At 38.8% G+C, this 105,000-nt stretch overlaps 3 protein-coding genes across 6 annotated transcripts; 1 reads left to right on the top strand and 2 right to left on the bottom strand.

Annotated features, from left to right (window-relative positions):
* Positions 1 to 4,687: 4,687 nt before the first annotated feature.
* tmc2a (transmembrane channel-like 2a) lies at positions 4,688 to 36,893 on the bottom strand. Its single transcript, XM_062032067.1, has 18 exons — positions 36,775 to 36,893; positions 32,115 to 32,270; positions 30,268 to 30,343; positions 30,093 to 30,174; positions 29,894 to 30,000; positions 28,295 to 28,393; positions 26,653 to 26,795; positions 22,402 to 22,549; positions 19,909 to 20,097; positions 16,895 to 17,074; positions 16,659 to 16,817; positions 15,447 to 15,575; positions 14,459 to 14,526; positions 12,143 to 12,382; positions 11,953 to 12,078; positions 11,771 to 11,849; positions 5,298 to 5,418; positions 4,688 to 5,161 (listed from the first exon to the last, which is right to left on the bottom strand). Exons 2-18 carry the CDS (start codon positions 32,210 to 32,212, stop codon positions 4,968 to 4,970), a joined length of 2,238 nt encoding a protein of 745 aa, XP_061888051.1. The 5' UTR covers positions 32,213 to 32,270; positions 36,775 to 36,893; the 3' UTR covers positions 4,688 to 4,967.
* A 13,207-nt stretch (positions 36,894 to 50,100) lies between these two features.
* LOC133638705 (AN1-type zinc finger protein 5-like) lies at positions 50,101 to 71,372 on the bottom strand. 4 transcript variants are annotated; one of them, XM_062031573.1, is made up of 7 exons: positions 71,209 to 71,372; positions 62,741 to 62,915; positions 58,433 to 58,562; positions 58,235 to 58,332; positions 57,715 to 57,834; positions 57,423 to 57,504; positions 50,101 to 51,209 (listed from the first exon to the last, which is right to left on the bottom strand). In XM_062031573.1, the coding sequence occupies exons 2-7, from the start codon at positions 62,895 to 62,897 to the stop codon at positions 51,131 to 51,133; spliced, it is 666 nt and encodes a 221-aa protein (XP_061887557.1). In that variant the 5' UTR covers positions 62,898 to 62,915; positions 71,209 to 71,372; the 3' UTR covers positions 50,101 to 51,130. The 4 variants fall into 4 exon arrangements, with proteins under 4 accessions (XP_061887557.1, XP_061887556.1, XP_061887558.1 ...); XM_062031572.1 differs by having other exon boundaries at positions 58,235 to 58,335; positions 71,209 to 71,364; XM_062031574.1 differs by lacking the exon at positions 57,423 to 57,504 and having other exon boundaries at positions 58,235 to 58,335; positions 71,209 to 71,359.
* A 4,150-nt stretch (positions 71,373 to 75,522) lies between these two features.
* ccnb1 (cyclin B1) lies at positions 75,523 to 90,801 on the top strand. Its single transcript, XM_062031571.1, has 9 exons — positions 75,523 to 75,680; positions 75,849 to 75,965; positions 81,856 to 81,987; positions 82,052 to 82,240; positions 85,347 to 85,499; positions 85,570 to 85,812; positions 85,879 to 86,019; positions 90,357 to 90,467; positions 90,531 to 90,801. Exons 1-9 carry the CDS (start codon positions 75,660 to 75,662, stop codon positions 90,633 to 90,635), a joined length of 1,212 nt encoding a protein of 403 aa, XP_061887555.1. The 5' UTR covers positions 75,523 to 75,659; the 3' UTR covers positions 90,636 to 90,801.
* Positions 90,802 to 105,000: the final 14,199 nt, after the last annotated feature.

Below are 105,000 nucleotides of genomic sequence, written 5' to 3'. Positions count from 1 at the left end.
ACTTTTGATCACGACTGTATGTGCTATTTGGATAAAATAACCAACAAAAAAACTAAATTGTCAAATGTTATGACACTCATGTTCATGACAAACCGTTCCTGGCAAACAACCTGAGGCTTTCTTAAGGCAAACTAGAAAAGTTCTGCAGTTGACGTTGTGTAGCATCTGACTGCTGAAGATGAAAATAAACATTGTTTGATGAATTTATGGAATGATAAAACCTTTATCAGAGACATGGAAGAGACACAAATAAGACAGTGTTGCCAAAACGTTGTACTTGCTGACCAAGCATTAACAAACATGATGTCATTGTACCAGTATGACCATATTCCTTTGTAGTCGTTTATGCCTATAATTGCACTCAAAATTAATAACTGGAAATTACATATATTGACAGCCCTTACACATGTGCATTTGTTTGTAATAAAACAACAAAACAGGCAAAAACTACCCAATATTGACACAATTGATTTCCATATTTTACAAAACCCAAAACCAATGAAGTTGGCACGTTGCGTACATCATAAGTAAAAACAAAATACAATGATTTGCTAATCCTTTTCAACCTATATTCAATTGAATAGACTGCAAAGACAAGACACTTAAGCAAGAATGGGAAATAATTCCACCTTAAAAGCTTCAAAAATTGGTCTCCTCAATTCCCAAACGTTTACTGAGTGTTGATAAAAGGAAAGGCCATGTAACACAGTGGTAAAAATGCCCCTGTGCAATGTGTTGCTGACATTAAATTCTAAGTTAATGATTATTTGCAAAAAAAGAAATACGTTTCTCAGTTGGAACATTAAATATCTTGTCTTTGCAGTCTATTCAATTGAATATAAGTTGAAAATTATTTGCAAGTCATTGTATTCTGTTTTTATTCACAAATTACACAACGTGCCAACTTCACTGGTTTTGGGTTTTGTATAAAGTGCTTTACTTTTAACTATTATGATTTGTTGCAACGTGCCTCCAACTATGAAGAAGTTGCTTCAAGTGTGTGCAAAGATAATCCCTGTTTCAACCTTAGACCTTTACAAAAAGATGGATTTTCAAAACAAAAAAAAAAACTTTTAATGGCAGGCTCAGTGAAAACAATTTATGACAATGAAGGAGACAATGAAACTGTAAATAATAACAGTACGTTAGAAATGTGTGAATGATACGTTAGCAGCAATGTTGGCTTGAGTTACTGTGTAGCTAGCTTAGCCTTCCACTGTAAGACAATAGCATCTCAACCTCTGGCAAAATAATGATTTTCCTCAAAACTTTTATTTGGATCAGTGTCTACTATGTTTGGCAGTGGACCAGTTAGTAATATAATCCCTTAATATGTTTGCGATGTAGCTCGTTGCATGGTTTACTGTATAGCAGTGGTTCTTAACCTTGTTGGAGGTACCGAACCCTACCAGTTTCATATGCGCATTCACCAAAACCTTCTTTAGTGAAAAATAAAATGTTTTTTCTTTAAAAAATGTATCTTAATTTATAAATAATAATCATTAAATGATGTTATTATATTAAAGAAATACAAATAAAGATATATTTTACAAACAGAAAGTTACAGGAATGTACAAATGATCCCATGTTTACATCTCATTGTGCAACATGTGAATGTTTTAGTGGGAACTAAATGCGATATCTGAAAGGGGTACAAATTATTTCCAAAGCAGGAACCCCATCTGAGATGTTGTGTTGTGGTGAAAGTCAAGTAAAAATTAGACGGTGGGAATCACCGGTGTCCAAATTCCATACAATCTTAGCAAAACAAAAACAACTACCAAACATGGCTGTGGGGCGGGGACGAAAGCGTAGTCAGCGTTAGGGGCCGTGGTAAAGAGGGGTTCATTTGCATCGAACTACTAAGCCTCTCAAAACGAACAGTTTTTAGAAGCAGCCAGAAAGTAATGTCTTACAGCAAAATCAATGCAAAATTCCAAACAAAGAATCATCATTACATGCTATGTAGACCAAAATGCTTTAAAAACAGAAAAAAAAATATTATGATCAACCCTTTAAAGGAACTGCCTTAAAGAGGTTTAAATTAATTTTGTTGTTACAGTTTGCAACAATCGGTTAAGAGAAATCTGTATATGCAGAAGATAGCCATGGCGTTCCACAGGGATCCACGCTTGGACCAATACTGTTCAGTCCTTACATGTTATCTTTAGGCCATTGACCACCAAAGACTTTGATCCCAAGGCCCCTCCCTGATCCCGGCCATGAACTAAAAGGCAAGATCTACCCCCAAATTGTATTTCTAACGTGTACCGCGAGTCATTGTAAAAATCGAGCACCTTGGTCACGTTTTGGAAACCCCTGCCTGTGTAGCTCTTCATCAAAGTTGAGTGTGTGACGAGACAAATCTGGGAACAACCACAACTCTATTTAGCTTGTTAGCTTCCTGTCACAAGCATACAGTGGTAAAGAGAGTGCAGTGTTTTTGCAGCTGGAACTAATCGATGCAATATAGTTTCAACGATCCACAGAGACAGGCACAGCTAGAGGATTTATTCCAAAGATGCACGTCACACAACGCAGGTTTGCAGGACAAGAAGGTGTCGTGTAAGCCAGCACTTCGACACAGGAGTATTATCCAAGTTTCACTGACTGAAATTAAAAGTGAAACCAATAAAATGCAACTAAATGCGTTATTGGAGTGCAGAGTTTATTAGTTTCCATTCAAAAGTCAAAACATGTGCTGAGTACGGAAGTTAAGTGTATGTTACCAGGTCTGTTGGTCACTTTCTGGGAAGGCGATGATTATGCATTTATTTTCTTAATATTTTTGGGATCTACCAATAAAGTCCCAAAGATATACTGGTTGATCGTGATGAACGGATTGGAGACAACTGCCTCTTTCATTTATGCCTGGTTTCACACCAACGGCGCTTGCCGCGCTTTAAAGCGGCGAGCAAAGCGCCGTCATTTTTGTAAACTTTTCCACGAATATCCCGATCTCCGAAGTAATGTTATGCTTTGATACGCTCTGATACAAATTAGTTGCCGCTTTGGGGGGACGAATTACCGTTCCTCACGATTTGATGCCTTTTTGATCCCGCTTTGATATGCTTTAAATCACGCTTTGATACGTTTTATTACGCTTTATTGAACTTTATTATGCTTTGATGCGATCCTGACGCTTTAAATCAGGCTCTGACACGATTATCAAGCTCTGTTGTGCATTGGAATTAATGTGTCATGAACATTATGAACATTAATTTGTAATAATGACTTTGAAATGTGATATTGTTATGTAATTATGTGCAATTTGGAAGATGCTGTGATTATTATTTTGTGAATTTGATGAATAAATTGTGTGCGCACACATAATATAATAAAAAAGAGAAATATGATAAACAAATAAGTAAAAAAAAATGTGAAAAACTCAGTATACTAAGTTTTCCCCACATTTTTTTAGATTTATCTATTTATTTGATTTCTCTTTTTGTTTTATTATACACAGGATAAAACACATAATGTAATAAAAAAGAGAAATATGATAAACAAATAAGTAAAAAAAAAAGTGAAAAACTCAGTATACTGTTTTCCACACATTTATTTTTTCAATTTCTCTTTTTTTTCCGTTATATTATGTTTATTATTTATTATCTATTATTTTTTATATTCATTTATTTTTTTCAATTTCTCTTCTTTTTTCGTTATATTATGTTTATTATTTATTATGTTTTGTATTCATTTATTTTTTTAATTTCTCTTTTTTTTTCGTTATATTATGTTTATTATTTATTATCTATTATGTTTTATGTTCATTTATTTTTTCAATTCCTCTTTTTTTTCCGTTATATTATGTTTATTATTTATTATGTTTTATATTCATTTATTTTTTCAATTTCTCTTTTTTTTCCCGTTATATTATGTTTATTATTTATTATGTTTTATATTCATTTATTTTTTCAATTTCTCTTCTTTTTTCGTTATATTATGGTTATTATTTATTATGTTTTATATTCATTTGTTTTTTCAATTTCTCTTTTTTTCGTTATATCATGTTTATTATTTATTATGTTTTATATTCATTTATTTTTTAAATTTCTCTTCTTTTTTCGTTATATTATGTTTATTATTTATTATGTTTTAAATTCATTTATTTTATTTCTTTGTCATCTTAATAAATATCTATCTTTCATTTCTTATGCTAGTTGACAATAAAAGGCATTTCTTTTATTTTTTATATTCAATGTCATTAGTCAATATCACAGTCACTTCCTATTTGTAGTTGTAGACTGGGGTCCGCGCTTTGAACCAAGATCTGTTAAGCTTTCCTACACTTTGAGTCAAGCTTTGCTGAGCTTTGTCAGGCTTTGTCAGGCTTTGATACGCTCTCGGCGCTTTATTCCATCCTTGACAGAGCGCCAAATTTTTTTAAACCGTTTAAAAAATTTTGGCGAACTTGCCGCATGTCCCGCTTCACTACAAGCTTTCCCACGATCCATTTCGACCCTCACGCTTTAATCAGGCTTTGTTACGCTTTAACACCGCTTTGCATGCCACTTTAAAGCGCCGTCAAAGCGCCGTTGGTGTGAACCTAGCATAAGTATTCTTGTTCATTTCTACACAACTTCATTCATCAATGAAACACAATGGAATTAATCATAAATCCAAACTGTAGGTGTGTAATCAATATATCAAGAACTGGATGACTTAACTTTCTGTATTTTTAAATGTGATTCATAGTTAGGGCTGAACATTTTCAAGACAGAGATAGACGTAACTATTCATAGATTTCAGTCATTTATTATTTACAGTTACACTGTGACTAGTAAAGAATATTTTTCTCTAGATTTTGTTAACTTGAAACAATCCTATCTAATATGGTTATTAGAAATGGTCATCCTGATTTATTTTAAAAATCCTTATCTAAATTTTTAATTTGGATAAGGACAACAATATATGCAGTCGTAACAACAAATATGGTTGTTGAGCCTATGGTGATAGTTACTGTGTCATATTCTAGGAGGGGCTCCTCTCCCGCGGCCTCGACCAGGACCGGATATCGGTTGCCGTCCTCGTGGGGCTCGGGTTATTGGCTCATGGGGAGCAGGTTTAGATGACGCAAGGGTCACATCTTTCTGCAGGTGAACGCCTTTTCCAGCTGTACCTGGTTTTGTTTTGGTCGGCTTTGCATTGGAAGACTTTTCTGTTTAACGAAGCAAAGAAGGCGGTACTTTGATTAAAACGCTAAAACTAATGCACCATCAATAATACCTAACATCAATGATCCATTCACACTTGTTTCTAATAATCATTGATCATTATATTCAGTGTTTACTGACCAGGCTCTGGTGGTGGAGGAGGAGGTGCCAGAGAACCGTTTGGTAGCAGATCCTCCAAATCTTTCATGACCTGGTTGGTGCTGTCTGTGTTGTTCCTTCGGTTCTTCTCTTCATCGCGAGCCTAGTCAGAATGGGGATCGCCAGAAAAGAGGTGTGAATGATTTAAGAAATCATATGAAGAGAGAGGATGTGTAACTTTGCTGTGGTTGAAGGAGGCAACTGGACTCTTCTTGGTTGTGGAAGATGTTTCATCAAAAAAAATTACTTATTTCAAATGTTACCCACAATCCCTCTCTAAGACAAAAATATATCATTTTGTGCATTTTAAATTCATAAACGCTAGCAAGAAGCGGCTAACAATGCAGTTTTTATTTTCACAATAGAGCAACGTTGAAACGTCCAAAAACCTCAAACATTTACATTCTGTAAGTATATATGCAATGTAGTAACAGGCACATTCATAATATTAACAGTATTCATTTTAAGCATGATCATTTTAAGCATTGCCAGAACATTTTTTGGGCGCATTGATTTCACAGGTATTTTAATGAAAATGGGAAGAGGTTTAGCCATGGTCAGGAAGTGCTCCACCTTCTTGACATCCTCAACAATGGGTCAAGTCATACAGTCCTTGGTTTTCTGTCATCTTCATTACTGTCCTATAATATGGTCCGCTACGACTAAGTCTGACCTGAACAAACTGCAACTTGTTCAGAACAAAGCGGCTAGACTGGTACTTAAATGTTCTTTGCGCACTATTTCATTTACGTATTCACGCCTGTCCTGGTTGTCTGTTGAACAAAAGATGCATTTTAGTCTCTTTATGTTCTTTAGAACTATCATGTTAGATCAATCACCAGATTACTTTTACAGTTTTTAAAATCAAGTAACACCCATATTCATGACACTAGCAATGCCAGCAATGGCTATTTGGCACTTCCTGCTCCCAGGACCAATCTCCTCAAACATACAGTCATTCTGGAATGGGTTGCCATCTCACATTAATCTCTCACGAAGTAAATTGTCATTCAAGACAGCTTTGAAGATACACCTATAGCAGCTGCCCACATGACGTGAATTTTTAATATTGGGTTTAACTAGCTTTTTTATCTTATGTTGTATTTTTCCTTTGTATAATGTTTGGTAATGCATGTATTCTTTGTATTTTTATTTTGTATGCTCCTATATGGACCCCAGGAAGACTAGCAGTCGCCTTGGCGTCAGCTAATGGGGATCCATTCAATAAACAAACAATAAACAATAAACAGAGCACATAGGAGTGTTTGCTATATCCTTAAACTATAACTACTAATCATGGCAGACTTAATGAGAGCCAACAACAACTACTTTGGGACAATTGATGATCCAAAACCTTATCTTTTTTAGCCTGAATATACAGAGGTTGAGCTACAAGTTTTAAAAGCTGGGTGCTAAGCAGATCTAACTTTAGTGAAACACTATCCACCATCAAGTAGCACTATTGCTAAGTGCTAAAGAAGAAATACAAATTACGAACATAAAATAATAATTTAGGTCCTGAGGAAGCTTAAGGTCCTTTAAAGGCCTACTGAAACCCACAACTACCGACCACGCAGTCTGATAGTTTATATATCAATGATGAAATCTTAACATTATAACACATGCCAATACGGCCGGGTTAACTTATAAAGTGACATTTTAAATTTGCCGCTAAACTTCCGGTTCGAAACGCCTCTGAGGATGACGTATGCGCGTGACGTAGACCGGCGAACACGGGTATGCCTTCCACATTGAAGCCAATACGAAAAAGCTCTGTTTTCATTTCATAATTCCACAGTATTCTGGACATCTGTGTTCGTGAATCTGTTGCAATCATGTTCATTGCATTATGGAGAAGGAAGCTGAGCAAGCAAAGAAGAAAGTTGTCGGTGCGAAATGGACGTATTTTTCGAACGTAGTCAGCAACAACAGTACACAGCCGGCGCTTCTTTGTTTACATTCCCGAAAGATGCAGTCAAGATGGAAGAACTCGGATAACAGAGACTCTAACCAGGAGGACCTGTGACTTCGATACACAGACGCCTGTAGAGAACTGGGACAACACAGACTCTTACCAGGATTACTTTGATTTGGATGACAAAGACGCAGACGTGCTACTGTGAGTATGCAGCTTTGGCTTCTAAACATTTGATCGCTTGACCGTATGTGCGCAACTTTTTTTTGCGTATGTACGTAACTTTTTAAAAATATATAAGCTTTATGAACCTTGGGTTAGGTGAACGGTCTTTTGGGCTGAGTGATTGTGTGTGTTGATCAGGTGTTTGAATTGTATTGGCGTGTTCTATGGAGCTAGGAGCTAGCAGAGGAGCTAGGAGCTAGCGTAACAAACACGCAGGTGTTTTTATGCAGGATTAATTTGTGGCATATTAAATATAAGCCTGGTTGTGTTGTGGCTAATAGAGTATATATATATATATGTCTTGTGTTTATATACTGTTGTAGTCATTCCCAGCTGAATATCAGGTACCGTGAGTATGCAGCCTTGGCTGCTAAACATTTGACAGCTTGACCGTATGTGCGCGTCACGTAAGTAACTTTTTAAAAATATATAAGCTTTATGAACCTTGGGTTAGGTGAACGGTCTTTTGGGCTGAGTGATTGTGTGTGTTGATCAGGTGTTTGAATTGTATTGGCGTGTTCTATGGAGCTAGGAGCTAGCAGAGGAGCTAGGAGCTAGCGTAACAAACACGCAGGTGTTTTTATGCAGGATTAATTTGTGGCATATTAAATATAAGCCTGGTTGTGTTGTGGCTAATAGAGTATATATATGTCTTGTGTTTATTTACTGTTGTAGTCATTCCCAGCTGAATATCAGGTCACCCCCGGCTCTCACAGCATCTTCCCTATCTGAATAGCTTCAACTCCCCACTAGTCCTTCACTTGCACTTTACTCATCCACAAATCTTTCATCCTCGCTCAAATTAATGGGGAAATTGTCGCTTTCTCGGTCCGAATCTCTCTCACTTCATGCGGCCATCATTGTAAACAATAGGGAACTTTGCGTATATGTTCAACTGACTACGTCACGCTACTTCCGGTAGGTGCAAGCCTTTTTTTTATCAGATACCAAAAGTTGCAATCTTTATCGTCGTTGTTCTATACTAAATCCTTTCAGCAAAAATATGGCAATATCGCGAAATGATCAAGTATGACGCATAGAATAGATCTGCTATCCTCGTTTAAATTAAAAAAAATCATTTCAGTAGGCCTTTAATGTGTGCAGCAAGCTGTTGGAGATCTTGTTTCAGTCTGTTGTGGCCAGTGCCCTGTACTTTGCAGTGGTTTGTTGGGGGAAGCAGCACCAGCAAAAGGGACTTAAACCGGATTGACAAACTGATCCGGAAAGCAGGCCAAACTATTGGCACGCAGTTGGAGGCGTTTGTGTCAGTGAGGGACAAGAGGACACTGGACAAACTGCTCGCCATCATGGACAATCTTGCCCACCCACTCCACCAGACATTTGAGGGACAGCTCATACTCCAACAGGCTCCTTCAGCTCCATTCCCACAGTGTTCGATTCAAGAACTCCTTCATTCTGCACTCCATCCAGCTGTATAATCACTCACCAAACAGCAATAGATATGTCTATTACCTGACCGCTTCTATGTTAGTTACCTCTCTTTGTTTATAATGTATATTTCCTGCAGGATATACTCTCTATTTATGCTGCCCTTTTTTTTTGCTGCAGCTGTTACCGGTACATATACTGTAATATTGTACATGGTCATTGGGATTTGTTATATATTGTATCTATTAAATAAAAATATAATATAATATAATAATTTATCAGTATATATTATATACTGTATATATAATATGTAAATATTACATATATGTTATATTTTATATTGCTACTATGGTACATTTTAGTCTACTTTATACCTGCATTATCCTTTGTAACTGAGCTACTGTGTGGAACAATTTCCCTTGTGGATCAATAAAGTTTGTCTAAGTCTAAGTCTATGTCTATTTATTGTACGATGTCCGCTCTCACTGAGATGCAGACTGATGGGATGTTTATCTCTATCAGCACAATACTTGTTTGTCAGGAATGCTCTTCTTGGTGGAGGTTGTGACCTCACAAGGCAGAGGACAGCAGGCAGCTTGCAGGTTCAGAAGGGTTTAATCTCCAAAAATACAAGGAAGAGTGCAACAGGGATATGCACTAAACAAGCACAGGGAAACTGTGAACAAAACATGGCTAAGGAGAGCCAACAAGAACTGCAAAATCAAGGAAGTCAAAAAATACTACTAACCGTGAAAGTTCCTCTAACAACCAAGAAACCAAACCTACGGAATGATTTGACTGCTTATGCATTAAGCACAACATAATGTATGTGCCATTGTTAATTTTGTCCATGCATGGTCTTAATTGTACCAAGTCGATTTAGCGTCTAAACAGTCCTTAATTTCAGGGAAAAAGGTATAAGGACACTGACAAATACAAAACGATAGCAAACTTAATGAGTTTGTTTTCATACGGTAACGATAAGGGGCCAGTTATTTGATGTTTTATTATAATAGGGGCATTGGTTTTACATTGATTAACAAAATATCTTTTGAACATGGCAACTCCAGGGTTTCCCGCAGCGCCACCGCCTAAACTAACGTCTTAACAAGCTGCTCCACTTCGTTCTGCCTCCCCTGTCAGTACGTCTCTCTGCTGTGCTGCTGTCCCCCAGCATTGTCCCACCCACAGAACCATCTGATTGGTTACACGCAGAGCGGTAACAGCCAATCAGCAGTGCATATTCAGAGCACATGGCACAGGCAGGCAGAGAGGAGAGACGGTGGGGGGAGCAGATAAGTGTTTAGCAGGTAAGCATAAGGCAGCGGACTCTCCCCAAATTATAATAAACACCTCAGAGTCCTCTACAACTCAACTACTAGTAACATCACTATGAGCCCGTTGACGTTCTAGAAACATAAGCGGCAGCTCAGCTCGCTCGCAGTCCTTGAGGTGAAGGCTTTTTAGCTTTTAGCGTAACGTTAGCTCACTGTGCAGTGTGTGTGCGTGCGTGTGCGCATGTGTGTGTGTGCGTGCGCCTCACATGAAACGGACATCAAAGCCCTGTCTGTCTGAGAGAAAGACAAGCATTATTGACCTACAGTTAACAACTAAGTTATTTCACTTTACCCTTTTCTATGTTGATTGAGCTGTGATGGAGCAGAAAAAACGACATTATGTTAAATGAAGAGTTTCCTGAAGCTGTCTCTGATAGTTTATATGATAATGTAACTGCATCATAAAGCCTACATGAACTCCATGGTGTTCAGGGATGAATAGTCTCTCCTATTGCTATTGTACTATTTTTTCAGCTATAGTTACATTAATCGTTAGTAATGTAGCAGCCTAGTTTTGAATGGCAGGGTCCCTGCTATCACATGTTGATAAAAATAATACATTTACATAATAAAAATCAACTACAGGCTTCCCAAATGCTGTAATGAATTAAGCATGATGAGTTGAGCATATGTCAGCATGTGGCCCCACTTTTAACTCTTTTTTTCAAACGCTTACTTACAGTAAGTCATTAATTTGACTTAGTAAGTCATTATTTTGACTTAGTAAGTCATTATTTTGACTTAGTAAATTACTAAGTCAAAATAATGACTTGCTAAGTCATTATTTTGACTTAGTAAATTACTAAGTCAAAGCATTGACTTAGTAAGTCATTATTTTGACTTATTAAATTACTAAGTCAAAATATTGACTTACTAAGTCATAATAATGACATACTTAGTACCTCAGGTAACTAGTGAAGTGTGAAGTGAATTATATTTATATAGCGCTTTTCTCTAGTGACTCAAAGCGCTTTTACATAGTGAAACCCAATATTTAAGTTACATTTAAACCAGTGTGGGTGGCACTGGGAGCAGGTGGGTAAAGTGTCTTGCTCAAGGACACAACGGCAGTGACTAGGATGGCGGAAGCGGGGATCGAACCTGGAACCCTCAAGTTGCTGGCACGGCCACCCTACCAACCGAGCTATACCGCCCCAACTAGGACTGTTTTGTTTTTACTTTACGGAAAAAAATATCGAGATATATATCGTATATCGCCATTCAGCAAATGGATATTATTTTGAAATGCTAAATATTTTTATTTATTATAAGATATTATTTGGTAATTTTTTTATATAAATATGTGTTCAATGTAATCAGAGTCTGTAGTCTATTGCCCCCCCCAGGCTGTGGTGGCAACGAGGAGGTGGAGACGTGATGGCGACATGTCGAGTTACACTGAAGATAGAAACAGGAGGCGAAATGTGGTGTTCCTGTCCATGGCTGCTTTGTCAGAGAAACTAAGAATGATTTTCCCCAAAAACAACATACTGATGCACTCCAGACCCACCACTAACACCGTCCGACAAAAGCTGGTCCTACCTTGGGACAAAATACAAACAATAAGCATTACTGAAATCTCCATTTACCATCTGCATCTTCTTCTTCAGATCCAAGTTGGAGTTTTTGTAGGCCTCTGAAACCGAGTTCAAATAGTAGATGGCCAGTCTGAAGAGGAAAGTGTTAATGGTTTTCAGCAAAGATCAAGCCTTATTGCACAAAATAAATTAAATGTGCGTTTCTAATGCGTTGTTTCTATGTCTGTACTCACACCATGAGCAAAACAGCCGGTATGATGAGGCCTGGGTTGGCGACATAGCTGAACAATGTCCCAATGAAGGATGGCAGGTCCAGTTTGATGGTTTCAATGATGACATCAAACATCTTCGCCTTACCGCTACAAACAGCAACAGGAATATATCTGAATATCAACACTTGCTTATTTAGACGTGTGTCGTTACCTGAAGGGTCCGCAATCAAACGAGGGTGACAGAGTCATGATGGTGTAGACCACAGGCAACAAACTGAGGAAGAGGATGAGGAGGAGCAGACCCATGTAGAAGTTGTTGGACTTGGAGGCCTTAAAGACCCTCTCATGGGGGACGTTGGTGGCCATCACAGCCCAACACTGATAGTACATGGAGGTGAGCAGGCGCAGCACGTTGATCCCGACCAGACCGGGAGCATAAAACGCTCCCATCCTAAAGGATTTCATCTTTCACTTACTTTGATATCTTCTCCGTGACAAATCATCAATTAAGCAGGGAAAGGTACTACAGTGGAACCCGTTTATGTTGACGCTATAAGACATCAGCAGCGGATGTACTTGTGACTTTGGACAGAGACATAAGCAAAATGGTGGATGATAAAGGTTGTTTACATCATTTTTCTCCATGTGTACATATTTAAAGGCCTACTGAAACCCACTACTACCAACCACACAGTCTGATAGTTTATATATCAATGATGAAATCTTAACATTGCAACACATGCCAATACGGCCGGGTTAGATTAGTAAAGTGCAATTTTAAATTCCCCACGAAATATCCTGCTGAAAACGTCTCGGAATGATGACGTTTGCGCGTGACGTCACGGATTGCAGCGGACATTTTGGGACAGCATTGTGGCCAGCTATTAAGTAGTCTGCTTTCATCACAAAATTCCACAGTATTCTGGACATCTGTGTTGGTGAATCTTTTGCAATTTGGTTAATGAACAATGGAGATAGCAAAGAAGAAAGCTGTAGGTGGGAAGCGGTGTATTAGCGGCCGGCTGCAGCAACACAAACACGTAGCGGCTACGTCCTAGCCGGTGTTTCATTGTTTACGAACGATGACAGTCAAGCTTTACCATTGGCCTGTGGAGAACTGGGACAACAGAGACTCTCACCAGGACTTTGAGTTGGATACGCATGCTTGTGGAGATGGGACAACAGAGACTCTTACTAGGAGGACTTTGAGTTGGATACGCGGTACCGTTGAGTACGCAGCTGCGGCTTCCAAACATTTGATCGCTTGCCCGTACGTGCGTGCCGCTATGTGCATGTCACGTACGTAACTTTGGGGAAATATATGTGCTGTATGATATTTACGGAGGTGAACAGTACTTTGGTCTGTGGGATTGAGTGTGTTGTGTGGGTGTTTGATTTGTATTGGCGGGTTATATGGACGGGAGGGGGGAGGTGTTTGTTATGCGGGATTAATTTGTGGCATATTAAATATAAGCCTGGTTGTGTTGTGGCTAATAGAGTATATATATATGTCTTGTATTTATTTACTGTTTTAGTCATTCCCAGCTGAATATCAGGTCCCACCCGCCTGAATCGCTTCCACTGCCCTCTAGTCCTTCACTCTCACTTTCCTCATCCACGAATCTTTCATCCTCGCTCAAATTAATGGGGAAATTGTCGCTTTCTCGGTCCGAATCGTTCTCGCTGCTTGTGGCCATGATTGTAAACAATGTGCAGATGTGAGGAGCTCCACAACCTGTGACGTCACGCTACTTCCGGTACAGGCAAGGCTTTTTTATCAGCGACCAAAAGTTGCGAATTTTATCGTCGATGTTCTCTACTAAATCCTTTCAGCAAAAATATGGCAATATCTCGAAATGATCACGTATGACACATAGAATGGATCTCCTATCCCCGTTTAAATAAGAAAATCTCATTTCAGTAGGCCTTTAAATTTAGATTCTTCCATTTTCATATAACTTATACTCTTGTCTCAGCTGCTGTGGTAAATTTGTTTTATTTCGTTGGCTAACAAACTTAAAAAATCAAGTGTTTGTTAGTTACTGTGATAGGCTACTACCATGAGCTAATGCAACAAAATTAAAGATTAATGTCGTTCTTATCTGTACTGTAAAGTTCAAATTTGAATGACAATAAAAGGAAGTCTAAGTCTCTTAATGCATTTATTTTAAAGCTGACTTTGCACTGAGCAGGAAATCACTGCGTACATGTATAACTAGAAGGTAGTTGTTGTGGTTTCATGCTGCTCAGCGATTATGATGAAGTTAACAATACAACAACACATGTTGACTTATACAAACCCTTTCTCGTAGTAATAACCTCTAAGGCTCTCAAATGTTATGTTAACAAAAGCGGTTGACCATGTGTGTCAATTTAAACAGGCACTTTTTAGTAATATTAAGAACACGCTGGAACAAGACCTGATGAGTTTGTCGACATAGACAGGTTGTCAACATAAACGGGTCTCACTGTACTGGGAAACACACAATACAAATCATTTTATTTACAGAATCAAAAAAGTTCAAACCAGATCATTCCTTGATTGAAGACCAGTCCCAGAACATTGCCACTGATGTCAAACTCTCCATATGAGGGCTAAAATGAACAAATAAATCAAATCAAATCAAATCAACTTTATTTATAAAGCACATTTAAAATTTACCACAGGGGTAGCCAAAGTGCTGTACAATGGGCAGGTTAAAAGACAATACGAGAACCGAGCAAACACAACACAACACAAACAGAACACGATAAAAAATAAATAAATAAAATAAATTATATATATACTATATATATAATATATAAATACGCAGTTTTTAAATAGTTACAATAATGCTAGGACTTTGACATCAACATATGATAACATTACTAACTTAAATTGAATGCAAAACTTCCGGTTTGATTAAGATGTAACTAAAAAAGCGTTCTCCAAATAGTAAAGAACGCTTAAAAAAAAAGTCCTGAATCCTTTCGGTTATCTGCACCGCCCCCAAACTCTAATCACTAGTTTCTATCAATTTCGCACCTTTCCTGAAAGTTTCATCAAAATCCATCCATAACTTTTTATACATTCTACACAATCCAACTTGATCTTTTGAGGGACAAGTTAGAACACGCAGGATTGGAAGTGTTCTCTGCAGCTGGATTATAAACAACCTGACCAAGATCTGCGTTTCAAACATAGTGGTCTGCAGTCAAGGTGCCACGCAGAAAACAGTTCTATCACTATTTCTCTTCATCCTATAAAGCTCCACCCACTATAATCTGCAGATATTCTAAGATTACTTTGCCATCCTATTATCGATAAATATCTGCGCAATTACACATAACAACCATAATAACAAACCATCATCACATTATTTCCTCACATTTTTTATTCCATTTGTTGTTAAGCATGCACTCAAAATGGCTTATCAGTGACGTCAACTGTTACTGAACTATTGAAATAGTCGCTGTCTAGTAACTAGATATTAGCTAAACTACCAAATTCTACCAGTTTAATGTACAGTACTTACAAATCCAGCCTCCAGGTCCCAGCACCAGCAATAGTTAAGAAAACGCACAATGACAGCTCGGGCAAAGTCCCCTATCAAGATGGTCAGATAGGTGACCTGAATGTCTGACACTGTCAGCTTTACAAACTCCTGCAACACAAACATACAAAAGATTAATACTATTATTTAGACTCAATTCCGAATATGTACAGATGCTTTCTTTTGTTCAATTATAATTTGGATTGGGCAATATTTGAATTTGGACAATTTTAGTTCCAATTTCGGTTACTCGTTTCTATTCCGGTGATTAACGATTCTGAATACACTTTCCCAAAAGTTTTATTTTTGAAAACCTCATAAATAACATTTACACATATTATACACTATTCCGATCAGGGTTTTCGTTTGACGATTACGATCCATGAGTGAAATTGCCAGATACCGACCAAATCTATTAACCATATTTTTACTTTATTTTTTATTTTATGTTGAGTGCTACTGACAATGTCAACACAATATTTAAACAAGTGCCTTATTTTATTTTACAACCTACAATTGTTTGATCAAAACAAAGTCAATAGTACACAATAACTAAACAAAATTATTAATTTATATACTTGTCTTTGCCTTCAAAGTCCGCCTGTGTCCCAGGAATTATTCCCAGAGTTTGTAAATATTAACAAAAAAAAACAAAAAAAAAGATTTGGGGAAAATTTATACTGTATATCAATCTAATCACTCTAATATCAAGCATATACTGATACTACCCGTAGTATCAACATAGTCGATTTATGATTTATGATTTATGATTATTTGCAAAAATAATAATCATCTTTCTCAGTTCGAACATTGAATATCTTGTCTTCGCAGTAAATTCAATTGAATAGAAGTGGAAAATTATTTGCAAATCATAGTATTCTGTTTTTATTTACTATTTACACAACGTGCCAACTTTACTGGTTTTGGGTTTTGTATTTTTACACATGCACAATGATCCCAAACAATAAGAGCTATATCAACTATGATGTATTTTAGTAAAACATAATAAATATATGATTTTAATTGACACTGATTTAGAGGTTAGAATTTAAAAATGTGTTGATTATTGAAAGTGCAGTTTGCATTGCACCAATCTAAGAGCTCCAATTTCCTGTAGATACATAAAGAAATACAATAATCGTATTAGATTGTGCAGATGTAGCGATATCCAATGAAGTAAAAGTCTGTCTTTACTATGCCAACAGCCGTCTCCCAGCAAGGTCCTCTAATGACATCGGCAGGGTTCATGGGGGGTGGGGTTGCCTCTGTGTCATTGACAAGTCGAGAGAAGTTAGCGTAGTGTTCTTGCATGGCCAAGATGGAGGCGTTCTTGATTGACTGTTCATCATTCAGCTAAGACATAAAGAGAAGTTAAGGTGACATCACTGGAAGAGATTCCTCCAACGTGGAACAAGAGTAAGATCACACACCTTGTTGTTGACCTCGTCAAAGAGGGCAAAAAGAAACGTGTAGAGGTTCCCTAGCAAGAGAGCGAAGATGCGTCCCAGCTGCCACTTGAGAGCGATCCGAGGATGGTAGTCCTCCAACTCCGCAATAGTCTCAAAGAGTGGAGGACAGAGAAGACCCAGCAGAGACATGATGATCTCCAACTGGATCAAGTGAATTAAAATCAGCATATCGTCACACATAGTTTTTGCTTTCTATTTGACATTAATACCGTATTTTTCGGACTATAAGTCGCAGTTTTTTTTCATAGTTTGGCCGGGGGTGCGACTTATACTCAGGAGCGACTTATGTGTGAAATTATTAACACATTACCGTAAAATATCAAATAATATTATTTAGCTCATTCACGTAAGAGACTAGACGTATAAGATTTCATGGGATTTAGCGATTAGGAGTGACATATTGTTTGGTAAACGTATAGCATGTTCTATATGTTATAGTTATTTGAATGACTCTTACCATAATATGTTACGTTAACATACCAGGCACGTTCTCAGTTGGTTATTTATGCATCATATAACGTACACTTATTCAGCCTGTTGTTCACTATTCTTTATGTATTTTAAATTGCCTTTCAAATGTCTATTCTTGGTGTAGGGTTTTTTCAAATAAATTTCCCCCAAAAATGCGACTTATACTCTTTATTATGCATTTTCGGCAGGTGCGACTTATACTCCGGTGCGAATTATACTCCGAAAAATACGGTAGTTTACACTGCGATTGCTAGGCTGCAAAGATGCGGGCTACATGCAGTTCCAGCATTCGTTTGGATGGTGAACATTAAATATAGTTACCATTCATTTAGTATTATAACAAGTACTGTTTCACAACATAACAAAACAGCAAAGGTAGGAGCATGATGCCATGGATGTGCACTTAGGACCATATTCTGCCAGGCTTTAGTCTGTCACTCTGCACCTTCACCCAAGATGCAAACTTTTTTTGAGCAAGCGTAAATGTGTGAGTTCTCTGTCAAATCATGCCACGTATTCTCCAATCGACTTAAGTACTTTAGTTCTTGCGTGCCTCTAAGTCTGGAATAAGTCCAGCGGACCTGAAAGGTAAAACATTGATCATATTGCATTTGAAGTTCTAATGCAGTGTACATCAAACGTAATAAAATTATAAAATAAACTACCGGAAAACTATTAAAATAAAAGAAGGGGGGCGCGCCGTGTTTGAACATCCTGGTACTAATGGACATTTAATGTGGACCGTGATAGGATAGGACAGGATAGGGTAGACTGGGGGAATTGTATGTGGTTGCAGTGCAGATTCAAAAAGTCCACAAAAAAGTATTACACGTAGCGCATAAGTCAAGAAAGTGCCACCCCTCATTGCAGCATTGACAGATGGGAGTTATAACTATAAGCTACTTTTTGATTGGAAATGGCAACAGTGGAAGATTTTAGCTTGCTTGTGCATGTATGAGGCAGTCTGCTCCACAAAAAGATAAGGAACGATAAAAATGAAAACTTATTTTATTTGTAACATGTTAACACTTTATGTTTTTGCTTAAGTATATGAAATAAGTAACTTATTGACTACAACTTTGGACTACAACTGAATATATATGGCGGACTCGCGCAAAGCTCTTCAGGTAAACCTCTGCCATATATTGACTACAACTTTGGACTACAACTGAATATATATGGCGGACTCGCACAAAGCTCTTCAGGTAAACCTCTGCCATATATGGAGCTATCCACTGACATAACATCACTAAAGTCTCAAATTCTAAACGCCTCGTTTGCAGCAAGTTTGATTTTATTTGATAATTTTTAATATTTTTCTTATTGTGGCACTTTGAGATTTATATCAATGAAAGGTGTGTAAACGAATCTATCCTCTATCCTCCGCAATACTGCCGTGGTTTCAGTTAAACATTTGGGGATTTGCAGGGATCTCAAATACACAAAAACAAGAACCAACACCAACAGGTAAGAAAAGTTGGTTTTGCATATTAGGACCCCTTTAAGCGCAACCAGGAGAATAGGGCCCTAAATTAATTTATCCATGTCACATCCAGTAGTACACACAAAATCCTCATTTTGATATGCCGGTCTGCATTACTTTTGCACTTGTTATCAATTGAACACACAGTTGTAGGAGATCACCTGCAACACACCCACTAATAGGACACACAATTTTATACTTTGTACAGACTATTTAGTAAATCTAAATTCTATATCATATCATTAGCGTTTACATGATGGTTTGGGCTTTTGAATCATATCAGATAGTTACATATATTTATTTTTTAACAATATTCGATCCAGTAAATACTCTATGACCTGTATCAAACTGATACCAATCCAGAGTGTGTAAACTGGGATACTCCCTAACTTCAATGGCATTAAAGGATTTAGACATCGGACCAACAATCCTAATTTGGATCAGCAATCAAATTGTACAATTGTACAACCTTCTCAGTGGCCTTGTGGTTAGAGTGTCCGCCCTGAGAACGGTAGGTTGTGAGTTCAAACCCCGGCCGAGTCATACCAAAGACTATAAAAATGGGACCCATTACCTCCCTGCTTGGCACTCAGCATTAAAGGTTGGAATTGGGGGTTAAATCACCAAAAATGATTCCCGGGCGTGGCCACCGCTGCTGCCCACTGCTCCCCTCACCTCCCAGGGGGTGAACAAGGGGATGGGTCAAATGCAGAGGACAAATTTCACTAGAGCTAGTGTGGTGTTACAATCATTGGTACTTTAACTTTAACTTTCATAGATGCCAACTCCTGCATACGGCTAAAATATGAAGATTAATATAATAAATACTGAGATCGTAACAATTTTAATTAGTTCACAATGTAAACTAAAACTGGGGAAATGCAATTAAGGTTGTTGTGTTTGTTTTAGGTTGAAATAATTAGGTGGAAATCACACAAATGGTAATAAAACATATCCTTGGAGAGCAAATTGTGAGAATTGGTAATATTTTCTGTACTGTATAGGTAAAAAATGTCCTCACCTCATTTTTCTCATACCAGCTGAGATCAGTTCTGTTGGCAAACTCCTGAGAGCGCTTCACCACAAAGTAGATGAGGTATCCACTACCTCCCAGACTGCAGGTGATGAGAACATTAGCCAGCACCCTAAGGAACCTCCGCAGATGAATGTTCTCATCCTTCTGGTTCTCCTGCTCATCCACAATGGACTCCTGTTCTTGTACAAGTTGGTGGAAAACAGACAAATCTGTCACAAACAGCTCAGGTGGAACCGAAAAAAGAGAATATAGCTTTATTGTCTGTTTCTACAGTGAAAAACAGAAATGTGTCCTTCTTGTAGACCGAGTCAGCCTGTTATGAGAAGGACATGCATGTGTCAATCTCCATTCCAAGATATTTAAAACTATATCTGCTCCACCAGCAGAACTTGTATGCTTAGCGGTTGGTACAGGTGCTCTGGGTTTTTCCCTCTGGAGCTGCAGCTCCTTTGTTTTTGATATATTCATCTCTAATGAGCTTCCGGCAAAATTTTGAAACAAAGTGTATATGTCCTGCTGATACTGTGTCATGGCTTGGGAGTTGGTCAGGTCAGGTCAGCCATTTCATTCGCATACTTTACAAGGGTCATTCCTTCTTTGCTATGGGAGATGCTGTTGGTGTAGACAGAGAGGGGAATAGGAGATAGAACACGGCCCTGAGGCAGTCCTGTTTTAAAACCATTGTACTGGATTTAAAACCCCATCCACAGTGCCTTGTTTTGCTTTGTATGCAAACTAGAATGGATGAAGTTTGTCTGACAGACCACCTAACAGTAATGTCCACACTGCTCTTTCCATACACTTGCACAAGATTGAGGTCAGGGCCACTGGCCTGCAGTCCTTCAGCTCCTTAAGTAGTGTTTGTGGGGATTGGAATGATGGTGGATTCCTTGCACTGGTTGGGGACACTGCGGGCATCCAGAAGGTGCTGAAACTGCTTGGTTAGCACCCCACCTAGCTGGGAACATTCTTTGAGCACCCTGCCGCTGAGCCTGTCAGGGCCAGAGGCTTTGTGCGGGTTTAATCCGTGCAGAATGGAGGTTACTAACTGCTCATCAATAGTGAGAGCTTGGAGGGGGAGCTGGGGGTAAAAAGGGGTCCAGTTTGTTGGTGTGCTGCTGTTTGTTTGCTTTTTTGTCACCCGAGTGCTAGACTTGCTATTGGGAGGCTTTGAAGTTCACCAAATGAGCTACCAAGTTGATGCTGATACCGCCCTGTCATCAGTGCTGGGCACCGTAGCCAGAGGTGTTCGGCAGATTCTTGTTCCTCACCGCAGAGGCGACATCGATCGTTTTCACACTTTCCCGTCAGATGAAGCCACCTTCGGAGAGCAGGGTGGTGACCGGATCGGAATCAAAGGAGGTCGGTGAGGTCTTTCTTCGACAACGAGGACTCTTCTTGAGAGTTGGTTTTTTGGGATGTTTGGGAGATGAGACGGGGATGGTTGGAAGGGGAGGTAGGCATCTCCTACGGAAGATTGCATGGCGAGTTGATCGATCGAGTTGGTTGTGATCATGGGGGAGGGAGGAGCCGAGCTTTGCTTGTTCATTGGTGAGCTTGTTGCCTGATAGGTTGCAATGGCCCGGGACCCAGCAGAGTAGCATCCGTTTTGAAGATGGGAACGCTGATAGGGAGGATTGGATTGATATTATGGAGGGGTCTGTGGTGTTGGGGTTGCTGACAGCTTGGACCAGGGACTTGCAGTCGCTGATGATGGAGGACTAGTTGTCATACTGATGCATCCAAGACATGTTTTTTCAGATTTAAATGAGCTGCTAAAGGTCACAGTGGCAGCATGCCAAGAGTGGAGGATGTCATCTTCACAAAGAACTATCACACCTGCATTCCTCCATTCTGGGTGCCATTCAGCATAGAGCCATCAGTGAAGATTTGAAGGTCGGTAGGACCGGCCGAAGCTATGGTTTTCTCTGCTGCAGCAAGTTGTTGAGATGGGGATGAAGATTTGAGGATGGGAGTAAAAATTGCAGTGGGAGGAACTGGCAGGGGCCACGGCATATCAGTGGTATGTACAGGTTCCGTTGGGCCTGTCAGTAGGTTGAGTTGGGATAAAACAGGGGTAGTAGGGTTTCAACAGATTTTTGATGAAATTGTCGTTTGTCGTCATCTGTTGGAAGGTGCGCCCAATCATCAGCTTTGCAAAGAGAGATGTTCTGGAAGCGAGTAGAGAGACGTGGGAGATGGGCTTTGTGGAGGATAGCGTCCTTTGTGGTGAAGCGGACTGTGCTGCTGTTGTTGAAGCGGGTGAAAAAAACCTTGTAGAAAAGCATTTTTCTTTTGGACTAAACATGCTTTCATGTCATGGTAATCCACTTTGTTATTTGAAAGGATGGTTACAAGTTTAGTGGGTGTAACTGTTTCTTCACAGAATAACGCAACTATGTCTCTCTTATTGAAAGAGCAACCTTGAATTTGTATTCTTATGTTATATTCCATGCATGTATTGGTTGCTCTGGTTACCTTGAAGCTGGTGGTGATGGAGGCATACTTGTTGTCCGCAGTCTCAGAGTTTCCAATGAGATAATCCCAGCTGGTGAACATCTTCCAGCCAAAGGTGAACTCTCCATCTTCGCCGTCTCCACCGCCAAGGTCTGCATTCTTGGCCATCCTAATTGAAATGCAAAAATTGGATACGAGAGCCGGCATGGACGATTAGAACAGACAAGCCATAGAAATGTTTGCTCGCCTGGAAAAACAACAATCCTAATCTACGATTTAACTCCCTCGAATGGCATTGACGCTGCAAAACAGAAGAAGGCTGTTCTGAAAACATCCCCAGAGGACACCTCGGTGATGAACGCTCTGACCTCCCTCCCTCCTCAACAACGCCTGGGAGTTGAACTTTGCTTGCACTGCGGCTCCAGGCCTATAGACACAACATCACTACACCCTGGACAATGAGCATATGCACAAATCTCCCGACCCCACGCCTTCACCACAGCTTGATTCCCTTTAGGAGCGATGTACGGTTCAGTAGCGCTGATACAGCTGCAGCCGGCCTCCGTAGCTCCCATCCCTCCCTCTGTTGCAAGTTTTGTGATTTTATGTAACATGTTTATGTGTGCTATGGCTATAAGGTTTTTTCCCTTGGCTTCAGTGTGGACCCTCTCCCAGGAGTCCAGCCTTTGACGGAATATTTTTTACTCACCCCCCTCCCCCAATATCACCTGTTTCCCACCTTTTTAAGGGTAAGTGGCTGACCCGTCTGCGGTTCTGTTCTGGTCTCCCTGTAATGTATGTCTGCTCTTAGTGGGATTGTATTGAAAACGTAATTTCAGTTCTTATATGTCTTGTACATGTTAAGAATGGACAATAATAAAGCAACTTAAACTATGCAGCACCGTTGCACAACCCACATTCCTACTATAGGAGGCCAACAAAACACACATGCGATCATGTGATCCACGACCAGCCTGATAGATCTGATGGTCCAATCAGAGTTAGCACTTCATAATACTCATCGTAGCGCCAATAGCTACACATCTTGAGACGACAGACGGCATCTAACCATCAGTACCATACCTATGTAAAGCTCAAAATAAAAAGCAGCCACTGAGCCCAGAGCTCCATCAACAGACAGTTTGAATTCCTGCTAGAGAACAGCATGCTGTGCTAAAGCACCAACACTTCAGACCACCAGACAAGTGTACCCAAAAGCCAAGGCAAAGGCAAGCCGCCTACCCACAAAAGCCACTGTGTATCCCCCGCACATTCCGAATCACACCCAAAACCCAGCATCCCATTGCATACTGTGGTGGTTGCACTCACGAGACAACAATGTGCATTTTGATTTTTGATAGTTAATACAGAGTGGAATTTAGGTTATTTTATACTCATCCCAATGGATGTTTCCATTTGTCTCAATTGAATTGATTAGAGTAGATTTGATAGTTTTCTGGAAAATGTGTGATGTACACTGCATCCAAATTTCAAGTGCAATATAATGCTTCAACTTCTTGGGGCGCTGGATTTATTCCAGCATCAGAAGTGCGTAAGAACAAAAGTACTTAAGTACTCGTATATCTGCCGTGTTTCAACAACCTGGTACTAACGGACGTTCAATACATTTTGACCGTGATCATTGAACTATCCCAGTTTTGATTGATTGATTGAAACTTTTATTAGTAGATTGCACAGTACAGTACATATTCCGTACAAATGACCACTAAATGGTAACACCCGAATACGTTTTTCAACTTGTTTAAGTCGGGCTCCACGTTAATCAATTCATGGTAGGCACAAGACATTGATACAACGTTGATTAAACATGCATGTCCTTGAAAACTACATTGCAAAGCAGTTGTATTTGTAAATTGAGGCAACGTTGATGTCCAACGTTGGATCCACGTTGTTGGCTGGGAAATTACCAAATTTCAAAGGTTAAATAAACATCACGGTGGTACAGGGGTTAGTGCGAGTGCCTCACAATACGAAGGTCCTGGGTTCGATCTTTCTGTCTGCATGTTCTTCCCGTGACTGCCTGGGTTCCCTCCGGGTACTCTGGCTTCCTCCCACTACCAAAGACATGCCCTAGTGTGTGAATGTGAGTGTGAATGTTGTCTGTCTATCTGTGTTGGCTCTGCGATGAGGTGGCGACTTGTCCAGGGTGTACCCCGCCTTCCGCCCAAATTTCTGCTGGGATAGGCCCCAGCCACCCCCACGACCCCGAGAGGGACAAGGGGTAGAAAATGGATGGAAATCAACATCACATCCTGACATTGAATAAACAGAAAGCATGTTGTTTCAATGTTGTAGAACATTGGTTGGAAAATGACCAAGTTTCAATGGTCAAATCAACATCAGAACCCAACATTGATTAAACGTCGTCAAAAAGCATGTTGTTTCAACATCATGTTTGAGTAGCTCAACGTCAGGACCTAATTCAATAAGTTCTCAATGTTGTTTTATCGTCTTAGAAAGTAATAGAAAATACATGCATAATTTAGCATTGAGAAATTGATTCTAAATATATTTTAACAGTAAATATCAAACTGTCAGCTGTCACGCTCCCCTGAAAAGCACACCCTACCCCCAAACACACACATTACATGCACATACACACACACACCCACACAAACAGCTGTATTTTAAGCCTCTTTGACACATCACAACTTCACAAATACTTGAACTAAACAAAACTCTCATCACAAATAGCACCAGGAGGGTTATAATAACAAGTAAATAATCCAGCTACGAAGAAGAAGCTGTCGTAGCGTGAATACACACACATGTTCATGTGACAAGCACTGCCTGAATTTATAAAATATTTTCAAATTCAAAGAGTGATCTTTTTCAAGGATTTTAATGACATTCACGTGTTAGTAAAACTTTGTGTGCCATTATTTTCACACAATCAAAAATGTGTCATGGCTAGGCTTGCAAAGGGGTGGAAAGTTTCCGGTAAATTTCCGGAAACTTTCCGGAAATTTACCACGGGAAGTTAAGCTCGGGAAGTTTGGAAATATTGACCATTTTTTAATTATTCAAAGTTGGACACCGTCCATAGGAATTAATGGGAATAAATGGGAATTAAGCAATTACACCTCTATTAAACTTAAATACCATATATCAAATATATTTACCCCAGTAATATCATCAACACTTACCTGACTGGATGAAGTCCTTGGGCTCAAATACTAGTGTGGCCTCAATAGCCCTGCTGTAGTGTGTAGCATGCTGGGAATTATCTTTGCATGTGATGGAGGAATGCACAGTGAAGGGTTGAAATTCTACTGAATTTTCATTAAATCAGGTTGTTTTAGCTAATAATCATGCTGCAAGATCTAGCATGTTGCATTCAATGTTTATTCCCATTAATTTCCCATTAATTCCCATATATTCCCATGGAAAGTTTCCAACTATGAATATTCCCGGAATTTTGCAACCCTAGTCATGGCAGAGTCTGCCTTATTAATAATGAGTTCGCTTTGATTCATGACTTAAGCTCTTTTCTCTCCTTTACGTTGGATGGCCTTGTCCTGGATGGATGGCAAAATTTGAATAAGAGAAACGTGCGTAATTTCAAGCACTTAAAAAAAAACACTGAAGTACAAACGGGGCCCTAAAACATCATCTCTTTCTTAGAGTTAGGCTTTTTGTGGCCCCTAAAGGGGATTCTAGTTGTGTCCTACCACATGACACATGCAGTTACTACTAAACAAACACAATAAATGCAATAAAAGAAAGAAATTAATAAATCACAAATAACTTTAATTTAATAATGTCACTAAAACAATAAAGACATTATGATGTGTCTTCCGTGGTGGTTGTGGCCCTAAAAAAACCTAGTGTTTTGCCAGGATGCTCAAAAAGGTTCATTATGTCTTCTTAGTCATATACTTTTTAAAATGTTCTTGTAATCAGACCATATTTTCGGTATATTCGATTTTGCCAGGAGCCAGCCCTGCATAGCACGTATAGGAAAATCAAGGGCCTTCCAGCTGCAAAGTTACGAGAGGCAGACAATTATTAATCAAGGCAGAAATATCTTAAATAGCATGAGAATATGAGCATAAGAAGAATTGGCCAATGAGTATGTATGCGATCCATACAGGACTTGTAACAAACATTAACAAACTCATTTGTGATTGACACTTACAAATATATATTATCCCACCCACAATGATTTGTACCTCTTTGATTGGCTCATTGACACACTGGTGTGCCATGAAAGATCCTCAACATTATTCCAATTTCATGCTCATGACTCACGTGCGGATTACGACCATCAGGCTGTAGCCAAACGTTCCGACCCCAACCATGAGGTACGCCAGAGGGAGCCGGAACTTGAGCAAGCCGATGGTCCTCTGGCTGTTGTAATATCCGTAAAACAGAACGGAATACTTGCAATATCCCTGACAAAAGAAATAATGCAGTTTAAGTTTCATTCTAAATAAAACTATTCTACTGGGAACAACATCTCTTTAACTTAAAGTCTCCCTCTCCTGGTGGGATGTAGTAATGCTCACTGTAAATGACAAACGTTAACACGCTATTTTGCGAAGATTACCGTTTTTCCTGTATTTCCTGTTATTTTGAAAGTTGTATCACTGGATATACTTTTATTTTGATAAGGAACTCACGGTTCAAAATTAAAACAGAAATGCTTCTTCCATGGCAAACGAGAAGGAGACGCCATTGTAAACATTTACAGTTAAGTATTAAAATTCTAAATAGAAACCAGCAGAGAGTTCAAAGAATTCTAGCGTCAGTTGACCATCCGGTCCAGACTTTAATTTCAATTGAGCTGCAACACTCACATTTAATTTGTACTGTATTAACCTCTAGATATTAAGATGTAATCTTTCTGCATTTATTCTCTCGGGTGAAAAAAATATGCATTCGTTTCTTTTGTCATAAAATAGTCTTTTTTAATGCGATGGCCAATTTGCAATAGGCAGAGGTGGCTGTAATCCACAAAATATAAATATTTTCATCCATCATCATGTTTTAATGAGAGAAACAAGACATTTGAAGAACAAAAGTATGTATAATGTATTTTCATATTCAAATTAGCGATGTTCCGATCAGGGTTTTATGCAAGGTTATATTACGATACCGATCATCCATGACTGAGATCGTCCGATACGATCACATTTATTAACTGTAAATGTGTTAATGTATTTATACAGTGCTTGTGACAATGTAACAATATCAACTAATATTTATTTTCTTTTATTACATGCAATTATTTTAATTAAAACAAAGTTAATAGTACACAATAACTAAACAAAAACTACTTTATCTACTATTTTAAATCTCTTGGTTTTCGCCCTAAAAAGTCCACCTTTGTCCACTGAATTATTCACTGAGTTTGTAAACATTCATAAAAAAAAACACAAAAAAAGTATTTTGTGAAAATAAAAATAATCGGTCTAATATCAATCACATAATACTGATACTACCCTTGTTATCGACACTACCGATACATGGAAGGATCCGCCCTAACCTTATGTGTGCACCTGGTCGCTACACAGCAACCGACATAATTATGTTATCTTCTGTCTAACTATTATTAATCTACTTGTTAATATCTGCTTACTTTCTGCTGTAATGCGCTTCCATTTACACTTCTTAAACTTTACCGAGCATGTTGTTTCAAGATATCTTAGTGGCTACACTGAAAAAAATACTGTAAAAACTATTGCAAACAATTATTATTTTGTAATAATAAAAGAAATCACATGTGTTAACATTGACAGCCCTATATGTATTAATTACTTGAGTTGTAATAAAGTGTTACTTTACCAGTCATATTATAGGTCCTACATCATGGTAAAATAGTCATACTTAATGTATCATCATCAACAATTAATATTAGTTATAATCATAATAACATTCATAAACAACTCACATTAAAGTCCAAGAGGACTGAGTAGTCCTGAGCGGTCGCCTGCTCTGCTCTTGGCACCGTCTTCCTGGGAATGGATCCATAGGGGAGCCCCATTAGAACCTGCCATGTAAGCAATAAAAAGAAAAACTGAAAGTTATGTCTTTACATGAACATACTTGTAAACCAGCGGTTCTGAAACTTTTTTCACCAAGTACCACCTCAGAAAAAACGTTGCTCGCTAAGTACCACCATGATGACCAACATTAAAATACGGTAGTGTCGTAGGCTTAAGTATTCATTAAAAACAAGGCATTGGTTTTATTTAAAAAGTATATTTATAATTTTTTTGGGCACAGTAACTTTACACAACGTTTGAACAGTAACACTGTTTTTGAATATAGGAAAATAAACACCGTACTTTAATAAAGTGATTATTTGGCATAGCACTAGATCGGGGGTCAGCAACCCGCGGCTCTCGAGCCGCATGCGGCTCTTTAGTGCCGCACTAGTGGCTCTCGAATGAAAATGGAAAAAGATGGGGGAAAAATATTTTTTTGGTTTTAGTATGTTTTTTGTTTGAGAACAAACATGACACAACCCTTCCCAATTGTTAGAAAGCCCACTGTTTGATATGTTTTTGTGTATGCTTCACTGATGAGAGTATTTGGTGAACATCGTTTTGTCCTACTAATTTCGGCGGTTCTTGAACTCACTATAGTGTGGATTGTGATGCAATAGTTTGTTAACATATAAAATCTTCCACTCCTTCTTTGTCTCATTTTGTCCACCAAAAGTTTTATACTGTGCGTGAATGCACAAAGGTGCGCTTTGTTGATGTTATTGACGTGTGTGGAGTGCTAATCAGGCATATTTGGTCAGTGCATGACTGGAAGCTAATCAATGCTAACATGCTGTTTAGGCTAGCTGTATGTACATATTGCATACTTTTGCCTCATTTGTAGGTATATTTGAGCTCATTTAATATCCTTTACTTTTATCCTCTTTGTTATAATTAGTTTTGCATGTCTCATGACACATTATCTGTATGTAATATTGGCTGCATTTCAGATAGCTGTTTGTGTGCTATGTTGTTCCAGACCACAGCAAACATTTCCTAGCTTGCCAAAGATTGTAATACATCCATTAGAAGAAGACAGCCTGCCGTTTCCTTTAACTTGGACACACACATCTATACCTTTGGCCATTAAAAGCCAGGAATTTCCATGGAATTATCTCTCCTTCTGAGTAGCCTCTGATTTACTAATGGCTTCTAATGTTGTAAAAATGTGTAGAATAAATATTAAATTTCAACATTTCTGTCAACGAAGGTTTGCTTCAGCTAGCGACACATAGTCATTTTGATAGTAGGTTATTATAGTTAATATAGACACTTTCGTCATGTGTTGCCTTCATTATAACACTTTAACGCTTTTAATTTTTTGCGGCTCCAGACAGATTTTATTTTTTTGTATTTTAGGTCCAATATGGCTCTTTCAACATTTTGGGTTGCCGACCCCTGCACCAGATGGAGCCCGTAATGCAGTTATGTGAATCACTGTTGTAAACTATTGTTTGCACTGAAGTATAAAAAAGTCAAATATTATCAAGTCACTTCTTCACCTCAGGAATGACCACCAGTCCAAAAGTGAAGCCAAACAGAACCAGGTTCATGCCGTACATCCAGCGCAGAAAGATGAAGTAAGAAGCTACAGATGAGCCGAAGTGACCTGGGGACACAGGAAGAGGTTCTCGTCTCCACACAAGGGGCTGCTGTTTCACTGCTAAGCACAAAGACGAGCAGGAATTCTAAAAAACTTACTTTCCACATCTTTGATCTTCCTCTCCCAGGGGATACATGCTGTTTTGAAGTTGTCAAAATCTCTCTGGAACTTAATCCATTTCTTCAAAACAAAAGAAAAGAAAAATCAAGGAGCCAATAAACATGAATGATAAAAAGTGTCATTTTCTGTATTTCCCACCTTTGTCATCATCACTTTGTAGGCGTACCACTTCCTGCCTTTTCCTTTGCCGAGAGCTCCTTCAAACTTGTCCACAAACTCTTGAGCTTCCCTGTGAGGTGAAACGAAGGCTCGTTGGCACATATTGACTTTTATATCTACAGTATTTGGAGTACAAATACTACATCACTTTTCATATGATTCGCTTTTTGCGGAAATCTTTTAGGATACTAAATTATCCACACGTCCAAAAAAAGAATTACATGTCGGCAACTCAATCTCTGAATATTTTTTATTGTGTATGACTACAAGATAATCCACCAAAGGCCAAAAAAAGTTGTGGTTGCCATCACTTAGATTAAAAAAAAGGTGAGAAACGGTTACTATTGAATTAAAACACAACTTGTAGCAAAGTACAAGGTTACCTCTTCCCTCCTACCTCTGTGCGGATCTTCACCTCACCAACAGTGTTCAACAAAGTTAAAAAAAGTGATGTTAAATATTCATCCCTGCATTTAAGTAATAATTTATATATGTATATATATTTACAAAATAAAGTCATGTAAAAAAAATACAAATAATATAACCTCATAATCTCTCACGGCACACTAATGTGTCACGACTAGGGTTGTCCCGATACCAATGTATTTCGATACTTTTCAATACTTTTTTAAATAAAGGGGACCACAAAAAATGTCATTATTGTCTTTATTTCAACAAAAAAATTCACGGTACATTAAACATATATTTCTTATTGCAATTTTGTCCTTAAATAAAATAATGAACATACGAGACAACTTTTCTTTTATAAGTAAGTCAGCAAACACAGGCTCCTAATTAAGCTGCTGATGTAAATAGTAACATATTGTGTCATTTATCATTATATTATTTTGTCCAAATTATAAAGGACAAGTGATAGAAAATGAATTATTAATCTACTTGTTCATTTACTGTTAATATCTGCTTACTTTCTCTTTTAACATGTTCTATCTACACTTCTGTTAAAATGTAATAATCACTTATTCTTCTGTTGTTAGTCTACTTTATACTAGTTTTGGATGATACCACATATTTGGGTATCAATCCGATACCAAGTAGTAACAGGATCATACAATGGTCATAATTCAAGTCCTCATGCGTCCAGGGACGTATTTCCTGTTTTTATAAAAATAATATAAATTAAAAAAAAAAGGAAAAAAGATTTTGTGATGCTAAAATATATTGATATAATCATAGTATTATCGACTAGATACGCTCCTGTACTTGGTATCATTACAGTGGATGTCAGGTGTAGATCCACGCATTGCGTTTGTTTACATTGTGACGGCGGTGAGCTACGGTGTGTAGTGAAGCATGTTTAGCTATTCCTTGTCCTGCAGGGATGATACTTGTAAGAAACGTACTTTATTTGTCGCCAGGGAGGCGAGGATTAGTGATTTAGCGAGCTAGCCATGTCTTAAAGCACCGCTTCCTTAGGGCGTTTCAGTGTTATAACTTCACCTTTATCGTTAGTTTTTAAGCCAAAATGCGTCCGTTCTCCCTTTTCTGTCTACACACTGTGTCTGCTTGTAAGTACTCCGTGATTGTGCGTTGCCGAACATGCTCCTCTGCTCGTAAAAACAGCAATGTCACGATGTGACGACGCACCGTCATGCCCCTTGAAAAAAAAAATGGAAAAAAAAGGGGGGTGCGGGGACCGGTACTTTTTAGAGGCGGCATAGTACCGAATATGATTCATTAGTATCGCGGTACTATACTAGTACCGGTATACCGTACAACCCTAGTCATGACGCAATGGTTGGAATCGTCTGGTGTATTTTATGCATATCAAATGTATATTATATGTATATGTCCAGGATATATAGCAAAGGAGAAAAGATTACTTCAGATGTGTGAGCCTCCTCTTCATCCTCCATGGTTTGTTCCTGATAATAGCTATCAGTTTCTTCTTCTCCTCCACCTCCTCCATCAGCAAAGCCATCTCTCCTTCTGACAAAGACTCCTCTTCCTCGTCTGAGCTTGAACTTGAATCGGATGAACTGTGTGCAGATGGACAGTGGTCATATACACTACCGTTCAAAAGTTTGGGGTCACATTGAAATGTCCTTATTTTTGAAGGAAAAGCACTGTACTTTTCAATGAAGATAACTTTAAACTAGTCTTAACTTTAAATAAATACACCATATACATTGCTAATGTGGTAAATGACTATTCTAGCTGCAAATGTCTGGTTTTTGGTGCAATATCTACATAGGTGTATAGAGGCCCATTTCCAGCAACTATCACTCCAGTGTTCTAATGGTACAATGTGTTTGCTCATTGACTCAGAAGGCTAATTGATGATTAGAAAACCCTTGTGCAATCATGTTCACACATCTGAAAACAGTTTAGCTCGTTACAGAAGCTACAAAACTGACCTTCCTTTGAGCAGATTGAGTTTCTGGAGCATCACATTTGTGGGGTCAATTAAATGCTCAAAATGGCCAGAAAAAGAGAACTTTCATCTGAAACTCGACAGTCTATTCTTGTTCTTAGAAATGAAGGCTATTCCACAAAATTGTTTCGGTGACCCCAAACTTTTGAACGGTAGTGTACATCTAACTTTGTTTTGCATCGAATGCATATTGGACAGTGACGGGCAAGCTACTTGGAAAATGTAGTAAGCCAAGCAACACTGCAAAAACTGAAATTTAAGTAAGATTAAATATCTCAAATAAGGGTGATATTTGCTTATTTTCTGTCTGATAAGATAATTCTTCTCACTAAGCAGATTTTATGTTAGAGTTTTTTACTTGTTTTAATGGTTTTGGTCCTAAATGATCTCAGTAAGATATTACAGCTTGTTGCTGAGATTTTATGACCTATATTGAGTAAAACATGCTTTAAACTAGAATGTCAACTGATGCAAAGCTGTGTCATCAACACTCACAAGTATAAAACTACTTTTTTAAAGTAATAATTTCTTAATTCAAGCACGGAAAAAAAAAATCATGATGCCGAGCGCATATCATTATGTCAAGATAATGGCACTAGCATTTACTTATTGAAGAATATTTTTCAACATATTAAGCAAAAAGGTCTTATAAAAACAATTTCTACAAAGAAAAGTGCACTTGTTATTAGTGAGAATATACTTATTTTAAGGTATTTTTGTTAGCTAATTTTACTTGTTTTGGAAAGTCTTGACAAGCTGAATTTTCTTGTTGTATTGGCAGATACTTTTGCTTAGTTCAAGTAAAATACCCCTAATTTTTGTATTTCTTTTCTTGTTTTTGAACACTGACTTTTTGCAGTGTACAAGTTACTCTCGATTAAATGTAGCTAAGCTACAGGGGAAGCTGTCCCCGGAGAATTGTAGCAAGAGGCAATCAGAGGCAATTCACCACTAGGTTGTCGACTGATAATGTTAACACGGCAGCATAAACTAGTTAGCGCTCTGTAAACAATGTGGCATTAAAAATACTTAGTCGGCGTTAACGCTTATAATAATATTAATAATAATGGATTAGATTTTATATAGCGCTTTTCTATTATTAGATACTCAAAGCGCTCAGAGAAAAGTGAGAACCCATCATTCATTAAAACACCTGGTGGTGGTAAGCTACATTTGTAGCCACAGCTGCCCTGGGGTAGACTGACGGAAGCGAGGCAGCCAATTTGCGCCTCCGGCCCCTCCGACCACCACCTATCATTCATTCATCAGTGTGAGGACACAACGGCAGCGATTTGGTTGTCAAGAGGCGGGGAGCGAACCTGCAACCCTCAGGTTTCTGGCATGGCCGCTCTACCCATTACGCCAGGGGTGTCAAACTCAAATACATAGTGGGCCAAAATTTAAAACTGAACAAAGCCATGGGCCAAGGTTGAACAAATTAACCTTTTAATAGGGACCCAAGCAAGTTTTACATTGAATATTGAACAAGCAAGGCTTATATAACTTAATAGTGACATGCAAAATCGCGTTTCAAATAATAATAATAAAAAAATATCAATGACATATCAAATACAATTTAAATAAAAATTGAATGCCTCTTTTCTATTTGCAGCCTTCTGAGGTAAATATCAACATTAACTTTTTCCACAGGCTAATACATTTTAAAATAAAATAACAATGAATAAACCAACCATTCAGGACTTTAAACTGCTCAGTTTGCAACACACTGACTGTGGGGGTACCACTGATGGTACCACTGATGTAGACCGCAAGGAAGTGTTTTAAATTTAGAAAAAAAATCCTAATATGATACCTTTAATGCGCCTTATAATCCGGTGCGCCTTATGTATAAAAATAAAACCTGAATAGACCCGCTCATCAGCAGTGCGCCTTATAAAAAATAGCAGTCAAGTAAACACCAGAGCCGTGACCAGAGGGGACTGCAACGTACAAAGGCGCAGGACTAAATTTGGCCAAATGATGGGGTCTATCAAAGGCATACAGTCATGGAACAGGCTGCCAGCCCATGTCAGAAACTGTGACACCTATTTAACATTTAAAACTGCACTGGAACAGTGGTTGAAAACTAATCAGACATACACGCACAATTAGATTATTCACTTGTTGGTTGTTTGTTTTATTTGTATTTTTTTATTTTTTTGTCCATGGTCTGTGCTTACGGTATGCTTGTAATGTGTAATGTTTTGTGATTTATGTATTCTTTTGTATCATGACCTGTTCAATGTTTACTGTATTAACCTGCCTTAGGACAACGGATGAAAATTACCTATTGTGCTAACTCCGGCATATTTACATTGTTGCTCTATGTCAATTAATATGCATTGTCCTAATTCATATAAATAAATAAATAAATAAATAAATAAATAAATAATCTGCTGCACCCAAGGGTCCAAAAAATACAGTAATTGAAATTATGCATGTGAGTAATAAACTGTGACTAATCATGACTAATCCAAACTCAAAAGTGTGATCAATTTGAATTAAAAAATATATCATTGGACAGCACTACAAAATATACTACTATTAATATTAATTCCGTTAATCAAGAGTCTAATTACTGTTTGTGCCAATTCTTTCCAAATGTAGTTGCTTTATACAAATCAAACAATACATTTATCAAGAATCGTTGAATTGTAATATTTGACGCCATACGCATTCGAATGGTTAGAAAACAAATAACCTTGATAGGAAAAAAATTCTCTTTTGGGAATTAGCAAACTCCATCCGCCATTTTGGGACAGCCATGTCCTCTGATAGTCACATGACTGTCACGTGACCACCACTCTCAAACACTTAAACCAGGGGTGTCAAACTCAAATACAGAGTGGGCCAAAATTTAAAACTGAACAAAGCCGCGGGCCAAGGTTGAACAAATTAACCTTTTTCATAGGAACCCAAACATGTTTTGCATTAAATATTGAACAAGCAAGGCTTATATAACTTTATAGTGACATGCAAAATCGAGTTTCAAATAATAATAATAATAATTAAAAAATATCAATGGCATATCAAATACAATTTAAATAAAAACTGAATGCCTCTTTTCTATTTGCAGCCTTCTGAGGTAAATATCAACATTAACTTTTTCCACAGGCTAATACATTTGAAAATAAAATAATGAATAAACCAACCATTCAGGACTTTAAACTGCTCAGTTTGCAACACACTGATCTAATCTGATGTGCCCAAGCCAGATACCTGTCATCTTTTCTTGGATGCTAGTTCATTGATGTCTGGGCTTAGGCTTTGAGCTGAGGCAACCTTCATTATCGAACGGAGGTGTTCATCAGTCATTATATCTCGTATTCCACAGTCTTGGGGGCATGCCTTACAGGTACTGCTTTTAACATCCTCTACGAGCTGTCGTCACGTCCGCTTTTCATCCCTTCTAACAACGTGCCGGCCAAGTCACAAGATATGAGCGGCTTCTGTACGCACACACACGTGAATGCAACGCATGCTTCATCAACAGCGATACAGTTTACACTGAGAGTGGCCGTATAAGGAATTTTAACATTGTTAGAAATATACGCCAGACTGTGAATCCACACCAAACAACAATGACAAACACATTATGGGAGACCATCCGCACCGTTACACAACATAAACACAACAGAACAAATACCCAGAACCCTTTGCAGCACTAACTCTTCCGGGACGCTACAAAATACACTACCACTAAAGTTTTTTTATACGGGCACCCTCAGTGTAACCTGTATCAATGAAGATCAAGTATGCGTTGCATTCACTTAAATGTGCGTGCCAAGGCAGCACATACTGCATTATATAACTGGGCCAGCACTCGTTGGACTGGACAAAAAGCGGACGTGCAATTTTCGGGAGGGGCATTGGAATATGGGAGTCTCCCGGGAGGGTTGGCAAGTATGAGAATTAGCGGTGAATGAGGTGTTACCGTGGCACCACCGCTGTGTATAATCGGCAGGCCAGCTCTAGTTTTAATTTGATATCGCCTCAAGGGCCAAATTTGGCCCGCGGGCCAGAGTTTGACACCCATGACTTAAACAGTAAAAGTCACAACACAAAGCTGCTATAAAAGTGTTATGTGTAACAGTATACACACTACATACCTTTCCACTTTTTTCTTCTTTTTTTGTTTGTCTTTTCCTTTAGCTTCTCCTTTTTTAGCTTTAGTTGGTTCCTCTTCTTTTCCTCCTTTCTTTCCGCCTCCCTTCTTCCTCTTCTTTCCTTTGTCTTCATCACTGTCCTCTTCCTCACTGTCTTCATGTTTACCTCCCCTTTTCTTCCTGCTTGCTGCCCCGCCATTCTTCTTCTTCCTGGGAGCCTCATCTTCACTTTCATCTTCTTCTTCATTTTTCTTGGCGGGCTTCTTTGCTGACTTCCGGCTTCGAGAAGCCACAATGGTGTCTTCCTCATCCTCATCCTCACTGGCTGCTTGTTTGGCTGCCTTCACTTGTCTTCTGTTTCCTCGCCTCCGGGTGGCGCCATCTCAACAATAAATACATGTAACAATAATACATTTATCAATTTTAAATACATTTATAGACAATAAATACACTTGTTAACAATTAGTCAATTCATCAACAATGAATATATTTATCAAAAATAAATATATTCATCAACAAGAACATTTATCAAGAACAAGTACATTGATCAACAATACATATATCATAAACAGTGTTGGTTTAGTTACTGAAAACCAGTAACTAGTTAAAGTTACTAGTTACTTTATTTCAAAAGTAACTCAGTTACTAACTCAGTTACTTACACCAAAAATAAATGCGTTACTGTGAAAAGTAACTATTTAGTTACTTCTTTTTTCTTTTTTTTAAGGCTACCATAAATGCCCTTTTAGCCTTCATTTCAGTACTGTTATTGCACTGGAGAATAATACAATCTGTTGATCAACTTGACATGCATTTGCATCACTGAACTCTGCTAAGCAATGTGGTCTACGTACAACACATAAAGACAAAGATATGTTTCAAAGGGCCAATTTATTTCGGGCCAGAACAACAACAACATAACATACATAAGTAACAAACCGCATAATAACAACATAGCTGTAAACCTGGCTTCACCCAAGGAAGGCACGCATGACATGATAACATGTCATGTCACTATATTTGAGTATCTAATAATAGAAAAGCGCGATATAAAATCTAATCCATTATTATTATTATTATATACAGCACACATACTGCTATACACACGCCTAACCAGGCCTTTTTTTCTCTCAAGGAATTGTGAAATAAAATCATGTCTTCAGGAGATCAACACTGTACTGAAGCCCAGAACACTCTACGCATTTCACCAGTTTTAGTTTAGAGATAAGGAAAGATTGGCCTGGCCCACTAGGATCCCTCTTTATGTTTGTGAACTTTATAGTCTATACATTTAGAGTGATGTGATAATCAAACACTCTAGAAGTCTAGAATGAAAGAGTATATAAGAGAATTGACAGAGTGTGTGTACCTTCAGTGCTGAATGATGAGCAGAGGCAGAGTTTGCAGTGTCTTCTTTAACTTGCTTTCCATGTTTATGTACTCACTATCCACTGTATCCGGCTGCCTGAAAGCGGGTGACTCCATTGTAGAAATAGCCTGCATGTCTTCTAGCACATACGCTGCAATGGCTCTATCAATGTTGTCCTGGCTAGCAGTCCCTCCGTTAAAATCCAGCCGCTGTTGCTGAGGTGGAGGTGGAGGTGGAGGTGGAGGTGAATTGTCTCTCTCTTTAATAGCTTTGTCGAAGCATGTGGCTTTTGTAGGTTTTTCAGCAGATTTGAATTGCTGTTTTGGGCAGTAGATAGGATCTTTGATCCAAGACACAACTTATATTTAACTAAAATGTTCTTTTCTTTGTGCTCGACAAAAGAAAAGTAGTGAGAATATCTCCATGTTAAGAAACTCAACTTTGGCTCCGCCATGATGTCTTGTTAGTAAACACAGACACGCCACGCCACCCCCCACACACACACACACAGCGCGCCTCTTGTGACACAGGAAGATTCAGAAGGACGACACTGCAGCTCTCCAATAAAACACACTCAGATCTTCTCAGTTTCTAGCCAATACTATATAAAAAATAACGTAAAATAACGCAGTAACGCATCATGTAGTAACGGTAACTGAGTTACTGAATATAAAAAATAATGCGTTAGACTACTAGTTACCGCCGAAAATAACGGCGTTACAGTAAGTTAGTCCCAACACTGTTCTTAAACAATAAATACATTTATCAACAATAAGTACATTCAAGCATTATGATTAAAGGATATAGAGGATAAACTTACCATCAGGGCTGTCATCGTCTATATCAATCCCAACTGAGAATAAACAACAATTTTGAAAGAAATTAGGAAAAAGTCCAACGATTGAGGCACAGTTTGTTTTTTTAAACATAGTGTTTGTTGTTTATAAGAATTTACTTTAGAATACTCGCATAAGGAAAAACATTAAATCTGTCGAAATGCTTCGTACTCTTTGACACAAGTCCTGTGGAAGTTTCCAGAACTCAAGTCAAGCGTACTGATTATCAAGACATTTTTAAGTCTTGTTTCCCATTGCAACCTCTAATGTTCGAGTAATGCCAGGCAGGCACAATTATCTTTTTCCATCCATTTTCTATACAGTTACCCTCACTGGGGTCGTGAGTAGGCTGGTATGGGAAAGTAATGTAAAAATTTAGGTTTTTTTCATGCAGATATATTTCTCACATTTAGCTCACTTTCGTCAAATTTAATTCACTTTTCTCCCATTCAACACACTTTTCACACATTTAGAGAGATTTCATCACATTTAAAGTTGTTAGATTTAGATTTAACATTCAGGTTTAGATTAAACATTTATATTTAGATTCAGATTTAGGTTCAACTTTTAGATTTAGTTTAGGTTTATATATAACATTTAGGTTTAGATTTAACATGTATATTTAACATTTACATTTTGGTTTAGATTTAACATTTAGATTAAGATTTAACATTTAGATTTAGATTTAATTTGTACGTTTAGATTTAACAATTAGATTTAGATTCAAGAGTAAAATTTAGATTCAGATTTAGGTTTTAACATTTAGATTTAGCTTAGGTTTAGATTTAACATTTAGGTTTAGATTTAACATGTATATTTAACATTCACATCTAGGTTTAGACTTAACATTTATATTTCGATTTACCATGTAGATTTAGATTTAATGTGTACGTTCAGATTTAACATTTGGATTTAGATTCAAGACTAAGATTTTGATTCAGATTTCGGTTTAGCATTTAGATCTAGCTTAGGTTTAGATTTAACATTTAGGTTTAGATTTAACATGTATATTTAACATTTACATTTAGGTTTAGATGTAACATTTAGATTTAGATTTAATTTGTATGTTTAGATTCAACAATTATATTTAGATTCAGATCTAAGTTCAACATTTAGATTTAGCTTAGGTTTAGATTTAACATTTAGGTTTAGATTTAACATGTATATTTAACATTTACAACTAGGTTTGGATTTAACATTTATATTTAGATTTACCATGTAGATTTAGATAAATCTGTGTTGGCCCTGTGATGAGGTGACGACTTGTCCAGGGTGTACCCCGCCTTCCGCCCAAATGCAGCTGAGATAGGATCCAGCACCACCCGCAACCCCGAAAGGGACAAGCGGTAGAAAATGGATGGATGTATATTTAACATTTACATTTAGGTTTAGATTTAACATTTACATTTAGATTTAATTTGTATGTTTATATTTAACAATTATATTTACATTCAGATCTAGGTTCAACATTTAGATTTAGCTTAGGTTTAGATTTAACATTTAGGTTTAGATTTAACATGTATATTTAACATTTACATCTAGGTTTAGATTTAACATTTAGGTTTAGATTTAACAAGTATATTTAACATTTACATCTAGGTTTAGATTTAACATTTATATTTGGATTTAACATTTATATTTAGATTTACCATGTAGATTTAGATCTATCTGTGTTGGCCCTGCGAAGAGGTGGCGACTTGTCCAAGGTGTACCCCGCCTTCCGCCCGAATGCAGCTGAGATAGGCTCCAGCACCACCCGCGACCCCGAAAGGGACAAGCGGTAGAAAATGGATGGATGGATGGATTTAGATTTAATGTGTACGTTCAGATTTATCATTTGGATTTAGATTCAAGACTAAGATTTTGATTCAGATTTCGGTTTTGACATTTAGATTTAGCTTAGGTTTAGATTTAACATTTAGGTTTAGATTTAACATTTAGGTTTAGATTTAACATGTATATTTAACATTTACATTTAGATTTAACCTTTATATTCAGATTCAACATTTAGATGTAACCTTTATATTCAGATTTAACATTTAGATGTAATGTTTACGTTTAGATTTAACATTTAAATTTAGAGTTAACATTTACATTAAGACTTACATTTAACATTTTGGTTTAGATTTAACATTTAGATTTAACTTTTTTTACATTAGGTTATAGATCCAACATTTAGGTTTGGATGTAATGTTTAGATTTAGATTCAACATTTAGATGTATTATTTATACTTATATTTAACATTTAGGGTTATATTTAACATTTAGATTTACCATGTACATTTATATTTAAGATTTAGACTAAACATTTATATTTATATTTAGATTTAGATTTAACATTTCGATTTAGATTCAACATTTAGATATAACATTTACAGTCATTTAATTTAGACTTAAATGTGATGCAAATGAGCCAGATGTGAGACAAGAGTTACATTTGGAGAAAAATGAGCTAAATGTGAGAAAAGTGCGCTAAATGTGAAAAATACGTCTGCTAGAAAAGTGTAAGTGATTTTTTAAAATTCGGCCCCTCATAAGCTGGAGCCTATCCCAGTTGATTTCTAGCAAGAAATCTGGCTTATTATTGAACTGTTATGGCAACAACAACAAAACTTTTAACATTTGTGATATTGTTTTTTACAACTGAAATAAATGAAAACAGTCTTAAAAACTTGAGAAATTAATCATTTTTATGATCTGAACAATCTAATTCTGACAGCATGAACAGATGACGCCTTCTCAGCTGAAAGGCTGAATATCAACCTGGTTTCTGCTTTTGTAAATTGTTTCATCTTTTATTTTCTGTAATTTTAGATTGTTTTTTTCTTTTGTTTTGTGTAATTTTATACAAAAACCAGGTCTACATTTTGGTGACATGTTCTGTTGAAAACTGAAATATATTAAATGTTGGGCGTATAAAAATTGAGGTCTAGTACTAGTTCATTACCGTAAACCTAAGTGCTGGGTTCAGTACAAGTTTTGGAGGGTATTTAATACCGTGAGTAGGGAGTGTCTGTCCATCCTCATGGTGTACAATGAAATACTTATCAAATATTCAATGAGTGCAGAAGCCCAGCAAATGATTCAAACACCTTTGCAAATTCTATCACCTTTGGAAATGCTGAAAGGTATCTAAGGTTCTGAATAAAAAAGTTGAGGAAAGACTTATTGCTGCTATTGATAAGCAATTTAATTTTCTGACTTAGTTCATTTATTAGTCTTGACATTTTCCCTACCTGCACCATCATTATCTGAACACAGAGGCAGAGTACTTCTAGTTACTTATATTTAAAGTACAAATAGTATAGAGGACTACACTGAAAAATGCTGGGTTATTTTGATAACCCAATTCATGAGTTGCTAGTGTTGGGTTACATTATTTTTTTGAAGAGCAATCCATTTTTTGGGTTATACGGGTATTATTTTAACTCAATTTCTGGGTTTTCAAAATTATGAACCATTTTTGTGCTGTTTTTCAATTTTTATTTCATTAAAAAGTTACTTTTTTTAAGGGAATTTTATTATGGGTTTATCTCATTAGCATTATTTACAATCACACATCTTATGTAGATGAAAATATTTGAGCATGCTGTATAGAACTACGATGAGCGGCGATTCTTGTTAAAAAAAAAAGTCACTCATATCTTAGTTTGAGTATATTTTAATGGAATAAAAATAATTTTGATCAGGAGTAAGAAAAACCAGCAGTAAAATGTATAATTTACAACCAACAATTGAGTCAAGAAGCGCTCCCAGTCTGTGGAACGCTCTCCCTGACCACCTGAGGGCACCACAGACTGTGGATGCTTTTAAAAAAGGCTTAAAAATCCTTCTTTTTAAAAAAGCTTTTTTTTAGATGTATGCAAACTAGTTTTAGCTATTTGGCTGTTCTAGTTTTTATTTTTATTACATTTTTATTATCTTTTTATTATTATTATTATTATTTTTAATACACTGTAGAACTTTGAGGTTGTTTACTCAATGTAAAGTGCTTTTTACAAACAAAATCTATTATTAATATTATTATTAAATTGCGAAACCCAATAGTTGGGTTTGGAATAACCCAACACTGTAGTGAGCATAACTCAGCTTTTGTGTGAAATAAATTCAACCCAATAGTTGGGTTATGAATCAACCAACAATGAGTAAGCATAACTCAACTTTTGGGTTAAATAATTCAACCCAATAGTTTGGTTGGGAATAACCCAACATTAAGTTAACATAACTCAACGTTTTGGTTAAATAATTCAACGCAAAAGTTGGATTGAAAAAATTAACCCAAAATTTTGAGTTAAAATAACTCAAATAAGGGGTTCATCCCTTTCTGAACCCGCAGTTGGGTTAAAATGTGGTTATTTTTTAACCCAACATTTTTTAGTGTCTAAGTTTAATATTAAAAAACAAACTGCATAAATGACACCTGTACACTTTTTGTATATAATTCATGGTTTTCTGCTTATTCAGCGTTTATCACCAAACAACGCCATCAAGCTCACCTTCGTCTGCTGACACAGTCTTCTTTCTGGGCATGATGGAGAAGAAAAAGTCACGTCGTCGTCTGAGTCGAACTAGAAGTTGTTTGCTTGGCTCCTTCTATAGGCTGCCTGCCAGAACCAACTCAAGCATCTCACAGTACCATTAATTAATGATAGTAATGGTCACCATGACGACGGCTGCACGTGACGCCACCCACATGCTTCTTTTTTTTAATTTTATTTTTTTTAAATCTGCAGTCAGTGTGACTTAACAAGGCAGCAGCTTACTTATGTAAATGTTTACTGACAAATACAAAATTAGTGTTGATTAATAGAATTATTCCAATCTACAAACCCCAAACCCAGTGAAGTTGGCACACTGTGTAAATCGTAAATAAAAACAAAAAACAATGATTTGCAAATCCTTTTCAACTTATATTCAATTGAATAGACTGCAAAGACAAGATACTTAACGCTCGACTGAGAAACTTAATTATTTTTGGCAAATAATCATTAACTTAGAATTTAATAGCAGCAACACATTGCAAAAAAGTTGGCACGGGGGCATTTTTACCACTGTGTTACATGGCCTTTCCTTTTAACAACACTCAGTGAACGTTTGGGAACTGAGGAGACCAATTTTTGAAGCTTTTCAGGTGGAATTATTTCCCATTCTTGCTTGATGTACAGCTTAAGTTGTTCAACAGTCCGTTTTACGCTTCATATTGCGCCACACATTTTCAATGGGAAACAGGTCTGGACTACAGGCAGGCCAGTCTAGTACCCGCACTCTTTTACTATGAAGCCATGTTGTTGTAACACGTGGCTTGGCATTGTCTTGCTGAAATAAGCAGGGGCGTCCATGATAACGTTGCTTGGATGGCAACATATGTTGCTCCAAAACCTGTATGTACCTTTCAGCATTAATGATGCCTTCAAAGATGTGTAAGTTACCCATGCCTTGGGCACTAATACACCCCCATACCATCACAGATGCTGGCTTTTGAACTTTGCCCCTAGAAAAATCCGGATGGTTCTTTACCTTTTTGTTCTGGAGGACACGACGTCCACAGTTTCCAAAAACTATTTGAAATGTGGACTCGTCAGACCGCAGAACACTTTTACACTTTGCATCAGTCCATCTTAGAAGGCGTTTCTGGGTGTTGTTGATAACCGGCTTTGGCTTTGCATAGTAAAGTTTTAACTTGCGCTAACAGATGTAGCGACCAACTGTAGTTGCTGACAGTGGTTTTCTGAAGTGTTCCTGAGCCCATGTGGTGATATCCTTTACACACTGATGTCGGTTTCTGATGCAGTACCGCTTGAGGGACCGAAGGTCATGGGCATTCAATGTTACGTGCAGTGATTTCTCCAGATTCTCTGAACCTTTTGATGATATTACGGACCGTAGATGGTGAAATCCCTAAATTCCTTGCAATAGTTTATTGTGAAATATTGTTCTTAAACTTAAACCTCGCCCCATCCTTGTTTGTGAATGACTGAGCATTTCATGGAAGCTGCTTTTGTACCCAATCATGGCACCCACCTGTTCCCAATTAGCTTGTTCACCTGTGGGATGTTCTAAGTAATTGTTTGATGAGCATTCCTCAACTTTCTCAGTCTTTTTTGCCACTTGTGCCAGCTTTTTTGAAACATGTTGCGGGCATCAAATTCCAAATGAGCTAATATTTGCAAAAAATAACAAAGTTTACCAGTTTGAACGTTAAGTATCTTGTCTTTGCAGTCTATTCAATTGAATATAGGTCGTGGTATGCCAAACATTTAGCGGTACGCCAAATAATTTTGATTTAAACACAGTGTTACTGTTCAAACAGTTTTGCATGTTACAGTGGCCCAAAAAATTAAATATACTTGGTAAATAAAACATCTGCCTTGTTTTAATTAATACTTAGGCCTACTACACTACTGTTTTTATGTCTGTCTTTATGGTGGCTTTTGGAGAACCAAGTATTTTCTGAAGTGGTTCATGAAAAAAGTTCGGGAACTGCTGGTTTACATTGCAAAAGAACACTATTAACTAAAGTGTTGCAGAGACTCTCACTTGCTGAAGACCACACACACACACACACACACACACACACACACACACACACACACACACACACACACACACACACACACACACACACACACACACACACACACACACACACACACACACACAGAGAGAGAGAGAAAGGCCAGTCACTTTAAGATTTAATGACCATTAGGGTTTCTAAATACTGTAGCTAAATCCTCTTGTTTGCCTATTAGAAAAATAGTTCCAGTAATATTTAAAAGTTCGGTTCTTGCATTTAAAAAATAAAACCTTGAGACCAAAGCTGGTTAACTACTCGGACAACATCTTAAAACGCAAACTCGGCAATGTTGGTAATGCAGTGCAGTGTAGTGAGGAGTGCAATGACCTCTTAATTGTAATTATTTCATAATTCAAACGTGAAAAATATAGATTTTATCAGGCTGATATCGATCCAAAAACAGATGTGTGTGCGTTAGTAATAGTAAAGGTCACTTTCTGACACATTAAGACACATCAAGTTGAGAGCTCAATGTCGAATGCTCCTCGCTCTCATTGGGAGGCCACACTGATATCACACACACCATCCTGGAACCGATACTTTGATATCGGGCAATACTCAGAACTTCATTGGTGTGTCTGAATGTGTTGTCATGGTGAGGAAACGTGACCCGGGGTCGTGCACGCTCACTGCAGCTGATCCTGTTTCAACACATGTGCACGTGCACGCATGAGGTAAACGTCTGTTTGCGTGCACCTGGAGGAACGCTTCATTTATGGATATTCACCGTATTGCAGATATGACTTACACACCCCAAAACCAGTGAAGGTGGCACGTTGTGTAAATGGTAAATAACAACAAAATGGAACAGGAACACGTCAGAAAAACACTGTCAGTAACTACAGTTGGTCGCTACATCTGTAAGTGCAAGTTAAAACTCTACTATGCAAAGAGAAAGCCATTTATCAACAACACCCAGAAACGCCGCCGGCTTCGCTGGGCCCGAGGTCATCTAAGATGGACTGATACAAAGTGGAAAAGTGTTCTGTGGTCTGACGAGGTCCACATTTCAAATTGTTTTTGGAAACTGTGGACGTCGTGTCCTCCGGACCAAAGAGGGAAAGAACCATCCGGATTGTTCTAGGCGCAAAGTTGAAAAGCCAGCATCTGTGATGGTATGGGGGTGTATTAGTGCCCAAGGCATGGGTAACTTACACATCTGTGATTAAGGCACCATTAATGCTGAAAGGCACATACAGGTTTTGGAGCAACATATGTTGCCATCCAAGCAACGTTATCATGGACGCCCCTGCTTATTTCAGCAAGCCACGTGTTACAACAGCATGGCTTCATAGTAAAAGAGTGCGGGTACTAGACTGGCCTGCCTGTAGACCAGACCTGTCTCCCATTGAAAATGTAAGGCGCATTATGAAGCCTAAAATACCACAACGGAGACCCCGGACTGTTGAACAACTTAAGCTGTACATCAAGCAAGAATGGGAAATAATTCCATTCTAAATGTGTTAAAATTTTCAGATATTGGGTTTTTAAAAACAATGGAAATGATGTTTCGAGTAAAGAACAACAGCCTTCCAGTTTGTATTCTTAGGTTATTTCAATTAAGAGGAGAAAACTATAATTTACGGGGGATATTGATTTTTGAAATATGTAAAGTAAGAATGAATATAAAATACAAATGTATTTCAGTTTTAGGAGTTAAATGGTGGAACAAGCTCAGTGATGAGCTGAAGACATGTAGTTCTTTGTTAAGGTTCAAGAAAACCTTGAAAGGTGAAATAATTGAAAATTATAAAATATAGCAACGATTACTTTCATCCCATTGATTTTTATTTTTTTTAACGTTGATGTTCCAGGCAATCTTATTTTCAGTGGAGGTATAGGATAGGCAAATATAAGCTTTGGCTTCAGCCTATTTATTTTTCGGTCATTTTTTTTAATTTTATTTTTGTGTATAAATGTGTATGATTGTTAAATATGTCTAATCTGTACTGTTAATCTGGTCACACAAAATGGTTAATGGTTGATTATATGACCGAAATAAACTTATTTCATTCATTCATTCATTCAAAAGCTTCAAAAATTGGTCTCCTCAATTCCCAAATGTTTACTGAGTGTTGTTAAAAGGAAAGGCCATGTAACACAGTGGTAACAATGCTACTATGCCAACTTTTTTGCACTGTGTTGCTGCTATTAAATACTAAGTTTATGATTATTTGCAACCAAAAAAAGTTAAGTTTCTCAGTTTGAACATGAAATATCTTGTCTTTGCAGTCTATTCAATTGAATATAAGTTGAAAAATATTTGCAAATCATTGTATTCTGTTTTTATTTACGATTAACACAACGTGCCAACGTCACTGGTTCTGTATTTCAAGCACACTGATGCAATCATTATAGACCACCAACACCTCTCTGAGAAGTAAAACTCACCTTGAATCAGTAAGAATTACGCCATTAAGTAGACTCAATAATTGTCATCATATTTGGAAAAAAATCATTTTATTTCTTCCTCCATACGGCACTATCTGGTGCTGCGTCGATGCATCCAGCAGAGGGCGACATTTCACAAGTAAATTCACTTGCAAAAGATACTTTGACAGGATGTGATGTTTGGATCATGAAACTAATTACAACTGAATTTAAAATGTGCTCAATAACATTTTATAAGGTTTACAGCACAGGTCAATAACTGATCATATTGGTCATCGTCCTTTATGGACCTATCGTCAAGTAATTTACTATTTGAGGGTTTGACATTGATTGATTGATTGAGACTTTTATTAGTAGGTTGCACAGTGAAGTACATACAGCATGCTCTATTTGGACATTTTACACTTAAGGATATATTTTATTCAGATCAGGAAATATAATGAAATTGAAAGACATAGTCTAATTGAAATATACTAACTTAACTTGAAATGCATTAATTGAGCTACCACCTTATCGTAGTAGAGAAGTTTGAGTGTCCCAATGATCCTAGGAGCTATGTTGTCTGGGGGCGTCTATGCCCACTGGTAGGGTCTCCCAAGGCAAACAGGTCCGAGGTGAGGGGGATCAGAAAAAGGGCAGATCGAAGACCTTTGTGACAGAGTGGATGAGCGTTGTTTTCATCACGTACCCGCACTCTTTTACTTTGAAGCCATGCTGTTGTAACACGTGCAGAATGTGGCTTGGCATTGTCTTGCTGAAATAAGCAGGGGCGTCCATTATAAAGACGTCGCTTGGATGGCAACATATGTCGCCCCTGTGACGCGACCTCGGATAAGGGAAGAAGATGGATGGATGGATAATTTAAATATACCGACTAAATTGAAATACACTAATATAAATTGAAATACACTAATTGAAATACACTGATTAATTTAAATTTAAATAGACCGACTAAATTGAAAAACACCAAAAAAAAACACTATATTGACATATAGGAATTGAAATAAAAGTACTTATTGAAAGTGAAATGCACTAATTGAAATACACTGACTTCATTGAATTACAGTAATTGAAATACACTGACCAATTTAAATTAAAATACCCTAATTGAATTAAATGACTTATCTGAATTGGAATACATTAATTTAATTTAAATACACTGCGTGGACAATGGATGGAAATTAAATACATTGCCTATTTGAAATAAGCTAATTGAAATACACCAATTAATTGAAATTGATATACACCAATTTAAATAGTTATTGAAATACACTGACTAATTAAGATGCACTAATAGAGATACACTAACAAATCTAAATACACAATTGAAATTGGAATACAGCATTTGGAAATTGAAATACCCTGACTAATTAAAAAACACTATATTAATGCAGTCTAATTGAAATACACTAACTGAAGTGTACTGACCGTTTGAAATACACTAATTGATCATGGAATACACAAATTGAAATATGCCAAATAAAATTTAAATACTTTGAATAATAAAACACACTAATTGAAATGCACAGCCTAATTTTGAAATAAACTATTTTAAATTGAAAAACAACTGAAATTGGAATGGATGGAATGGAATGATCTTTGTTGTCATTGCACAAGTACAACAACATTTTGTTTTCTGCACAAACCCGTTCAAGATTAGACAAATAACATTGCACAGGGTTATTATTATATGGGCCCACGTGTAAAGTATCAATGTTAGAGTGTACGAATGGAACCAATAACTACTGCTTAGGGTCCCTGCACCCCACCGTATGTAATTATTTAATTTTTTAAAAACTTTCTTTGGCTTACCTCTATAATGTTATTATTTTTCCCTGCCCTACTGAAAAAATAAATAAATAAATAGAACAGTATATGTATCTTGTTTAAAAAATAAATAAAAAATACTTGTTTGTTGTTTGGGCCAATTGGTAATGGTTATTTGCAGTAAAACTTTTCATGAACTCAACTCATCTCAATGTGTGGTCCTAAATTTGTTATGACAATAAAATTGCATTCGTCCTTTAATTGCTCCATCCTGATCAAGTACAATAAACGTAAATGTTAAAAGTTTAAGTAGAATAACAATAAAAACATACAAACTTTAATTATTGGAAGTTTTTTGTTTTCGCCCTCTATGAAAATTAAGGACCGACATCTTTTAGTATATTATTTGTGAACACTGTTTATTTACAACACACAGACACACGTGTATTATTGGAGGATTACAGACACTGTAGTATATAAATAAAAATGTTTGTACAAACTCGCATGACTAAAAGGGTAAAAATAAACAAAACCACATTAAGCAGTTAAGCCTTGCCCCCCTTCACAGAAAGAATTAAAATCAATAAAAGAAAATGGAACTACTCACCTCATATAATCATCCAGCATACACATTTTTCCCCACAAATATCCTGTGAATGTGACACTCCTAACATTGTGAACATGTCAACACACATTAAACAGCAGAAAATATTCACAAGTGAAGTGACAGAAGAAAATAGTGGGACCAAACCCTGTAAAAATCCGAACAAAATGAGCCAATTTTTCGTATGACATTAAACCTATTTTGTAGTGACGGGGAGATCAAAATAATAATAGGTACTAATTTAGCAGACACAAAGCAACAATCAGATGGCACATGTCAGCTTAGCAAACATGGCTGTGTGAGGAGGGTGGATCCAGTGGCTCAGACTTAAAGGCAGGTGCAACATCTGACCAGTCAGAAGATTTCAGTTCTTGATTTTTTTTAGAAAAGAAAAAAATATGCCTGTCGATTGAAGGGCAGGTAGTTTGGCTTCAGTGGCCAACAGAGGCCTCAAGATCACAACCTTCAACAAATACATTTACCTTTTTTAAAAATCTTCTTTTAAACAGGAGTACAAAGTGGATGCATGGATTCTCTTCAGCCTACAGATAAATACTGACCAACATCTGCTCTGATACACACATGTACATAGTGTTCACATCCACTTCTAGAAAGACCAAAAAAAAAGCATACAAAGAATAACGAAAGCTGCTATTTGAAAAAAAAAAAAAAAACATTTGTAATGGTGAAAAAACAAAGGGAAAGTTGGGCACAAATCCATTTAGTAAAGATCCAATCTTTTAAAGTCTTATATTCTCTGGATCTTGTCAGCAACAACCACAGGGTTTTCTTTGCGAATCTTTTCCGCGGCTTCAGCTTTATAATCGTATGGACAGTTGTGTTTGTCGGAGTAACGGTGAACGCCACAGAACAAGTTCCCACAGCGACAGCCAAAATCTGCAACGCCACAATAGACAGTTAGCCATTTACTTATAAGAATAAATATGGTTGTTGTCATTCATCAGATCTTTGCTTTACAGAACATTTAATCCATCACAACTGGACTGTTCAGTTTATGTTTGACGTTTCATCACTTCATGTTCACCCCTAATTTGGTCCGACCCGAAGGCTGATATTTGCCTTTTTTAACTGATTTGTGATCAGCTGATGAGCTTCCGAGGCCAGTCGATTTTAACCGCAGCTTTGGCCTTGTGTTTCCATTTTAGAGATGGCACTCATGTGAAACATTCCTTCAAAAATGGATGCACGCTTCGGGAGGTAATTACATTTCTATAGATTTTGTAACACACATTCCAGGATTCCATTTTTTTTTTGTTATTGCAGGGTTTCCCCTACATAGGGATAGGAATCGAAAACCAGTTCTTGTTCAGAACCAGTACCTAGTGCAGTGGTTCTTAACCTTGTTGGAGGTACCGAACCCCATCAGTTTTATATGCGCATTCACCGAACCCTTCTTTATTGAAAAATAAAATGTTTTTTTTCAAATTCAAGACAAAGTTATATGTTTTTGGTAACACTTTAGTATGGGGAACATATTCTAAGTAACAAAGACTTAATTTAGAGTTATTTGGTTAGGGTTAGAGGGTTCGGGTTATAATAAGGCAGTGGTTCTTAACCTGGGTTCGATCGAACCCTAGGGGTTCGGTGAGTCGGGCTCAGGGGTTTGGCGGAGGTCAAGAGACACCCGACTCATCGTGTAAATAAAAACTTCTCCCTATCTGCGTATTACGGATACGACAACAGCAGAAGTCACACTGATTTGCAGGTGTGTAATTTGTTGTGAGTTTATGCACTGTGTTGGTTTTGTTCTTTGAACAAGGTGATGTTCATGCACGGTTCATTTTGTGCACCAGTAAAAAACATGGTAACACTTTAGTATGGGGAACATATTCACCATTAATTAGTTGCTTATTAACCTAAAAATTAATAACACATTGGCTCTTAACTAGTCATTATTAAGTACTTATTAATGGCCTTGTTATAACCCTAACCCTCTAACCCTAACCCTAACCCTAACCAAATAACTCTAAATATAGTCTTTATTACTTAGAATATGGTCCTCTAGTGTCCTAAATTAAGTCTTTGTTACTTAAAATATGTTCTCCATACTAAAATGTTACCAAAAACATGTAACTTTGTCTTGAATTTGAAAAAAAATACATTTTATTTTTCACTAAAGAAGGGTTCGGTGAATGCGCATATGAAACTGGTGGGGTTCGGTACCTCCAACAAGGTTAAGAACCATGCCGAAAAAGGCATTAATAAGTACTTAATAATGACTAGCGGCGCGCCGGAGGAGCCGTGAACAGGGACACAACATTAGGTACACCTGCAGACGGCAGCGCGGATTTCATATTTCATTCATTCACAACTCTTCCAACACAAACACCACTGTTCCCGCACTTATAAGTAAAGGTAAGACCATAATAACGTTTTTTTTAATTAAATGTGCTTTTTTGTGTGCATGCTACAGTTTGTAAGTGTAAAGTTAAAGTAAAGTACCAATGATTGTCACACACACATACTAGGTGTGGTGAACTTTGTCCTCTGCATTTGACCCATCCCCTTGTTCACCCCCTGGGAGGTGAGGGGAGCAGTGGGCAGCAGCGGCGCCGTGCCTGGGAATAATTTTTGGTGATTTAACCCCCAATTCCAACCCTTGATGCTGAGTGCAAAGCAGGGAAGAATGCTGGTATGAGCTTTTAAACACATTAACTTAAAACATTAAACATAACTAATATAATATATAATATATATATATAATATATTATATATATATATATAATATATTATATATATATATAATATATATATATATATATATATATATATATATATATATATATATATATATATATATATATATATATATATATATATATATATATATATATATATATATATATATATAATATAATATATAATATAATATATAATAATATAATTAAACATAAAACATAACTAAAAACATTAACTGCTGCCAATCACATGGTGAATAAGATACTCTTTAGGGTTCATATGTTTTGTAAATCTGACTGTGATGAAGTCAGTGCCTCACCAGACATGAACCTCACCGCACGCCACTGACCCCTACACTTCATGCAATAATTATAAATGAAAGTCGCGTTTTGAACCGCTCCTATTTAATCCCAGCAGCAGTAATGCCAGCACGTCATCTGAATACAACAGGTTCAAACTAACGCGTTAGTTAGCGTTATTATTTGTCAAATTTAAAATAATGCCTTCTCATTTACCGTATTTTTCGGACTATAAGTCACAGTTTTTTTCATAGTTTGGCCGGGGGTGCGACTTATACTCAGGAGCAACTTATGTGTGAAATTATTAACACATTACCGTAAAATATAAAATAATATTATTTAGCTCATTCACGTAAGAGACTAGACGTATAAGATTTCATGGGATTTAGCGATTAGGAGTGACAGATTGTTTAGTAAACATATAGCATGTTCTATATGTTAGTTATTTGAATGACTCTTACCATATGTTACGTTAACATACCAGGCACGTTCTTAGTTGGTTATTTATGCATCATATAACGTACACTTATTCAGCCTGTTGTTCACTATTCTTTATTTTTTTTAAATTGCCTTTCAAATGTCTATTCTTGGTGTTGGGTTTTATCAAATAAATTTCCCCCAAAAATGCGACTTATACTCTGGAGCGACTTATATATGTTTATTTCCTGCTTTATTATGCATTTTCGGCTGGTGCGATTTATACTCTGCAGCGATTTATAGTCCGAAAAATACGGTAGATTAGCATGACGAGAGACAGATTCTGACTGGCTCCGATGCGGGCAGCCCCTGTTCACGTCTGCCGCAAAACAAATGTCACCAACCAGCGACTAAATTTGTGGTCGAAAGTTTGCATTTTCGGTGGGTGAATGTTCAATTGTAGTCTGAGAAAGTTTTCCTGCAATCAGATTTTCTCTGTCATTATATTATACAGGTGAAACTCAGAAAATTAGAATACTGTGTAAAAGTCCATTCATGTCAGCTATTACCTTAAAATGTAAAACTAATCTATGATTTTAAGTTATTACATGCACGCCTTTATTTGTTATAATTCTGTTCATCATGGTTTAATATGTGAAACCTTACATTTCTGAGATTTTCAATTCAAAGTTCATCAAAATTATAACCAATAAAGAATTTATATATCTCATTTTGCATGTAATAAGTAAATATTACATTTTTGTGTAATTTGCACATTATTAAATTCTACAGAAGAATAATTTAAAACAAGATGTCGGCACTATCCGTCTTTTAGTAGTCTTGTTTGTTTTTTAGTATGTTATACGTGTTTTTATCTGACGTAAATGCTAACTTCCACTATAACCGAGCTAAACTTCTCCTAGGGCAAACAGTCCTGGTCATACACTACTGAAACACCAAACTCACTGGACATTCCATCAGAGATCAGGCAACAGCACACAGAGAACCCCGGAGGAACCTTCTTCATCCCACCTCTCAGACGATGCAGACAACGGCATCAGAAGAGGGGGCAAGAGAGGCGGTCTGCAGGCTAGGCTAAGAGCTAACCCGTATTGACCAGCACTACAGAGTCTCTTCTTGTCCAACTACTGGCTACTTGTCAACAAGATTGACAAAATAAGGCTAGGGATATTCTCTGACAAGACCTGCTGGAGTGTGACGGTATTTATGGAAACTTGGCTGGATAACAACGTTCCCTATCGGGCTAGCTGGCTGCGCTGTTTACCGGACCGACAGGACTGTATGTTCTGGCAAGAAGAGAGGCAGGATCGTGTGTGAGTGTGTGTGTACATAAACATTTGGGAGACACAACTGCGACTCACTGCTTACCTGAGCTGGAATACTTAGCAGTGAAATGCAGGCCATTTTACTTATTGGAGTTTTCAGTCGTCTCCATTATAGCGGTCTAAATCCCACCACACGCTAATGCCATGCTCGCCCTGGCCATCCAGAGGAAGTGGTGACTGCGGCAGGGGACTTTAATCATGTTGAGCTCAAAGCAGTGCTGCCTAAGGTCCACAAGCATATAGACTTCCCCACAAGAGACAGCAATATTTTAGACCAGGTGTATACAAACATCAAGGGACCTTACAAAGCTGCAGCAGCCTCTCACCTGGGAATATCAGACCATTTTTCTGCTAATGACACCATCATATAGACCAGTAGGGGGCAGAAGCAGACCCACCACAAAGATTGTACAGGTATGGAGTGAGGAGGCCACTGCATCTCTGCAGCATTGTGTTGAGGTCACAGACTGGATGTGTTTGCTGAAGGAGCTGACCTGGAAGGCTTCACGGCGGCTGTGCGGGACTGCATTAAGTTCTGCACAGAAGCATCAAAACCATCAAGGTGTCCCCAGACCAGAAGCCCTGATTTAAAAGAACTGTATGGGCACTGCTAAAAGAAAGGGACACCGTCTAAAAGTCAGGAAATCAGATGGACTACAGCACAGCCCTAAAGAACCTGACAAAGGGCATCAAAGATGCCAAACACAATTACAGTCAACGCCTTTGAAGGGCTCTTTGAGAAAAAGGACTCCCGCAGCATGTGGAGAGGAATCAGGTCCTTAATTGACTACAAGAGCAACACCACACAGGTCAGTCAGGATAGGGACCTCCCATACATACTGAACCTCCTCTTTGCTTGTTTTGAGAAACAGCACGGAAGAGCTCAGCCTGCTGAGCAGCACCAGGTGAGAGTCACCCTGAGAAGGATCAACACCACAAAGGCAGCTGGACCGGATGGGGTCACAGGCCGCCTACTGAAGTCCTGCGCTGACCAGCTGGCAGGGGTGTTCACCAACATCTTTAACCTCTCCCAACAGCAAGCCACAGTCCCCACATGCCTCAGATTCCACAACCATTGTTCCTGTCCTCAAAAAACCTGCTGTTACATCACTTAATGACTACCGCCCAGTTGTCCTCACCCCTATCTTAACGAAGTGCTTTGAGAGGATTGTCCTAGTACATATCCAGGTCAGCATCCCTGCAGACCTAGATGAAAACCAGTTTGCTTACCAGACAAACAGATCTAGAGAGGACACTGTCTCCACTGCACTTCACACAGCCCTGGCCCACCTGGAGCAGCCAAACACATATGTCAGGATGATTTTTGTGGACTTCAGCAGTGCATTCAACACTATGATCCCCAATAAATTGGTCCACAAACTCCAACCTTGGACTCCCCACCACACTGTGTACATAGATTATGGACTTCTTGACCAACAGGCCTCAGAATGTCAGGATAGGGAACCGGACGTCTGACACCATAATCCTGAGCACAAGCACACACCGCAGGGCTGTGCTCAGTCCTGCCCTCTTGAAACTCTTCACCCAGGACTCCGCCCCCATCCAATCCTCCAACATAATAGTGAACTTTGCAGACAACACTACAGTGGTAGGCCTCATTTGACAACAATGAGACCTGTTACAGGCAGGCGGTCCAACACCTGGAGGATTGGTACACATACAAAGACCTGGTTCTACCGCCAAAACAAAACAGGTCGTCGTAGACTTTAGGAGGACCAAGAGAACAACACAACCCTCACTCCTCTGACGTAAAAAGTGCCTTACTTTAAACGTTTATAACTCATGGCCATGTGCCTTTAACTGTGAAGAAGTTGCTTTTAGTGTGAAGAGTCCTGCCTCACCCACCAACCTTTCACAAAAAGATGGATTTTCCGAAAAAAAAAAGTATTTTTAATGGCGGAGTCTGTGAGTATTATTATTACTGTTTATGGTAATGAAGGAGACAATCAGTATGTGTACATGCACTAAATTATTCCGATTTCTCAAATAGTTCGGCTCTAAATGAGCCTCCTACAGCCGATGGAAACATCTTAATCCCATCGTGTTCGGCTTTTGAAAAATCGGACTAACACACCTGGATTATGCTATTGGAAACCTAAGGGCAGGGTTGTGGCCGAGGGGACAAAAATATCTGAATTGGATATCCGACCCTGCAGTGTGACTTTAGCCTAAGTCTGTGGGCATGAACTGATGAAGCCGACTCGGATGAGAGGCGAAACGTCTAAGACCAACTGAACAGTCCATTTTCTATTGATTGAATGCTCTAAGAATTTAAAGACCAAAGTATCTAGACACATTCTACTATTTTTCCCGGAAATTTTTTTCACCTTCCAAGGTCTTTTACACCATTGTTTGCTTTCATCTTAGTGGCCTTTTTTTTAGAACAGAGACGAGTCAACAGCAGGGGTGCTGCCAGAGATTTGGAGACAATAAAAACAAGAACAAAACCAGCAGCCACAAGTCTCATCTACTGTTAGGTTGGTAATGGGTCCTTAGAATCATCAGCCCTTCCCTACCTTTTGCTTCTAGAATATTAATTAATGTATTAAAAGACTGAAGGAGAGTAAAACCCTAAACACGTTTGTACCTCTACTGGAAAGCTATTTTCACATGACTCACCTGTAAGACCAAGCTTTTTGCGGCACATAAAACAACGGTTCTTCTTGGGTTTGAGGGGATCAGGAGCACTGAATACTGGACTGTCAGCAGTGGAGGGATGAATATCTGTGTCTGTGGACACTAAAAACAACACATTGAACAGGTTTACCTTAAAATATGCAAGCGATCAAAAAATACAGTTGAAGCAAGAAACAGCACAAATTAGCAGCTGATGAAAGTTCTGAGTAAATAAAATGGATGACAATTAGTTTCAAGTATTTTGCCTGGTTTCGATTACTTAAAAGTCTAAATAAATTGCTGAAATATTCTGGTCAGCAATAGATAGGAATTAGAAGCAAGGATATTAAAATAATATCTAATCGGCGGACATCTTTTAATAACTTTCATAACTGGTTGAACATATTTCAAATGTAAATTAAAATGATTATATTTAAAAGAACATGAGTTGAGCAATCAAAAGTAAGTAAAACTATATCAGTCAGTTGTTAAAGAAATATTCAAAGAAAGTTTTGATACGCACCAAGCCCCGTCAGGTCTGCTTTGCTAATGGATGCTCCTTTGTCCTCCGAGGAAAGACTCATCTCAGTCATCTTTTGTGTTACACAAATAGTTGACATCCTACTGCAATAGAGAGGACATTAAAAACAAAAATATAAAATTTAGTTCATGTTCATCAAAGCTAATGCAACAAACACACTTTAACACATTTTGAAAATACCTGAGAGTTTCGATTGCAGCAGCCTCTGCTGAAGCTGCGGCCTCAGCTGCAACCACTGCTGCTGCTGCATTATTCAAGGTGGCCTCCAACCGCTGGATTGCTGAAACATCTGGGGAGACCATGCTGCTGCCTGAGGAACATGATGCACGACATAAAACAGCTGAAAGATGACAGAAGCAACAAATACTGGCATTGACTGGCATGTCTCCAATGATCAGGGGTTGTGCATCGTTTTGGACGATGCCGGTCCCATTCCAGTTGCTTGTTTCAATTTCGGTTCCTAATGATTCTTGATTCTGATTCTTTCAAGAGGCAGGGTGAAAAGGTTATTATTCTAATGGGTTTATTTCCAAGCAGTATATAAATCTAAATCTGTTAAACTTGTGTGTTATGAAGTTTCTTTTCACAGGGGTAAACGCTCACAAAAATGTAAACATTTTTTTTTGAAAACTCATAAAAAACATTTACACATATACCGTATTTTTCGGACTATAAGTCGCAGTTTTTTTCATAGTTTGGCCGGGGGTGGGACTTATACTCAGGAGCGACTTATGTGTGAAATTAACACATTACCGTAAAATACCAAACAATATTATTTAGCTCATTCACGTAAGAGACTAGACGTATAAGATTTCACCGGATTTAGCGATTAGGAGTGACAGATTGTTTGGTAAATGTATAGCATGTTCTATATGTTATAGTTATTTGAATGACTCTTACCATAATATGTTACGTTAACATACCAGGCACGTTCTCAGTTGGTTATTTATGCGTCATATAACGTACACTTATTCAGCCTGTTGTTCACTATTCTTTATTTATTTTAAATTGCCTTTCAAATGTCTATTCTTGGTGTTGGGTTTTATCAAATAAATTTCCCCCAAATATGCGACTTATACTCCAGTGCGACTTATATGTTTTTTTTCCTTCTTTATTATGCATTTTCGGCCGGTGCGTCTTATACTCCGGAGCGACTTATACTCTGAAAAATACGGTACTATAGTTTATGTGTTAGAGATAATGATCCAATCAAGGTTTATGCTGCTGATTCTCCAGTCTTCCAGTGATATTAAAATGTAAAGGAGAACTGCACATTTTTTTCATTATGAAAGACACGACGGATGCTTTAAAAAAAAAAAAGCATTCTAACTTGTAAAAAAAAGTCCGCTTACAGTGGAGCCAATAGGAGCTGCTCCCTTTCACCCATAAAATCCAATAAATAACCATTCAAAAACCGCCAAAAATACTCCATTTACATTTCATTTGAATATTAATCAAGTATTAGTGATATTATTATTGTATTTTCCGCACTATAAAGCGCACCGGATTATAAGGCGCACCTAAAATGAATGGCTTAGTTTAAAACTTTGTTCATATATAAGGCGCATAGAATAGACGCTACAGTAGAGGCTGGGGTTACGTTATGCATCCATTAGATGGAGCTGCGCTAAAGGGAATGTCAACAAATCAGTCAGATAGGTCAGTCAAACTTTATCAATAGATTACAAACCAGCGTTCTGACAACTCTGTTCACTCCCAAAATGAATAAACAGCTGTTTTTATTATTTTCCCCGAGGTAAAGTCAGTGACGTGGTGTTTTGTTTATCTTTTAACAACAGCAAGGTATAACATGCAGTGCAACATTTATATCACATAGTGGAGGGGAACTTTTCCCTGATTCAATAAACACATAAAAAACAGTGATACTCTTACGGTAAATCAAACTTTAGTGCAATCACAATATAGTAACACTCGAAATAGTGCAGAGCAATAACAATATATCAATAACTCAACGTTGCTCAAACGTTAATGTCACACAACACAACACACAAAATAAACATGTAAAGCTCACTGTATGAAGTTATTCCTCATCCACGAATCCCTCGAATTCTTCTTCTTCAGTGTCCGAATTAACCAGTTGGGCGAATACGGCATCCAACATGCCCGGCTCCGTCTCGTTGAAGTCGTCATTAATCGAGTCAGTGTCGCTGCTGCTCTATTCCCGTGTTCTACTGCGTGACTGATCGTCTTAAGTTTAAACTCTGTGTCGTAAGCGTGTCTCTTAATAGGAGCCATTTTGGGGTCTTTACATAAACAAACAAATGGAAATGAAACGGCACGCCTCACGCAGTCATATATCCCAGCATGCACCGTGCGCTTCTTTTTCTTCTACGGGGGAAAATGAAGACAGGGGAAAATTAAGTCGGCGGCTGCTTACCGTAGTTGCGATTGATTGAAACTTTTACCTGTTGGAGGCTCAATATTGGTCCATATATATAAGGCGCACCGGATTATAAGGCGCACTGTCAGCTTTTGACAAAATTGGAGGTTTTTAGGTGCGCCTTATAGTGCGGAAAACACGGTATTATAAGCGCTAACGCAGATAAACTATTTATAGCGGCGCCGTGATCACTATTGTGTGTCCCTATGTTTACATCATCGAGTGGTCTGCTGCTTTCTCACTCCATGTAAGTTTATTGTCGATCATAAATCATGCATCTCACCTGGACAGAAGATGTCCGAGTATTTAGAAAAGTTGGTACCCTTTGAAGGCCATTTATGACCCAAAACTGGCGAGAACGACACTCTTGCCCCTTCCCTACAATAATCTTAATGGAGGTGTTTGGATGTTTTTTTAAAGGGCTTTATAGGCGGAATTGAGCGGCTCCCATAGGCTCCATTTTAAGTGAACTTTTGATAGCATTTATTTCATATTTAGAATGCACTAAAAAATAAAAAAGCATATCTCGTCTTGTCGCTCATAATGATTGTGAAAGATAGGCAACATTCCCAAAAAAGTGCAGTTCCACTGTAAGAAGTGCAGACTATTTGCCACAATGCAGGATTATTGATATAGTGGAGCGGCTACACAAGGTGTATGGAGCTGTGCCAGCTAAATCATTTTTCCAGTCGGCAGACCAAGCGTCAGAAATCAAAATCTACGTTTGAATTCCAGGACAATTGGAATGCAACACACGGTTTGCATCAATTGATGCCCAACCCTACCAATTATGCAATCAAGCTCAGCCCGTTATAATGCTTGAAATGCACAATTGTATTAGATTAAGCAACAGTGATTGAACATTTGCATGCAAACTGTGGGCTAGCTGCATGTGTACTTAATTTCCCAGTTTACTCTTAAAATAATTACTGAGTTTGTTGTTTCCAGCTTTTTGTGTTTGCACAGAATGTTTGCACATCCATCCATCCATTTTCTACCGCTTGTCCCTTTTGGGCACATCAATAATAAAATGTCCCATCACGGTTTTGTTTATTTACAACAACATAACTCTCTGGTTCAGTAGCCCAATAGCACTGCACATTTGCAAAGTGTCTGGGTAATTTGTGGTTTTTGAAGGCACAAACACAAAAAGAACAAGAAGCATGTTACATAGCCTGCTGCTTCAGTGCTCACACATCTTAAGTCTTCTATAGCAACATTATATCTAGGGTTTGACTGCTTTGGAGCATTCACACACTTAACTTAAGAACATACCTGCATAACTTTATTAGCTACTCTGCACGTGTGTGCAGTAAATACATTCCTTAAAGTGCCAGGAGAGTGGAAAAACAAGTTGCCTCTATATTGAAGCAATTATCATATATACACTGCTAGAATGGGCCGTTTGCGCTTACAACAATATCACTAATATTTGGTTAATTTTCAGATCATGACATGTAAATGGAGTATAGTTGGTGGTTTCTGGATGTTTAAAAGGGTATAATGAGTGCAGTAGAGGACCTTCGATCTGTTGACCCAAGTGTTAGCTATTTATTTATGATTTCGAATGCATAAAAAAAGTCAAGCATATGTGTTCTTGTTTTACATAAGGCTTGTGAATGATAAACAGCACATCTCACATTTCCAGGATGACTGATCTGATATGGTCATAATGCAGAAGAATTACTACAGTGACGTAGAATCTACGGAAATTGCTGAAGATATTCTGAGTGGAATATTCAAAATGGCCAATTGAATTTGGGGCATTTTTTTATGATTAGACGGTATTTTCGCATACTTTGTGGATTGTAAATACAATTGGATACGGTTTAATGGATACAATGAAACACAGGCAATTTAAGTCAAATTGTTTTTTCCACTCTTCTGGTACTTTAAATAGACCTAATGCTCACTAATGTTACTGATTGATTTAAGGTGGGGAGGTGAAGGAGTGTAGGCAGACATATAATCCAAGAGGTTTGTTGATCATTGACAATTAACTTCAATTCAGACGGGTTCAGGTTAGAAGACCTGCACATAATAACTTAAGTCCATGCAAGTGGACATAAAAAAACAGCAGGTCTTACCCATAGCACTCAGAGAACTGACTCCTCCATTGTTCTGTCTTGACAGGTGCTCCTTGTGGCAAACAGAGCACATGCCATTAGTCCTGGGGTTGCCATAGAAACCACAGCCTGTGGCACAGAGCATAGGAGCTGGACTCTGATTGGTCTCCTGCGCCATAGCGATGTCTAAACTGACCTGAAAAAACACACAAAAATACACACTGAAGCATTGTGTTTGTCTGGAACAACAACAATAATATTTCAACCTAACTGAGCCATCAACTGCACTACTTTTTCATGACTTCATGCTAACTTTTCAGGGTGCATTAATACTTGTCATTTTTGGTCAAGGTAAAACAAACTTTAGTCTTGTTTTTTCTGCTAGTTCGGTTCATTTGGTCAAGTGTGAACCCAAGCCCGGACAAAACAGGCGGAAGGAGGCCCATCTGGGGTTTTGGCACCAGCCGCTGGACTAGATCTGACCAATCTACGTCTGTTAACACGAACTGATGAAGCTTACTTGGATGAGCGGCGAATGGTCTTCTAAGACAAACCAAACAGTCCAGTTGCAACCGACTGAATGCCCTGAGATGACAATGACCTGGATGAATGAGAACATTCATTGACATGTTCCTGACAACCTTTCAGTCACATTAAGTCAACTTTCACAACTTTTCACGTTTAAAAGTAGACTCTACGTTTTATTGGCCAATTTTGTGATTACGATTCCGTGGTAATCATGGGGCCCTACCGATGCTAAATCCCTTAACTTTACGACGGCCTGCCACTATCGTCATGTTGACTGTTACACTAGTTGCACACAAACATTAATAACGCCCCACTTCAAAGCCTCACAGTATTTTCATCCATCCATTTTCTACCGCTTGTCCATTTTGGGGTCGCGGGGGGTGCTGGAGCCTATCTCAGCTGCATTCAGGCGGAAGGCGGGGTACACCCTGGACAAGTCGCTACCTCATCACAGGGCCAACACAGATAGACAACATTCACACACTAGGGCCAATTTAGTGTTGCCTATCAACCTCTCCCCAAGGTGCATGTCTTTGGAGGTGGGAGGAAGCCGGAGTACCAGTAACCAAAAGGGTTTTGTTTGCATGGAAGTTAGTGAAAACCCTGAACAAGTGTCTCAAAAAGGAACACCTTTGAATATCTTATTCTAACAATAGAGGTCTACAGACCCATCGGGTTTTGCAGTGCATACCCTCAAACTAGTAATTTTGAAGGCACGTTTCTGGAAAAATATAGCGAAAACTAAAAACAAATCATATTCAGTGTATTTGTACTAGTACTCGTGGTCATTCTGACTGCCATTGTTCACTTCAGAAGACAACAAAGCAATGTGTTTGTTCCAAATAGTTCGAGCCGAGGACAGCTTCACAATTTTGGGGCATTCGTTTTTTTTAGGTATTTTAGCCAAAAACCATGGAATGCCAAGAGGTTAAACGAACATTATTTGGTCCTTGACAAAAATACAAGTGTGACCACTAAACAAACCACACTTAATACAACATAATTTGCACAATACATATTTTTTAAAATAAGGTAAGAATAGGATAGTGTTTTTATAAAATAACTCTGGAAAATGCTGCAATGCAATCACAACTGCAGAAAAAAACAAAATATACCCAATTGTGAGATTAATTCACCCAATTCTGGCCCAACAAGCACACGGCTCGGATTTAACCACAAAAACCTCGGAATTGCCGCGACCGCCCTCTCATTTGCCGCAGTGCCCTAGAAAAATTGACCAACATTTGCGGCAACAACTTGCCGTGACCGCCTTTGACTTTTTACTTGTTAATGGACAAGGGATATAATGGTCAACGGCATAATGATAACTCGCGATAAAATTCCAGACGGTTAGTCATTCCGTCTCCTTTCTCCTTTATAAACCCCGTCATTTGTTAATGGATGTAAGGCAACACAAAGTCATGCGCATGCGCACTACCGTCTTTTTGTTTATTAACCATGGCAGACAAACAACGTTAATCTCGCTCCAAGGGCATTACCTCGAAGTAAGGGTGACCGTATAAACAATGCCAACACTGTCATAAACCTCTGCCATATAGTGAGACCACACTAAACAACAATGACAATTACATTTCGGGAGAATATTTGCACCGCAACACAACATAATCACAACAGAGCACATTCCCAGAATTCCTTGCAGAACCAACTCTTCCGGGACGCTACAGTCATTTTCTCTCGCTTCCCGCCGTGTGTTTAAGAGCGCACTGCTGTTAGATGGAGACAGGTGTGGACAATATTGGATACACTTGTCCTCATACTAAAAGTAAACAGCGAAGGGAAAAAACTATATGATGTTGCTTTCATTTTGTCAATACAGCGTCCATCAGCTGATGTGACTGAGAGTTAATGAGGTGAGAAAAAACAATGTCACTCCTGTTTTTTTTTTTGTAGTTTGCCAAACTGTTGTACTGAACCACAAGGGGGCGTTGGAGAAGAACACATCTTGTTTATTAGACTTTATCTTCAGTAGCCAAACGGCTTTGTGTTTTATTTTGATATCAAAAAGTAAACGGCATGTTTTTTGTTTTTTTTACAATCCATCCATCCATCCATCTTCTTCCGCTTATCCGAGGTCGGGTCGCGGGGGCAGCAGCTTAAGCAGGGAAGCCCAGACTTCCCTCTCCCCAGCCACTTCTTCCAGCTCCTCCCGGGGGATCCCGAAGCGTTCCCAGCCCAGCCGGGAGACATAGTCTTCCCAACGTGTCCTGGGTCTTCCTCATGGCCTCCTACCGGTCGGACGTGCCCTAAACACCTCCCTAGGGAGGCGTTCGGGTGGCATCCTGACTAGATGCCCGAACCACCTCATCTGACTCCTCTCGATGTGGAGGAGCAGCGGCTTTACTTTGAGCTCCCCCCGGATGGCAGAGCTTCTCACCCTATCTCTAAGGGAGAGCCCCGCCACCCGGCGAAGGAAACTCATTTCGGCCGCTTGTACCCGTGATCTTGTCCTTTCGGTCATAACCCAAAGCTCATGACCATAGGTGAGGATGGGAACGTAGATCGACCGGTAAATTGAGAGCTTTGCCTTCCGGCTCAGCTCCTTCTTCACCACAACGGATTGATACAGCGTCCGCATTACTGAAAACGCCGCACCGATCCGCCTGTCGATCTCACGATCCACTCTTCCCTCACTCGTGAACAAGATTCAGAGGTAATTGAACTCCTCCACTTGGGGCAGGGTCTCCTCCGCAACCCGGAGATGGCACTCCACCCTTTTCCGGGCGAGAACTATGGATTCGGACTTGGAGGTGCTGATTTTCATCCCAGTCGCTTCACACTCAGCTGCGAACCGATCCAGCGAGAGCTGAAGATCCTGGCCAGATGAAGCCATCAGGACCACATCATCTGCAAAAAGCAGAGACCTAATCCTGCCGCCACCAAACCAGATCCCCTCAACGCCTTGACTGCGCCTAGAAATTCTGTCCATAAAAGTTATGAACAGAATCGGTGACAAAGGGCAGCCTTGGCGGAGTCCAACTCTCACTGGAAACGTGTCCGACTTACTGCCGGCAATGCGGACCAAACTCTGGCACTGATCATACAGGGAGCGGACCGCCACAATCAGACAGTCCGATACCCCATACTCTCTGAGCACTCCCCACAGGACTTCCCGAGGGACACGGTCGAATGCCTTCTCCAAGTCCACAAAACACATGTAGACTGGTTGGGCAAACTCCCATGCACCCTCAAGGACCCTGCCGAGAGTATAGAGCTGGTCCACAGTTCCACGACCAGTACGAAAACCACACTGTTCCTCCTGAATCCGAGGTTCGACTATCCGGCGTAGCCTCCTCTCCAGCACACCTGAATAGACCTTACCGGGAAGGCTGAGGAGTGTGATCCCACGATAGTTAGAACACACCCTCCGGTTCCCCTTCTTAAAGAGAGGAACCACCACCCCGGTCTGCCAATCCAGAGGTACCGCCCCCGATGTCCACGCGATGCTGCAGAGTCTTGTCAACCAAGACAGCCCCACAGCATCCAGAGCCTTAAGGAATTCTGGGCGGATCTCATCCACCCCCGGGGCCTTGCCACCGAGGAGCTTTTTAACTACCTCAGCAACCTCAGCCCCAGAAATAGGAGAGCCCACCACAGATTCCCCAGGCACTACTTCCTCATAGGAAGACGTGTTGGTGGGATTGAGGAGGTCTTCGAAGTATTCCCTCCACCGATCCACAACATCCGCAGTCGAGGTCAGCAGAACACCATCCTCACCATACACGGTGTTGATAGTGCACTGCTTCCCCTTCCTGAGGCGGCGGATGGTGGTCCAGAATCGCTTCGAAGCCGTCCGGAAGTCGTTTTCCATGGCTTCCCCGAACTCCTCCCATGTCCGAGTTTTTTCCTCCGCGACCGCCGAAGCCGCACACCGCTTGGCCTGTCGGTACCTGTCCGCTGCCTCAGGAGTCCTATGAGCCAAAAGAACCCGATAGGACTTCTTCTTCAGCTTGACGGCATCCCTCACCGCCGGTGTCCACCAACGGGTTCTAGGATTACCGCCACGACAGGCACCAACTACCTTGCGGCCACAGCTCCAATCAGCCGCCTCGACAATAGAGGTGCGGAACATGGTCCATTCGGACTCAATGTCCAGCACCTCCCTCGTGACATGTTCAAAGTTCTTTTGGAGGTGGGAATTGAAACTCTCTCTGACAGGAGACTCTGCCAGACGTTCCCAGCAAACCCTCACAATGCGTTTGGGCCTGCCAGGTCTGTCCGGCATCCTCCCCCACCATCGCAGCCAACTCACCACCAGGTGGTGATCGGTAGAAAGCTCCGCCCCTCTCTTCACCCGAGTGTCCAAAACATGAGGCCGCAAATCCGACGACACAACTACAAAGTCGATCATGGAACTGCGGCCTAAGGTGTCCTGGTGCCAAGTGCACATATGGACACCCTTATGTTTGAACATGGTGTTCGTTATGGACAATCTGTGACGGGCACAAAAGTCCAATAACAAAACACCACTCGGGTTCAGATCCGGGCAACCATTCTTCCCAATCACGCCTCTCCAGGTTTCACTGTCGCTGCCAACATGAGCATTGAAGTCCCCCAGTAGAACGAGGGAATCACCCGGGGGAGCACTCTCAAGTACTCCCTCGAGTGAATCCAAAAAGGGTGGGTACTCTGAGCTGCGGTTTGGCGCGTAAGCGCAAACCACAGTCAGGACCCGTTCCCCCACCCGAAGGCGGAGGGAAGCTACCCTCTCGTCCACCGGGTTGAACTCCAACATGCAGGCTCTGAGCCAGGGGGCAACAAGAATTGCCACCCCAGCCCGTCGCCTCTCACTGCCGGCAACGCCAGAGTAGAAGAGAGTCCAGCCCCTCTCGAGAGAACTGGTTCCAGAGCCCTTGCTGTGCGTCGAAGTGAGTCTGACTATGTCTAGTCGGAACTTCTCCACCTCAAACACTAGCTCAGGCTCCTTCCCCCCCAGCGAGGTGACGTTCCACGTCCCAAGAGCTAGCTTCTGTAGCCGAGGATCGGAACTCCAAGTGCCCTGCCTTCGGCTGCCGCCCAGCTCACATCGCACCCGACCTCTATGACCCCTGCTATGGGTGGTGAGCCCATTGGAGGGGGAACCCACGTTGCCTCTTCGGGCTGTGCCCGGCCGGGCCCCATGGGGACAGGCCCGGCCACCAGGCGCTCGCCATCGTGCCCCACCTCCGGGCCTGGCTACAGAGGGGGGCCCTGGTGACCCGCGTCCGGGCGAGGGAAATCTGGGTCCATAGGTTTTATTTTTCATTGAGGTCTTCGAGCTGCTCTTTGTCTGATCCCTCACCTAGGACCAGTTTGTCTTGGGAGACCCTACCAGGGGGCATAAAGCTCCCGGACAACATAGCTCCTAGGATCATTAGGACACGCAAACTCCTCTACCACGGTAAGGTGGCAGCTCAATACTTGTGTTTTTTTCATGTCACAAAGGTATTACTTTAAAAACCATTTGAGACATCATTTTGTTAATGTTTTATTGTGTATAGTGCATCCGGCAGTGGAGGCTCCTCTAAGGGGTCTTGGGGCACTAGGAGGTTAACCCCTTTACTACTGTTACGCCAGGTGGCCTTTGGCAAAGGCCTAGTACCTGACTGCGCCCCTAGCCAGGGATACGGTGAAGACCTCAACGGCGGAGCAGGCGGAAGATGGTAAATGTAAGAACCACTACAACGGCTGCGAGGGTGGAAGAAGGCACCTCCACATCCATGTGGGCCCAGTTATAGGGAAATAACAACCCGAGACCTCGAAGGTGGAACAGGCGGAGGATGATTGCTAAACCTATGGCGCGTCACAACGGCTGGGATGGCGGATGAAGGCTGCAGCAGAAAAGGGTCTCCAGCCGTCTTGGACTACATGACACTGGATCCTGACCCGGATCTGTCAAGGATCGTGTGGTGACTGTCTGTGCACCAGTCTCCCCACGTTAAACAAAGTCAAGCACAGGCATCCTCCATAAAGGGATACACCCCTACCAGGAGGATCGTCACACTCGCTTCGAGTGACCACCGATGATGATTGTGTATAGTTAATTCTTATACGACATATTTCTGCTCCAACTCTTAATCGATCTGTCCCGATACATCATCTACATGTACATAACTTAAAAAATAAATAATTACAAAAAATACATCCGTCTATCAAAAGGTAAAAATAGAGATAAAGGCATCAAAGAATTTGGTGGAAACAACCTTTTTACCTGTTATTGACTATGGAGATGTGTTGTACATGAATGCTACTGCTGGTTGTCTCCACAAGCTGGATAATGTGTACCACGGGGCACTGAGATTCATCACCAACTGCGCTCCCTTTACTCACCACTGTGTGTTATACTCAATGGTTAACTGGACATCTTTATGTGCTCGACGCCTCAATCATTGGTATGTGTTCATCTACAAAACCATTCTGGGTATCACTCCATCTTATCCGTCTTGTCTTTTAACAAAGAAACAAGGAAGTCACAATCTTCGTTCAATGAATGTTCTGCAGTTTGTCGTCAACAATGTAAGAACTGAACTGGGCAAGAAACCATTTAGGTTTTCAGCACCGAAGGCTTGGAATAACCTACAATCGAATATTCAACTTCAAACCCTTGTTACATTGAATGAGTTTAAAGCTTCTGTGAAAGGACTGCAGTCTACCTTGTCTGTATGCCCATGTGTTATGTGAGCAAGTTTTTCATGTTTAATTTGATGTTTTATGTGTTGTTTACTGTTTTTAATGTAACCTTGCTGCTGCTCTCTTGGCCAGGTCTCCCTAGGAAAAGAGATCTTCGATCTCAACGGGATTTTTACCTGGTTAAATAAAGGCTAAATAAATATAAAAAATCATGAAATGACAAAAAAGCTGACAAGTTTATATTGATAAGGAATAATAATTAAAAAAAATATATATGTATGCATGCATGCATGCTTTGGAGCCCCTGCGTGGAAAGAAAATAATGTTTGCCTTGGTGCCCTAAAATATGAGCCCTCCTTTAAGGCAACACTTGCCTTGACCTTAAAAAGTTAAAATTAGAGGCACATTAGCACTAGTTTCTGTACGAATATAATTAACTAAAGACTGTTTCAACTTAAAAGTAACCCACAGGTGAACAGGATGTGTTTAACCGAGTAGCTTTGTAACAAGCAGATCAGATAATTAACCAGCATGCTCATAGCAACAAGACAAAGACTCACCATTCCACTTCGAGTTAAAGCTCTTAAAACCGCTCACCACAAATTGCCAACACCACCTAACAGAATAATAATTATTTACCCGACTATCCTCGACGTATATTATTCTAAAAATGTAAAGCGTTTAAACGCTTTCTTCCAAACGGAAGGCCACCATCGTGCCACACACACCAAATCCACCGAGTCATGCTAGCAAGCTAATGTTAGTCGCTTTCGTTTACGAGCAGTTAAATTTAAATTACGACGTAGCATTGTTGTGTTTCGTATGAGAACATAAACGGCATGAATACAAATGTGATGTCAACGATTAAATGCGTGCAGTTATAAGTGAATCTCGACACATCTTTATCGTAACTAGCATGCTAACGCTAGCTAGCTAAATACACTGAGATGGGGGCTTCTCGTGATTTTGCTAATTTTAGCTTGCCTTTAATTACATTATTGTGCGTTTATGGCTACATCCAAGCGCTGTGTATATTATAACAAAATCACACAATACAGTATAAATGTATAATATAGTTGAAGCAATCGTGATGTGTGTTGATAAAAGATAGACACAGGACTATTTTACTCCTAACTTGATAAGACTAAGCAATTAGAGGAAAAAAGGAACAAACTTTACAGCACGTGTATATTTAAAGTCATTTTTTATAGTTGTTGATGTAATGTGGTGAGTTTATGGCCAAAAAATAACGACTTTAAATCATCAAAGAACTGGCATTTCTAGACGATAAGGAACACACGCCATTGTTTGTTTTTACTGTTGAATTGACTTACCTTTTACGTCAGATGACAGTGGGTTTCCAAAGAATGAAATGGAATAATAATGTTTATTTGAGCACACAACTGGGGTCGTCTAAGTGTGAGGACTTTGTTGGGCTGAACTGAACTCAACGGCTTCTTCGCTTCTTTGTGCTTTAAAGCGGTTGGCATCCAGCTTAATGGTGCATTAGCGCCACCTACTGCTTCGGAGTGCGGGCCAGGCAGTGCTTTTTCTTCTTCTTCGTGTTTTACGGCGGGTGGCATCCAGCTTAATGGTGCATTACTGCTACCTGGATCAGCGTGAGCCATGTGTGTCGTTCATTTCTAATCCTTTCAAGACCTACTGAAATTAGATTTTCTTATTTAAATGGGGAGAGCAGGTCCATTCTATGTGTCATACTTAATCATTTCGCGATATTGCCATATTTTTGCTGAAAGGATTCAGTAGAGAACATCGACGATAAAGTTCGCAGCTTTTGGTCGCTGATAAAAAAAAAAGCCTTGCCTGTACCGGAAGTAGCGTGACGTCACAGCTTGTGGAGCTCCTCACATCTGCACATTGTTTACAATCATGGCCACAAGCAGCGAGAGCGATTCGGACCAAGAAAGCGACGATTTCCCCATTAATTTGAGCGAGGATGAAAGATTCGTGGATGAGGAAAGTGAGAGTGAAGGACTAGAGGGCAGTGGAAGCGATTCAGATAGGGAAGATGCTGTGAGAGGCGGATGGGACCTGATATTCAGCTGGGAATGACTAAAAGAGTAAATAAACACAAGACATGTATATACTCTATTAGCCACAACACAACCAGGCTTATATTTAATATGCCACAAATTAATCCCGCATAACAAACACGTCCCCCCTCCCGTCCATACAACCCGCCAATACAAATCAAACACCCGCACAACACACTCAATCCCACAGCCCAAAGTACCGTTCACTTCCGCAAAGTTCATACAGCACATATATTTCCCCAAAGTTACGTACGTGACATGCACGTACGGGCAAGCGATCAAATGTTTGGAAGCCACAGCTGCGTACTCACGGTACCGCGTATCCAACTCAAAGTCCTCCTGGTAAGAGTCTCTGTTGTCCCAGTTCTCCACAGGCCAATGGTAAAGCTTGACTGTCATCGTTCGGGAAAATCCTGAAAAATTGCACGTGTCCGCCTTTGTAGTCCGTACCGACACCGTAGTCCGATAAGCTTCTTCTTTTTCTCTATCTTCTTGTTATGGGACATTCATCCTCCGCTGTTGCCATTTCTAATATAAAGTAGTGTAAAGTTCTTACTTATATCTGTCAGTAAACTCGCCATGAAAGCGCTAAAACATACCGGTGTAGTGAGTTTACATTATTCGCGCAAGGAACTTTAGTTATTAGAGAGTTCCGGACGGACGTTTTTTTTACGGGACACATTTTCGGTGTTGTTGTTTCCGGATGAGGAGATGCTGCTCCGTTATTGATTTAAGTAAAGTCTGAATGTCATTAAAACAGTTAGCTCCATCTTTTGACACTTCTTCCACTCCCGTCCTTGCACGCTACACCGCTACAACAAAGATGACGGGGAGAAGACGCTGCCGAAGGTGAGCCACGTAAATAAGACTGCCCACAAAACGGCGCATCTGGAAGCAACTTTCAGAAAGCGGCTTGAAGATGGTCTGTAAAACATAATCTATGCAACATTTTGACCAAAGAACCACCATTACATGTTATGTAGACCACAAGGAAGTGTTTTCAATTTAGAAAATAATAATAATAATATGACTCCTTTAATGCGCTCTATAATCTGGTGCACCTTATATAAGAAAAAACATCAAAAATAGACCATTCATCGGCAGTGCGCCTTATAATCCGGTGCGTCCTATGGTCCGGAAAATACGGTAGATATTGTGCAAAAAGATATTTAGTTTGTTTTGTATTGATATTGATGATTTTGTGGTGTATTTTGTATTCCTGGTGGTGTTGTTGTTTTTTTTTGTCTAAGAGTACTTCTGGGCGATCAAAGCTTGTTTAATAGATATAGCGCTAAATTTGACCATGAATTTTTACCATGAATTGATTAACGTGGACCCCGACTTAAACAAGTTGAAAAACTTATTCGGGTGTTACCATTTAGTGGTCAAATTGTACGGAATATGTACTGTACTGTGCAATCTACCAATAAAAGTTTCAATCAATTAATCAATCAAACCAGTAGAGGGCGACAATACTACACCGTAGGTTTAACTGTGATAAATCACATACAGTATATATAAATAAATAAATAAATGGGTTGTACTTGTATAGTGCTTTTCTACCTTCAAGGTACTCAAAGCGCTTTGACAGTATTTCCACATTTACCCATTCACACACACATTCACACACTGATGGCGGGAGCTGCCATGCAAGGCGCTACCAGCAGCCATCAGAGGCAAAGGGTGAAGTGTCTTGCCCAAGGACACAACGGACGTGACTAGGAAGGTAGAAGGTGGGAATTGAACCCCAGTAACCAGCAACACTCCGATTGCTGGCACAGCCACTCTACCAACTTCGCCACGCCGTCCCTATGCAATGTTTGGTTTGTCATTTCTATATGTGTAAACATTTGTAGTTTATTGTGTGAATGTATTAACACTAAACCTTCTATTTTTTTGTGTGTAAAATACACAATGTCCAATATTTATGTAAAATACACAATGGATGTTAAATGTTGTGTTATGTTTATTGTATGTTTATATGTTCAGTCATATACAACCTTAAATTATAGAATAATTGTAAAGAAATAAAACAGAGGAAGGAATAAATGCAAAAGAAGGAACATTAATCCTCAACAAAACTTTTAGAGTTTCTGTTTCTTAATGCTTTTAACTAGCAGCACATGCTGGAAACGAGTAGCGAGGGCAGAAAAATGAATTTATTGACAGTGCGGTGTGGAAGCCGATGTGTTTACTTTGCAATTAAGCAAATCACATTCTGTGAATGTGAGTGTGAATGTTGTCTGTCTATCTGTGTTGACCCTGCGATGAGGTGGCGACTTGTCCAGGGTGTACCCCGCCTTCCGCCCGATTGTAGCTGAGATAGGCTCCAGCGCCCCCCGCGACACCGAAGGGAATAAGCGGTAGAAAATGGATGGATGGATGGACAGTCTCAAAGAAATATAACCAGCAGAGGCACTTTCTGACCAAACGTCCACATTTCGATGTCCGGCCCCTGAACCCTTGGGCTAGCCCAAGGGTTCAGGGCTCTTGAAACTGCAGCCCTGCTCTCGTCTCTTGAGTCTCAAAAATGTTAACTGAATTACATTTATAAAACACAAGCTAACACGCTAAGAATCAACAAGAGAATGTTTAAATTAGAACTGTGTTCATACTTAGCATTGTTTTTTAACTCACTTTCTTTCTCCCACAACGTTATTCCTCTTTTTTACAGCGTCCATTGCATCAATTATGCAAATGAGGCGATGACGCCATCTAGCGACTTCTCGCGACTTTTAAGGACAGCCAGTAGATAACAACCAAAAAGCTGTGAAAACTATGATGCTGTGTTCCAAATTTAGATTATTTATGGAACTTGTGTGTGCCTATGGCTTTACATTGTGTTACACACACACACACACACACACACACACACACATATATATATATATATATATATATATATATATATATATATATATATATATATATATATATATATATATATATATATATATATATATATATATATATATATATATATATATATATATATATACATATATATATATATACATATATATATATATATATATATATATATATATATATATATATATATGTATATATATATATATATATATATATATATATATATATTTCACATTCTATTTTAGTTCATTTATTGAGTTTGTACTGTTTTTTTTTTGTTTTTTTACTGTTTCTGTACTTGTTTTGATTATTATTATTTCTTGATTGTATGTAAATGTTGCATATTATAAATAAAGGTTTATAAAATTAAATTTAAAAAAAGGACAGCCAATAGCTACTGAAGCGTTGGCAACACTGAACGGACCACATGACCTCATATACTTGTAAATGTCTCAACTGATACTTTATTGTCAACGTTAAATCATATGCTATCAATACACATTTGTTTAAAGTGTCCTTGTTTTAAACCATACGAAATAGTCAGTAACCGAATGCAGCATATTCGACCACGAAATGTTCTGAATCTATGCCCCTACTAGCCGAGCCTTTTTGTCGTAGGCATGCCGAGCAAATGTCCCCGGAAACGGAAATAAACAGTTTTTTAAATATGTTACGTGACACCCGGGGCGGACGTTAAGCAGATGCTCTCAGCCAATGAGAGTGTTCGATAGTTTGATTTAGCCAATCATCTTTGAGCGTGCGAGGATTTAAACTAAGATACGCTGTGTCGCTTTACAGCGTCGCCTCGTTCTTCCACAAACGCTGCGTGCTCAGGAGCAAACGACATTTTTTGAGTAAAAATGGCCTTTCGTGGTACAAGAGTAAGTAATTAACATCATATGTGTACTGTTGTGTTGTTTGACAGTGGTTTCATGTTTACGTTGCTATATATGTATTCGTGCCAATACTGCTACTATGCCAGCTAGCAGCCATTTTAACCGTCCACTTATGTATACAGTCTAACATTGTTTTATTTAATTTTGTGTTAGAACCGCATGGCTTCCACTAGGACTGACCTCGTTGGAAAGGCGTGCGGACCCACAAAGCCGCGAGCAGCACTTGGGGAAATTGGAAACGTCCAGGCTAATAAAGAGCCACAAAATAAGGTAATTTTTAATCGCCCTTTTTTTAAACCTCTAGTTAAACAACGCAACAAAGGTGCGTTGGTCATTTACTACTCTTTGTCTTAATGCTGACTGAAAAATCCTGCGGCCATTTTAAGTAAAAAGGCTAGAATGCAGCTGAGATAGGCTCCAGCGACCCCAAAAGGGACAAGCGGTAGGAATTGGATGGGCTCCCACTTATTTGGAAACTACTGCATGCTACATTTTAGTTGTCGAACATTGGATACATGCTGGTTTTCTAAGTGGGACGTATGTACAGTCGTGGTCAAAAGTTTACAGTTTGAGTTTATAATTTTATCTACAACTGTTATTTTTTTTGTGAGATTGATTGGAGCGCATACTTGTTGGTCACAAACAACATTCATTAAGTTTGGTTCTCTTATGAATTTATGGGTCCATTGAAAATGTGACCAAATCTGCTGGGTCTAAAGTATACATACAGCAATGTTAATATTTGGTTACATGTCCCTTGGCAAGTTTCACTGCAATAAGGCGCTTTTGGTAGCCATCCACAGGCTTCTGGTTTAATTTTTGACCACAGCTCTTGACAAAATTGGTGCAGTTCAGCTAAATTTGTTGGTTTTCTGACATGGACTTGTTTCTTCAGCATTGTCCACATGTTTAAGTCAGGACTTTGGGAAGGCCATTCTAAAACCTTAATTATAGTCTGATTTAGCCATTCCTTTACCACTTTTGGTGTGTGTTTGGGGTTGTTGATCTGTTGGAACACCCAACTGCGCCCAAGACCCAACCTCCGGGCTGATGATTTTAGGTTGTCCTTAAGAATTTGGAGGTATTACTCTCTTTTCACTGTCTCATTAAAAGTAAAGCAGCGTTTTTCAACCACTGCCGCGGCACACTATTGTGCCGTTAGATAGTCTGGTGTGCTGTGGGAGATTATCTAATTTCACCTATTTGGGTTTAAAATATTCCTTGCAAACCAGTAATTATAGTCTGCAAATTATGTGTCGGTGCTGTCTAGAGCTCGGCAGAGTAACCGTGTTATACTCTTCCATATCAGTAGGTGGCAGCTGGTAGCTAATTGCTTTGTAGATGTCGGAAACAGCGGGAGGCAGCGTGAAGGTAAAAAGGTGTCTAATGCTTAAACCAAAAGTAAACAAAATGTGAGTGCCCCTTGGGAGATTATCTATCTTCACCTATTTGGGTTAAAATATTTTTTGCAAACCAGTAATTATAATCTGCAAATTAAGTGTTGTTGTTGAGTGTCGGTGCTGTCTAGAGCTCGGCAGAGTAACCGTGTAATACTCTTCCATATCAGTAGGTAGCAGCAGGTAGCTAACTGCTTTGTCATGATCCCAATATGCTGGAGGCAGCGTGCAGGTAAAAAGGTGTGTAATGCTTAAACCAAAAATAAACAAAAGGTAAGTGCCCCTAAGAAAAGGCATTGAAGCTTAGGGAAGGCTATGCAGAACAAAACTGAACTGGCTACAAAGTAAACAAAAACAGAATGCTGGACGACGGCAAAGACTTACAGTGGAGCAAAGGCGGCGTTCACAATGTACATCCGAACACGACATGACAATCCACAATGTCCCCACAAAGGATAAAAACTACTTAAATATTCTTGTTTGCTAAAACAAAGTAGATGTGAGAAATATCGCTCAAAGGAAGACATGAAACTGCTACAGGAAAATACCAAAAAGAGAAAGTCACCAAAATAAGAGCGCAAGACAAGAACTAAAACTACACACAGGAAAACACCAAAAAACTCCAAATAAGTCACGGCGTGATGTGACAGGTGGTGACAGTACACCTACTTTGAGGCAAGAGCTATAGTGATGCATGCCTGGTTAGGGTTGAGTATCGATTGGAACCGGGGACTAACTTTCCGATTCTCCCGGAATCGTTCAAAAGTTTAAATTTCGATTCCTATTTTCGATGCTGTCACGCCAATTTAGTCCGCCGACGGGGAAAAAATATGTCCGCCGAACCGGAAGAAGAAGCCGCTGAACACCGACGAAGAAGCGCCCACCGCCGGAAGTGTTAACATAGCCGAGCGAGTCAGTCAAGCTCAAGCATGGATAGCGGGCGTCGGCGGTCGAAAGTGTGGCTTTACTTTACAAAAAAATTTAAATAACCGCGAAATAACAGAGCTCCATGTCCATCAACAAACGAGTGGAGAGAGAGCTGCAGATGTACCAGGACGTTCCACCGATACTTATGTCTGACGACCCTGCTGCATGGTGGTGGTCTGGTGGAACCAACAAAAGACTTATACTTTGCTGTCATATCTCGCTTTCTCCTATTTATGCGTTCAAGCTTCTTCCACACCCAGCGAACATGTATTTTCCACAGCAGGAGACACTATCTGTCCAGAACGCTCACGCATCCTGCCTGAGAAGGCGGATATGGTCATTTTCCTAAACAAGAACTGTCTCTGATTTTATACTGTACCTGCTGCTAATCTGGACTGGGTTTTGCAAGTTGTTTCTTATTGTTTATTTGCTTTTCTGCACCAGGTTAGCCCATCAGTGGGAGCATGGTAACATGTTTAAGTACCTGCAGCATCATACACTTATGTGTGTAAATGTGTTTTCATGAGGTTTTCAAAAATAAAGCTCTCTTGAGGAAAGTGTACCCCTGGGACAATGTATTCATAATTTATAATATTTATATTCAAGTTCATAAATTTGATATTTATATTCTAGTTGAAAACAGCCCTGTGAGGAATTTATAGTAAAGTTAATAGAATTAAAATTGATGGAGAATGTCAGACTATTTCATTTAGAAAGACTGCAGGTTAGCTAACTCATTTAAAATATCCTAAACTTTTTTTTGACCCTGCCTCTTAAAAGAATCTGAATCGAGAATCGTCAGGAATCGGAATCGAAACAAAGAACCGTAATCGTTCGAATTCAAACGATACCCAACCCTAGTTATGGTTTGAATTCATATCCAACAATTGACTTTTTACTGTCGTTATTTAAGAATTTCTGCTGGTGGTGTGCCTCTGGATTTTTTTCAATGAGAAAAATGTGCCTTGGCTCAAAAAAGGTTGAAAAACACTGCTGTAAAGCACCAGTTCCGTTGGCAGCAAAACAGGCCCACAGCATAATACTACTACCACCACCATGCTTGACTGTAGGAATGGTGTTCCCGGGGATTTAAAAGTCAACAAACCCACATCAGCAATTAAAACATCTTGTGGTACTGTCAAAATTAAAATGGCAAAAAAACACGAAGAAATAAAATATTTGAACTCACAATTTGTAGCAACCAATCGACGCCGTATAGCCTCTCATAGTCGGTTGATTGGAGTAGAAATGGCGGGCATTTCCCCATTTCATCGCCGACATCGTCTCACAAGATGTAGTTTCTCTTTAAATATCCTTCTTGAAAATCAGCTCCGTTCTCAAATTCATCCAGTCCCAGTGAGTATCCAATCACAGGACGCGTAAATGTCACATTCAACCTTAGGCCAGCTACTAGGCCTGACTGACAACTTGTGATCTGATTGGTTATCGCAATTGTCTATCAACTGTGCCTGTTCACTTACAGTGCACAGATGCCCCCATTGTTGATTCTGAAGGCCCCGGGCATATTTCGTACAGCATGGCAACATAAGATAGCTGGATTCTGATTGGATAGGAACTCTAACCTAAAAACAGCACTGGAAAGAGCATAACATGACAAGAGAATATGAATACTTTTAGATATTTAGGGAAAGTAAATTAAAAATGACTTCTCTTTAATTATGATCATGATTTCTGGTTATGTTAGGCCAGCAGAGAAGGCCTTGCTGGCCCTGACGGCACACCACTGCATTTAGCTGTATATGTCCCTGTTCAGCAATGTTTTCTAGCGATAACAAGATTCAGTATGTGCTGTTGAGCCTACGAGAGATTCAACCATCTAGTTGATTAATACTAATAAGGATATTTTCTCGATGCTAACAAATATCACCAAATACGCTGTAATGTGGTCGTCTGTGTCGGACAAAGCACCTGGCTTTCCTGCAAAACTTAGGTTTTAGTTACTGTAATGAAAATATGATGTATTGTGCCAATAATCACTATTTATTACTTGTTCATTTATTTGCACAACCAGGACCTTGTAGTTATATTTAGGCATAAAAAAAAAAAAAAAATAATGCAATTGATTGTCCTTTTTTTAAATTTAGTTCTGTTATCAGAGCGGTCTGATTTTGTATTTCACAAGATTATGAAAGTGATATTAAGAGCCATTTTCCTCCACGCACTTTCATTTTGTCCCGACTATTACTTTTTTATGAGCCACTTCTTTCTGGACTATAGGCAAGCGAACGACTGGAACACTCATGAACAGCAATACAGCATTTTCTGATCAACTCTTAGCTGGGTCCTTGAGGGTGCATGGGAGTCTGCCCAACCAGTCTACATGTGCTTTGTGGACTTAGAGAAGGCATTCGACCGTGTACCCCGGGAAGTCCTGTAGGGAGTGCTCAGAGTATGGGGTAACGGACTGTCTGATTGTGGCGGTCCGCTCCCTGTATGATCAGTGTCAGAGCTTGGTCCGCATTGCCGGCAGTAAGTCGGACCCGTTTCCAGTGAGGGTTGGACTCCGCCAAGGCTGCCCTTTGTCACCGATTCTGTTCATAACTTTTATGGAGATAATTTCTAGGCGCAGTCAGGTCGTTGAGGGTATCTGGTTTGGTGGCTGCAGGATTAGGTCTCTGCTTCTTGCAGATGTGGTCCTGATGGCTTCATCTGGCCAAGATCTTCAGCTCTCACTGGATCGGTTCGCAGCTGAGTGTGAAGCAACTGGGTTGGGAATCGGCACCTCCTAAGTCAGAGTCCATGGTTCTCGCCCGGAAAAAGGTGGAGTGCCATCTCCGGGTTGGGGAGGAGATCTTACCCCAAGTGGAGGAGTTAAAGTACCTCGGAGTCTTGTTCACGAGTGGATCGTGAGATCGACAGGTGCATCGGTGCGGCGTCTTCAGTAATGCGAACGCTGTATCGATCTGGTGAAGAAGCTGAACCGGATGGCAAAGCTCTCAATTTACCGGTCGATCTACGTTCCCATCCTCACCTATGGTCATGAGCTTTGGGTCCTTACCCAAAGGACAAGATCACAGGTACAAGCGGCCGAAATGAGCTTCCTCCGCCGGGTGACGGGGCTCTCCCTTTAGAGATAGGGTGAGAAGCTCTGTCATCCAGGAGGAGCTCCAAGTAAAGCCGCTGCTCCTCCACATCGAGAGGAGCCAGATGAGGTGCTTCGGGCATCTGGTCAGGATGCCACCCGAACGCCTCCCTAGGGAGGTGTTTAGGGCCCGTCCGACCGGTAGGAGGCCACAGGGAAGACCCAGGACACGTTGGGAAGACGGTCTCCCGGCTGGCCTGAGAACGCCTCGGGATCCCCCGGGAGGAGCTGGACGAAGTGTGGCTGTGGAGAGGGAAGTCTGGGCTTCCCTGCTTAGGCTGCTGCCCCCGCGACCCGACCTCTGATAAGCGGAAGAAGATGGATGGATGGACTCTACACTTGCTCTCACTTTTTTTAATGCTCTGCTTGACCATCGTGTGACTTGACCCATGAAGAAGAAAAACAAATGTGACGTCATGTGCAACCCTCTTATTGTGCTTGTAGTGTTTTTTGCATTAGAAGACAGGTTCTGAATGGGTTGTCCCTTACAGAGGACAAAATACATTGCTGCGTCATTGTCCACTATGGTCAAATACTGCCGGTAGTATACAGCAGGATTTGTTTGACTTGTTCTCCCTCAACCAGAAAGTAAAGTTCTGTTGGAGCACTTTCCTGGACACTAATCCAAAATGTCTGTCATTCACCCCAAAAAGGGTAGAATCGCTGCTGTGAGGATGTCCCGTTCCATTTTTACTTGTTTCATTCTAAACATTTTGCTTACCTCCCTGTCCAGCCTTTAAAGGTCAAGGCTGTGAAGAAGGTCAAGGCTCCTGCTCCAAAGGAGAATGCTCCTGCTCCAAAGGAGAATGCTCCTGCTCCAAAGGAGAAGACCGAGCCCAAACCAAAGAGTCTTCCTGTGCTTCAGGTATGTTCCCCCAAGCATCAAATCTTTATTTACAGGCTTGACCCCACCTCTGCCTGGCTTGCAGGTTGTTCCTGAGTCTGTCTCCCCAACCCCGATGGAGACTTCAGGCTGTGAGCCCGCTGACCTGTGTCAAGCGTTTTCTGATGTTATTATTGAAACTGCTGTCCGGGACGTGGATGCAGACGACTGTAACAACCTAGTGTGCTGCAGTGAATATGTGAAGGACATCTACAAGTACATGCGCCAGCTGGAGGTGAGGAACATTTAAGGCAGGGCTCACAGGCACGTAACTCACAAACAAATATTTGCTTAAATGATCGGTGTGATCCAATATTGATATCGGTAAGCATAGGATATGTGATAATTTATGATACTGCTGCCAGTTAACATCTACCATATTTTTTGGACTATAAGTCGCTCCGGAGTATAAGTCGCACCGGCCGAAAATGCATAATAAAGAAGGAAAAAAACATAAGTCGCATTTTTGGGGAAATTTATTTGATAAATACCAACACCAAGAGTAGACATTTGAAAGGCAATATGAAATAAATAGTGAACAGGCTGAATAAGTGTACGTTATGTGACTCATAAATAACCGAGAACGTGCCTGGTATGTTAACGTAACATTAAGGTAAGAGTCATTCAAATAACTTAACATATAGAACATGCTATACGTTTACCAAACAATCTGTCACTCCTAATCGCTAAATCCAATAATCTTAAATCTAGTCTCTTACATGAATGAGCTAAATAATATTATTTGATATTTTACGGTAATGTGTTAATTTCACGCTCCGGAGTATAAGTCGCACCCCCGGCCAAACTATGAAAAAAACCCTGCGATTTATAGTCCGAAAAATACGGTAAATGTCCTCCCAATAAGCACACAGGGTTGGTCTTTTCTTGTGGTTTAGTAAAGGAAATTATAAAAGGTAAACATGGTAGGTTATTGCTGGGATGTTACTGACATCACATCAGGCTCACGTCCCGCCCAACGAATACGTGTGGTGGTCAAGCCAGCTCTGTTTTCAATGGGTACTTTGTGCCATTTAGCCTTTCATGAAGGAAAAAATGCCCTATGCTTGGGTTTTCGGCTGTACGAATCGTTCAAATGTAAAAAGGATAAACTATTCTTCAGAGTTCCCAGAGAGGTAATAAAAAAAATAGTGAAACATTTTACAAAACGACGACAAAAGTACCGTATTTTTCGGATTATAAATCGCAGGAATGAGATTTATAATCTGAAAAATACGGTAGCTCACACTGGAGTCCAAGTGAGGAGAATTCGACAAATGCATGAGTTTGCAGTAATCTCTTCATTAAAGGTTTGTATGGTATACTTAATGTTTATATCCCGTTTGAAGTATTCTCTTGATATTTGTATAACACATTTGCTACAAGTGGAAAGATCACCTACTTGGCGACTCTTAAAAGTAAATGTGAGCGTAACCTAAAAGGGTTAAGCTTTTACCAAAGGCAGCAATCGTAAATGGAACTTTCAGCACATACAATGTTGACATCTAGCTATATTTTGATGAAGATGGGGGTGGAGGCGGAACACTACTCGCAGACGGTGCATGCAACAGCAACAAACATCGGTAGATGTGAAGTTAAGTCATGAAACGCAACCATACCGAGCAAAAACGATGCATATTTATCTAGGAAAATCTTTATCAATGTCCTTGACCCAGTCTCCCACAAATTGGAGACCTTCATGCTTTTTCAAGTTTTACTGTTTTGTCGTTTAGAATGGCGTCGGAGAACGGTACCGACGGAGATCCTTTATCACTCGACAAATCTTTTTGTTGAAGTATAGGGATCTATTTCATTGCGAAGTTAGATTTTGTGTTTTTGCTCGCATCTACTTTTTGCATAAATATTTAATCAAGCCTCTTTTGTACTCTGTAAGCTTGTTGTACAACAGCCATCTTGGCTTTGTTGATCACTGCTGTTTTTCACTTCCGGGAAGAAGTCACGTGTCGGAATTCAAGTAACTGGCTACTAGGAGCTAACAGCTACACAACTCAATCTGTGTAATAAGTGTCCTTAATTGAACACAATTGCAGTCTAAAACAGACCATTTGTCAATATAAACAGGTTAAAAATCCAATCAATGTATTTATAGTTCGTGCTGTTGACAGTTTAACAATATAACCACAAAATCGAACTTCCGGTAGTTTGATTTTGATGAGATATTGTTAGTTTCTCTTCTTTTTACATCGTTTGGTCAAAACCAAGTTAATAGTACACTAAACAAAAACGGCTATTTCATGTGTAGGCTTACCCTAAAATATGTATTCCCTGAATAAAAATCGTTCATATACCGATATTAACCTTTGTGCCAAACTACACCACAACATACATTGTTATCCTTTCTATTATTATTCTACTTAATGTCTGCTGTAATGCGCTTCCATCTACATGTCTTAAACTTAACTAAGCACTTATTTCTTCTGTGCCTAGCTTAGCAAATAGCATGTCATTTTATCTGCAGTAAGGCAAAATAGACTGTCATAACTGTAGTGTCACTGCATTAGTTGGCTACTTAATGGCAACGCTGGCTTACTTTTCGCTTGTCATTTCACAGCCAATTCTTTGAAGCTTTTTCAACCAGGTTTTTTTTTTGTGCTGGAGGGGGTGGGGGGGGGAGTACTTCACTTGGGCAAAGGAGGTTGGAAGACTCACATGATTTAGGCTAGTATACACTGGCTTGAACAAGAAATGTATTATCTTAAAATACCTTTTTCTTCCGCTTTCCCTCACTTTTGCCGGTGTCAACTCCTTTAGGTGCGGGACCAGCTAACATGCCATTTTAGATGCACCTTTTTCCCCAAAATGAAGCAATGAGGAAAGTTTTTTATTTGTGCTGTTTTTTAAACTTGGTATAGCCAATAGTACGTAAATAATAGACTATTTACGGTATATCCATTCATGAAATATATCACTTAAATTAGTTTTCATGTAAAAAAAAAAAGTGTTTCACTAAACCTATTTTGAAAGTGTAGTGGCGATTTAGGAGAAACCCTGATTAAGAATGTGGCTGAAACAGTTGGCCATACTCTATACACGACTCTGAGCTTTGTGGGTTTACTGCCATCCAGTGCTTAAGTATGTAAGTCAGTGTAAAACATCAACAGAATGTTTGTTTTTTGTTGAAATCCTGTGCTATTTGAGATTAATTTTACAAGAAAACTTAACTTTTTTTTTTTAAAAATCGTTATTTGTAATGATTGTGGAAAAAAGTCAAGATTTTGCAACTTTCAGAAAAAGCTACTTCAACTGCAAAAATAACAAAGCCCTTGAGATCATGAAGCAATGGAAAAAATGGCGTTTGAAAGACTGACAAAGTTTCTTCTTAGGCTGACCAGAATGTTCGAGCTGCTTACCTCCAAGGCCAGGAGGTGACTGGTAGCATGCGTGCGATACTTGTAGACTGGCTAGTCCAAGTCAACCTCAAGTTTCGCCTGCTGCAGGAGACCATGTACATGACTGTGGCAATAATTGACCGTTTTCTTCAGGCAAGTACTTTTGCTTTTATTGCTCATCACCAGTAAGGTCTTTTGAATAACATGTTTTGACCACCCGCAGGAACAGCCGGTCGTCAAGAAGAAGCTGCAACTGGTTGGAGTAACAGCCATGTTCCTTGCATCAAAGTACGAGGAAATGTACCCGCCAGAGATCTCCGACTTTGCCTTTGTGACTGACAGGGCGTACACCACTGCTCAGATCCGAGAGATGGAGATGACCATTCTGCGGGTGCTCAAATTCCAGCTGGGTCGCCCTCTTCCTCTGCACTTCCTCCGAAGAGCCTCAAAGATTTATGAAGTTTGTAGCAGAATATTCACCTGCAGGACTTCTGCTGTGCTCCATCATTAACACAGCTGTCTGCAGGTAACTGCAGAGCAACACACGCTGGCCAAATACTTGCTGGAGCTGACCATGGTGGATTATGAAATGGTTCACTTGCCACCTTCACTGGTGGCGTGTAGTGCATTGGCGCTAACACTGAAGCTATTGGACGCTGGAGAATGGGTGAGCGTTAAACTCCTTGACTGTTTCTGTGTGATTGTTGCTGTGGTTACAAGGCTGCTAGAGGGTGCCAACTTTCAAACATGATGCAAGCATTGTATCCTGCCCTCTTTGAAGGGGCAGACACTTTCGACAGTCATTGCAATGCAGGCAACTTCTTGGGGTGGCTGGTGAGGTTTGTGTTGAAGACAGTGTTTGTAGGCCACTTTCCTCCTGCATGACCGACACCATTATTTACGCTGTAAGCTCAGTGGAAGTTTGTTAGACAATATCATAGACTATATTGGGCAATGTAGTTTACATACAGTATGTCCACTTGCATTTATTACAAGTAATAAAATGTAAATGCCTTACTTGCCTATCAAGGAGGAAATTGGCACGTTTGGTGTCAGATGACAAAGATCTTCTCCGCCTTCAATCATCCATCTTTCAAAGGCATCCACGATAAAATCCAAATTTTGTTCCTGGCTTTTTGTCATGAATAAATTGAGAATCGTAACGACGCCTTTTAGATTTACTAAGGTCTGACATGTTTAGCAACTTTACCAGTGGCAGTAGCTAGACAAAGATGGCGGTGCGTAACTGGCAACCTGGATGTGACACACTCAGACTTTTTAATCGGTCAAACGGTAGAGATTTCGGGGCTGTAAATCTAATTTAGAAATGAGCTTATCCCGGCTGAACTACTTTATAGAGGTATTTGAAAATAACATTATTTAATCGCTTTTTGACATAGGGCCATTAAATGATGACATCACATGAAATACTTAAATATGGCTCATAAGTTTACGCATAATCATTTTGTTAATGTATCAATAAGTGCATTATGCTTGTGCAAGGTACCTTTTTTGGAACCTTTTATTTTGTTACCGCAGCGAAACTGGATGTGGTGCATCGTGCTATTGTGAAGGGTGGGGTGAGTGTTGTGCTGTTCTCAGCTTGAGTAAAGCAGCGACTCACTTGGAAGGAGGGAGAATTATTGTTGCATGGATGATTTCGTCACAACACAAGCAAATGGTTTGCTCTTGACTCATAGATTAGTCTGTTTCAAATGACCGTCCCAATATTCAATATCATGCGTGTGTTATAAATTAACGCTATTGGACACATTACTTTCCCAAACAAAGTTTCTTCTCACAAACCTGATATTTTGCGTTTATCAGCGTATTCTGTTTTATTGGTCAATTATGTGGCTCTGTACGGTTAAGTGATTGTGAAAATAATGCCTTACCTTTTTTTTTGTTGAGTTAAATTTTTGATTAGGCATACTACTGCTTTGGCGACCATAGTGACATCCCAAACTTCTCTTGGCTTTTCTTTTCTCACTCGGTCGCTCCATCTGTTTCGTTGAAATCTCAGGAATTTGTATGCAAATAATTCTGCCCATTATGGATTAAAATTTGATTAATTGCTCTAATAAACAGTTATTGTGCATTGACTTAAAATTGTCTAAAGATGTATTGCTTTTGCATTTACTGTAATTAACAATTTTACATTTTAATTGACACACCACACACTGTGGTGGTAGAATAAGCTTAAAAGGTCAAACGGAATTAAAACCTTTTTTAATATTGCTATTTAAAGGTATTTTACTTGTGGTTCATTCATTACTAACTTATATCTGTTAAAAAAAACCCCAAAAAAACTAAAGTTGAGTTTCGGTAGTACGATACTTGTGTTCAAATTACTGAATAATCATGATTTTGATACCAATCAAAATGTATGTTTCCATAGATGTCCAGTCCTACCTCTATACTGCATCCTGGGTTATAATGCAAATGAACAGGGAGGTGATGTCAAATGAAACCCTAGTTCCATTGTCCATTTTTGAAAGACTATGAAAATTAGCTTGCATGACTAAACTTTTTTTTTTTTATATACCAAACCATTTAGTCAGTTTTTTAAATGATCAAAACAAGAACTTATGGCTGAAGACTATCACGATATGTGTTGTATATTGGTCTTTTTTTTTTCTCTTTTGACCTATCAAAAATATGACCAGGAGAAAAGTATATTGAATGTAAACAGGTTTTATTTAAAACATAACCTTCCTTTGAATATAATTCTCTCGGCTATCAAGACCGAGGAAATGTCAACACATGAAAATGCTGTCAACATTTCTAAAAAAAAAAAAAAGCACAGAACTGTTTAAAAAAAAAAAAGTAATGCCTACATATTTGTCACTCACTGGTGTCTCGTACATGCAAGAAGTGTATACAGTCCCGAGAAGCAACAATTGTCATGTTTACCTTCAATGATAGGTAATGTTAGCTTGGCAAACACAAAGTTAAGTGTACTGTACATCAGTGGTCCCCAACCATTTTATTTTTTACCCAAGGACGAGTTTAATGTAGGCATTATTTTCAGGGACCGGCTTTCCACTTGTGGCAGATAAATACAGCAAAAATCAGTAATGCTCAATTGCAATGAGATGGAAATCAGCCTTTGGCTACAATGTCACATTTATGTTTTGTTCATTAGTGTGCATTGTATTGTCACAAAGTTATAACAAATGGCAACTTCCTATGAGTTGTATTGTAGTTAAAGTACCAATGATTGTCACACACACACACTAGGTGTGGTGAAATTTGTCCTCTGCGTTTGACCCATCCCCTTGTTCACCCCCCGGGGAGCAGTGGGCAGCAGCGGTGCCGTGTCGGGAATCATTTTTGGTGATTTAACCCCCAATTCCAACCCTTGATGCTGAGTGCCAAGCAGGGAGGTAATGGGTCCCATTTTAGTCTTTGGTATGACTCGGCCGGGGATTGAACTCACAACCTACCGATCTCCGGTCGGACACTCTACCCACTAGGCCACTGAAACAAGCTTATTGGTTTGTCTAGTGGGACAGGCGAAAGTTAAGTCGGAGAAAATGAAATTTAATGTTTCTGTGCGGGCCGGTAGCAAATGCATCATGTACAGTCACCGGACCGATGGTTGGGGACCCCTGCTTTACATCATTGGGTGCTAAAAGCTGTAAGAAAAAAGTTGGCACCCTTTAGGCATCCATGTAAAGGTTGCAAACACTATTTTGAAAATAAATTGAACTCCTATTGCTGGCTCCAACTTTCGTGGAGTTAAATTAGTTAACATCCTGATTGTTGTGATACAAAGTGTAAAACTACTTGCAAGCTCTGCAGAGCTTCAAAATAAACTCGCCAACAAAATGGTCAGTTTAAAAAAAAATATTTTTTAGATTTCATGTATGCAAGCGCTTTCTGTAAGATTTTCAACCAAGATGATAAAATGAAGACTAACGCCAAATGCTTAAAACTTTACTGTTTTGCTTCTTGTGTCTAGACCAGATCTGGGCAAATTAAGGCCCGGGGGCCACATGCGGCCCGTTAAGCTTTTCAATCTGGCCTGTCGGACATTCCCAATTTTTTTTTTTAGATCTTTAGGATGGAAAGTGTAGCTGCCATTATGATGTGCAGTGATGTTTTCTAATTACCGTCTTGAACTATACAAAGTATTTCAACGGTTGGAATCTGCGCTTTTGCATAATAAATGGGTTATACTGTATAGCGCTTTTCTACCTTCAAGGTACTCAAAGCGCTTTTGACAGTATTTCCACATTCACCCATTCATTCACACACTGATGGCGGGCTGCCATCAGAGGCAAAGGGTGAAGTGTATTTCCCAAGAACCCAACGGACGTGACTAGGATGGTAGAAGGTGGGGATTGAACCCCAGTAACCAGCAACCATCCAATTGCTGGCACAGCCACTCTACCAACTTCGCCACGCCGTCCCATGATATACTAGTTACTATGGTCATCTACGTCACAGCAGCTCAGACGAGGCACCACCAAGCAGTGTGGGCAGGGAGCGTTTCCACAGACGCGGAAGGAGATTTTCACAACAAACTTCTAAAGCTTAGTGATATATCAGATTGTAGGAGGGTTTATTTTGTACCCTTAGCGTTCATATTCCACGGTCTGTTGCATTTTTGTTGCGTTTCAGTTGATTGTAAAATATGTCGATCGAAAAAGGGTGTAACGTTCATATTTTGTCAATATTCAGTGTTTTATCCTCCGTAGAAAAATGTAAAATTCCATTACGTTTTTTTTAAGGCGGTCTGTCATAACGTTTTAGCATTCAATCAGACATTAGTGAGGTTTTATATTAGTGTTCCTAAAAATAGATATACCGGCTCCCAGACACATTTTTTTACTCTAAATGTGGCCCCCGAGTTAAAATAATTGCCCAGGCCTGGTCTAGACCAAAGTTTCAGATACATTTTCACTGTTTAATTTCATGTTGTTGGACTTTGATCAAATGACACCCCTAAGTGGACAAGTCTCTTTAATATAATTTTTTAAATATAATTTTTTTTGTCAGGATGTGACGCTGCAGCACCACATGGATTACAGCAGCGACATTTTGATGCCCGTCATGGCTCACATTGCCAAGAACGTTGTGAAGGTCAATGAAGGGAAAACCAAACATTTGGTAAGAAATTGAGTTTAGTTATTAGACTTTTATTTGAAACTTAAATTTTTGCTGTGACTGCAGGCTGTCAAAGGAAAGTATTCAACCTCGAAGCAGATGAAGATTGCGCTGATTCCGCAGCTCAAGTCGTCGTTGGTAAAAGAACTTTCAATGCAGCTCACACAATGAGCACATTTTTGTTGCTCATCTTGTACAAAACTGTCCAATGTTCTTAATATTTGTAGATTTTTTAAAGCTTTTATTGCAACTTCTTTTTAATCATGTGACTTTAATCTTCCTTGCAAACTTGTAGTCTGAGGTGAAAATTAAACTTTTTTTTTTCTCAAGGTCTTAATCAGATCAATCATTGCATCATTTGTATTTATGCTTTTAATTTCATTTGTATATGGCTTTGTACACAATGTTAACGTTCTTACCTCTAGAGGGTGCCATTAGATTGGCTTAGGTTTGGATGGTGAAAGTTGATGCATGTCAATCTTCTGCCTGCAGAGTGCTTTTCATGACATTGTGAAGAAATAAGAAAACAGTGGGTGGTACTATTTTTTTTTTTGTTTTTTTGTGATAAATCCTTGCATTACTAGTATTGCCAGTAATGCTTTCTGTGCCTTAACATTCTTAACCCACTTATTTAAAAAAAAAAAAAAAAAAAAAGCAAAATACATTGAGTGCTGCTTGGGTGTTTCTCTAGTGCTTTTCAGTTTAAGGATCCAAGTGAAACTTATAAGAAATCTGAGGCACTAAAATCGATATAGATTACAACTCTTAAACGGTAAATATCTTTCTCTACACTTAAAATACTCAGTGGAAATTTTGCTCCAATTACATTTGATAATGTCTGCATGTGTTTCCGTCAGAAGCAAATGAAGCCGCATCCTGTCCTTTTAAAACTGATGTCAAACTCAAGGCCCGCGGGCCAGATCTGGCCGTCCCTGTCATTTCATATGGCCCACAAAAGCCTGGAAAAATACCTTTACTTATTTTCTTACTAAAGGTATAAGGGTTTTTTTTCGTAGTTTGACAGGGGAAAAAAGTTGTCTGATATTGCAACAAATATATAACTTTTTTGGTCAAAATCCAAATACTTTAATATCTGCTTAACTTATGATTTTGACGCAAGTTATCCATCAAATTGTACACTATAAAATTGACCAATAGAAATTTAGGGATTTTTTTTTTACAGCAAATTACTGTAAGTTGGAAAAAATGACAGTAAAATTCTGTTGACTGAGCTGTCTTCTTTTTTTTTTGTATTTATTTTTTAACTGTAAAATCAAGTTTGATTTTATGGTAACACATTTATATGAAACTGGCAGCAGAGTTGCCAAAATACAATTAAACAGTGGTGCTGTGTTTTTATTTACAGTAATATGTTGTAAAACAAAAACTTATATTTTACAGTAAGTCTGGCAACTAAGCTGCTGTTTTTTCTGGGAAAACAGTGGTAAAATACACTTAAATTTTTTTTTTTACTCTATAAAAAAAAAAAAAAAAAAAAAAAAATTTGTGAAATATTTAAATTCATAGGCAAATTCATTGTTACAAGTGGTCCTCTAATGGCAGCCATGACTGCGGTGTGGCTCTCAATGAAAACAAGTTTGACACCCATGCTCTAAAAGTATCAATATATATTTAGAAAGTGTACACCAGTAACATGTGCCTCACAATACGAAGGTCCTGAGTTCAATCCCGGGCTCGGGATCTTTCTGTGTGGAGTTTGCATGTTCTCCCTGCAAACTCGCGTGGGTTCCCTCCCGGGTACTCCGGCTTCCTCCCACCTCCAAAGACATGCACCTGGGGATAGGTTGATTGGCAACATTAAATTGGCCCTAGTGTGTGAATGTTGTCTCTGTGTTGGCCCTGGGATGAGGTGGCGACTTGTCCAGGGTGTACCCCGCCTTCCGCCCGAATGCAGCTGAGATAGGCTCCAGCACCCCCGTGACCCCAAAAGGGACAAGCGGTAGAAAATGGATGGATGGATGGCTGAATTTCCAGAAAGCTCAGGACTAGGCGTATTTCATTTTAATTATGTATATCTCTTAAAACTCTTAGGTAGTAAACATTTGATTTTAGTTCATTTTGTCAGTGAGCGCTCTGCTTTTTCTAAAAATGTTTTGCAAAAAATCTAGCCAAAGATCCTCAGACAGCACTTTGTGTTTTTAAGAATTTTCTGCAAAAATGCAAGTCACAAGTTTTGTTCATTTGCGTGCCGGGATAAAAAATAAAATAAAAGTAGGCTCGATGATAAATGAAAACACAATGGACTTGATGATTGACCTGTTAACATGACAGTGTTCCTTGTATTTATCACTTCCGTTGTGACCTCAGGGTACCAGTCAAGCTCCATCTGTCCCACTGTTCCCTTGGGGTCGCCCCAGAAAGACTTTATAGAGATGACCACCTGCTGTGAGGCTGTGGTCATCAGATCATTTCCCAAAGGGTTATGGGTACTAGGTTGAATGCGGTGTTTAAAAGGGGACATTTGTTTCATTGTTCAAAAAACATTGAACAAAATGTTATTTATAAAACACAAGAGCTTTTTGTTGAAACAAACTGCAGGTAATCAAAACAAATTATGAAATAAAATATTGACTAGATGTACACTAAAATTTAACCGGGATTTTACAGCATTTAAAAGTATTTTGTCAGTAAAATATCTAACTTTACATTACAACTGACTAAAAATACACAACCATTATATTTCAAAGTAATTATTTCATAACAAAATACTAATCCTAGTTGTCCCTAGTTATATCACAAATTACTGTGAATTCAAACATTTGTCCTTTAAGGGCTTCCGTAGACTATGCTGCACACTCTTGTACAATTATCCATCCATCTTATTCCGCTTATCTGAGGTTGGGCTGCGGGGGAGGCAGCCTAAGCAGGGAAGCCCAGACTTCCCTCTTCCCAACTACCTCGTCCAGCTCCTCCCGGGGGGTGTTTATTTTGAACGTGTATGTAGTCACAATCTGATAAAACATACAATTTACATAATCTAATTTTTCTTCACATCTCCGAAAAGAAGTAGGAAGAATGAAAGCTTATTTAATCATACTCCTTTTCCATCTACTGACATATTTCCACTTCCTGTTCTCATTTGGTAACAATTTGCATCAATGAAATACAACACTTCTGTAATAGGTGGCAGTATGCTGTCAAGAGTAATTTTAACAAAATTACAGCTGAGGAGCAACAGCATGTAGTTGTAAACTGAAATTAATTGCTTTAATATTTTACATTAAATCACTAAATGTTAACACAATATGCTGTGATTATAAAATGTTTAATGCAGATTTAGATTAGATGAATTAATGACATATTTATGTATTTAATTTCAGTTAGGATAGACTCATTAGGGTGATTATTTGAAGATTCAAGCATATACTTAATTTTGTCCCATTTGACCCCCAGACCAATGTTCTATTTTCAGCTTTATTTGTATTTTCTTGTAAAATGGACCCGGTCAGCACTGAGGCCGACAAAGAATGAAATTTTGGCTTTTAGGCTTCCAAGAATTCCAGAGATTGTTGAGGATCAGTCAGGATCTTCTTTCCAGTCTAAACATTGGCTTGCGAAAAGCAGACTTTCTAACAAATATTCCTTACTGACCTCTTCTAGAAAGTCTGCTAGTATTTATCCAAGAAAGACAAAGTCCAACCTAAGAGCCACACAAGCACTTCTAATGTTTATGTAAGGCTGACAAAGTGCATTCAGTAAGACCAGATTCATTTACATGTGTTCACAAGTAATCATGTGACTGCTGAACTTTTATAGCCTTTGATTTGATGTGTGATTAACAAATTAGTTATTGTGAAGTTTCAGTGCAGAAAACTAAACATGTTTGACAATATCTCTTTATGCTAGGGCAGATTTTTCAACTACTGGTAAATGTTTTGGGGGCCACATTTCCAGAAAGCTCAGTACTGGAGTGGCTGGGCTTCTCCCTTCATTATTAATTTGTATATTCTGGAGAACCAGCTTACTCTAGAGTAGACATTTGAATGTAGTCTATTTTGTCAGAGTTAGTGTTTTATACTGTATGTCTTCTCTGAGACAGTACTTTTTTTAAGAATGTGCTGCAAACATGTTAGTTTCAGGTTTTTTGAGCAGATCTCGCAGGCCACCAGTTGTATAGCCCGAATGATAGAGGGCCTAAAATGGAACCTTGAACATTACTAGTATATCTAAAAGTTGAACAAATGACATCTGATAAAAACGAGCTACAGCAACACCATAGTTACATCCAAAACCAGTGTAAATGGCAAATAAAAAAAGAATACAATGATTTGTAAATCATTTTCAACCTATATTCAATTGAATAGACTGCAAAGACAAGATACTTAACGTTCGAACTGAGAAACGTTATTTTTTGCAAATATTAGCTCTTTTGGAATTTGATGCCTGCAACATGTTTCAAAAAAGCTGGCACAAGTGGCAAAAAGACTGAGAAAGTTGAGGAATGCTCATCAAACACTTTTTTGGAACATCCCACAGGTGAACAGGCTAATTGGGAACAGGTGGGTGCCCGATGAACATGATAACAAAATGTGTTCAAAAAGTATAAATAACGACAAATAAAGATAGAATACTATTAACTGCAACGTGTAAGTGTACAAAAACAACACACATTTTTAAATAAAACAATCTGAAGTTGTCTTTATTTTTAAGTTATTGTGCCGTGATTTTAACAGTCCGGGCCCACTTGGGAGTAGATTTTTCTCCATGTGGCCCCCGATCCAAAATTAGTTTGACACAGCTGTTTTACAACATTCCACACTACAAAATAATACAAGTATGTACTACTGGGGTGTCAAACGTACGGCCCGTTTGCTAAGTATAAAAATGAGCCAACATTTTTTAATGAAAGAAACTGCTGTTCTAAATGTGTCCACTAGATGTCACAATAGCAATTCTTTGTAGATGATGCTACATATGTAAAAAACAACACATGATGTTAGTGCACCAGTCGAGGAAAATGAGCAAACTACATAAATAACATCCTGTAATTTGATTTTGATATTTTTTTTATCTTGATAGATTGAAAATGAACACCAATGAGTTGATGAACATGATCACAAAATGTGTTCAAAAAGTATAAATAACGACAAATAAAGATAGAATACTATTAACTGCAACATGTAAGTGGAAAAAAACAACATACATTTTTAAACAAAGAAAACAATCTGAAGTTGTCTTTATTTTTAAGTTATCGAGCTGTGATTTTACCAGTCCGGGCCCACTTGGGAGTAGATTTTTCTCCATGTGACCCCCGATACAAAATGAGTTTGACACAACTGTTTTACAACATTCCACACTACAAAATGATACAAGTATGTACTACAGGGGTGTCAAATGTACGGCTCATTTGCTAAGTATAAAAATGAGCCGAAATTTTTGAATGAAGGAAACTGCTGTTCGAAATGTGTCCACTAGATGTCGCAATAGCAAATTTTTGTAGCTGATGCTACATATGTAAAAAAAAACATATGTTAGTGCACCAGTCGAGGAAAATGAGCAAAGTACATAAATAACATCCTGTAATTTGATTTTGATATTTTTTTTATTTTGATGGACTGAAAATTAACACCAATGATGAACATTATCACAAAATGTATTCAGAAAGTATAAATCACAACAAATAAAGATAGAATACTATTAACCGCAACATGTAAGCGGAAAAAAACAGCATACATTTTTAAACAAAGAAAACAATCTGAAGTTGTCTTTATTTTTAAGTTATCGTGCCATGATTTTACCACTTGGGGGTAGATTTTTTTTCTCCACGTGGCCCCCGATCCAAAATGAGTTTGACACAGCTGTTTTACAACATTCCACACTACAAAATAATAAAAGTATGTACTACAGGGGTGTCAAACATACGGTCCATTTGCTAAGTATAAAAATGAGCCGAAATTTTTGAATGAAAGAAACTGCTGTTCTAAATGTGTCCACTAGATGTCACAATAGCAATTCTTTGTAGATGATGCTACATATGTAAAAAACAAAACAAAAAAACAACACATGATGTTAGTGCACCAGTCGAGGAAAATGAGCCAACTACATAAATAACATCCTGTAATTTGATTTTGATATTTTTTTTTTTTTGGTAGATTGAAAATGAACACCAACGATGAACATTATCACAAAATGTATTCAGAAAGTATAAATAACGACAAATAAAGATAGGATACTATTAACCGCAACATGTGTGGAAAAAAACAGCATACATTTTTAAACAAAGAAAACAATCTGAAGTTGTCTTTATTTTTAAGTTATCGTGCCGTGATTTTACCAGTCCGGGGCCCACTTGGGAGTAGATTTTTTTTCTCCATGTGGCCCCTGATCCAAAATGAGTTTGACACAGCTGTTTTACAACATTCCACACTACAAAATAATACAAGTATGTACTACAGGGGTGTCAAATGCACATGTTATTGCACAAGTCGAGGAAAATGAGCAAACTACATAAATAACATCCTGTAATTTGATTTTGATATTTTTTTTATTTTGATGGACTAAAAATTAACACCAATGATGAACATTATCACAAAATGTATTCAGAAAGTATAAATAACGACAAATAAAGATACAATAATATTAACCGCAACATGTAAGTGTAAAAAAATTAAAAACATACATTTTTAAACAAAGAAAACAATCTGAAGTTGTCTTTATTTTTACGTTATCGTGCCGTGATTTTACCAGTCCGGCCCCACTTGGGAGTAGATTTTCCTCCATGTGGCCCCCGATCCAAAATGAGTTTGACACAACTGTTTTACAACATTCCACACTACAAAATGATACCAGTATGTACTATGTTTTGTACTGATATCGTTTGGCTTAATATCTGTATCGGCCAATCCTGAAAGCTCCAATATTATTTTTGATATCAGAAGTGAAACGTATCGAGACACCCCTACTTTTTATGTTGCAGTGTATCTGCTGGTCAGGATGTAGTATATTATTATTTATTATTATTATTAAATAACAATCACTGATTCATGATGTTGTTTTTTGGTGTTCTGATTGTCACTTCTTTAACAACTGTTTTGGTTTTAAACAATAGCGTGTTGATTTACGGATCACGCAATGACAGTTTTTAATAATAACTCCATATTGTTTTGCTGAGTAACGCCATGACTTTGTGAAGGTTGTGAATGAATGGGAGTCCAAGCAGAGTGTGCTGGTGTCGTGTTGTAATCTGAGCCGGGGCTCTTGGATCCGGGCAGACTCCTGAGTGGTGATAAATCTTCGGTGGGTATGGGGGAAGGGGAAAAAAAAGGATGCTGACACGTTAAAAAGCAACATTCTTGTCTAAATCAGACGTAGACACTGGTAGAGACGCCATTGGTAGCTGAATACACTTATAAAGATGTATAGTAGGCAATTGTATTGTTGTGTTGTTTCCATCTTGACTGGAATGTCATTTTTCAATCTTGTATATTCACGAGTTGTTGTGGCTTTGTGGTGTAACTGTACATATTTGTATGGACTACGTTTGATTCTTGGTTCCGAGCTCAGATAAATGCTTCTGGTCACAACACAAACTAAACCCGATCAAAACTGATCCATAAACTGACTGTGTTCACCCCAAACTGGAAAAAACAAAACCATTTTCTACCGCTTGCCCCTTTTTGGGGTCGTATGGGGGTGTATTAGTGCCCAGGGCATGGGTAACTTACACATCTGTGAAGGCACCATTAATGCTGAAAGGTACATACAGGTTTTGGAGCGACATATGTTGCCATCCAAGCAACGTTCTCATGGACGCCCCTGCTTATTTCAGCAAGACAATGTGTAGCGCGTGAGCAAATTCTCCAACAGTTAAAGAACAAAATTTCTCAACGAGCCATTGCAAGGAATTTAAGGATTTCACCATCTGTAATATCATCAAAAGTTTCAGCGAATCTGGAGAAATCACTGCACGTAAGCGGCTAAGCCCGTGACCTTCGATCCCTCAGCCGGTACTGCATCAAAAACCAACATCAGTGTGCCACGGATATCACCACATGGGCTCAGGAACACTTCAGAAAACCACTGTCAGTAACTACGGTTTGTCGCTACATCTGTAAGTGCAAGTTAAAACTACTATGCAAAGCCAAAGCCATTTATCAACAACACCCAGAAACGCCGCCGGCTTCGCTGGGCCCGAGCTCATCTAAGATGGACTGATGCAAAGTGAAAAAATGTTCTGAGGTCTGACAAGTCCACATTTCAAATTGTGTTTGGAAACTGTGGACGTGGTGTCCTCTGGAACAAAGAGGAAAAGAACCATCCGGATTGTTATAGGCGCAAAGTTGAAAAGCCAGCATCTGTGATTGTATGGGGGTGTATTAGTTCCCAAGGCATGGGTAACTTACACATCTGTGAAGGCACCATTAATGCTGAAAGGTACATACAGGTTTTGGAGCAACATACAGTATGTTGCCATCCAAGCAACGTTCTCATGGACGCCCCTGCTTATTTCAGCAAGACAATGCCAAGCCACGTGTTACAACAGCGTGGCTTTGTAGTAAAGGAGTGCGGGTACTAGACTGGCCTGCCTGTAGTCCAAACCTGTCTCCCATTGAAAATGTGTGGCGCATTATGAAGTGTAAAAAATACCACAACGGAGACCCCGGAATGTTGAACAACTTAAGCCAGAGGTCCCCAACTTTTTGACTCGGGGGCCGCATTGGGTTAAAAAACTTTGGCGGGGGGCTGGGCTGTATATATGTATGCATATATATATATATACATATATATATATATATATATATATATATATATATATATATATATATATATATATATATATATATATATATATATATATATATATATATATATATATATATATATATGTATGTATGTATGTATGTATATATATATATGTATATATATATATATATATATATATATATATATATACACATATATATATATATACACATATATATATATATATATATATATATATATATATATATATATACATACATATATATATATATATATATATATATATATATATATATATATATATATATATATATATATATATATATATATATATATATATATATATATATATATATATATATACACACATTGTCTTTATATTCCAGCGAGTTAATCCGTTTTGTCATTTAACATCAATTAACATTGATGTTCATCAACATTTAACATTGTCACGTTATCGATGGGAAAATTTATTTTTAGACTATATGATTTGCCTGAGCGGCTAGGAGACACCGAGAGTAACAAGCAGTATAAAATGGATTAGAAAAAAAATTTAATAAAAATAAAAACAATTAAAAACTTTTTTTTTTAACTTGGGACTTCCCGTGGGCCGGATTTTGGATGATGGGGGCCGGATCCGGCCCGCGGGCCGTAGTTTGGGGACCCCTGACTTAAGCTGTACATCAAGCAAGAATGGGAAATAATTCCACCTGAAAAGCTTCAAAAATTGGTCACCTCAGTTCCCAAAAGTTTACTGAGTGTTGTTAAAAGGAAAGGCCATGTAACACAGTGGTAAAAATGCTGTTGCTGCCATTAAATTCTAAGTTAATGATCATTTGCAAAAAAAAATTCAGTTTCTCAGTTTGAACATTAAATATCTTGTCTTTGCAGTCTATTCAATTGAATATAAGTTGAAAAGGATTTGCACATCATTGTATTCTGTTTTTATTTACGAATTACACAACGTGCCAACTTCACTGAAGTTTATTTACCATGAATTGATTAACGTGGACCCCGACTTAAACAAGTTGAAAATGTATTCGGGTGCTACCATTTAATGGTCAATTGTACGGAATATGTACTGTACTGTGCAATCTACTAATAAAAGTCTCAATCAATCAAAAAACTGGTTTTGGGTTTTGTACACTTTGGTGCTAAAACACAAATTTATGAAGAGGCTTTAAAATCAGTGTGAATTCTTATCATGCATGACACATTAGGGATAGTAATAAAGGGATTCATGCACTAGACATGAGGAATACTTTATTGTCATTGGCTTGCACAAGTACCACAAAACTAAATTTAGCCAGTCCAGGAATTCACAATGTCACGATTGTGCCAATTCATGCAAACTCAGTCAGCGATAATCACTCTCACACTTGTGGACACCTCAGAGCAGGCCTATTGAACTGGCGGCCTGTGAAAGACCCCTGAGTTCAGTTCAAAACTTGGAAGACTAACATTTTTGCTGCAAATTCCTAAAACACAAGAGTGGTCCTGTTGTATAGAGCAGGGGTCACCAACCTTTTTGAAACCAAGGGCTACTTCTTGGGTACTGATTAATGCGAAGGGCTACCAGTTAGATACACACTTAAATAAATTGCCAGAAGTAGCCAATTTGCTCAATTTACCTTTAACTCTGTTATTATGAATAATTAATTATATTTATCTTTGTGGAAACACTGATCATCTTAATGATTTCTCACAATAAATATATATAGAAACAGATAAATATCAATATGCAACACTTTATTTTTATATTTTCTCTAAGTGCACATTTTTCAAATTGAACATTTTCAAATGATCACTTCTAAGACAGTCTTGTGAAATCACAATATCCCATTTTAACTAGCTAGCCACTAACATTTTTTAACAAATCATGAATTACTTTGCACCATGTTTGTACAAATAATAACTCATGTAAAATACAAAAGTCAACTCTCCAATTTTTAAATCATGTCACACTTTGAACTGGACACCAAATCTGTTATCTGTTTCTTTGTCAGTTAGTGGGAAGCCTGGCATTGCATGCTGTTAACTAGTGTGTTGTACTCTGGTGTGTAACTTGACACTGCAACTCTGAGTGAGTCTCGCAGATGTGCATCAGTGAGGCGTGTTCTGTGTTTGAAAGGTTTTGTACAAAGAGTATGAATATGGGGGCCTGAAACTTCTCAACCTTGAAGCTATGTGTCTGTCTTTAAAAGCATCAATTGTTCCAAAGATGTATTTAAACATTGAGTGGTACACAAATGTCCTGTTGGACAAAAAACATGTACTGTATCAAAATAAATTGTATCCTTTTTTACAAGTGATCCCCTCCCAGAGAGTCTGCTGGGAAACATGGCGGGGTTCATAAAGGAAACAATCCACTCATAGTGGTGTTTTCAATTTTATGTGCCAGAAAAAAGAGACGATATTTTGCAGCAGTTAATATGGATGAACTCTAATATTGTAATAGATGGAAAGCCTTTCTTTTGGAAAAATATGTTTGAAAGAGGAATCATTTTTGTCAATGATATTATCAATGAGAATGGTAAAATTATGAAGTATGATGAATTTAGAGCTATGTATGGTGATGCTTGCTCAAGCTTTTCATTTTTTCAACTAACTGGAGTAATTGGGAAAAGATGGAAACAAATAATTAATTATGGAACTACTAAATTATTAGTTTGTGAACCTCTAATAAGAAATTCTAGTTGGCAAAAAGGAACTAAAATAAATACAAAAATATATAATTTTTATTTAATAAAGAAATCTTTGAAGGCTGCCTCATACAACACAAATGGAAAATGGGAGGACTTTTTTGACTGCCCGTTGCCATGGGATGCCATATTCAAACTAATCTATAAAACCACTATCGATGTGCAAAATCGTTATTTTCAAATTAAAATTATCTATAACTTCTTACCCACAGGGAAAATGTTAAAATTATGGAATATGACAGAGTCAGATGATTGCCGATTTTGTTGTCAGGAGCCTGAATCCACCCTGCATTTGTTTTGGTATTGTCATATTGTGTCTTTGTTTTGGGTGGAAGTTGAAAAAATGTGTTTAAGGATTGGTTTGTTTATGAAGCTTAATGTGGTTTCTGTTATTTTAGGAGAGTTCATTGACAATCATGATTTAGTCAATTTAATTATAGTACTCTGTATAATGTTTATTTTTAAGGCCAAAAACAGATATTCGCTTAGTATTACTTTCTTTAAAACATTTATTCAGTATTTTCTAACTTTAGAAAGTTACATGGTTGAAAACGATAATGATGCCAAAAAACATTTAAAAAAAGATGAGAAGTCCTCAAAGGCTTATTTTGAAAGTATAATTATGTTTATAGATTATATGATATCTGTTGTTGTGTTCCCTAATTTGAGTGACCTGGACATAATCTGGACTGTACATAAATGCTTATTTTGAAAATGTAATTTTGTTTATAAATTATATGCAATCTGTTGTGTTCCCTAATTTTTTTCTGTGTACATGAATGAAGGTGTGTGTTGCTGAGTCCGACTTGGACATTATCTGGACTGGGCCTAGTTTAAAAAACCCTTTAAACAAATCTAATTTCATTGACAACCTGGTCTGTTGAAGATAAGGCCCTTTTTAAAAAAATAAAATAAAATAAGAAATAAATAAAAAACATTTTCTTGGATAAAAAAGAAAGTAAAACAATATAAAAATAATTACATAAAAAATAGTAATTACAGTTGAAAATGTTAGTGGACCAGCAGCCTATACAATCATGTGTGCTTCAGGGACTGTGTCCCTTGCAGATGTGTTGTCTATGTTGTGGGAACCAGAATATTGGTACCAGAAATAAATAACCCCTTTTGTGTGAGTGGGTGTGGATGAGTGTGCATGGGGGAGGTTGTTTGGGTTGATGCACTGATTGAAAGTGTATCTTGTGTTTTTTCTATGTAGATTTAATTAAAAAAAAAAAAAAATTTTTTTTTTTTTTTTTTTTTTAGAACAGGCCCGCGGGCGACTCATCTGGTCCTTACGGGCGACCTGGTGCCCGCGGGCACCGCGTTGGTGACCCCTGGTATAGAGGAACTTGGACCACTGTAAACACATTCAAAGAACTCCGGCTTATTAGTGATGCCCAGAGCCAAAAAAAAGTCTGCGGGCTATAGAGCGTTTTCTATTCGGGCTCCAGTACTCTGGAATGCCCTCCCGGTAACAGTTAGAGATGCTACCTCAGTAGAAGCATTTAAGTCCCATCTTAAAACTCATTTGTATAATCTAGCCTTTAAATAGACCCCCCCTTTTTTAGACCAGTTGATCTGCCGTTTCTTTTCTTCTCTCCTCTTCTCCCCTGTCCCTTGCGAGGGGGAGTTGCATAGGTCCGGTGGCCATGGATGAAGCGCTGGCTGTCCAGAGTCGGGACCCCGGGTGGACCACTAGCCTGTGCATCGGTTGGGGACATCTCTGCGCTGCTGACCCGTCTCCGCTCGGGATGGTTTCCTGTTGGCCCCGCTGTGGACTGGACTCCCGCTGATGTGTTGGATCCACTGTGGACTGGACTTTCACAATGTTATGTCAGACCCACTCGACATCCGTTGCTTTCGGTCTCCCCTAGAGGGGGGGGGGGGGGGGTTACCCACATATGCGGTCCTCTCCAAGGTTTCTCATAGTCATTCACCGACGTCCCACTGGGGTGAGTTTTTCCTTGCCCGTATGTGGGCTCTGTACCGAGGATGTCGTTGTGGCTTGTACAGCCCTTTGAGACACTTGTGATTTAGGGCTATATAAATAAACATTGATTGATTGATTGATTGATTGATTCTCAGATCCTTGCATTTACATTTTAACCTTGCTAGTGAGGTGTATTTCTGGTCTTGTCATCCTCGTCCGGACAAAAGGATGACACGGCAGTGCAGCTGGATTAAAAAAGACGTAGGAGACGCTTTGCTGAACAAAAAGTGACTTTATTACAAGCGAGTGTCATTATACAGGACTGCAGTACCTGGAGGAGGTCAAGTAAAAAAAATGATGCACTCCTTACTTGGAGAAGTCAAACCATCAGTTTTATATTCTTCCTTCCTGTCTCTGTGTGTGTGTGTGTGCTAAGTCAGGACAGCACATTCTGACCATAAAAGGAGATGTTTGCGTGTAAGTGTTTGGAAAACAACTGCTTTAAGTCATAGCTTTAATTTTTGGCATTGAGCTAGACAAGTAGTCTCTTCTCAAGGATAGGGCTATCACTTTTGCATTCCAAAGTCCCAATTAGGGCCTCTTTCCTACGAGAAGTCATCCAATCCACCTGCGAATATCAAACTAAGGGGCCTTATCTTATTATGTGCTCAAACTGAAATACCAGTATTTAATTAAACTTGGTGGTTTGCTTTTTCCAAGACGAATATTAACATTCACCCTGTGCAAAACATAATATGAGTTAATTAATTCACTTCCCTAGCAAACATAGAACACTTGGGGTCAAACTTGTGATTTACATAACTCGGCATTCCTTAAGGCACCTCTTTAAAACAACCAGTTTAAATCAACATAAAAATAGGCAAAATGAAAAATAACTTTGTGTTGTGAGATGGTTTGTCCAGTTTTGAAAAGGTGGGTTTTTAATAGTCTTTTGAACATTGTGGTATTATGACATGGACAGATGGAAAGGGGGAGAGAGTTCTAGAGGGTGGGGGCATAGATGGTGCTGGGTTCTATGAGGAGGGGACAGCAGATGATTGTTGGTGGAACGCAGGTTTCTAACAGGAATGTGAGGAAGTCAGAGAGGTAGAACAGGAGAAGGATTTTGAATAGGTAGCCAGTGAAGTTCTTGTAGGACAGGGGTGATGTGGTCAGTTGA

Source organism: Entelurus aequoreus, linkage group LG21 (assembly GCF_033978785.1).
Source record: "Entelurus aequoreus isolate RoL-2023_Sb linkage group LG21, RoL_Eaeq_v1.1, whole genome shotgun sequence".
NCBI lineage: Eukaryota > Metazoa > Chordata > Actinopteri > Syngnathiformes > Syngnathidae > Entelurus > Entelurus aequoreus.
The sequence above is the reverse complement of the archived record's forward strand: the minus strand, read 5'-3'. Positions and strand labels throughout refer to the sequence as shown.

What these genes read in the sequence shown, in the direction of transcription:
- tmc2a (XM_062032067.1), bottom strand. Translation starts at nt 32,212, where the DNA reads ATGGCTTTGCTGATGGAGGAGGTGGAGGAGAAGAAGAAACTGATAGCT. An exon ending in CAGTCCTCTTGGACTTTAAT is followed by an intron (nt 26,796 to 28,294) that starts GTGAGTTGTTTA and finishes TTCTTTTGTCAG; the next exon opens with GGATATTGCAAGTATTCCGT. An exon ending in TCCTCCACCACCAGAGCCTG is followed by an intron (nt 5,162 to 5,297) that starts GTCAGTAAACAC and finishes TTCGTTAAACAG; the next exon opens with AAAAGTCTTCCAATGCAAAG.
- ccnb1 (XM_062031571.1), top strand. Translation starts at nt 75,660, where the DNA reads ATGGCCTTTCGTGGTACAAGA. An exon ending in ATAAAGAGCCACAAAATAAG is followed by an intron (nt 75,966 to 81,855) that starts GTAATTTTTAAT and finishes CTCCCTGTCCAG; the next exon opens with CCTTTAAAGGTCAAGGCTGT. An exon ending in AGAGTCTTCCTGTGCTTCAG is followed by an intron (nt 81,988 to 82,051) that starts GTATGTTCCCCC and finishes CCTGGCTTGCAG; the next exon opens with GTTGTTCCTGAGTCTGTCTC.
- LOC133638705 (XM_062031572.1), bottom strand. Translation starts at nt 62,897, where the DNA reads ATGGCGCAGGAGACCAATCAGAGTCCAGCTCCTATGCTCTGTGCCACA. An exon ending in CAGTTCTCTGAGTGCTATGG is followed by an intron (nt 58,563 to 62,740) that starts GTAAGACCTGCT and finishes CATGTTCCTCAG; the next exon opens with GCAGCAGCATGGTCTCCCCA. An exon ending in GGTGTAAAAGACCTTGGAAG is followed by an intron (nt 51,210 to 57,422) that starts GTGAAAAAAATT and finishes GTGGCGTTGCAG; the next exon opens with ATTTTGGCTGTCGCTGTGGG.